The sequence below is a fragment of the Chiloscyllium plagiosum genome, unplaced genomic scaffold, assembly GCF_037043375.1.
Source record: "Chiloscyllium plagiosum isolate Xiang-an unplaced genomic scaffold, Cpla_swu_hap1 HiC_scaffold_9, whole genome shotgun sequence".
Taxonomy (NCBI): Eukaryota; Metazoa; Chordata; class Chondrichthyes; order Orectolobiformes; family Hemiscylliidae; genus Chiloscyllium; species Chiloscyllium plagiosum.
Window position 1 is genome coordinate 59697826 of NW_028270147.1, and position 144179 is coordinate 59842004.

General features: G+C 41.2%; 1 protein-coding gene across 2 annotated transcripts; it reads left to right on the forward strand.

The window, feature by feature from the left end:
* Positions 1 to 1391: 1391 nt before the first annotated feature.
* On the forward strand, positions 1392 to 120835 carry LOC122554407 (guanine nucleotide-binding protein G(I)/G(S)/G(O) subunit gamma-12). Of its 2 annotated transcripts, XM_043699383.2 has the most exons (4): positions 1392 to 1521; positions 39574 to 39639; positions 107459 to 107563; positions 115541 to 120835. In XM_043699383.2, exons 3-4 carry the CDS (start codon positions 107483 to 107485, stop codon positions 115664 to 115666), a joined length of 207 nt encoding a protein of 68 aa, XP_043555318.1. In that variant the 5' UTR covers positions 1392 to 1521; positions 39574 to 39639; positions 107459 to 107482; the 3' UTR covers positions 115667 to 120835. The 2 variants fall into 2 exon arrangements, with proteins under 2 accessions (XP_043555318.1, XP_043555321.1); XM_043699386.2 differs by lacking the exon at positions 39574 to 39639 and having other exon boundaries at positions 1410 to 1521.
* The last annotated feature ends 23344 nt before the right edge of the window (positions 120836 to 144179 follow it).

Below are 144179 nucleotides of genomic sequence, written 5' to 3' on the forward strand. Positions count from 1 at the left end.
CAAACCGGATTCATTCCACTCATTGACCAACCAGGTTGCACCTCTACCTGTTTTCACCTATCCCCACTTCACCACCCTGCCCCCACTCCGCCTTTATCTGCAGATTCCCCCTACACCTACCCCCAGTCCGGAGGAAGGGTTACACCCGAAACATTGACTTCTGTACCTCCTGATGCTGTCTGGTTTGCTGGGTTCTTCCAGTCTCTGCCTGTCTACTTTAAACGGAGTCATTTCAGTGTTTTTTATTGGCTCAGTTGTCTAGATAGCGTGGAATTCACCTATAATGGCCAGAGATCTTTCCTTTAACATTGGGAAGGGTGACAATATAAGTATAATAGTGTTCCTATTTCCAATTACTTATTCACTAATTGACATAAAGAATGTTACAGATACAGGAAATCCTAAATTAAAAACAGAAAGTGCTGTAGGTTGAGACTGCCACATATCTCTTTTTTTGATTAGATTCTGTACAGTGTGGAAACAGGCCCTTCGGCCCAACAAGTCCACACCGCCCCTCCGAAGAGAAACCAACACAAACCCATCCCCCTACCCTATATTTACCCCTGACTAATGCACACACTGTGGGCAATTTATCATGGCCAATTCACCTGACCTGCACATCTTTCTGTAATGTTCCCTTGCAAAGGAAGTCTGGAGAAAGATGAAGTTTTTTTTCGAGGTTTGTCCTGAGCAGGTCCGCGACGCAGGACTCTGCACTCTATGATCTGTTCTCTGAGAACTGAAACACTGAAACAAACATCAACTGAGCCTGGAGGACCATCAACTCGGTGAAAGATGTTCTCTGGTGTGCCCAAAGCTTTCAGGTCTTCCAGGACAAAGTTGAACCTGACCGAATGTTGCAGACTGGCCCATTCCAAAGTCAAGGACTACGTGCTGAGGAATGTGCTAAAGCTTGGGGCAGCTGCTGCCAAGGCCCACTGTCTGAGGTCTGAGTTAAAGGGTTATCAGACCCTTCTGATGACTCAAATACATGTAGATATAGTCTTGCTCAAGTAAGAAATGCCTTTGGTTTGTTCGGATAGAGTCAAACTTTAACGTTTGTTTATTTCCTTGACATACTACTGTACAGGGCCGAACTGCAATTGTGACAGTCTGTAGAACGACATTTTTGCATGAATAAAGTATATTATGAAATAAAAAAAGACAAAAAAAATCACAGGGTTTCTGAAACGTGTGACTGGAGGCAGAGATTAATACAGTATTTAAATATTCTCAGTTGCTCCAAACCCTGGGTTCCAATACTAATATTTCCTCCAGAGGGCGCAACTTGCAACAACGCTTCCTTTCTCCTGGTCGAGCGAGGGCGAGCCTGCCGGAGGACCTGTCAGCTATCCCGGCAGTCTCAGCGACCTGTTGGGAGCGAGGCTGGGAAGGAGGTGAAGGGTCAGCGGTGTCGATCAGCGGCTGGAAACGGGGTTTAAAGAAGAAAATCAAAAGTGAAGGACACGGCAGCGGACTTGAGGGTCGGAGGTAGCCGGCGGAGACGGTCACACGTTTAAGGTCGGTTTATATTATTTTCCACACCTAGAAAATAAATAATTTTGGGCGAGTTTGTAAAGACAAACAGTGGGAGTGTGTTGTAACGTTTGGAGCTGAGACGGCGCGTCTCCCCGGGAATAGCAGCTGAGGCTGCGGCTGGGGGAGGAACAGCAGCCTCAGCCTGACTGCTAACTTCGTAAATAACTCCTTCTTTTCATTTCGGTTGACTTTGCAGCTCAGTAGAACCTTTTTTGTTCTGGATTAAGTTTAATTATTGATGAGTTAACACTACGTATATTACATTAAACATTCGCAATTCCACTTTCGTGGTCTAGCTTTATTACAAAAGGTGCCAATCATATTTTTTGGGGGAAAAGAAAGGTTTTTTTTTCCACATCTAATACTTCAACATGGTGAAGTCGCAGCAGACTCCTCGGGCCGAATGGGCGACGACGGTTCGTATTTCTTCCCTCTGAATGTTGTTACTTTCCCACCCCCAACAATAAATCGCCGAAAGAAACCTCTACCTGGGACTGAAACTCACCATGTCTGGCCTGACTTTGCTACATTAGTTTTCGATTGTTCGTAATGGAACCAAATTTTGTCTATCATTTGTTCATTTTGACGTGTACAGTTTTAATTTGTGTTACATTAGGATCAAAACAACTATAAATGACAATCGAAATCTATTTGTTCTTGTGATATATTTTAAATGGATGTTCGGTTCGGAGTTAATTGTTTGTTTGATTTTACGGCATTATAGATTGTGAATTATGCTAATTCTGGACAAAGACATGCGAATTTAGTTGTAGAATCAAAATGATGCTGTTTATGTTCAGATTGATTATGGATAGGCAAAAATATTTTGATTTTATTGTAGAAATATTTGAGTATTGTCTGCTTTATTTCAATATATTGTATACATGTAGTATGTTATGCAATTAATGTTTTAACAGTCATAGCATAGTAGTGATCAACTTGTTTGTTAGACCCCAGTATGAATATTATAAGAATATTTTATAGATGTTTAAAATGATTATACTAGTTTCCTTACAAATCAAATACTAAAATATTCTTTTTCCTCACTCATTCTCTCACTTGCACATACAACAGCATTAATAATCAAAGTGCACATTATCTCAGGGTGCCATTTCTAGAGCAGTCAAACAATCATGTATACAATTTGCATTTGACCTTTGGGGTGTTACATTTTAACTTTAATTTATTTCCAAGTTTTGAAATAGCTAAAAAATTGCATAGTTTGTCAGTTCCCTCCAATGTGTTATTGATGCTAATTATTATGAAAATAGCAACAGGAATAAAAGTAATTAGTTATTTGTAAATATTTTTAATATTTAAAATTATCCTGGATGCAACGATAGTGCTTTGTGAAGATGTGGTAGTAATTATTAAAATTGAGAAGCCAGTTGCAAAATGGTATTGTAAAATGCATGACAGTTGGGTGTTGCCTCTGTGTGATGTAGCGCACACATGGCTTTGTATTTTCCTCTCCCAAACATGAGAATAGTGGAATCCCCAGAGGCAATTCTATCTTTTATCGTGCAGAGCTTCTTTATAAACTTAGTTCAGTAAACACCAGTATAAATAGTCAATGACTCTGCTTTATTTCAGTGTTTAGACTTGATGTCCTGCCACACAATTTCTTTCCTGAAAGTAATTTGAGTATCTGGTGTTTGCAAGTGTGCCCATGCTACCAAATAGTTGACTCAGTGATATAAAACAGGGCTGCAACAAATGTTTTTAGTAAGCATTGGTTTTTGCATCATAATATAACAAAAATGTACACTTCCTTCCATCAGAGGTTGTCTTGTTGATTTAGAAAATAAATTTGAAAGAACTGGGATGTTGTAAAATCATGCTCTTACAGCCACTGACTATGTTTTGTCATTTTTCAATCACCTAGTGTTCTCTGCGTGAGGGAAGGGTCTTTTCCAGATGATGCCTGCTGAGCACCTGGGATAAGAGACCTCTCAAAACATTCAGGTGTCATTCAGTTATTGACACAGACTAACCAATTATTTTTGATACACAGGCTTTAGAGAAATACTTTTAAGTCCTACCTCATCAACATTTTAACCATCTTTCTTTCATTTAGGTTTGTCTTGTCCATGCTTTTGTTACCTCGAGATTCTTGTATTTTAATGCTTTCCATCTTACCCTTCGTAAACTTGAGCGTATTAAGATCTCTGCCTTTATCATAAGTACCATAAAGTCCAGCTCATCATGTCTCAAATTTTAAAATTCTCATCCTTTTAAGTTTCTCTATAGCTATGGCCTAACCTGTCTGTCTGACCTTCTGCAATTCTCTGGGAACTGTGTTCCTCAAATTCTAGCCTCCTGTGCATCTTGATTCGCTCTTCTATCTAAAAGTACCTTATGTAGCCTTTAAATGTGTCCCAGTTCAGGAAGCGAATGTTCTGGCATGCACTTGCTCAGAAGCATGGAAAAGAAGCCTTAGAGTGGGCACATCTTTTTATTTAAATTCTCCTTGGCACTTTGACACATTTTGTCATTAATATATCTCTTGCATGCCACCAAATTTAATATGTACATCTCCCCTCACTTCAAGGTATTTTAAGTAAGGATCTTGAAAACATGTGTCAGTAAATCAGAATTCAGCATTTACCATGATTTGCTTTGCGAGGCAATTTTCTGATAGTTTATAGTTCCATATCATGGACCTATCATTTGACGGTGTGTTCTGATATGTGTCTTTGTTGAGATTGGAGGGATATTGGCAGTGTTATGCTACGAAATGCACTCTGCTATTTGAGAGGATATCATGATACTTAATATTTACAATGTAGAGGTGCCAATGTTGGACTGGGTTGGACAAGGTCAAAAATCACATGACACCAGGTTAATAATCCAACAGGTTTATTTGAAAACACAAGCTTTTGAAGCCTGAAGAAGCTGTAAGGCTCCGAAAGCTTGTGTTTTCAAATAAACCTGTTGGACTATAACTGGTGTTGTGAATTTTTTTTACCTTAATATTTACACGCAAGGGCTCAGCTCTGCGTTTTTCATTGTACTTAGTAAAAGCGAGGAGTATTGTAAATAAGGTGAGCTACTTTTCTGATTGAAGTAGTTTGAAAATGAGACTTTGTGATGAAAGATTGGAGTTCCCCCTATCCATCGTACTAAATCAAGATTGTTTTAGAGTGCTGTTTTTCCTGGAACAAAGACCTAACCAGTCTCTGTTTACCAGCAGCCCCCTCTACCTGACAGAATTTGTTCTTGCATTTCATTTGTTCTTGTTCTTACAAAAAATGGTTGGAGGCCACTGGACATTGTAAGGGCTATAGGCCCTGACAACATTGCGGCAATAGTACTGAAGATATGTGCTCCAGACCGTGCTGCTCCCCTTGCCAAGCTGTGCCATTACAACCCACATTACTGGCTTCTACCCAATGATGTGGAAAATTGCCCGAGTATGTCCTGTTTTGTTTACAGGACAAATCCAATCCAGCCAATCATTTTTCCTCACTGAAAGAAGGGGACATCGACAGTGTTATAAGTCAGCACTTCAAAGAAATGATCTGCACAGTTTGGATTCTGCTAGTGACTTCATTTCAGCTTGCGTCAGTAAGGCTTTCGACAAGGTTCCCCACGGGAGACTGGTTAGCAAGGTTAGACTTCACGGAATACAGGGAGAACTAGCCATTTGGAATCAGAACTAGCTCAAAGGTAGAAGACAGAGGATGGTGGTGGAGGGTTGTTTTTCAGACTGGAGGCCTGTGACCAGTGGAGTACCAAAAGGATCGGTGCTGGGTCCACTACTTTTCGTCACTTATATAAATGATTTGGATGTGAGCATAAGAGATAAGTTTGCAGATGACACCAAAATTGGAGGTGTAGTGGACAGCGCAGAGGGTTACCTCAGATTACAACAGGATCTTGATCAGATGGGCCAATGGGCTGAGAAGTGGCAGATGGAGTTTAATTCAAATAAATGCGAGGTGTTACATTTTGGGAAAGCAAATCTTAGCAGGACTTATACACTTAATGGTAAGGTCCTAGGGAGTGTTGCTGAACAAAGAGACCTTGGAGTGCAGGTTCATAACTCCTTGAAAGTGGAGTCGCAGGTAGATAGGATAGTGAAGAAGGCGTTTGGTATGTTTTCCTTTATTGGTCAGAGTATTGAGTACAGGAGTTGGGAGGTCATGTTGCAGCTGTACAGGACATTGGTTAGGCTACTATTGGAATATTGCGTGCAATTCTGGTCTCCTTCCTATCGGAAAGATGTTGTGAAACTTGAAAGGGTTCAGAAGAGATTTACAAGGATGTTGCCAGGGTTGGAGGATTTGAGATATAGGGAGAGGCTGAACAGCCTCGGGCTGTTTTCCCTGGAGCGTCGGAGGCTGAGGGGTGATCTTATAGATGTTTACAAAATTGAGGGGCATGGATAGGGTAAATAGGTAAAGTCTTTTCCCTGGGGTGGGGGAGTCCAGAACAAGAGGGCATAGGTTTAGGGTGAGAGGGGAAAAATATAAAAGAGACCTAAGGGGCAATGCTTTCACACATAGGGTGGTACGGGTATGGAATGAGCTGCCAGAGGAAGAGGTGGAAGCTGGTACAATTGCAATATTTCAGAGGCATTTGGATGGGTATATGAATAGGAAGGTTTGGAGGGATATGGGCCGGGTGCTGGCATGTGGGACTAGATTGGGTTGGGATATCTGGTCGGCATGGATGGGTTGGACCGAAGGGTCTGTTTCCATGCTGTACATCTCTGACTCTGTGAAGGACAGTGCAGGAAATGACATAATAGAGACATTGATACTTACATCTGATATGTTTCAGGAAGGGCTGTAGCTGCTAAGCTGAGATGGCATCACTGTGCCTCTGGATCCTAGATCACATCAGTGTTGAACTTCCCTATCACTCTACTTTTAATCATTAGTAAAGTGATGGAAGGTGCTATCAAACAGCACCTGCTTAGCAACAACCCAACCACATGCCCAGTTTGGGTCCCACAAAGACAGTTCAGTCCCTGCTCCCATTGCAGCCTTAGTTAAAATTTGACAGCCTTTGATGTTAAAGGGTGCTTTCAACAGTGTGCATCAAGGAGCCTGAAGAAGACTGGAATCAGTGGGAATCTGGGGGAAAACCCTCCACTGGTTGGAGTCATACCTGGCAAATGGGAAGGTAGTTGTGATTGATGGAAGTCAGCCACCTCGGCTTCACGACATCTCTGCAGGAGTTTCTCGGTAGTGTCCTCGGCCGAACCATCTTCAGCTGCTTCATCTGTGACCTTCACTCCTTCATCGGATCAGAAGTGGGGATGTTTGCCAGCGATTGTGATGTTTGTAACCATTTATGACTCTTCAGATTCTGAAGCTGTCTCTTTTCAAATTCAATGAGATCTGGACAACAACTCGGCTTGAGCTGACAAGTGGCAAGTAACATTCTCACCACACAACTGTCAGGCAACGACTGTCCAATGAGAGACCACCTAAACACTGCCCTTTGACATTCAATGGTATTTACCCTCATGAGACCCCCATTTTCACCATTACAATAGACAATAGGTGCAGGAGTAGGCCATTCAGCCCTTCGAGCCTGCACCGCCATTCAATATAATCATTACGATTGATTGGCCAGAACTCAACAGGACTCGTCATTTTAATACAATGGCTACAAGAGCAGGTCATCAACAGCAAGTTTCTCTCCAAGCTATTCACTGTCTTGACTTGGAAATATATTGCTGTTCCTTCATTGTATCACTTTGTTAATATCCTAGAATTCCCTCCCTAAAGGGCACTGTGGTTCTACCTGCAGCAGTTCACGAAGGCAGCTCACTACTAATGTCTTAAGAGTGATTAAGGATGGGCAATAAATACTGGGCAGCCAGTGACATCCAAGTCCCACGAGTGCATTTTTAAAAAAAAAATTAAAATAGTTCCCCTCAACCTTGCTAATTTTCTCACCATTTAATGGGATGTACAAAGCATTCTTCGTTCCAGTCCAACCCTTACCTCTCTGCTCTTTTGTTTCTGGAACATGATGACTGCATTAGTGCAGTTTTGTCATCTTGCCCCAAGATGAAAAATATTCTTCACTTTGTTTCCAGCTTCTGCCCTCCTTACCCTCAAGTGCTCATTCTGATTCCTCCCTCCTCCTCTTGACATTTCTGTCTTTGTTTTGGGGAATTGGTTGCTATTCATTTTGTACTTCCATTTTTTCTGTCTCTGTCACAGAAGCAGCACAGTGGCTATTTGGTTAGTACTGCTGTTTAACTGGGTTCGATTCCAACCTTTGGTAACTGTGAAGAATTCGTCCAGCATTTCTGAAAGCCGTTGACTGTACATTCATCCAACCTCACTTTTGCCTCTCTGCTTGAACCTTAATGGGTTCTCTCTCTCTTTGTTTCCACCCACTAACCTCCATTAAGTAGATCATCCTCTATCATTTCTACCAACTGAAGCATGCTGCTATCACCAAACACAGCTTCTGTCTTCTCCCTTTTTCAGCATTTCAAAGTGACTGTTCCCTCCACAACACCCTGGTTCATTCTTTAGTTACTCACCTTATCCCCTCCTGTTCCCACACCTTGTCATGCAAATAGAAGAGATTCAACACCTGCCCATTTACCCCTCCTTTCTCATTGTTCAAAATTCCAAACACCACTCCTAGGTGAAACAGCAATTTACTTTTCACTTAGTGTGCTGTATTTGCTCATTGTACGGAATCAAACCCAGTGAGACAGCAGTGCTAATCACTGCCGCTTTTGTGACAGAGACAGAAAAGTTGAGAACCAACCTGGATGAAGCTTTGTGGAATGTCTTCATTCTGACTTACATGTTTTACTCTTCAGCTGCCTTAAGTGTATACTACCATCTACCTCTGCAGTTTTCAGGTAACCATCATCTCCCCTTTTTTGGGCTGAGTTTTGAATAATAATCAATAATCGCTATCTCCTCTCCATATTCTCCAGTCTGTTGCAAACTTGTGAACAAGGTTCTTATCATCCATGACCTTTTTTTATTTGTGGGTGATTGTTTTGATGTTGCAAACGTAGGAGCAGGACTAGACCATTCAGCCAGCTCTGCTCTTCTAGGTCATAGCTGATTATATACGTTAATGTCATTTACCACATTATCTTCATGTTCCTTGATGTCATTATTTCAGTCTGTTGTTCTGTCATGAACATACTCCAGAACTCCGCTTCCACAGCCCTGTGAAGTAGAGATTCCATGGATTTGCTATACTTTGAGTGAGGAATTTCCTCTTCACCTTGATCCTAATGCTTCTCCCTTATTCTGAGACTCTGCCCCCTGATTGTGGATTACCAGTCAAAGCAAGCAATCTTTCTGTACTAACCTTGTCTCTGCCTTTGAGTTTGTGAGATCACCTATTGTTCTTCTAAACATGAGTATGTTATGGACTAGGCCAAACCCCTCAAAATATATTCTGAAGATAATCTAGACCCTAACTTTTCATATTTTAAAGGTAAGTGTAAAGTGCAATTCAATTGGTCAAACTAACAGATTTGAAGCAAAACACACTTTATTCATTTGTTATAGTTAAAATACAACAAAAGCAAAAAGAAATTGAAATAACTCTATTGCAAAAACTTGACAGAATAATAGGTTATTTTTCTACTAAGCAATAACTGTTCCAATATAGTAACATCACACAAATGTACCCTTGACAAAGGAAAGTTACAAAAAGTAGATTGTCTCACATGCTACTTCAGGAGCAGGAAGAGAGCCTCCAGTTTTTAGCTGTAACCAAGAGAGGAACAATAGCTTCCACATCCAGCTGCTACTAAAACTAAAAATCCTGGTTCAGTGGGAACTTGCCCCATCCATTCAGGCTGTTTCTATTGTTCCAACCTTTTTTAAAAAATGAAAAGCTAGGCCTCTCAAACTGTGTTTACTTTATGGGCTTCAGTAGACATCTCCACACCTCCTGACTTTAACCTGCTGTTTGGGAAAAAAAGGAAAAAAAACCCAGGACAAAATATTCTTCCTAAAGCCAGCTTCATCACATATGTCAATCTACTCAGAAAATCTTGCCATTCTAGAAATTAGCCTGGTGAACTTACTCTGTGGTAAGTATACCATTGGGTAAAGGAGCTAAAACTGTACATAATATTCCAGACATGGCCTTATTAAAGTTCTATGCAATTTGAAGCATGACGTCATTTGCTTCAATATTCAAAATCTCATGATAAAGGCCAATGTATGTTTTGCCTGTCTGCAATTGCTTGCTACATCTGCATGCGAACTTTCAATGACTTATTAACAATGATATTCATATATTTTTGACATGAGATTTGGAAGATTTGGTCGGACAGAGCTTAAGTGTTGTTGCAAAAAGTCATTTTGTTGAAGCTTTTCCTGATCTTCATGACAGTTTGCATGAATATCAATTTGAGAGGTGACCTTATAGAGGTTTATAGAGTCTTTTCCCTGGGGTCGGGGAATCCAGATCTAGAGGGCATAGGTTTAGAGTGAGAGGGGAAAGATATAAAAGAGACCTAAGGGGCAACTTTTCCAAGCAGAGGGTGATACGTGCATGGAATGAGCTGCCAGAGGAAGTGGTGGAGGCTGGTACAATTGCAACATGTAAGAGGCATTTGGATGGGTATATGAATAGGAATGGTTTGGTGGGATATGGGCAAGGTGCTGGCAGGTAGGACTAGATTAGGTTAGGATATCTGGTCAGCATGGATGAGTTGGACCGAAGGGTCTGTTTCCATGCTGTACATCTTTATTCCTGTTGCGTGAAAAGCAAGTGCTGATCCGTTTGTAAGTGGACTCTAATAGAAGCCTAAAGCGCTTACCTCTTAATCTGAGATATGGGGAATGTGGGGGTGAATGATGACTAGCAGTTAACAAAAATGTTTTGTTTAAGTTTTAAGCCAGGCAGATTGACTCTGACTCTGATCCAGGCTTTGGCTTGAAAATGAACCAGAAAATAGCTGTCACGTATTTTGTTGAATTGAAACAGGTGCGTTGCATATATTTTCTGTCTGCAAGGTACAAGGCCCGATATCTCCGTGTACAGCGCTTCCAATACACTTGTTAACTACTCTTTCCATCACATTGTTGATGTCAGAATAGATTGATTTGGTGACAGCTGACCAAATTGGTTTCATCCTGTTTTTTGTGGGCAATTTAACAAATTGCCAGATAGGTGCAAGTAACTGTACTGGAATAGCTTGGCTGGAAGTGTGGCTACTTCTGAAGTGCAAGTCTTTAGTACTATTACCTGAATGTTAATACTTTGCAGTATTCATTGTCTTCAGCCATTTATTGATTCCACATGGTTTTAATCACATTTACTAAAGATTAGTCTATGATGTTGGGAACTTCAGGAGGAGGCCAAGATGAACCAAACATTTGTACCCATCTCTGTGCATCAGCATTGTTTTTTGCACTGATGTTGTGGGTACATCTTATTGCTAGCAGGTGGCAATATTTGTGCTGTCCACTCCTTTTGGATGTTTAATTGCTCAGTATTTGTAAGTAGGTGTGGCAGGATTGCAGAGCATTGTGAAATCTGGTCTTTTAGCTGTAGAATTGTGCTGCAGTGAGGGCGGCTCAGTGGTTAGAACTGCTGCCACACAGTGCCAGGGACCTGGGTTCAATTCCAGCCTCTGGTGACTGTCGATGTAGACTTTATATGGTTTTTAGCCAAGTGTTCTGGTTTCCTCCCATAGTCCAAAGGTGTGCAGGTTAGGTTGACCATGCTAAAGTGTTCATGGTAGACAAGGATGTGTAGGCTAGGTGGCTTAGTTACATTAAATCTGGCGATATGGCTATCAGGTAGGAGTCTGGGTTTGGATGAGATGCTCTGAGTCTGTGCAGTCTTGATGGGCTGAATGGCCTCTTTCTGCACTAAGGATTCTATGATTAAATATGTTGCTTCCGCTGTTTGACTTGAAAGCCATCCTTTGTCGTGTTACCAGCTTGACATCTAATTTTTAGGTATGCTTGAGTGTTGTTCCTCTTTTGAATCGGCATTGGCATCCAGGCTTGATGGTAATGGTAGAGTTGGGGTTATGTTGTATCATTAGGTTACAGATTAGAATTGAACACCATTCTCCTGCTGCAGGCTAACATAACCTCATTAATGCCCAGTTTAAGTTGCTAGATCTGTTCTGAGTCTGTCCTACTTAGTGGTAGTGTCACACATCATGATGGATGCCATCCTGTATGTGAAGACAACTTCTCTGCAACAACTGTGCTGTGGTCACTTCTTTCAATATTGTCATGAACAAAGGCATCTGCAATAGGTTGATTTGGTGAGGCAAAGTCAAATAGATTTTTCCCTCTTGTTGTGTCTGTGGCAGGTGGTGAAAGAACCAATCTAGCAATTTGTCTTTTAGGATTCCACTAACTAGGTCATTGGTGTTGCTGAGCCAGTTCTGGTGATGGACATTTGAAGTTCTCCACATTCTGTCCCTTTGTCACTACCTTCCTGCTTCCTCCAATTGACGTTCAAAATGGAGAGGTATTGATTCATCAGTTGTGTGTTGGTCGGTGTTTTGTCAGCAAGAGATTTTCTTTCCTATGTTTGACCTGACACCTTGAGCTTTCATAAAGTTCAGACCTAATGTTGAGGATTTCCAGGGCAGCTCCCTACTGACAGTATACTGGTGGATCAGGGCATGCCCAGGCATGTTGAGGCTGTATCTGGGACATTGGCCCTTATACTTTCAAAGTTTCCTTTGTTCAGATTTGAGACTCCTAGTTTTGGATTAAACTGCATAGTTTTCAAATTTAGAAAAATTCCTACATAGTTTGGTTCCTCTTATCTGAGGTTCCTTTGCAAAAGTTTGATTGAGCCAATTCTTATTCCATGTCTAAAATAATCCATTCCCTAGTTGCTGCTTCAATATACTGCTCTAGAAAACAATATTGTATGCATTGCTGTTGATATGACCTCTCTTACCAACGTGTGCTTAACAATCCTGAAAACTGTTACTCAGAGTCTGGCCTATACTTTGCACCCTCTTACCCAAACGCAAACCTGACCATTAGTAGCTGTACCGTCATCTGACTAGCCCGCGAGGTTCTATAATTCTCTCCCTAAACTGCTGTCTGTCTGTACACTTTTTTTTAAACTACTCAAAACCCACCTCTTTAACCAAATTGTTTGTTATTAGACATTACTCTTTTTAGCTTTTTTTTTCATTTGTATTTCTTGTATTATGAAAGTACAGAGAAACCTCAGTAATCCAAAGGACATGAGCAGGAAGCATTTCGATCAGGTAATCGAATGCTGGATAACATAGTTTAGCCAAGCATCGGGATCTTGCTGGATAATCCGATATTCGGATAATCAAGGTTCCTCTGTATTAGGAGCAGAAGTAGAGCACTTGACACCTCAAGGCTGTTCCCCATTTAGTGTGTTCATTGCTGATCTGATTACTATATTTTGCCTAGCCCAAATAACCTTTCACCCCTTAGCTGATCAAGCATTTATATATCTCTGCATTTAACATATTCAACAGCTCCTCTTCCACTATCTTTTGATGAAGAAAGTTCCAAAGATTCATGATCTGGGAAAATAAACTCACCTTGCCTCTGTCTTAATGGGTGATCTAGCAAGACTCTGCCAACAGCCTTTGGCCTTGTATGTTTCAGTTAAGCTGCTGCTTATACTTTTAAACTCCAGCAAATACAAGCCTAACCTGTCACACCCTTCCTCCTAAGATGACCCCCTTATTTCGGATGGTAATTTAATGATCCTCCTTTGAATTGTTTCCAATATATTTGCGTTCTTTTAAATAAGGAGTTCAACAATACACTGCAGTGTTGTGTATATCTGATGCATAACCTCCCTATTTTTTGTATTTATTTGTAAATATTCTGGAACTTTTTTTCACCTGAAATATTATAGAAGTACAAGATATTGAATATCCATTGTACTATCTAGACACCTCTCTTGAAATTCACTATTGACCCTTCCTCTTGAAAATTCTCTTTTGCTTACGTCCCTTTGAATGCTAGGATACTGTGAAAACTATTGTTGTTTGAAAAATGCCATTAGATATTTTGCGCCCAGTTGGAAGACAAGTGGGACCTTGTTTGAAGACTCATAATTTGGAATTTAATGTGATGCACACTCGTATTGCATCTAAATGCCAGTCTAAATTGTGTACACAAATTCATAATACAAGTTGAACTCAGAATTCCTAGATTGTAAAGACCAGAGTATGCTACGGAAACAAACTAATGGTATTTGTTTATTCTTGGTAAAGTGTCAAATAAAATATATGGTATTCTGTGTACTTTTCCTTCTGTCTGCACTATTATATGCTGTATATTCACTTTTGCAAATGCCTGAATGTGGATTTTTTGAAGTTGCATTATATTTAATATTACTTGGAACACTTGAATATTGGAGGACCGTGGGAAATGGGTTTATTTCAAGTTTTATGGAAATATGTGGAGTTTTGATTTTTGGGCATTGAAAGCTCATTGTGGATTCTGGAGATTTCTTTCAACAAGGCTTCTTGTATAGTATATGATTGAAAACTACATGCTTTGTTGTATCCTGTTGGGGCTGTTGTTTGAACTGTGAAGAGATTGCTAAGAACAAGTTCCGCAGGTCACTCATTTCTGAAAAATCACCACCCTTGTAGAGTTCAGGGTGAGACTAATTGATTTATTTTTGAATTTTGGACACAATAGTGTGAGATAAGTAATTTGCCCACATGCTAACCTATCAGAGGGACAGACTCTAGAACATTCCATGCTCCATACACTCCTTACTTTCAGGAATAACCCATTTACCAAAGTGTTTTTGGTTTTTCAGGAAACCAATCTCTGCAGAGAAAGCATTATTTTCACGTTGCAGAATGTGTGTTTTTGGGGTAGAGTGATAAACACTGTTGCATCTCCATTAATTTAGCAAAACTGGACTTAACCAATGTGTTTATTAAGAAACTTGATTAGGTCTTGTTGTTTAAAGTCGAGTGTGGTGTTGGCAAAGCACAGCAGGTCAGGCAGCATCTGAGAAGTAGGAGAATTGCCGTTTCGGGCAATAAGCCCTTCATCAGGGTAGTAGGGTTGTTGTAATGGGTGACTTTAACTTTCCCAATATTGATTGGAACCTCCTTCGAGTAGAAGATTTGAATGGAGCTGTTTTTGTAAGGTGTGTTCAGGAGGGTTTCCTAACTCAGTACGTTGACAGGCCGACGAGGGGAGAGGCCGTTCTAGACTTGGTGCTCGGCAATGAGCCGGGGCAGGTATCAGATCTTGTGGTGGGAGAGCATTTTGGTGATAGTGACCACAACTGCCTCACATTCTACATAGCTATGGAGAAGGAGAGGATTAGGCAAAATGGGAGGATATTTAATTGGGGAAGAGGAAACTATGATGCGATTAGACATGAGTTAGGAAGCATGGATTGGGAGCAATTGTTCCATGGTAAAGGCACTATAGACATGTGGAGACTGTTTAAGGAACAGTTGTTGCAAGTGATGAATAAATATGTCCCTCTGAGACAGGCAAGATAAAGGAACCTTGGATGACGAGAGCGGTGGAGCTTCTCGTCAAAAGGAAAAAGGTAGCTTACGTAAGGTGGAGAAAGCTAGGGTCAAGCTCAGCTCTACAGGATTACAGGCAGGCAAGGAAGGAGCTTAAAAATGGTCTGAGGAGAGCCAAGAGGGGGCACGAGAAAGGCTTGGCAGAACGGATTAGGGAGAACACAAAGGCATTTTACACTTATGTGAGGAATAAGAGAATGGTCAAAGAAAGAGTAGCCCGATCAGGGATAGCATAAGGAATTTGTGTGTGGAGTCTGAGGAGGTAGGGGAAGCCCTAAATGAGTTTTTTGCTTCTGTCTTTACGAAAGAAACAAACTTTGTAGTGAATGAAACCTTTGAAGAGCAGGTGTGCATGCTGAAATGGATAGAGATAGAGGAAGCTGATGTGCTGAAAATTTTGTCAAACATTAAGATTGACAAGTCGCCAGGCCCGGACCAGATTTATCCTCGGCTGCTTTGGGAAACGAGAAATGCAATTGCTTCGCCATTTGCGAAGATCTTTGCATCCTCGCTCTCCATTGGAGTCGTACCTGAGGACTGGAGAGAGGCAAATGTAATTCCTCTCTTCAAGAAAGGAAATAGGGAAATCCCCGGCAATTACAGATCAGTAAGTCTCATGTCTGTCGTCTGCAAGGTGTTAGAAAGGATTCTGAGGGATAGGATTTATGACCATCTGGAAGAGCATGGCTTGATTAAATGCAGTCAATACGGCTTTGTGAGGGGCAGGTCATGAGTTCTTTGAGGATGTGACTAGGAAAGTTGATGAGGGTCGAGCTGTGGATGTGGTGTATATGGACTTTAGCAAGGCATTTGATAAGGTTCCCCATGGTAGGCTCATTCAGAAGGTCAGGAGGAATGGGATTCAGGGGAACATAGCTGTCTGGATACAGAATTGGCTGGCCAAGAGAAGACAGCGAGTGGTAGTAGAAGGAAAATATTCTGCCTGGAAGTCTGTGGTGAGTGGTGTTTCACAGGGCTCTGTCCTTGGGCCTCTATTGTTTGTAATTTTTATTAATGACTTGGATGAGGGGATTGAAGGATGGGTCAGCAAGTTTGCAGACGACACAAAGGTTGGAGGTGTCGTTGACAGTATAGAGGGCTGTTGTAGGCTGCAGCGGGACATTGACTGACAGGATGCAGAGATGGGCTGAGAGATGGCAGATGGAGTTCAACCTGGATAAATGCGAGGTGATGCATTTTGGAAGGTCGAATTTGAAATCTGAGGACAGGATTAAGGATAGGATTCTTGTTAGTTTGGAGGAACAGAGGGATCTTGGGGTGCAGGTACATAGATCCCTTAAAATGGCCACCCAAGTGGACAGGGTTGTTAAAAAGCACATGGTGTTTTGGCTTTCATTAACAGGGGTACTGAGTTTAAGAGTCGTGAGATCTTGTTGCAGCTCTATAAAACTTTGGTTAGACCGCACTTGGAATACTGCGTCCAGTTCTGGTCGCCCTATTATAAGAAAGATGTGGATGCTTTGGAGCGGGTTCAGAGGAGGTTTACCAGGATGCTGCCTGGACTGGAGGGCTTATTTTATAAGGAGAGGTTGACTGAGCTTGGACTTTTTTCACTGGAGAAAAGGAGGAGAAGAGGGGACCTAATTGAGGTATACCAGGTAATGAGAGGCATAGATAGAGTCGATAGCTAGAGACTATTTCCCAGGGAAGAAATGACTAACACAAGGGGTCATAGTTTTAAGCTGGTTGGAGGAAAGTATAGAGGGGATGTCAGAGGCGGGTTCTTTACACAGAGAGTTGTGAGAACATGGAATGCGTTGCCAGCAGCAGTTGTGGAGGCAGGGTCATTGGGGACATTTAAGAGACTCCTTGACATACATATGGTCACAGAAATTTGAGGGTGCATACATGAGGATCAGTGGTCGGCACAACATCGTGGGCTGAAGGGCCTGTTCTGTGCTGTACTGTTCTATGTTCCTCGGATGCTGCCTGACCTGCTGTGCTTTGCCAGCACCACATTCTCAACTCTGAGCGCCATCATCTGCAGTCCTCACGTTTTCTTGTTTAAAACCTGTTGTAGCTAAGGTATTCAATTGATCATTTTATTAACTGGGAAAATATTTCATGCTGTGACTCGGAGTGGGACTAGATGACCAGACGCTGCTCCTCCAGCATCAGTAATGTAACTAGCTGTTGGAATGGAAATGGGTTATACCATTTTCTGTGGACTGCTTTATTATATTTTATGTGAGGTCTGATTGCTCACTGGAGATTTCAATTGAGACAACTTTATAAAATAGCTTTTTCTTTTGGTGATTTCAGCACTAGGATGAATGTTAACTGATGGTGGTTGACTCTATTGGTCATGAGTTTGAATTATACCAGACATCTGTGTATTCACTTCTGTTTTCGGCACCAATGTTGTGGAATTAATAAGTGAGTTGGATTTGCAAGCAATACATACTGCTTGGAGCATCTACTGTGGAAAGCATATCTGATTAGAAGGTATATACCTTGCAGGGTTCATCGTAATTCTAGCTTGTAACTGAATAAGCGATTGCAGTTTACAGTGGTTATATAGACATTTCTGAAAGCTTATAATCCACAGAATTACTTCGGAGTACAGTGTACTTGTATTCTTACATGTGGATTTCATCTAAACTGATGGGAATAGGTAATTTCTCGGTTTTGTCTTTTATCTGTTTTTTGCTTCAAGTATTTGGATTATTTTTCTGTAATTGATTTTTCAGTTTTCCTTATTTTATTTGTTCCAAATTTCATTTCTATGCAAAAGATTGTGAATCAGTTTTATGATGAACTGATTATTTTGCTCTAGATGTTAAAACTATCTATGTGGTTGTTTCCTATGGACTGTACTTCATTTATAGATTGTGCAGTAAATGATTTGTTCTTTAGGTTGACTTGAAAACAGAAGGAATTTGGTCTATGAATGCAACGATCTTACAATATGTGCAACATACTTCCTGCTAATCCTTATTAATGTTATTGCATGCATATTTGTTAGTCAGAAATAAACTGATGTATACACTGGCATTATTGATTTATGCTGACAGTTTAGATGAAAAGTTTGGCTTCAAATGCTTTAGGTAAAAGTGGTGAAGGTGTGGTATTTTGTAAAAAGGAAATGTGTGTTAATTTGAGATTTTGGGTGTTATTTGAAACTGCACTAAATTTCGGTATGTTATTTGATTAAACAATATGGCTTTATATCTCATTCACATTGCAACATGAATGAAGTGTCCACAGTTTTGATATGCCCAGGTATCAAAACTGAGAAGTAGAAGGTTCAAAAACAGTTTTGATGGAAACAAAGTAGCATATGAAAAGATAAGGTTCACGCCAGTACTAGCCTGAATGGCTAATGAAGTGAAAACCAATGATAGTTGATACCAAATATCAAGTTCCCTGCAGGAGTTTGTGCATGTCTATGACAACAGTTCAATGGATGGGCATGGAGAGATGATATGGATTGATAATGTGTAGAACAGACATTCTGGTAGCTTATGTAAAGAATGCTAATGTGGCTGTTTCATTTGGGATATGTTCAGATTCCATATAGGACTATGGAGCGACATGTTAAAAATGTGGTCTCCCGTTTAAAACAAATTCAAATTTTATTTGAGGATTGTGAGTCAGTGGAATTCTTTACCGCAGACAGCAGTAGAGGCAGAGACAAAAATAGAAATTGCTGGAAAAGCTCAGCGGGTCTGTTAGCATCCGTGAAGAGAAATCAGAGTTAACGTTTTGGGTCGAGTGACTCTTCCTTGGAGCCCTAAAACGGTCACTCGACCTGAAACATTAGTTCTGATATTCTCTCCACAGATACTGGCAGACCTGCTGAGCTTTTCCGGCAATTTCTATTTTTGTATAGCATACACAGTTCTTTTTGGTTTTTGAGTAGTGGAGGCAGGTTCATTAAATATTTTTTTAAGACATACATAGATGCTTGATTGAATAAAGGAGTCAGAAGACATCTGTGTTAGACAGGAAAGTATACTCGAGGCCACAATCCAATCAGCCATGGTCGTCATATTTCTTGACCTGCTTCGGTTCCTTTTATTTATGTTTGTAGAATATTGTGCTTAAAACATTACATTTTTATAGTGGAGAGTTCTGGATATTGCTGCACTTTGAGCAGTTAATTAACTGTTCAATGCAGGCACAGTTGATGCATGAATTGCCAAAATGTATATGATCTAAGTATAGTGGAATCTAGACAGTTAAAGAGCATAAAGAAAAATGAACTGTTGTCACACTTTAAAAAAGGTGATATTTAGTAAGTTTGGTTCATCTACATAGTTTGGTGAATTGATCTGTCAAATTTTGACTTGGCGTGAACTTTTCCGTTAATTGAATTCTCGTGTTGCATAATTTCACATTTTGTATTACTTTGATTTAGTCAATAAAACTCCCAAGTCCATGAATTCAGAATATTACTTTAAGAACTGTTCAGCATGTAGGCCAAATGGATTAAGAAAAGCAAATGAAATATTACAGAAAATCTGTTTACTCAAAACATAAGAGAATGGGTGATTGAGCAGATTCCTGGAGTCATATTGAATGTTCCTAAATTTTTATCTTGTTCGCTGGAAGCTATGTATTCTCTCGGAGACAATACGTTCCTTTTTTGTTTGAAACAAGAAAATTGACCAATTCCTTTTTCTTTTTAATCTAGGTTATAATCTGTAAACTCATCTAGGAATCTCTTTCCAGATTTGCAGTTTTAAATCCCCCACAATGTCAAAGGACAAATTTTGGATAGGATATTGATTGATAGATTACTTACAGTATGGAAATCAGCCCTTCAGCCCAACAAGTTCACACCGACTCGCTGAAGCGCAACCCACCCAAACCCATTCCCATTCCCCTACATTTACCCCTTCATCAAACACTACGGGCAATTTAGCACGGGCAATTTAGCATGGCCAATTCACCTAACCTGCACATTTTTGGACTGTGGGAGGAAACCGGAGCACCCGGAGGAAACCCACGCAGACACAGGGAGAATGTGCAAACTCCACACAATCGCCTGAGGTGGGAATTGAACCCGGGTCTCTGGCACTGTGAGGCAGCAGTGCCACCCACTTTTCTTTTTTTTCCCCTTTCTGCATTCCTGATTTCCACCCAAAGCATATTCCTACACCCCTGTGTACAGTATTAGTACCCAAAATTATTTTGTTCTTCCACAGTTCTTTGTCTTTTAACATCAAGATAGCATTGCTGTTTGTCATTCTTCTGCCCAAGTGGAAAAAATTAACACTTCCTCATTGATTATTCCCAATCTGGTTAATCTGTTCCTTTTGAGTTCCTGTCCTTCCTGATATAACTTAAAACTAAAAGTCTTATAAACTGAATTCAATATTAAACATGAACCGTGGAACACATTTTATATTCTTTGCTTATTAATTTTGTAGGTGACAGACTTTGCAATATAGTTTTCATTTATCCAATATGGTAATATGTATTATTTACAGATATAGTCAAATTAGGTTTCCGTGCAGATCACAAGTAATTCTCATCAGTATTTACAGTGAAGAAAGACATGGAAGCTTGGGAACTTGTAAATAAATAGTGATGTCTTGAAAAGAGTCCGCATTACAAAAGAGGAGGGGGCTGAACGTCTTAACGCCTAATGGCAGATAAATCTCCAGGACTTCGGGCACCTCACCTGTGACTGATACAAATATCTCAGCAAGGAGCCCAGCAATCCGTTCCCTCGCTTCCCAAAGTTCAAGGGTACACCTGATCAGGTCCTGAGGATTTATCCACTTTTGTGTTTCAACACATCCAGTACTTTCTCCTCTGTAATATGGAGATATCACTATCTACTTCCCCACATTGTATATCTTCCATGTCCTTTTCCATAGTAAACACTGATGCAAAATACTCATTTAGTATCTCCCCCGGATATTTGGTCAGCGTGGACAAGTTGACCGAAGGGTCTGTTTCCGTGCTGTACATCTCTGATTCTATGACGTTGTGGGAACCTAGGGAAAAAATTGCGATGCCCCTAACAGAGATATTTTTATCATTTGACAGCCAAGCGTATGGGTGACTAATGTGCCATTTAAGAGAGGCTGCAAGTAAAAACTGGGGAACTACTGGTCCGTGAGCCTAACATGAGCGGTGGGTAAGTTGTTGGAGGGAATCCTGAAGGACAGGATTTACATGTATTTGGAAAGGCAAGGACTGATTGGGGATAGTCAACATGGCTTTGTGCGTGGGAAGTTATGTTTCACTTGATTAAGTTTTTTTTTGAAGAAATGATGAAGAGGATAAATGAGAGCAGAGTGGTGGACTCCAGTAAGGTATTCGACAAGGTTCCTCATGCTAGACTGGTTAACAAGGATGGACCACATGGAAAGCAGAGAACTAGCCATTTGGATACAGAACAGATTTGAAGGTAGAAGACAGAAGGTGGAGGGTTGCTTTTCAGACTGGAGGCCTGTGACCAGTGGACTGCCACAAGGATCAGTGCTGGGTCCACTACTTTTTGTCTTTTATATAAATGATTTGGATGTGAACATAGGAGTTACAGTTAGTAGGTTTTGCAGGTGACACCAAAATTGGAGGTGTAGTGGACAGCGAAGAAGGCTACCTCCAGAGTGTAAGGGAATCTTGATCAGATGGGCCGAGGAGTGACAGATGGAGCTTAATTTAGATAAATATTGAAATGCTGCATTTTGGAAAGGCAAATCAGGACAGGACTTATACATTTAAATGGTAAAGTTCAAAGTTTGTGAGAAGATTTATAGCTCGGGTGCTCGTTGCTGTGGTTCTGTTCGCCGAGCTGGAAGTTTTTGTTGCAAACGTTTCGTCCCCATCAACTCCATCAACAAACACATAGACCTGGACCCAATATACCGGCCACTACAGCGGACAGCTGAAACTGACAACCGGAAGCGGCAGGGACAGGCCACTATAAGTGCCGGAGGAAACACCACAGAAGCGCTTCACAGGAGGCTCCCAAGCACAGAGGATGTCACCTAGACAGGGGACGAAACGTTTGCAACAAAAACTTCCAGCTCGGCGAACAGAACCACAGCAAATGGTAAGGTCGTACAGAGTGTTGCTGAACAATGAGACCTTGGAATGCAGGTTCATATTTCCTTAAAAGTGGAGTCACAAGTAGATAACATAGTGAAGAAGGCATTTGGTATGCTTTCCTTTGCTGGACAGAGCATTGAGTGCAGGAGTTAGGAGGTCATGTTGTGGCTGTATAGGACATTGGTTATGGCACTTTTGGAATACTTTGGATAGGGTAAATAGACAAGATCTCTTCTCCAGGTTTTGGATAGTCCAAAACTAGAGGGCATAGATTTAAGGTCGTAAGGGAAAGATTTGAAAGGGATGTGAGGAGCAACGTTTTTTTATGCAGAGGGTTGTGCATAAGAATGAGCTGCCAAAGGAAGTAGTGGAGTCTGGTGTAATTAGAACACTTTTTTAAAGAGATCTGGGTGGGTATATGAATAGGAAGGAGTTGGAGGAATATGGGCCAGATGCTGGCAAATGGGACTAGATTAATGTAGGAAACCTGGTCAGCATGGACAAGTTGGGCTGAATGGCCTGTATCTGTGCTGTGCACTCAATTGCACCATTTGCAACATCTGATTCTATCTCCTACTTCCCTAACAATGACCGCCCTTTGTCACAGTGTTGCTTGTGATGCATTTTTATTATTAACCTATTGTGTGGGGAAAACCAGTCATTGGCTTCTGTGAGTGCAGTTGTTGAAATTGTGTGTGAATCTGAACAAACCTGGTTGCAGTTTGTTGAACTTTGGCACGTGAGGGAATGATTTGGATCTTTTTCATGCTTTCAGAATCTGTTTAATAGGGACAGAAAGGTGTAGAGACATTGCTATCTTACTAGGTGACAAGTTTGCACGTGCCCATTTCGTAACGAACCTACCTCACCTTAACATCAACCATTTTGCAGATTCTGCATGTGAACTGACTTGAGACCATTGATTCTGGCCTCCATTCATTCCTATCTTTGACAGTGACACTAAGAACATCTCCTCCAATATCTACCCTCACTTGATTACAGGCTCTCTAATAGGGATGCAGGCTGATGTAACAAAAACTTCAGTTTTTGTTACAACCTAACAGGTCTGGCAGCATCTGAAGCTTCTGAGGAAGCATTAATTCTGCTTTCTCTCCGCAGATGCTGCCAAACCTGTTGAGGTTTTCCAGCAATTACTGCTTTTGTTTCTAATTTCCACTATCTGCAGTTCTTTTGGGGTTTTTTTGTACAGGCTGATGTAGATGAGCTTGAAGTGACCATATCCTCAATTGCAGTGTTTAACTTTCACACATCAGAATCTTGCATGAGAGAAATAAAATCCTGGAAACCTGCACAATAACTTTCATTTGGTGAAGTTCTAAGGTACACTGCCCATTTAGTTCAATAGTGTATCCTATTTAAAAGCATCCTCTTCAAGAAGGCTGAAGTCTGCATCCATATCCTCATCAGCTGGCTGTTGTGAATGCCTGTTCCGTATCTTTATTGTTGTTCTGATTCATTATGATCTGTGCATTAGGTAATTTAGTTCCTTCTGTCAAATTTTAAATTGCGTAAGGAATGTTAAAGAAACTGATGCTTTGCAGGATATAAATACATGTCCTTGCATCTTTTACATTATCACTGGAATATCAAATCCACAATGCTTCACCCTAGCTTCATTAAACAAAATTTGACTCTGCCCCTGAAGATGTTCGGTCAAAGAGGGGTGTCTTGAAGGAGAACTCTTTGGCTGCTGCCTGACCTGCTGCTTTTCCAGCGCCACACTTTTTGACTTGGTCTTGAAGGAGGAAGCAAGCTAGAATGGTTGATAAATTTTAGGAGGTAGGTTCTTGCCTACCTCCTGAATTAACATGGTGCTGATTTGGATGTAGGTTTGCTCACTGAGCTGGAAGGTTCATTTTCAGATGTTTCGTCACCATACTAGATAACATTTTCAGTGAGCCTTCAGATGATACAGTGCTGATGTCATTTCCTGTTCTTTGACTTGGACCTGATTTACCACCCTGAGAAAAAGAGCAGGAGAGGATGTCACCACAGGAGAGGACATCACCAACCCAAAGAAACCCAAGCATATAAATAGAAAGCAGGAATCGTCAGTAGTCTGTCATCTGGAGGCTCACTGAAGATGTTACCTAGTATGGTGATGAAACGTCTGAAAATGAGCCTTTTAGCTCAGCAAGTAAACATATGTCCAGAACCTCAACCCGAGCTACAAATCTCCTCAAAACTCTCTCACAGTGCTGATATCTTGGATTGTGGGGCTTGAGAAAGTTAGAGGGTAAAGTTGTGAGGTGTTTTGGGACAAGAATTAGAATTTTAAAAGACATGTTGCTTTTATTTTTATTCATTCATGGGAAATGGGTTACAATGGCAAGGCTATCATTTGTGGCTTGCCCTTATTTGGCCTTGAAAAGATAATGTTGAGCCTGTTTCTTGAACCTGTACAATTCATGTATGAATATGCTAACTGACTGACAGGAACTGGGAGGTAGGGTATTTCATGCTTTTGATCCAGAGCCAATAAAGTAATGGCAATATATTTTCACATCAGGATAGTGTGTAACTTGAAGGTTTCCATGCATCTATTGTCATTATCCTCCCAAATGGTAAACATTGTGTTTGGAAGGTGCTGTTGAAGGAGCCTTGCTGAATTCTACAGCACATATTGCAGATAGTACAAGTGTAAGCCACTGGATGGTGGTGTGGGAGTAAACTTTGAAGGTGAAGCTTAGAGTGCTGATCAGGTGGGCTTGCTTTACCTTTGTCGCTATTAAGTTTCCTGAGTGTTGCTGCAACCTCAAACAAGAAAGTGGAGTGTATTCCATTGCATTCCTGACTTTTGCTTTTTAAATGGACAGACTGGGGAATTAGGAAGTTAGTACCTGCTGCAGACTTTCTAGCCACTGACCTGTTTTTTGTTGTCACAATATTCATACAGCTGGTAGAGTTGTTATTGATCATTGGAAACCTCAGCATGTTGGTGTAGATTCAACCACCTATGTTTAAATAATACTTTTTAATATAACTTCAGAAAGGCGTTCGACAAGATTCCCCATCGGAGACTGATTAGCAAGGTTAGATCTGGAAAGATGCAGAATTGGATCAAAGGTAGAAGACAGAGGATGGTGGTGGAGGGTTGTTTTTCAGACTGGAGGCCTGTGACCAGTGGAGTGCCACAAGGATCGGTGCTGGGTCCTCTACTTTTTGTCATTTGCATAAATGATTTGGATGCAAGCATAAGAGATACAGTTAGTAAGTTTGCAGATGACACCAAAATTGGATATGTAGTGGACAGTGAAGAGGGTTACCTGAGAGTACAACAGGATCTTGATCAGATGGCCAATGGGCTGAGAAGTGGCAACTGGAGTTTAATTCTGATAAATGTGAAGTGCTGCATTTTGGGAAAGCAAATCTTAGCAGGACTTATACACTTAATGGTAAGGTCCTAGGGAGTGTTGCTGAACAAAGAGACCTTGAAGTGCAGGTTCATAGCTCCTTGAAAGTGGAGTCGCAGGTGGATAGGATAGTGAAGAAGACGTTTGGTATGCTTTCCTTTATTGGTCAGAGAATTGAGTACAGGAGTTGGGAGGTCATGTTGCGGCTTGACAGGACATTGGTTAGGCTACTGTTGGAATATTGCGTGCAATCCTGGTCTCCTTCCTATCGGAAAGATGTTGTGAAACTTGAAAGGGTTCAGAAAAGATTTACAAGAATGTTGCCAGAGTTGGAGGATTTGCAATATAGGGAGAGGCTGAATAGACTGGGGCTGTTTTCCCTGGAGCGTCGGAGGCTAAGGGGTGACCTTAGAGGTTTACAAAATTGTGAGATGGAAAGTGTAAATAGGTAAAGTCTTTTCCCTGGGGTGGGGGAGTCCAGAACTAGAGGGCACAGGTTTAGGGTGAGAGGGGAAAGGTATAAAAGAGACCTAAGGGGCAACTTTTTCACACCGAGGGTGGTACGGATATGGAATGAGCTGCCAGAGGAAGTGGTGGAGGCTAGTACAATTGCAACATTTCAGAGGCATTTGGATGGATATATGAATAGGAATGGTTTGGAGGGATATGGGCCGAGTGCTGGCAGGTGGAAGTAGGTTGGGTTGGGATATCTGGTCGGCATGGACGAGTTGGACTGAAGGGTCTGTTTCCATGCTGTACATCTGACTCTAAAACAAGTTTCCAAAGCACTTCATGCGAACTTTATGAAACTTAATATAATGCCACGCCATTAAGAGATTTTGGGTCAGATAAATGAAAAGCTTGGTCAGAGATGTAATATTTTAAGGATCCTCTTTTAAGAAGGAAAATAGTAGTAGAGTTGTGCAGAAAGATGCAGAAAAAGGTTTCGAACCTGAGCAACTTCAGGGTTGGCCACTAATGATGAAGCAATTTTAAAATTCGGGATGCTTATGCGGGCAGAATTGGGGCGATGCAAACATTGTAGGATTTGGAGACTAAAATAGATGATAGAAATAGAATAGGGTTTAATGGCGTAGAGAGATGTGAATTTTAAACCAAGATTTTGCCTAGCTAGCAGCCAATGTAGATCAGTGAGTCCAGGCTGATTTATTTAATTTACATATTTTTAGATCCAGGTTAACAGATAACAATGCAAACCAGACTTCTGTACTTAACAGGAACTATTATTTATTACAGATAGTTTCTAACCACTGGTAAACAAATATGAAGTGTTAACATATAACTCTACTAGTTAAGACTTTAACTCCATTCTCAATTTCCCTGACACTCTTGTATACAGACACAAAACAAAATTATATTATAGGTGGAAAGAAAACAAACTGGGAAAGCAGTTCAATGACACCAGTCGAAAACATTCAGTGGGATTATCCTTTTGCTTGCCATGATTTGCTATTCTTCAATCCCTTCACCAGGCCTTTATCATTTCTTCCCATGAGGCACATGTGACTGGAACACTAATTGCAAAGTCTCTTAGTTTCTAGTTAAAAGTTATAACTTACAACAATTGTTGAGGGGAAATAAACTACCTTTCTTTAGTCAGTCATTCTTATTTCCCTGCAAAAAGCAAGACACCCTTTTGGTGGCCTGAAGGTTTCTGCCAGTATTACTCACACCCTCAGGCTGTTTAGCTCCCCAGGCACTAATTAGTTGCTGTCAGGTTGGCCTTTGTCATCAGCAACAAGTCACCACTCTACAAACCCTTTGGCTATTTGTTGCTGGCTACATCTCACTTTCTGTACATCTGGTATCATCCTGAACTTGAACATTGTCGCAATGTAAACACAATTTATGATGTATTTTAGTAACTTGCTTTTTAAAAATTGCAGCTATTCTTTCCACAATCCTTGACTTTAAAGCAGTCCTTTTGTTTTCTATTTCAGTCATACAGCGAGGAAACGCTCCTTTTGCTTCAACCATGTCCCCAAACTAAACTCGTCCCACTTGACTGCGCTTGATCCTTTTCCCTCCAAGCCTTTCCTATTCATGAACTTGTCCAAATGTCTTTTAAATGTTGTAACTATATCTACATCCACCTGTTCCTCTGGCAGTTCATTCCATAAACGAACCTCTGTATGTAAAATAAAAGTTGCTCGTTGTATCCTTTTTACGTCCTTGTCCTCTCACCTTTTAAAAATATGGCCCCTCTTTTTGAACTCCCCCACAGTAGGGAAAAGGCTTTTGCTATCAACCTATCTATGCACATAATTTAAGAAACCTGTACAACCTCTTACACAGACAATAAATTCAATTCAATTCTATGCTCTCGTGAAAAGATTCCTAGCCTATCCAGCCTCTCTTTATAACTCAAACCGTCCATTCCCAGCAACATTCTGGCAAATCTTTCTGAACCCTCTACAGTTTAATAATATCCTTCTTATAACTGGGCAATTAAAACTGTATTCGGTACTCCAGAAGAGGCCTCACCAACATCCTCTACTGTCACCCTACCACATAACATCCTCCGTTACTTCACCAAATAATCTTGCTATCAGATGTCAAAACTGATGTTGTCTGATGATTAAACAGCTTTTAGTACAAGCAGCAACTCTTCAGTTCGTGAGGCAACTTGTCCCCGTGGCCCAACATTTCAACTCACCCCTCCCACTCTGCCGAGGACATGGGAGGTCCTGGGCGTCCTTCACCGCCGCTCCCTCACCACCAGACGCCTGGAGGAAGAACGCCTCATCTTCCGCCTTGGAACACTTCAACCCCAGGGCATCAATGTGGACTTCAACAGTTTCCTCATTTCCCCTTCCCCCACCTCACCCTAGTTCCAAACTTGCATCTCAGCACTGTCCCCATGACTTGTCCGGACTTGTCCTACCTGCCTATCTCCTTTTCCACCTATCCACTCCACCCTCTCTTTCCTGACCTATCATCTTCATCCCCTCCCCCACTCACCTATTGTACTCTATGCTACTTTCTCCCCACCCCCACCCTCCTCTAGCTTACCTCTCCACGCTTCAGGCTTTCTGCCTTTATTCCTGATGAAGGGCTTTGGCCCGAAACGTCGATTTCGCTGCTCCTTGGATGCTGCCTGAACTGTGCTCTTCCAGCACCATTAATCCAGAACTTGTATGTATATGCAGGAGGTTCTGTATAATCAGTAGGTGGAAAGTAATATTCACATCTCTTACATTAGAAATGGCCATTCTGGCACAAAAAGACAATCTAATTGATTAACTATATCCCTTTGACTTAAGAACAATTAGGATGGGCAATAAACACTTGCCAGCCAGCAATGTCCAACTCCTAGGAGTTAAAAAGAAACGCTTACCTAGCCGTTGATGTCCACACCCCATGAATGAATTAAAAAAAAAGCCACTTATCCATGGAATCTATGTTCTGTTACAAGTAAACTGTTGGCCACCATTATATCCCACCCTCTGTCCGTAAGTTAGTTGTTATAAATATTAATTCTCTCCCTCTTCAGATTTTGTCCCTCTCTGCTCCCCCCCAAAAACCAACAAACTTGATTCTGTTCTAGTAAACTGCAATCCTCATTCAACCTCCCATTCCAAAGTCCTCAGCTAAGATGTTCCCTCCTGAATTTGTTCTGATACTTTCCCAAAGATTGCAGTCCTTCCACTCAGGTTTCTGTCCCTACTATTCTACTGAACCAGCTCTCAAAAGTCTCCTCTCTGTCACTCTCGTTTTTAAAAAAAAAAGCCCTCTAGTTTTGAACATCCCCATCCTAAAGAAAAAAAAACATTTGCTATTCCCTCTATCTCTGCCCCTCATAATTTTATAAACCTCAATAAGGTCAGCCCGCCACCTCCGACGCTCCAGTGAGAAAAGTCCCAGTCTTGTCATTTTTTTTTCCATCCTTCTGGAATTCATCCCTGTCCTTGTTTGGATATAATGGAATCTGGAGCTCATTTATCCCAGTAGAATTGAAACTGGACATGCGTAAGTACATTGTTGATTAAGTGTTGCATTGCAACTCTCTTATAGAGTGAATCATAGAATCTCTACAGTGTGGAAACAGGTCATTTGGCCCAACAAGTTGACACCGACCCTCTGAAGAGTATCCCACCCAGACCCATTCCCCTATTATTCTACATTTCCCCTGACTAATACATCTAGCCTACACATCCCTGAACACTGGACAATTTAGCATGGCTAATTCACCTAGCCTGCGCATCTTTGGACTGTGGGAGGAAACCGGAGTACCCGGAGGAAACCCACACAGACACTGGGAGAATGTGTAAACTCCACATCGCCTGAGGCTGGATTCGAACCGGGGTCCCTGGTGCTGTGAGGCAGCAGTTCTAGCCACTGAGCCACCGTGCCGCCCAGATTATAATTAACTCCCTAGATGTTTGTAGAATTGCTACAGCATAAGGCCAGACCATTCAACCCCTCTGAGGGGCATCCCATCCCTTACTCTTGTAATTCCCAGGGACCATCCACCTGGCCTACATGTTTTTGGACTGTGGCAGGAAACCCACACATGTGGGAAGAGCGTGCAAACTCCACACTGACAATCACCCAAAGCTACAATCGAATCTAAGACCCTGGCGCTGTGAGGCAGCAGTGCTAACTACTAAACCACCATTGGTGTTCTGCACCTTTCCAAAATCTGCCTCCCAATCTGCTCCTCCGCGTCTCTGTTGCTATTGGGGAGGTCTGTAAAAAAAAAAAAAAAAACTCCCAATAAAGTGACTGCTGCTTTCCTATTTCTGACTTTCACCCATACTAACTCTGTAGACAAACCCTCTGTGATGACCTCCCTTTCTGCAGCTATGATACTATTCCTGATTAGCAATGTCACTCTCCCACTTATTTTACTACTTCTGTCCCCACCCCCACCCCCACCCCCACCCCCACCCCCACCCCCACCCTGTCCCTTTTTGAAACATCTGAACACTGGAACATCCAACAACCATTTCTGTCCCGGTGATATCCAAGGCTCCTATGTCTTACAGTCAACCTACATCACTGGTGTTCGCTCACTCCCACCCTAGGAGTCTCGACACCAAGACCTCTACTGATTACCAAACCAGCTTCATGCTGAGAGACAAAAGGAATTGCAGATGCTGGAATTCAAAGATTGTTCTTCCACAGGCAGCTGGAAGAACATAGCAAGCATTCACTATTTTGCTGTTTGAGTAATTGATGATTTGTCTTAATTTAATTGGAGCTAATTTGAGTCAGTGAACACAAGTGAATTAGCACGCAGGCAATAAAGTTTTGAATGACAGTTTATTATAAGGACTTTTTTTTTCTTTTAAAAACTGGACTGCAATGAGAGAACTATTTTGTTTATATGTGGGGATTTATCGAATGGGTGCATAATTTCACAGTAAAGAATTTGATACCTATTATGAACTCTGCAAGAACCCACAGCTACAAAAGCAACGTTCAAACAATCAGCAGTCAAAACATTGTTTGCAAGTGAAGCTGATTCTCCACTAACTGAGTAGATTGGAACTGGAAACAAGCTGCAGAGGGAGGTATACAAGCACAAGTGTGTAGTTATTCTCCCTAGCAGAAGCTGCCTTTTCTGTGCAGTAAAAACTTGAGTTTCACTGAAGAAAACCAGTAACTTTTCCTGTAATGGTTGTTGTGAATTTGACTTTTCAGTTTATAAATCAGGGATATTTTTAAAGTGACTGTCATTCTACACATGTTACAAATCAGTAGAAGACTCCAGTGAAAGATAACTGAAAAGTAAGGAGCTGGCTAACTGAAGAATACCGGATTCAAGAAACAAGGATACTGAATTAACTTTTCAGTTTTTCTACCTTTTTAATAACCTATTTTCCTTTTGTGTATAGTGGTGGTTTTTAAGAGGATAAGAGCTGAGTTAGTAGTGTTATATGACAATGCGTTATACCAGTTTACCCGTAACTGTAGTCTAAGTACTTTTACTAAGTACAGAAACCTAGTCTGTGCTTCCCATCAACCTTGGTCTGAAAACCAGGTAACTTAACTACTGTGTGTTCCTTCTTTAAAAGAAAACTTTTGGTAAGGAATAGCAGGCCTCTTTATAGCACGTTACCAGAGTGAGTCATAACATTATAAAGGGTAAAACTTTATAATTACTTTGTGGGCGGCACGGTGGCACAGTGGTTAACACTGCTGCCTCACAGCGCCAGAGACCCAGGTTCAATTCTCGCATCAGGCGACTCCCTGTGTGGAGTTTGCACATTCTTCCCGTGTCTGCGTGGGTTTCCTCCGGATGCTCCGGTTTCCTCCCACAATCCAAAAATGTGCAGGTTAGATGAATTGACCATGCTAAATTGCCCGTAGTGTTAGGTGAAGGGGTAAATGTAGGGGAATGGGTCTGGTGGGTTGCGCTTCGGCGGGTCGGTGTGGACTTGTTGGGCCGAAGGGCCTGTTTCCACACTGTAAGTAATCTAATCTAAAAACATAAGGATAGGAGTTGGCCATTTGTCATATGAAAGACTGCCTAGGGTTTCATTGAAATAAAAACAAAAATTGCTGGAAAAGCTTAGTGAGGGCAGTCAGAGTTAAAGTTTCCAGTCTGGATACCCTTCCTCAGAACTGATGGTAGCCAGGAAAATTGTTTTTTATGCGGAAGATAGGGTTGGGTTGAGTTGGGGGATGGAAACGGTTAAGGAGTAAATCACATTAAACTGGTGTAACAAGTAAAGAAAGCAGTTTGCATTTGTATACCTGCTTTTGTGATCTGACTCCGCAGTATAATTTGGGGCATCTTATGGAGTACTTTTGAATTTTGGTCACTATTGTAATGCAGACAAATGTAAGAACTGATTTGTGCACTGCAAGGTCCGACAAAGATCAATGGCCACTACATTTATTTTAATGATGTTGGTTGATCTATACATATAGGCCAGGGCACCAAGAAGAAGCCCTAGGTCTGCTTTGACGAGGGTCATGGGACATTTCACACTCGAGAGATAGGTGTAGGGAAGCAATTCCAAAACTTAGAGCCAAGGTAACTGAAGGCCCAGACATTGGTGATGCAGTTAACATCAGGGACTCACTAGAGGTGAGAATTAGCAGAACGCAGTATCCAGGTGGATTATGGGTCTTGAGACTGAGGCATGAAGTAGTGAAGCCATGGAGGGATTTGAAAAGCGGGATTGCAGTTCTTAAAATAATAATGGTGCTTGATTAGGGGACATTGTAGGTCAGCGAGCATAGGATTGATACGTGGGCAAGGTAGAGGCAGCAGAGTTTTCAATAACTTAAGGTTTATGGAATGTAGCCTAGCCAGGAGGGTGTTGGAATAGTTAAATATAGAAATATGAAAGAAAAGATTGAAGGCTTCAACAACAGATGGATGAAGGCAGAAGTGAAATTGGACAAAGTTAGACATTCAGGATGGTCTAAAGTTCATCTTTGTGTCACGTGTGACCTCTAGTTAATGAACAATTTAAGCTCAGACAGTTGCTAGGAATCAAAGTTTGGAGTGGGTCAAAAACAGTGGTATCAATCTTCTCTATTTAACTGAAGAAACTCTTCATCTGATATTGAATGTTGGATAAGCAGTCTGTTAATTTAATAAGAGTGATCGAGTTGAGAGAAGTGGTAGGTTAGAATTGGATACTGTCAGTGTGTTTTTGCAAATTAGCATGCTGTCAAGAGATCATCTTGTAGATGAGAGAAAATGAGAAGGGACAGATCCTGAGGGCAGTGAGCACTAGATGTAATGGTGTGGGAGCAGAAATAGAATAGTTATCATGTTGGCATTTTCGTGAGTATGCGTAGGCTGAGACTTTCCAGAAGCTGACCAGTTACTCTTGAGTAGCAGAGATCTATTTGGAGAATGAAGTTGCAATTAAGTTGGTGACCTCAGTTTGCCACACCTGTGGATCAAGTATCTCATAAGCTTTAACCTGTATAAATGAAGCACATATTAGAATTTCACAGAGTAAGGTTGGGGGAGGTGATTGCCTAATGATCTCACTAGACTGTGAATCCAGAGACCCAGGTAGTGTTCTGACCCAGAATCAAATCCCACCGTGGCAGATGGTGGAATTTGAATTCAATGAAAAATATCTGGAATTGAATCTAATAATGACCACTGTCAATTATCAGGAACAATCCATTTGGTTCATTAATGTTCTTTGGGGAAAGCAACTGCCTACCTTATCTAGTCTGGCCCACATGTGACTCCAGACCAACAGAATATGGTTGATGCTTAACGACCCTCTGGACAATTAATGATGGTCAACCAATGCTGGTTTAGCTAGCAACGCCCTCATTCTGACTGAAGAAAAGCAACAAATATTTTGTATTACTAATTGAACTAATAAGGGAGGCTGTGCTAATCCAGATTTTCTTTTACATTCTTTCGTATGTGGACATTGCTGTTCTTTAGCCCTGTCTTCATTGCTCTTGAGAAGGTTTGGCTGAGTAGCAGTTTGAAGCAAATCAGTGACTTGGCCATTTCACAATCGGTCACATCGTTGAATTTCTGGAGTTGCATATAGACTGGGTCAGGTAAGATAGTAAGTTTCCTGTTCAAAATGACATCAGTGCAGCAGCTGGTTTTGTTCATGCCAAATGCTGCTCTGAGGTAGAGCACAGCTTGCATATGTGCAAAATCATGATATCTATCATGCAATCACCAGCAACACTTCACAATGTGGATTTGATGAACCCAATAGCTACTGCATTCACCATAACCGGCAATCAAAAATAACTTTGTTCTGAGGTCAAGTTGAGCCTCAGTCCAGATTATGTGACGATTTAGATTCTGTGGTGTAAACAGTTAAGGTTATTGCTTACTTTTAATTTCTTCGGTAAGGAACAAATGCTATTTAATACTCATTTAGAGTAGTAAAACCCCCAAGTTACAAAAATTCACTTGGGATCAGTAGATATGAATGGACCGATTGTGCTGTTGTGTGTGTTCCCAATGCAGTTATGGTACTGTGATTCATCTGCGCATGAGCAGATGTACCTGTGACATCATATCAGTTGCTATTTTCTACCCATTTAAGTCATTTTTAACTTAGAAGATTCAACTGTTTTGCACAGACATTAGGAATCTGTGATTTTCCCCTGCACAAACAGCGAAGTTTTAAACCACCTCTAATACTGAAAACATCCCAAGGCATCTCCATAGGTGTAATCAAAAATAAATGTATGTTGAGCCAAGGAAGTAGCTGTTATACATGCAAGTGAGGTTGGTTCCATCTAGCGGTGACATTGACCATAACCCCTCCTTTTACACAAGTACCAAGGTATGCAAGTTAGAATCTGCTGCTACACGTCCCAGATTTAATTTATAACTGTTCAGCCTGCTTCGCCAATGCACTATTACGCTTGTAAAAGCATCCAACCTCTAAGTTACAGACAGCTTGTGGTTTAAACAAATGTTACAGAATTTTAGTATTTGTTGGTTGGGAAGTTTACCACAGCATAACAAGTTATTTGGCAAATGTGTGAAATTGTGTCTGAAGGCCACCACCTTGAACTTGCATTGGGCAGGCATTGTTTTATATTAAATTGACAGTTAAGTGATCAGGAATACGGAGAGTTTAGTTAAATAATTAAATGAATTTAAATATGCTCACTTGCAAACAGAAGGTTGTTGTGGTTCTGTTCGCCGAGCTGGAGGTTTTTGTTGCAAACGTTTCATCCCCTGGCTAGGCGACATCATCAGTGCTTGGGAGCCTCCTGCGAAGCGCTTCTTTGATGTTTCCTCCAGTGTTTATAGTGGTCTGTCCCTGCCGCTTCCGGTTGTCAGTTTCAGCTGTCCGCTGTAGTGGTTGGTATATTGGGTCCAGGTCGGTGTGTTTGTTGATGGAGTTTGTGGATGAATGCCGTGCCTCTAGGAATTCCCTGGCTGTTCTCTGTCTGGCTTGCCCTATGATAGTAGTGTTGTCCCAGTCGAATTCATGTTGCTTGTCTGCGTGTGTGGCTACTAAGGATAGCTGGTCGTGTCGTTTCGTGGCTAGTTGATGTTCATGTGTGCGGATTGTTAGCTGTCTTCCTGTTTGTCCTATATAGTGTTTAGTGCAGTCCTTGCATGGTATTTTGTACACTACATTCGTCTTGCTCATGTTTGGTATCGGGTCCTTCGTTCTGGTGAGTTGTTGTCTGAGCGTGGCTGTTGGTTTGTGTGCCGTTATGAGTCCTAGGGGTCGCAGTAGTCTGGCTGTCAGTTTCGAGATGCTCCTGATGTATGGTAGTGTGGCTAGTCCTTTTGGTTGTGGTATGTCCTCGTTCCGTGGTCTTTCTCTTAGGCATCTGTTGATGAAGTTGCGCGGGTATCCGTTTTTGGCGAATACCTTGTATAGGTGTTCCTCTTCTTCTTTTTGCAGTTCTGGTGTACTGCAGTGTGTTGTGGCCCTTTTGAATAGTGTCCTGATGCAGCTTAGTTTGTGTGTGTTGGGGTGGTTACTTTCATAGTTTAGGACTTGGTCTGTGTGTGTGGCTTTCCTGTATACCCTTGTAATGAATTCTCCGTTCGGTGTTCTCTGTACCATCACGTCTAGGAATGGGAGTTGGCTATCCTTCTTCTCTCGTGAATTGGATTCCTGTGAGTGTGGCGTTGATGATCCGGTGTGTTTTTTCTATTTCCCTATTTCCGTGTTTTTAATGATTACGTAATGATTTTAAGTGAGGGACATGGTTTTAAGTGAGTGGGGAAAGGTCTGATAGATGGAGTACAATGTTAATAAATGTCAAGTCATTCATTTTAGTAGGAATAATAGTAAAAAAAAACCCGATTACTTGAATAGTTAAAAAACAAATTGCAGTATGCTGCTGTGCAGAGGGACCTGAGTGTTCGTGTGCATGAATCACGCAAGGTTGATCAGGTAATTAAGAAGGCAAATGGAATTTCGTCCATCATTGCTTGAGGGATTGAGTTTAAAAGCAGGGAGGTTACACTGCAGCTGTATAGGGTGCTGGTAAGGCCACACCTGGAGTATTGCATGCATTTTGGTCTCCTTACTTGAGAAAGGATGTACTTGCACCAGAGTGAGTGCAGAGGAGGTTCACTAGATTGTTTCTGGAGTTGAGGAAGTTGGCTGGTGAGGAGAGATTGAGTAGACTGCAATTATATTCATTGGAACTTAGAAGAATGATGGGGGAGTCTTGTAGAAACATACAATTATGAATGGAATAGATGCGATAGAAGTAGAGAGGATGTTTCCACTGGTGGGTGAAACTAGAATAAGAGGACATAGCCTCAAAATTAAGGGAACAGACTTAGGACTGAATTGAAGAGGAACTTCTTCACTGGGCAGGGAATTCCATAGATTTACAACCCTCTGAGTGAAGTAGTTGAAGTTTCCTCAGTAAATGCTTTCAAAGCTAATATTTTTTGAACAATAAAGGAATTAAGGGTGGCTCAGTGATTAGTACTGCTGCCTCACAGCGCAAGGGATCCAAGTTCGATTCCCACCTCTCGTGACTGTGTGTGGGGAATTTGCATGTTTCTCAGTGTTTGCAAGAGTTTCCTCTGGGTGTTCCGGTTTCCTCCCACGATCCAAAGATGTGCAGATCAGTTGAATTTGCCATGCTAAATTGTCCATGGTGTTAGGCGCATTAGTCGGGTAAATATAGGGTAGGGGAATGAGTCTGGGTGGCTTACTCTTTGGGGTTGTTGGACTGAAGGGCCTGTTTCCACACTGTAGGGAATCTAATCTCTCAGTGAGAAGGTGGGTAAGTGGAGCTGAGGCCACAAAAAGATCAGCCATGATCCTACTGAATAGCAGCTCAGTCTTGCAGGGCCAGATGGCTGACTCCTGCTCTGAGTTTTTATGTTCTGAGGCAACTGCTAAAGAAGATGCCAAGAGTCTGCAGGGGACATTGTCAAGCTAAATGAGAAGGAGGAAGAGAGGTGATCTCATTGAAATCTAGAGGATTCTTAAGGGCTTTGACAAGGCACATGCTGAGAGGACATTTCTCCTCACTGGAGAGTCTAGGACCAGAGGGCATAATCTCAGAATAAAGGGGTGCTAATTTATGACTGAGATGAGGAAGTTCTTCTGAGGGCTGAATGTCTTTGGAACTCTTTGCCACAGAAAGCTGTGGGCAGCGTTCTTGTGTATATTCAAGGCTGAGATAGATCCTTGATCAGTAGGAGAATCGAGGATTATGGGGGGAGAGTAGGAAAGTAAATGTGAGGAATGTCAGATGGATCCTCCCGAATAGTGGAGCAGGCTTGAGAGGCCAAACTACCTACTCCTGTTCCTATTTCTTGTGAATTATTATTTAAATGGAGAATGACTACAGAAGGGTGCAGCATAGACAAATTTAGCAGTCCTCAAAAAAAATTTAGCATGGAAGTTCAGGCTATAAAGGCCAAAAATCATTATCTTTATTTTCATAGGCAATGAATATTTTTTTGAAAAAGGAAATTTTGCTAAAATTTTATAAGTCACTAGCTAGACCATTAAGGGCTTTTGCCCGAAATGTAGCTTTTTTCCTGATGAAGAGCTAGACCATTGTGTATAGTTTTCATCCCATTATCTGAGGAAAGGTATACTGACTTCGTTGGTTGATGAGAAAACAGTCAGTAGGTTGATCCCAGGAATGGAGAATTTGTGTTTTTTTTTGAGGCGAGGTTGAATAGGTTGGATCTGTACTCATTTGATGTTTAGAAAAATGAGAATGAATGACTCAACATAGACCATTCATCGGGGCAAAACAGAAATTGCCAGAGAAACTTAGCATGTCTGGCAACATCTATCGGGAGAAAACCATTAATGTTTTGAGTCCAATGATTCTTGAGAGTTCTGATCTGATGAAGAGTCACCAGACTTGAAGCATTAACTCCACAATTCCACAATTCTATTCGATCTAGAGAGTTTCTACAACAATTCCTGTTTTTGTTTGATTTCTAGCATCTGTAGTTCTGTTTAATTAAAAGATTCTTAAAGCTTTTGCAAGGTTAGATATTTAGAGGTTTTCTGCCTTTGCGGGAGGGTCTAGAACTAAACGGCATAATCTCTGAGTAAGAGGTCATCCAAGTTAGGACACAAATGAGGAGGAATTTTTTTTGTGGGTGGTGAATCTCTGAAATTTTATTTCAGAGGGCTGTTGAGACTATGTAACTATCCTCTTGTGCAGACTACATTTGTATTTCCTGTGCATTTTTACCTTGTAGCTCCCAGGTCTAAGTTCCGGGCTCTGCCTCCCCATCCCAATCCCCAGCCCATTGCCTGCTGCTTTAACTGACTCCATCTTTCTCTGCACTTCTGTGGTCAACATCTCCACTGTCGAGGCATTACGTACGGCCTATCATCTACTTTGGATTGGCCACATCATCCACATGCCTGGCACAAGATGTCCAAAATCAGCTGTCTAGTTTCAAGCTTTGTTATTGTAAGTGGCCACCAGGAAGGAAGAGGTGGCACTTCAAGGACATAAATCATAGTCATACAGCATGGAAACAGACCACGTCGATCATGTTCCCAAACTAAACTAGGCCCACCTGTCTATGCTTGGCCAATATCCATTCAAACCTTTTCTATTCATGAACTTAACCAAATGTAAAAGCTTCCCTAGAAAAATGCAATATCCCCTCCAACCCATGGGAATTCCTAGTCCAAGACCACTCGAATTGGAGAAGAAACATGCATGAAGGTGTCGGTCATTTTCAGAATCTTGGACAGGCCCAAATGGAGGCCAGACAGTGGAATGAGCATGCAAGAATCTGAATGTCCCACCACACTAGCTTGCCCCAACCTGTGAAAGGTACTGTGCATCTAGTATTGAAATTCTTGGTGATCTCGGGACTCGAACCTGAAGTGGAAGCCCAAAGGATTGTGTCTGAGACAGGGAGATTAGTTTGAAAGTAGATTTGTCACAGATGCTTTAGCCTGAGGTTGTCTAATAGGTGTAATATTCTTAATATTTTCAGATCCTGTAGTATGTATTAAGCAATGAACAATGATAGATTTAACTATTAGTGCTGGATTAAATTATTTTAAATGTGTTAAGGATTTCAGTTGATAGAAGACCTTAAACTGGATTATTGAATATTTTGTGTGGTTCCTTATTCACTAAAGATGTGTTTAAGGGGACAATCTGAGCACTGTTTTTATAATCAAGGCCAGTATTAGTATTGACTATTTACAGTTATCTTTGCAATTTTCTATTTTTCAGACATCTGTGAAGCATTTAGAATAGAAAGAACTTCTTAACCAGTTTCCTTTAAGACCACTGCATTTAGTGAGTATTTTTTTTAACATATTTCTCTTTACAGACTAACTCTTTTACATGAAATTAGTTCAATGCATCTGATTTGGTTCATGATGTACCTTTTTTATCTGTTTTCTCAGGATAGCTTGTTACTTTGGAGCACGTGTGACACTTGCGTATATAGATCTTATAGCACTAATATCCGGTCCTCAACATAATTCACACTGAAGTCAGGATTGTAAGCCATAAATAAATATTTATATTTAAGATGTGGCACCATACTGAGGTGAATCTTTGTTTAGTCCATCATTTGACAGACTTCCTTTAGAAATGTTATTCTCCAAGTTTGAAAACCTAAGAGCATGTTTTGAGAATTGCACCATTTGTACAGCTGATTCCTTAAATGGATTTCCTGTATTTCCTACATGTGCAAACTATATTTCCTAACCAATATATTGCTTGATCTACATGCAAGGAAATTTGCTTTACTTGTAACGCAAGTAATATAGTTGAGGATGGAACTTAATGGAAAAGTTAGTCAACCTTCAATTTGTGTTGCCAGGCTTCTTTATGGATAAGTTGACGTTGAATTAGTGTAGGAAATGTGTTGCTGGAAAAGCGCAGCAGGTCAGGCAGCATCCAGGGAACAGGAGAATCGACGTAATTCCTTCTTCAGGAATTAGTGTATGCAATTTGGCCCTTTTTGTGATGAACTTCATTATACACTTTTTATTGTAAGTTTAAAGCCATGTATCCTGTTGATTTAATCTAAAGCAAGGGAGTTTTATAATTATAGGGTTAATGAGTGTAACTAATTCACTTTTTTAAAATTTCAAAAATGCTTGGCTGTTATCTGTCAGCCATCATCTAACTGCATTCTCCATAGCAATGTCTCTACCAATTAAAGGCCACTTGCAATCAATCAGAGCTGTTTTCACATACAATATAAAATGGTTTCCCCTTTACATTGGTATTCTTGTAAATGTTTTGAGTGTAAGACAAAATGCTTCATCAAAATGCCTTTTTCAGCAATGCAATTTTTTTTATATTGGTTTATAAACCTGAGTGAATCCTGGTTTATATATAAAGTATATTCCATACATAAAGGTTAGATATGTATTGTAACAATACATCTTAGAGGTGTATATTGCAACAATGCATCACCTGATCAAAATCAGAAAGATGTGCACCATGTTAAAACCAAACATATTTTCTGTACGTCCTTTGCCTTTGGTATAAGAGAGTGAGTAATACCTCTTGCAGGTTTGCTGAATTGTTTGGAGTGGTTTAACCTCTTTAGTCTTCACTTTCACCAAGCTCTCGCCTATGGTTCCAAGTAATTGTTCATGTGTGATAGCAGATTCAGCTGGTGAACTGCTTTGAGTGGACCAAAGCAGATATAGGTAGCAGTTAGGTCTCCTACTCTGTGACCAAGATTTGTCTGCCCTGGCATGCAAAGATTTAGGGAACAGGAGAATCGACGTTTCGGGCATAAGCCCTTCTTCAGGATGCCCGAAACGTCGATTCTCCTGTTCCCTGGATGCTGCCTGACCTGCTGCGCTTTTCCAGCAACACATTTCCAGCTCAGATCTCCAGCATCTGCAGACCTCACTTTCTCCCCATGCAAAGATTTAGTCTGGCAGACTTGTCAGATGAGACTAAACAAAGGTTAAGTGGTTCAAAGGTCTAAGGTGGTTCAGCACCATGTTGTGAAACAGAGTTCAACAAGACCCAAAAGTGCCTGGGGTATCACTTCATCTGAATTTATCTCCAGCTGGTTAGACTGCTCTTACCACTTGTCCTGGATAGATCAGAATGAGAGAGTAAGGCTGACAATGTGCAAATCTTCCCCTCTCTCATCCAATTGTTGCATAAACTTTCTACATGTTATCTACCAATTGTCATCAATCATCTTTGTCACACATCTGTGGCAAAAGGCGAACAGCAGTTGGGGCTTCATGTGAGCTGTGGCTGCAAAATTTCAGAGGCCGCCTCAGCCATAAAGTCTTTCTTCACTGGAAGAAAGCCAAAGTGGAACTTTGCTACCCCTTGACTGATTTGAAAAACCCCTTTTCAAGACCAATTTCTTTGCCTTCCAACTTTTGAGTTGGGGATTAAGGGGAAGTCTGCTTCACCTCCCTGAACAGCAGGTACAGTGGCAGAGATTCTATGAACACAGTTGTAGGTCGATCCTACAGGCAGAAGTAAAGGTGTCAGCAGTGGTCACTGACACATGAAACTAATGTATCCTTAGGGATAATGCCATAAACAGAGACCTGAGATTAAAAACTGCGCTTGGAGAGAACTGGAAAGGTGCAGTGTCCAGATCACCACCATCTACAAAGCTTTTTTTACATAAAGCAGGTCAGCTCAAGGAAATGAATACAGATTGCTCATTCTTTTGGAAGTTGCTGTGGGAAAGAAGAATGATCTGAAGCTCAAGTTTGTTTTGTTGTCATAACTTATTTCACTAGAAAGTTGGTTTGCCTTTTTAAGGTGTTAATGTTTGGCTGATGCTTAAACTCTCCCTCCGTGGTAACAGACTAGCAATTCTCATTGTGCACATTCCTATCATGACCAATCCTGATGAAATTGAGGGTAAAGTCTATGATGACCATTAATCTCTGTGCCAAAGTCAGACAAGTTTATTATTCCTTGTGTCTTGAAGGCAGGGGTTGGTGCACACACACCACTTGTGGACAGGTTAATCGGGCAAAACCAATTGACATTTTTGGCAATAATGATTGTCTTTTACTGAAGATGTATGCTGAATACATCACCAACAGTGTTTTGCTCCACTAAAACTTCAAAATGTCTTGGATACGCTCCTATACTATATGTTTAATTGACTATGTTGTCAACAATAGGTTGTGAATGTAATGAAAGTTATGAGGTGATTGCTGTTCTGCTCAGCATCTTATTTCAAAGTTAATCTGAAGATCTATGTTCTCAATGCTCCAAGAGTGTCAATGTCTGGAAGTGTCTCAATGTCTTGAAGTTCAAGACAGCAATAATGAAACAATCTTGCTTGCTGAAAGTAGAATGTCAACTATGTACACTCACCAAATGGGCACCCTGACTGGACGACCTTCAGGGATATGGTATATTTCACTACTGTAGAGGCCTTTGGCCCTATGCCTTGTAAGCATCAATGTTTAATCAAAGAAGTGAGTAAATCCATAAACTACTACAGGAAAAACATTACCATATTGAAAAGTTATCATTTTCCATTCATAATGCCTACTTAAACATCTGCTGAATGTTCCAATGAATGATGGAGAAATGCGAGACTTAGCTGTTTCAGAAAGAAGGCCAACTTTGATCATAAGCAGGCCACAGAGCTTTGAAGAGATTTTGAGGATGGTTTGAAATTTGGCCCTTTGCTATTAATGGGTCAACATTTCTCACCAAAATGGTCCAATTCTAGAAAGGTACAAACCAATAGGCTGCCAAGATTGCCACCAGTTGCTGTCATGATGATCCATTTATGCTGGTGGAAACAAATGCAACTGTTTCTGACCATTGTTCACGTGTCCTGGATGATGGAGTCTTCTGTCAGTCACTAATAATGCTAAACAACAGCTAACTAACCAGCATTAGCATATTTTTTTCTTTGCTGTGCTCTGAGATATTGGGATCACCACCATTTAAGGCATCCAAATCAGACATTACGGGACTGGAAAACTAGGTAATATGAGAGACATGCAGGCACTGACCAAGATTTCAGAGGACCAAGTTCACTGTTTCCAGTTTACCAGTATCTCTAGCTGGTGGTTCAGAAGTTCTCAAATTCATATGCTATTTTCATCCTTGCAATTAACACAAACTGAAATAATGCTCCAGCATGTTCAAGGAAAACCCCAAACTCAAGTTCAAGGTTATAACCTTCCAATGGAAGGAAGGTTGTTTATGCAGCTGAAGATGGTTGCACCCAGAACACTACCCTAAGGAAGTTTGGGACTGAGGTGATTGTACTTGTCATTAATTAATCATCTTTTATTGCTAGGTATGACTCCATCTCTCCATTTTTACTGCAGCCTTTTTATTCTGCCTCAATGTTACCTCAGCCCTGTAGTTCAGGAGAGGCCAGTTTTAGTGGCGAAAGTGGAAAGCAACTTGAGAATATAAAAGTGTGGAGAGAGACAGACTGAGGCAGTTATAGTAATGGAGTGGGGAGGAGGGTCTACAGGCTCAGGGCCCTCTGCCACTGCAGGCAGGGGATCTCATCAGTCTTTTGTGAAGCATGCAATCTTCAGTGGCAGCAGTGAGTCTTTGCAGATCTTACAGAGCCTGACTGATGTTAAGGACTCTCCATATCAGCACCCTTCCACAAGCAGGACTGTGGTCTCCTTGAGTTGCAGGGAGAGAGGAGGATGGGGTGCTGGCATATGAGGTGAAAGTGAGGGCTGCAGATGCTGGAGATTAGAGTCAAGATTAGAGTGGTGCTGAAAATGCATAGCAGGTCAGACAGTATCCGAGGGGCCGGAAAATTGACATTTTGGGCAGATTCCTGAGAAAGGCTCCTCCCCGAACCATTTTTTTTTTCCCTGCTCCTTGGATGCTCCCTGACCTGTTGTGCATTTCCAGCACCATTCTAATCTTGACTGTTGGCATGTGTTCGTCACCAATTGTGCAGTGAAGCCAGCTTTCCAATTGACTCCGTTATCCTTGTTCAACAAGAACCGTGTAGTAATTGGTGTGCATTGGCCATCTCGTGTTAAAAGAATGCACATACAGCCACTCCTCATTACCTCAAAATGTAATTTGGGTCCAGGAATATTAGGGTCTTCATAGACAATCCCAGCAACAACAGACCTAAACATCGCAGTGTCGTAGCCTGAGAACTCTAAATTTATGACTTCGACATCACTGTCCAAAATAACTCACGGCAGGCAGAAAGGTCAGCTCAACAAACAAGATTGGTCCAAAGGAAAATCAGCTGATGCACCACAGTGATTTCATTGTCAGAGCTAAGATGGACACCAACCTCTGGATGGGAGGGGTTTGAGGCATGGTGAAAGTAAACAAAAATTGATTCCTCTTTAGGAAATGTCTAGAAACTGATTTGGTCTTAATGAGAACTTTATTTCAACAGAAATATTTAGGAATAACCTTCAGCCTTTCTTGATATCACTACTTGAACTGGATGAAGAGTCTCCTCTATGCTGGGGGCTGAATTGGATCATCCACTTGGGGTTTCTGGATGAAACTGGATGTAAATATTACTATCTTCTCCTTTTTGCACTTATGTGCTTGGCTGACCCATCACTTGAGGATGGGGCTATCTGTGGAACCACTTTCTCCAGTTAGTTGTTTAATTCACCTAATGCAATTCCATTGATCTGTTGGACAGGATTAAGCGAATCCACAACTATGGAATGCCGCTTTTTATAGCTTCACCGGGCTGACACCATTTTTAGATATACCTGGTATTGCTCCTGCTATGATCTCCCGTTGTCCTCGTTGAACCAGAGTTTGTCCTGGGGTCTGTCAGGCCATGAGATTACACGTTGTGGCTGAATATAATTCTACTGCTGACAGCATTTCACAAAGGCATATTTTCAAGTAGTTTTTAGATGTGTTCAAGGTCTATCCCATACTGAACAATTGCAATGCCACACAACAAGGTGGAGCGTCCTCAATGTAGACTTTGGTAGAAGTGACTATTGCATAGTCTTATACAATGTTGTCACGGACCAATGCACTTGCTACTCGTGGATGGTTAGAATGAGGTCATGTAAGTTTTTTTTTGCCCCTCTGGTTTCCTCAACAGACCCATGATGCAGACCCATTTTAGCATCTATGTCCTTTAGGATTTGGCTAGCTAAATGAGGTTTCAAAAGAAGGTTTTCTTGCCAAGATTTGACCTGATGGAATTTCCTGGGGCATAAAGTCAATATTGAGAATCTCTAAGGCTACTCCCTCCTAACTATATACTACTGTGCCGCCACTTCTGGTGTCTCCTACTTGTGGACCATGGGTTTTGGAATGTTACCCTGTCAAGCTTGCTTCAATTAATACACTTACCATGCTGATATTAGACTTATTTGTGGAGCAGCTCTGAGTTTAGATATGGACATCCAAATGTTAGTAAGGAGGACTCAACACTGTTGTTTCCAGTGTCTAGTTCAATGCTGAATGTCCTACCCATTTATTCCTTTCCTTAAGCATAGTAGTTTTAATATAGTTGAATGGCTTACTAGACCAGTTCAGAAAGTACTTTAAAAATGCTTGTGGGTCTGGAGTCACACACCAGTCAGACCACTCATAAGAATAGCAGATAGTAGTGAACAAGATGGACTTTTTTATGACCATCAACAATGCTTGTCATTAGTTTTTAGCTTCAGAATTTTTCTGTCACAAGTAGGGCACAATGAGTAACATGGCTCAGTGGTTAGCACTGCTGCCTCACAGCACCAGGGTCCCAGGTTCGATTCCAGCCTCTGGCAGTTGTCTCTGTGAAGTTTGCGCATTCTCCCTGTGTCTGCATGGGTTTGGGCTCTTAGATACTGAGGAGCGAGGTGGTAAATAGGCAGGTGTTACATTTTTGGCAATTGCAGAAGAAGGTGCCTTGGGGTGCGTGGGGAGTTGGAGGGATGCTGATCAAAGCAAAGGAAGAGTAGACCAAGGTGTTCACTTCTGAAGGCAGACAAGGAAGGGGAGGAGACTGTGTCTGGCGGTGGCAGAAATGGAGGCTGATGTTGCTCTAGAAGTGGATACTGATGGGCTGGTAGGTAAAGCCAAGGGGAGCTATTGCAGGAGGAAAGAGAGGGGGTGAGGGCAAAAGTGCGGGACATGGGTTGGACCCGGTTGAGGGCACTGTTGACAAGTGCTAGGGAACCCTCGGTTGAGGAAGAAGGTGGAGATTTGAGGCTCCCTTGTTGAGGTTGGCCTCATTGGAACATATGAGACAGGCACTGGGCAAATGGAATGGAGTCCTTACAGGAAGCAGGGTGCAAAGATGTATAGTCCAGGTAGCTGTGGAAATAGATGGGTTTATCGTGGGTAACAGTGGCCAGTTTATCCCCAGAAATGGAACCGTAAATGTCGAGGATAGGAAGGGAGAAGTCAAAGTTCGCCCAGGTGGAAGTGAGGGAGGGGTAGAAATTGGAAGCAAAATCAATTTAACTTTTCCAATTCAAGGAGAGGGAGGGAAGCAGCACCGATGATATCATCGACATATCAGAGAAAGAGTTATGGGTGGTGGAACAAGGAATGTTCCATATATCCCACGAAGGGACAGGCATAACTGGGGCCTATGTGGGTGTTCATGGCAACCCCTTTGACTTGAAGAAAATAAGAAGAGTTAAGAGAGAAGTTAAGGATGAGGAGTAGCTCGGCCAAGCAGAGAAGGGTGAGGACAGTTAAGGCCTTTGCTCCAGGAAGAAGCAGAGAGCCCTAAGACCATCCTGGTGGAAGATAGACGTGGAACATCAGACCATTGTATCACAATAACTAACGTCATTTCATCTGGCGATTTTTACCCCCCTACTCCAAAACTGCCTCCAAGCTGTTATTCCCCCAGCCCCACACAGCTCACTACCAGCTATCCTTACCCTTAATAAATTCTCTTTTAACTACTCATTTTCTTAGAGAAGAGGCCATGGGTACTATCTCTTTCCATATTTTTAGGTGTCTAAGGCTCTCTGCATTTTGCTCTTACATTCCACCCTAAAGGAAACATATTGGCCTTGTTTTCTGCCCGCTTCTTTTTTGAACATCTTCCACTTTTCTGTATATTATTCTCTAGTAGCTATTCCCGGTTTACTTTGGCCAGATTCTGTCTTTGGGTGATTCTTTCACAACAATGTTCTATATTAAAAAAAATACCAGGAGTCACAGAAAATCCTTCACTAAATTAAACATTAATCTTGCAAATCAAAGCTGTGGGAGCCAGCAAAATGTCTTCCATGACTCCCCACAAGCTCTTTGTTCTTCAGTTTATAAAGGTGTTCCCATGCTTATTGGATAACATTGGTTATGCTAATCGTGCTGGCTTGCTTTGTCTTTCTAAACTAATCATCATCTGCCACACGGGTTCCTTACATTACACTCAACCTGTAACATTACCCCACTATCATCTTCAGCATTAGCTCATTTACCAGTGATTTAAATAGCCTATCATAATGCACTACCATTCTGTGTTACTGGAGCCCTGTAACATGAATCTGGGCATGCATTGCAACAGTAAGTTAACTACATAACTGCCAGAATAACTTCCATACTCTTCTCTCTCTTCTCCCCCCCCCCCGGCCCCCTCCCAAAATCCAAAACACCTGTTTGTAGGCCACTTTTTTCCTTTTCCATAACAAACTTAAAATGCATGGTGTTGTGGTCACTATCTCTAATATGCTCCCCCACTGCCAGCTTGAACACCAATCTAGCTTTGTTTCCCATCCCACTCTTGCAACATCCTGCAAGTTAGCACTGACCAGAAAACCGAACTGGAAGAGCCACCTAAATACTGTGGCTACAAAAGCCAGTCAGGGAATGGGGATTCTCTGGTGAGTATCTCATCACCAGTCTCACCAAAGCTCGTCCACCATCTACAGTGTAGAAGTCAGGTATGCTCTCCTCTTGACTGGATGAGTACTGTTCTAACAACAATAGAATCTTGACACCATTCAAGATTAAACGGTCCACTTGATTGGCAGCCATTAACCCTCGTAAATGATCACACCTCTATCTCTGATGCAAAATAGCAGCAGTGTGTACCACAGCAGCAGTAACTCGAGGCTCATTTGGTAGCACCTTGCAAACACCAACCTCCTCCAACTAGAAGTAGTGCAGGAATTGCGTGGGAACACCACCATTGTACGTTTGTGTCCCAGCCACCATCTTGCTTTGGAATGGTGTTGGTGTTCTTTCACTGGTGATATGCCAAAATTGTGGAACACACTTTCCTACTGTGGATGTCTCCGCACCCCAATTACAGCAGCATATCAAAAGATAGCTCAGCATCACAGTCTCAGGTGAGTATGGTTTGGCAAAGGATGCTGATCCTGGCAGGAATGCCTATATCTTATGAACAGAGAATTTTAAAATATGCAACTAATAAATGGGAATCTAGCATGTTGCACCTCAAATCCTTTTCCTTATCAATTGTGTGTTTAAAATCTTATAATATTTTCCAACTTATACTTGTCCTGAACAGTTGTTAGATGTTAAGTAATTTACCCTTACAGTTTGAAATATCGTAGTCTAAATCAAATAGGATTTTCAAGATAGTGTTTGTTCTTTTCCTTAATATGTTTTCCTAACTTGTTTTTCTACAATACAATAAAAAGTGATTACAGATTAAAATTTAAATGTTAATGGTAATAAACTCAATTAAAATATTAAACTTTATATATGAAAAGTTAAAATTATAATCTAAATATTACAAATAGTGCATGATCACAGTAGTCCAAATGTATTGCACCTCCAGGTGGTGCTATGTGCACAAAGTTCTGAAACATGGAGGGCACACAAATTAGAAGACATTTTAGAGCAAAATTCCTGGAAAAATATTTCTTCAGTAAAATGTTGAGTACCTTTCAAGAAGACTACAGTCTGCAACTCTCCTTGTTCTGTTTCTCCTTTTCTCGCAAAGAGGTAATGCAAAGCACACATAACTCAAAATATCTTCCTAACTGAGCATGGTTTTGACCCACATCAGTCATAATCGAATATTGGAGCAAGTTGAACCACTTCTGTTCCTGTTTGTCAAGCTTCATTCTCCTCCTTATAACACATTTTCAGCAATTAACTAACCAATTAAAAGACTTTGACTCCTGTTTCTCTCATTGATATCCTTCTTGCCTTGATAGTCTGCCAGCAGCATTTCCCTACTTCACTCCTCCTACTCTTATCCTTGGCAGACAAGCTCTGGCGAGATCGGTGATGAGGTACTCACCAGAGAATCCTGACTGTCCGGCTCTCGCGGTCACAGTATTTAAGTGGCTCTTCCAGTTCAGTTTTCTGGGCAGTGGTTGATAGAGTGGGCTTCAGTGATTGTTGATGGTGAATTCCAGAGATATAGTTAAATTATTGTACAGCATGGAAATGGATCCTTTGGTCCAACTCATCCATTCCGACCAGATATCCTAAATTCGTTTTGGCCCATATCCCTCTGAACTCTTCCTATTCACATAACCATGCAGATGCTTTTTAAATATTGTAATTGTACTAGTTCCTCCACTACTTCCTCTGGCAACTCATTTCTTACCACCCTCTGCATGAAACCGTTATCCACTAGATCCCTTTTAAATCTCATCTTAAACCTATGCCCTCTAGTTTTGGACTAGCCCACCCTGGGTAAAAGCTGTCTATTTACCCTGTCCATGCCCCTCATGATTTTATAAACCTCTATAAGGTCACCCCTCAGCCTTCAAATTCCAAGGAAAATAACCCCAGCCTGTTCAGCTTCTCCCTATAGCTCAAACCTTCCAACCATGGCAACATCCTTGAAAATCTTTTCTGAACTCTAGCAAGTTTCACAACATATTTTCTATAGGAGGGAGATCAGAATTGCAAACAGTGTTCCAAAAGTGTCCTGTTCAGTGAACTGCACCACTGCAACATGAGGTCCCAACTCCTATACTCAATGCAGTGATCATAAAGGCAAGAATACCAAACACGGCCTTCACTATCCTGTTGACCTAGGATTCCATTTTCAAGGAACTAAAAACCTGCACTCCAAGGGTTCTTTGTTCAATGTCAAAAGCTTGTAGCTTCAAATAAGCCTGTTGGACTATAACCCAGTGTTATGTGATTTTTGACTTAGTCCACCCAAGTCTAACACCGGCACCATCACATCTTTGTTCAGCAGCACTCTCCAGAACCTTACCACTAAGTGTTAAGTCTTACCCTCATTTACTTTTCCAAAATGCAGCACTTCACATTTATCTAAATAAACTCCACCTGCCACTCCTCAGCCCATTGGTCCATCTGATCAAGGTCCTGTTGTACTGAGGTAACCCTTACTGTCCACTACACCACCAATTTTGGTGTCATCTGCAAACTTACTAATTATACCTCCTATGTTCGCATCTAAATCATTTATATAAGATGATGAAAGCTTCCAGTCTGAAAAGCAACCCTCCACCACCACCCTCTGTCTTCTACCTTCAAGCCAATTCTATATCTAACCTTGCTAACCCAGTGGAACCTTGTGAAATGCCTTACTGAAGTCCATCTAGATAACATCCACCACTCTGCCCTCATCAATCCTCTTTGTTACTGCTTCAAAAAACTCAATCAAGTTAGTGAGACACTATTTCCCAAGCGCAAAGCATGTTTACTATCCCTAATCAGTTCTTGCCTTTCCAAGTACATGTAAATCCTGCTCCTCCTACTCCACTCTGTATGCTCCCCAACATTGAACATAGAAAATAGAACATAGAAGAATACAGCGCAGTCTAGGCCCTTTGGCCCTCGATGTTGCGCCGATCCAAGCCCACCTAACCTATACTAACCCACTATCCTGCATATACCTATCCAATGCCCGCTTAAATGCCCACAAAGAGGGAGAGTCCACCACTGCTACTGGCAGGGCATTCCATGAACTTACGACTCGCTGAGTGAAGAACCTACCCCTAACTTCAGTCCTATATCTACCCCCCCTTTAATTTAAAGCTATGCCCCCTTGTAATACCTGACTCCATACGCGGGAAAAGGTTCACACTGTCTACCCTATCTAACCCCCTAATCATCTTGTACACCTCAGTCAAGTCACCCCTAAACCTTCTTTTCTCTAATGAAAACAGCCCCAAGTGTCTCAGTCTTTCCTCATACGATCTTCCTTCCATACCAGGCAACATCCTGGTAAACCTCCTCTGCACCCGTTCCAGTGCCTCCACATCCTTCCTATAGTATGGCGACCAAAACTGCACACAATATTCCAGATGCGGCCGCACCAGAGTCTTATACAACTGCATCATGACCTCAGGACTCCGGAACTCAATTCCTCTACCAATAAAAGCCAGTACGCCATATGCCTTCCTCACCGCACTATTTACCTGGGTGGCAACTTTCAGAGATCTGTGTACATGGACACCAAGATCCCTCTGCTCATCCACACTACCAAGTATCCGACCATTAGCCCAGTACCCCATCTTTTTGTTATTCTTCCCAAAGTGAATCACCTCACACTTAGCTACATTGAATTCCATTTGCCACCTTTCTGCCCAGCTCTGCAGCTTCTCTATATCCTGCTGTAACCTGCCACATCCTTCCTCACTGTCAACAACTCCTCCGACTTTCGTATCATCCGCAAACTTGCTCACCCAACCTTCTAACCCCTCTTCCAGGTCATTTATAAAAATGACAAACAGCAATGGTCCCAAAACAGATCCTTGCGGAACACCGCTAGTGACGGCACTCCATGAAGAAACTTTGCCATCAACTACTACCCTCTGTCTTCTTCCATCCAGCCAATTCCTAATCCAAACCTCCAACTCACTCTCAATGCCATATCTCCATATTTTCTGCAGTAGCCTACCATGGGGAACCTTATCAAACGCCTTACTAAAATCCATATATACCACATCTACCGCTTTCCCCTCATCAACCTCCTTCGTCACCTTTTCAAAGAATTCAATAAGGTTTGTGAGGCACGACCTGCCCTTCACAAAACCATGCTGACTATCCTTGATCACATTATTCCTATCCAGATGTGCATAAATCCTATCCCTTACAATTCTCTCTAAGACTTTGCCCACAACAGAAGTGAGACTCACCGGCCTATAGTTACTAGGGTTATCCCTACTCCCCTTTTTGAACAAGAGAACCACATTTGCTATCCTCCAGTCTTCTGGCACTACTCCTGTAGACAAAGAGGACATAAAAATCAAGGCCAATGGCTCTGCAATCTCCTCCCTTGCTTCCCAGAGAATCCTAGGATAAATGCCATCAGGCCCAGGGGACTTATCTATTTTCACCGATTCCATTTCTTACTGTAGCCTTGGTTTAACGGTCAAAATTAACATGGGTACCAGTTCCCCACATGCAGAACTCCAGACATTGTCCTGTTGACATAAAATCACTACTGTTTCAGATGTTCAATCAATCAAACAGCACTGAAAGAGATCTGTACATTCATGTTGTACTTGGTAACCTTCAGAGTTGGCTATTTTTTAATTATTTTACATCAAATTTCCAATTTACTGTATTCCATTTTATATTTACTTTTATGTACAATTATTTTCAAGTCAAAAATGCAGCACTGTCACATTAAAAGATATGGCATTTCTAAACCCATCTTATAAAGAAAACAGTCAAATAAAATGGTTTGTTTTACAGGTGTGACACGTTCAAGAACTTGTGGTGCTAACTTGATGGGTTGTCCTGATTTTAATTTTTCTCTTAAGGAGCATTTGTTTCAAAGGCATCAGAAAAATGAACAGAAAGCATGTGATCAGTATATTATAACAAAACATAGAGGTTATCACTGAACTACAATATAATTTATCAACTGAAAGCTTTTTATATTTCTATAGTTCAAGTCTTAAATTTGAAATTTATTTGTCCCTTCGATCCTTTTGTTCGATGTTGACTCAACATTCAATTTCATGTGTTTCAATATGTGAGAGACAGAGTGCAGATTATCAAGGGCATAAGGTCATCACTCTGTTGTGGCTGTATACTATTGTGATTCCACGACTGTGCCCCATTTCACATGATGTTAAGGATTGGATTTGCATCCTGATTTAAATCCTTTATCCTTATAAGAGAACTGCATCATGAGAGTTGCAGTTCACAAAGCCATCTGAAAATTGGAATTGAGCATACTCGGATAATTGAGTAGAGACTTATTGAATAACAAGAAAACAAAAGTACAAAATAAATTTATTTTCAGTATTTCTTAATGTTATTTTCGAAATTTCAACTATTTGGAAGACCAGAGGGAAAAAAAAAATTGGGATGCAGTGTGGGGAAGAATTCAGTAACATCCTACTGCTTAGGTGCTGCAAATCCATCGTGAAATTAACCTTTTATTATTGTTACTGAAACCCCATGTCTAACCCGAATTAGACCAAAAAAAACTTGCGTCTCTTCTATTCGTCTGAGTAATTATCTGATCGATCGTCAGAACCAAGTCAGTACCATCATCCTCAGCACAGTAAAGAGTTAAATTAACAAAATCTCTTTTGAAAACTGTAGAGAAACCATGTACGGCAAGAGTTGAAAAGATGAGTTCTGTGAGTAAAGATTGGGGAAGCAGTTGGTAGGATGGGTTAGAAGGGGTTTGCAGATTGGGTAGGGGCCTACGCGCGTCTGTCTCTTTTTTGAGGTGAGTAGTGGTGGTGAATAATCGGGTTCATTTGTATAGTTACCAGGGAATTAGATTAGGCCTATCCTCTCGCATTTTGTGAATTACTATCAAGTTATTTAAGTGGACATTGAATACAGCAACTTCAGAACATGAGCACTGACCTTGATATTGATCACATTCCCTCCCACCACACACACTCTTTATTTGGGTTTTTTTCTCAGTAAAACTGAGTTTTACTCAATTTACTGTCTTATTTTCTATTGTTCATACCTACCATCAACATATATTTTACATCATAGTACCATTAGCCGCACCTTTGTCTTTTGCTCCAGGCATCCTCTCAATCTTATCCACATATTCCTCCTCCTCTTTTGTCAACAGCCTAAAAGCCATCGATTTCCTGTCCTTTTCAGTTCCAAAGAGTAATTTCAGACACTGAACTTTTAACTTTTTTTCCATCGATACTGACTGACCTGTTGTGTTTCTCCAGTATTGTTTTATTTCTGATCTTCAATATTTTCAATACTTAATTGATTAGGCATTGATATGAAGCACTTGTTGAAACTATTGTTTAAAAAAAAGTCATGCAGATTTATTTATTCGTAAATTACCTGAACCCGCATTCTTCTTTTTTTTTTAAGAATGTACAATGCTTCAGTTGAGTCCTTTTGTAATCTTTCCTTTAATTGTGCTAAAAATGCTAAGAGTTGTGATCCAGCAGTTGAGGCAAACATCATTAACTATGCATTTCCTATCATAATTGTAAAGGGAATCTGGGATGAGGTTGATTGCTTCATATTCGAGAAAGGGTGTATAGGTTTGTCGGACAGAAGAAATATTAATATCTAGTATGGCAAATGTAAATTGAAGCAGCTTGCAGCACTACTTAAAGCATATTATCATTACTCTGTCTAGTATTTAGTTAAACTGTGACCATGAATGTGCATGAACTCATTGTTTGTTCAGCTTTTCCAATTCATTTGTACATTAGTGCTTTGAGTTCAAACGTATTGTTATTGAGTCTAGATGACTTCTCAGCTGATGTGAAGTGTGGAGGGTCAGCATTTATGCACATGTTTGGGAGGTGGTGAGGAAGGTGGAGCTCTGGGGGAGAAAGGACATTGTTAGTTCAAGTTAGGTCTCTCTTTCCGTGCTGTACATCTCTGAATCTATGGTTCAAAGTGATCAGAATGTGAGAGTGGCAGAACAGTGGTGTGTGTAACTGCCAAACAGGAAAGAACAGACAGCCCCACTGGGGTGGGGAGAGAGGATATTATAACAATGTAATAAGTAAAGCTAAAAGAAAGGAAGGAATCAAGTGGATGCACAATTTGAAGGTGTTGAAACCAATATTAAGTTTAGAAGGCTGTAAAGTGCCTAGTCTGAAGGTGAGATGTTGTTCCTCCAGTTTGTGCTGTGATTCACTGGAGCATTGCAGCATGCTGAGGACAAACAAGTGGGCATGCAAGCAGGACACTGTTAAAATGACCAGCTACAGAAAGGTCGGGTTAATGCTTGTGCACAGACCGGAGGTATTTCACATAGCAGTCACCCAGTTTGCATTTAGTTTCTCCACTATAGAGTAGGCCACATTTGGTGCAGTGAATCCAATTTACAAGATTGGAGGAGGTACAGGCAAAATGCTGCTTCATCTGGAAAGACTGTTTAGGCCCTTAGATGGTGAGCAGAGAGGAGGTGAAGAAGCAGGAGTTGCACTTTCAGTCCCTAATCACTCCTTGTCTCTCTAAATGCATACAAATCTTTCTTGTCAGAATCTCTAGCAATTTACCCATCACTGTCAATAGTATAACTTATCTAACATATAATTTTAAAATGAAGAAATGAAACAGTATTACATTGTGTGAAAATGTTGTTACAACAGGGATATATTTACTTCTGTTAAAATTTTAGTGTGAGAACATTCTTCTTCTCAGCCTAAAAGTATTTTGGATGCAGCACCAATTATTTGTATTTACATTGTTGTTGATAAAATGTTTAATATAAATGTATAATTATTTCAGAATATCCCAAGACCTTTTAAAGGATCAATATTAAATGAAATTTTGCATTTAAATGCTGAATGGATTCGAGGATTTTTGATACTTTTAATTCATTCACCGGATGAAGGCATCACTAGCTAGGCCAGTATTTGTTGCCCACCCATAATTGCCCACAGAACAGTTTTCAAAGTCAACCACATTGCTGTGGGTCTGGAGTCATATGTAGGCCAGATCAGTCAAGGATGGCAGTTTTCTTTCCTAAAGAACATTCATGAACCAGATAGGTTTTTTCCAAACAATTGCCAGTGGCATCATGATCATCATTAATCTCCTAATTCCAGTTTTTTATTGAATTTAATCTCCACCATCTGCTGTGGTGGGATTCCAACCTGGGTCTCTGGATTAACATTCTGGATCAGTGGTGCTGGAAGAGCACAGCAATTCAGGCAGCATCCGAGGACAGGCAAAATCGACGTTTCGGGCAAAAGCCCTTCATCAGGAATAAAGGCAGAGAGCCTGAAGCGTGGAGAGATAAGCTAGAGGAGGATAGGGGTGGGGAGAGAGTGGCATAGAGTACAATAGGTCAGTGGGGAAGGAGATGAAGGTGATAGGTCAGGGAGGAGAGGGTGGAGTGGATAGGTGGAAAAGGAGCTGGGCAGGTCGGACAAGTCCGGACAGGTCAGGGGATAGAGTTTCCGGAGGTTAGAAGCTAGGATGAGGTGGGGGAAGGGGAAATGAGGAAAGTGTTGAAATCCACATTGGTGCCCTGGGGTTGAAGTGTTCCGAGGCGGAAGATGAGGCGTTTTTCCTCCAGGCGTCTGGTGGTGGAGGAGGCCCAGCACCTCCATATCCTCGGCAGAGTGGGAGGGGGAGTTGAAATGTTGAGCCACTGGGCGATGTGGTTGATTGGTGCGGGTGTCTCGGAGATGTTCCCTAAAGCGCTCTGCTAGGAGGCGCCCAGTCTCCCCAATGTAGAGGAGACCGCATCGGGAGCAACGGATACAATAGATGATATTGGTGGATGTGCAGGTAAAACTTTGATGGATGTGGAAAGCTCCTCTGGATTAACAGTCCAATGATAACACCGCTGTGCCATTGCTTCCCCTGATGACTAAAAGTCTTAGTTGAAAAGAGATGTTTCAAGCGTCTTAGAGGAGAAAGATATGGAGAGATTTAGGCTGTGTATTCTAGAGCTTGAAGCTAAGTAGCTGATAGTACGGCTACTAATGGTCATGTGAATAAAATTCAAACATGTCGGAGGACAGAATTAATTCAGGAACTGAGAATGTTACAGCGCAGTACAGGCTCTTAGGCCTTCGATATTGCGCTGACCTATGAAATTAATCTGATGCCCATCTAACCTACACCGTTCCATTATTGTCCATATGTATGTCCAGTGCCCATTTAAATGCTCTGCCAAGAATTTTACCATTAGCCCAGTACTCTGTGTTCCTGTTATTTATTCTGAAGTGAACTACCTCATACTTTTCTGCATTAAACTCCATTTGCCACTTCTCAGCCCAGCTCTGCATCTCATCTATGTCTCTCTGTAACCTACAACATACTTCAGCACCATCCACAACTCTGCCTACCTTAATGTCATCAGCAAATTTACTAACCTATCCTTCTATGCCCAGCTCCAGATTATTTATAAAAATGACAAACAGCAATGGCCCCAAAACAGAACCTTACTGCATACCACTGGTAACTGAGCTCCAGGATGAGCTTCCCATCAACCGCCACCCTCTGTCTTCTTTCAGCTCACCAATGTCTGATCCAGACCGCTAAATCACTTTCAATCTTGAAACTCAGTATTTTGTGCAATAAGGTAAAAACAATGACTGCAGATGCTGGAAACCAGATTCTGGATCAGTGGTGCTGGAAGAGCACAGCAATTCAGGCAGCATCCGAGGACAGGCAAAATCGACGTTTCGGGCAAAAGCCCTTCATCAGGAATAAAGGCAGAGAGCCTGAAGCGTGGAGAGATAAGCTAGAGGAGGGTGGGGGTGGGAGAGAGTGGCATAGAGTACAATAGGTCAGTGGGGAAGGAGATGAAGGTGATAGGTCAGGGAGGAGAGGGTGGAGTGGATAGGTGGAAAAGGAGCTGGGCAGGTCGGACAAGTCCGGACAGGTCAGGGGATCGAGTTTCTGGAGGTTAGAAGCTAGGATGAGGTGGGGGAAGGGGAAATGAGGAAAGTGTTGAAATCCACATTGGTGCCCTGGGGTTGAAGTGTTCCGAGGCGGAAGATGAGGCGTTCTTCCTCCAGGCGTCTGGTGGTGAGGGAGCGGCGGTGGAGGAGGCCCAGCACCTCCATATCCTCGGCAGAGTGGGAGGGGGAGTTGAAATGTTGAGCCACTGGGCGATGTGGTTGATTGGTGCGGGTGTCTCGGAGATGTTCCCTAAAGCGCTCTGCTAGGAGGCGTCCAGTCTCCCCAATGTAGAGGAGACCGCATCGGGAGCAACGGATACAATAGATGATATTAGTGGATGTGCAGGTAAAACTTTGATGGATGTGGAAAGCTCCTTTGGGGCCTTGGATGGAGGTGAGGGAGGAGGTGTGGGCGCAGGTTTTACAGTTCCTGCGGTGGCAGGGGAAAGTGCCAGGATGGGAGGGTGGGTCGTAGGGGGGCGTGGACCTGACCAGGTAGTCACGGAGGGAACGGTCTTTGCGGAAGGCGGAGAAGGGTGGGGAGGGAAATATATCCCTGGTGGTGGGGTCTGTTTGGAGGTGGCGGAAATGTCGGCGGATGATTTGGTTTATGCGAAGGTTGGTAGGGTGGAAGGTGAGCACCAGGGGCGTTCTGTCCTTGTTGCGGTTGGAGGGGTTGGGTCTGAGGGCGGAGGTGCGGGATGTGGATGAGATGCGTTGGAGGGCATCTTTAACCACATGGGAAGGGAAATTGCGGTCTCTAAAAAAGGAGGCCATCTGGTGTGTTCTATGGTGGAACCGCTCCTCCTGGGAGCAGATACGGCGGAGGCGGAGGAATTGGGAATACGGGATGGCATTTTTGCAAGAGGTAGGGTGGGAAGAGGTGTAATCCAGGTAGCTGTGGGAGTCGGTGGGTTTGTAGAAGATGTCAGTGTCAAGTCGGTCGTCACTGATGGAGATGGAGAGGTCCAGGAAGGGGAGGGAGGTGTCAGAGATGGTCCAGGTAAATTTAAGGTCAGGGTGGAATGTGTTGGTGAAGTTGATGAATTGCTCAACCTCCTCGCGGGAGCACGAGGTGGCGCCAATGCAGTCATCAATGTAGCGGAGGAAGAGGTGGGGAGTGGTGCCGGTGTAATTACGGAAGATCAACTGCTCTACGTAGCCAACAAAGAGACAGGCATAGCTGGGGCCCATACGTGTGCCCATGGCTACCCCTTTGGTCTGGAGGAAGTGGGAGGATTCAAAGGAGAAATTGTTAAGGGTGAGGACCAGTTCGGCCAAACGAATGAGAGTGTCGGTGGAGGGGTACTGTTGGGAACGTCTGGAGAGGAAAAAACGGAGGGCTTGGAGGCCCTGGTCATGGCGGATGGAGGTGTAGAGGGATTGGATATCCATGGTGAAGATGAGGTGTTGGGGGCCGGAGAAACGGAAGTCTTGGAGGAGGTGGAGGGCGTGGGTGGTGTCTCGAACGTATGTGGGGAGTTCCTGGACTAGGGGGGATAGGACAGTGTCGAGGTAGGTAGAGATGAGTTCAGTGGGGCAGGAGCATGCTGAGACAATGGGTCGGCCAGGGTGGTCAGGCTTGTGGATCTTGGGAAGGAGGTAGAACCGGGCAGTGCGGGGTTCCCGGACTATGAGGTTGGAAGCTGTGGGTGGGAGATCTCCTGAGGTGATGAGGTTCTGTATGGTCTGGGAGATGATGGTTTGGTGATGGGGGGTGGGGTCATGGTCAAGGGGGCGGTAGGAAGAGGTGTCCTCGAGTTGGCGTTTGGCTTCAGCGATGTAGAGGTCAGTGCGCCAGACTACCACTGCGCCCCCTTTGTCCGCTGGCTTGATGGTGAGGTCAGGATTGGAGCAGAGGGATTGGAGGGCTGCGCGTTGTGAGGGTGAGAGGTTGGAGTGGGGGAGGGGGGTCGACAGGTTGAGGCGGTTAATGTCCCGGCGGCAGTTGGAAATGAAGAGGTCGAGGGCAGGTAATAGGCCAGCGCGGGGTGTCCAGGTGGATGCAGTGTGTTGGAGGTGGGCGAAGGGGTCCTCAGAAGGTGGGCGGGAGTCCTGATTGTGAAAGTAAGCTCGGAGGCGGAGGCGACGGAAGAATTGTTCGATGTCACGGCGTGTATTAAATTCATTGATGCGTGGACGAACGGGGACGAAGGTGAGTCCTTTGCTGAGGACTGATCGTTCGTCCTCAGTGAGGGGGAGGTCTGGGGGGATGGTGAAAACTCGGCAGGGCTGGGAGCTGGGAGCTGGTGTGGGTGTAGAGCTGGGAGTGGGGTCGGAGCCAGTACCTGGAGTGGGTGTGATGGTGGGGGGAATGGGGGTAGAGTCATGAGCAGGGGTAGTGTTCCCCTCAGGGTTCTGGGGTGTGGGGATAGTGACAGTGGGGTCTGTGGGGGGCGTGTCAGCAGAATGCAGGTGAGTGGCGCTGGTGGGGGCGGAAGTGGTGGCAGACACGGCAGTAGGGGTGGCGGAAGTCACTGAGCGTGTGGCATCGGCGATGATGTGAGGGGCGGAAGTGGCTGTGGGAGTGGCCATGATGGGGGCAGAAGTGACATCATCAATCAGCGTGGGGGTGGTAGCTGCATCAGCCGCATGGCTAATGGCGTTTCCGAGGCCAGGGGAATCTTCTGGAATGTTCAAGGAGCGCTGGTTATGGAGCTGGGTAGATAAAAGTTTGTTGTACTTACAGTTTTTGATGTTTGAGATGGAATTGAAATACTGTTTGTTGAGAGTATGAATTCTCCTGAGGATGTAGTACAGAGTGGGTCCTTTGCAATTCTGAGAGAGTGTGGCCCTCAGCTGAGGCAGGGCAGACTGTAGAGAGGTTAGGTACCGGCGCATTGCTGCAAGCGTGGAGCGGAGGATCTTGATGGAGAACCGTTGCTGGTGTTTTTGAATCTGTAATCTGTACTGTTTGTCCTGTTCGGGTCCAACCGCAACAAGGACAGAACGCCCCTGGTGCTCACCTTCCACCCTACCAACCTTCGCATAAACCAAATCATCCGCCGACATTTCCGCCACCTCCAAACAGACCCCACCACCAGGGATATATTTCCCTCCCCACCCCTCTCCGCCTTCCGCAAAGACCGTTCCCTCCGTGACTACCTGGTCAGGTCCACGCCCCCCTACGACCCACCCTCCCATCCTGGCACTTTCCCCTGCCACCGCAGGAACTGTAAAACCTGCGCCCACACCTCCTCCCTCACCTCCATCCAAGGCCCCAAAGGAGCTTTCCACATCCATCAAAGTTTTACCTGCACATCCACTAATATCATCTATTGTATCCGTTGCTCCCGATGCGGTCTCCTCTACATTGGGGAGACTGGACGCCTCCTAGCAGAGCGCTTTAGGGAACATCTCCGAGACACCCGCACCAATCAACCACATCGCCCAGTGGCTCAACATTTCAACTCCCCCTCCCACTCTGCCGAGGATATGGAGGTGCTGGGCCTCCTCCACCGCCGCTCCCTCACCACCAGACGCCTGGAGGAAGAACGCCTCATCTTCCGCCTCGGAACACTTCAACCCCAGGGCATCAATGTGGATTTTAACAGTTTCCTCATTTCCCCTTCCCCCACCTCATCCTAGCTTCTAACCTCCAGAAACTCGATCCCCTGACCTGTCCGGACTTGTCCGACCTGCCCAGCTCCTTTTCCACCTATCCACTCCACCCTCTCCTCCCTGACCTATCACCTTCATCTCCTTCCCCACTGACCTATTGTACTCTATGCCACTCTCTCCCACCCCCACCCTCCTCTAGCTTATCTCTCCACGCTTCAGGCTCTCTGCCTTTATTCCCGATTTTGCCTGTCCTCGGATGCTGCCTGAATTGCTGTGCTCTTCCAGCACCACTGATCCATTTTGTGCAATAGCCTAACATGTGGAACCTTATCAAACACCTTACTGAAGTCCATATACATCACATCAACTGCCTTACCTTCATTCACCTGTTTTGTCATCTGCTGGAAGAACTCAATAAGGTTAGTGAAGCATGCCCTACCCTTCACAAAACTGTGTTGACTATCTCTAATCAAATTATTCCTTTCCAGATGATTATAAATTCTATCTCTTAGAACCTTTCCAATAACTTACCCACAACCGAAGTAAGGCTCACTGGCCTGTAATTATAAGGGTTATCCCAACTCCCCTCCTTTTAAACAAGGGAACAACATTCGCTGTCCTCTAGTCTTCTGGCGCTACTCCTGTTGACAATGATGACCTAAAGATTGAAGCCAAAGGCTCTGCAATCTCCTTCCTGGCTTCCCAGAGAATCCGAGGATAAATCCCATCAGCCCAGGGGTCTTATCCATTTTCAGATCTTCCAAAATTGCTAAAACCACTTCCTTGTTAACTGCAATCCCATCTAATCTAGTAGCCTGTACTTCTGTATTCTCACTAACATTGCCCTTTTCCAAAGTAAATACTGACAAAAAGTATTCATTTAAGCACTTCCCCTATGTCCTCCGATTCCACACACAACTTTCCACTACTATCTTTGGTCCTAATCTTACAATAGTCATTCATTTTATTCTGGATATACCTTCAAAGGGCTTAGGGTTTTCCTTGATCCTATCTGCCAACAACTTCTCATGTCCCTTCCTGGCTCTTCTTTGCCTTCTATAACACTGAAGCCCCCTAACTGAGCCTTCACGCCTCATTTTCACATAAGCCTTCTTCCTCTTGACAAGAGCTTCAACTTCTTTAGTGAACCATGGCACCCTCTCTCAACAACTACCTCCCTGCCTGATTGGTATATACTTATCAAGGACCCGCAGTAGCTGTTCCTTGAATAAGCTCCACATTTCAACTGTGTCCATCCCCTGCCGTTTCCTCTCCCATCCTATGCATCTTAAATCTTGCCTAATCTCATCATAATTGCCTTTCCCCCAGTTATACCTCTTTCCCTGCAGTATATACCTATTCCCTGTCTGTGGCTATTATAAACATAACTTAATGGTGGTCACTATCACCAAAGTACTCACCTACCTCCAATTCTAACACCTGGCCGGGTTCATTCAACAGTACCAAACCCAATATAGCATTACCCCTTGTCAGCCTGTCTACATACTGTGTCAGAAAGCCTCCTGCACACATTGAACAAAAACTGACCTATCTAAACTACTTGGACTATAGTATTCCCAGTCAATTTTGGGGAAGTTAAAGTCCCCCATAACAACTACCCTGTTACTTTAGCTCCTATCGAGAATCATCTTTGCTATCCTTTTCTCTATATCCCTGGGACAATTTGGAGGCAATAGAAAACTCCCAACAAGGTGACCTCTCCTTACTTGTTTCTAACCTTAGCCCAAATTGCCTCAGTGGATGAGTCCTCAAACATTATCTCAGCTGTGGTAATACTACCCTTTATTAATAATGCCACACTCCCACCTCTTTTACTGTCTTCTCTGTTCTTGCTGAAACATCTAAATCCTGGAATCTGCAACAACTATTCCGGTCCCTTTAGCCATAATCCCTGAAATGGCCACAACATTGCAATCCCAGGTACCAACCCATGCTGCAAGTTCACCCACCTTATTCTGGATGCTCCTGGCATTTGAAGTACGCACATTTCAAACCAACACCCTGATTGCCGGTGCTCTCTCGCGACCTTAAACCTATCCCTGACCTCCTGTACACTGGAACTACAATTCAAGTTCCCATTCCCTCTGCTGGATTAGGTTAAACCCCTGCCAAAGAGCATTAACAATTATTTCTCTCCCCCCAGTACCCCTCTGGTTCAGGTGAAGACCATTGTGTTTGTAGAGGTCCCACCTTCCCCAGAAAGAGCTCCAATTATCCAAGAATCCAAAACCCTCCCTCCTGCACCCCATCCCTGCAGCCACATGTTCAGCTCTGCTGTTGTCCTGTTCCTCGCGTCACTCGCACATGGCATAGGCAACAAACCAGAGGTAACAAAACTGTTTGTTCTAGCTCTAAGCATCCGCCCAAAATGGATGTATTCCACCTTAGAACTTGAATGTTATCTGAAGTCTGTCTTATAGATTACTTTTTTTTGTAATACCACCAGCCATTTTGTTTCCCCACAAACTCATGCGCATGGGTGCATACACGTATGCATGTTCACTTCTTTTTGGTAAACAAAGTCAGTGAAATCTTTGTGTTAATGTAGGTCATTGTTCACTCTGAATATAAGATAATTGACCAATTTTTCTCTTCCACAACGTTTTGCAACAGCGACTTCAATTTCTGATATTTTCATGATCTTGCATTTAGGAATCCAACCCAAATTTGTTTTGTTACGTAGCATTGCATTTATTGTGGACTCATAACTTTTTCAGCTATGAATGAAATCTTATAAATTCATGCCACATGGAATTCCCTTGCATCTATTACACTAAATGAGTAAAAGCTAGACCATTCAGGAACACAATATCCGAACAATGGTCTGTGAAAGAATTGATTTGTTTTCTAAGAAAGGATGAATTATTTTAGCAAACTAGCATGTTTAAAATAATGCTTAGTGTTATGCTTGCTGCAGAAACTTACCAGCCTCTAGGTATGATCCAAAATATGTAACCTATTTACTGCAACTCTGGCTTATGGGGTGAAACTTTAAACCCAGTACCTGTTGTTCAAAACATATGTGTCTTCTCCATTTTCCTAAGTACATGGCTTTTCAACACTCCCTCAATTAAAACAAGTTAGCAGAGACATGCAAGTCATTTGCAATCAAATTAATATCCTTATTGCACCTGTGCTACTTAAAATACAGGATTTCTAGTTTTGCTTTCACCACAGACTTTCAAAAGGATTCAACTTTTCAGTCACTGTGTAAACAGGCTTAGGAATCGAAGTATAAATCCTGGTAAGTGTTTGGCTTTGTGACTTGTTCATAATCAGCGAATATGAAAGTCTAATTGGGAATTGTTTATTTACTTCGTTGAAATTTGCATGTTATAATTTCAACGTTCATCATTGAAGAAAATTGGCTTCTCAACTACAAACCTTGATCAATGCTTAGTCCCTTTTTTAGATTTCAAGTTGCATAGTTACATCATAGCTGCTCTTTTCTCAAAGTTTGGGCAATACCTGGGTTATTAGACTAAGACAGTAGAGCAACATTGGTGAATATAGACTACTATCTTTATAGAATATATGTTGATATATTACTTTAATTCACCTGATATATTTTTAAAAGGTTTTCACTCTTTATGTTAGCACAGAATAATTTGGAATAATTTTTTTGAATAACTTTTTTGAGGGCAATTGGGGATAGGCAATAACCGCTGCCATAGCCAGCGACATATACATGAACAAAATATTAAAGTTCTCCTGTTCCACTGTCACACTTAACCTATTCCACCATTCCATCCACTCCTACCTGTGAATTACCTGTTATTCCAGAGCCTTTTCCATCAATCCCATCCCATTCTACACAGAAATAAATCTCTTCAGAGTAACTTTCCATAACGCACCTTCTGTGTTCTGTGCCAACCAATCACCAATGTCAACAATTTGATGGCAGTAACTGCATGTGTCATTGTTTCTTGGAGGACTGGAGATAATGTATTTTCAAATTCCCCAGAGGCAGCCACTAACCTATAAGAGTACAAGAAATAGGAGTAGGCCATTTGACCCCTTGTGCCTGCTTTGCCATTCAGTAAGATTATGGCTGGCCTTTTCGTGAACTCAGCTGCACTTATCTGCCCACTGTCCATAACCATGAATTTCTTTACTGTTCAAAAATCAATCTACCTTTGCCTTAAAAATATTCAACAAGGTAGTCTCAACTGCTTCACTGGGAGGGAATTCCACAGATTCATAACCCTTTGGGAGAAGAGATTTCTCCTTAATTTGGTCTTGAATCTGCTTCCCCCTTTATTTTGAGGCTAGGCCCCCTAGTTCTAGTTTCACCCACCAGTGGAAATAGCCTCTCTGCTTCTTACTTCTCAATTCCCTTCATAATTTTGTTTCTGTAAGATCCTCCCTCATTCTTGTAATGCATGTAGTTGCTGTCTACTCAATCTGTCCTCATAAGTCAACCCTCTCAATTCCGGAATTATGGCAGCGGTTATTCTGCATCCCCTCCACTGCTGGGACATCCTTTTTCCAGTGACTAGACCAAAACCGCACACAGTACTTCAGGTGTGCCTCACCAGCACCATGTACAACTGTTTTTAAACTCCATCCCTCTAGCAATGAAGGACAGTATTCCATTTGCTGCCTTAATTACCTGCAAACTAACTTTGTGATTAATGCACAAGGACACCCAGGCCCCCTACTCAGTAGCATGTTGCAATTTTTCATCATTTAAATAGTCCGTTTTGCTGTTGCACCATATTAGATTAGATTAGATTATAGTGTAGAAACAAGCCCTTCGGCCCAACAAGTCCACACCGACCCGCCGAAGCAAAACCCACCCATACCCCTACATTTACCCCTTACCTAACACTACGGGCAATTTAGTATGGCCAATTCACCTGACCCTGCACATCTTTGTGATGTGGGAGGAAACCGGAGCACCCGGAGGAAACCCACGCAGACATGGGGAGAACGTGCAAACTCCACACAGTCAGTCGCCTGAGGCGGGAATTGAACCCGGGTCTCTGGCGCTGTGAGGCAGCAGTGCTAACCACTGTGCCACCGTGCCGCCCACATATGTATCCTTTCGTGGACTACTCTAAACAGTTCTGTTAGATGAAAATTGAAAATGGTTGTAGATTTTTACTACCATTACCCTTTTCATTTTCTAACAATTATTAACATTATATAAAGTAAGTTAAACCCTCCATCCATGCATTTGTTTTCCAGTGACTTTATAGCTATCCCATAGTTCATGAATTGGTTTGAATCTTGCCCAGCTGTTAATTATTTTCCAACTTCTGATTGAGATACAATTGGTAACCATATAATATGAATAGCATAAACATATACAGCCAAAATATTCATGGCTTTTGATGAGTTATATTTTAGATGGCAAATTATTTATCAGTGAGATGCTGCACTGTTTGAATTTCATGGTCTCTTTGGAATACCTTTTTCTATTTCAAGAAGTAATATACAATAGCATGACTTTGAAAAAGAATAGAGATGTTCTTCCCATTCATTTGACTAAGTTTTATTTATAACCAGTATCATTTAAGGCAGATTATCTTTCATTATCAAGTTGCTACTTTTGACACCTCACCTTTTATAAAAACCCCTACATATTCACACTAAATACAGCTCGTACTGTAAAAGATCTGGGTAACTTTTAAATTATGCTTTTTAATTGTTATTTTCTTATTCTTTACACTAAAAGTGTTTATATTCAGACAGTTCTGCAGAGGAGATTTATTCATTATTTCAATTGGGCCATGTGGAGAATTCTGTATATTTTTAGCAATGTTGTGTTGAAATTTATCTTGGAGATTAAACTATAAAACAAGTAATTATCTTGACAACTGAAATAATAATCTCCCATGATTGATATGTATTGCCATGTAAGAGGAGACATCAGATGCTAAAAATATACTGTAATTGTGTATGATGAGATGCATAATTGCTTTTATCCCCAACACACTGTGTAGTGTTGAAGCAGGGTTGGTCCACTTGTTCGTTCTCGCTCGCGCGCTCTCTCGCTCTCTCTCTCGCGCTCTCTCGCGAGGTGTTTTATTATTGCAAGTTATTGCACAATAAATGAGGACCTTCAGTGACACTGTTTCAAATTCCTGAATTCTCTTCCTAATAGCACTGTAAATGTACCTACACCACAAGGACTTTAGGGGTTCAAGAAAGCAGCTCACCACCACCTCTCAAGAATGAGAAATTTTGACTTAACCAGCAATGCCCAATGAGCGAATTTTTAAAACTGCAGCAATATGAGGTCTGGAAGAATTTAATCCTGTTACCCAAATCTTATGGTCCTACAAGAAAAGTTGGTAAAAATATTTTTGAGACATCATACCTTTTGATACTCCTTTCGACTCCCACAGCTACCTGGACTACACCTCCTCCCATCCTGCCCCCTGTAAAAACGCCATCCCATTCTCCCAATTCCTTCGTCTCCGCCGCATCTGCTCCCAGGAGGACCAGTTCAAAATACGTACAACACAGATGGCCTCCTTCTTCAAGGACCGCAATTTCCCCCCCGACGTGGTCGACGGTGCCCTCCACCGCATCTCCTCCACTTCCCGCTCCTCCGCCCTTGAGCCCCGCCCCTCCAACCGCCACCAGGACAGAACCCCACTGGTCCTCACCTACCACCCCACCAATCTCCATGTACAGCGCATCATCCGCCGTCACTTCCGCCACCTCCAAACAGACCCCAGCATCAAGGATATATTTCCCTCCCCTCCCCTATCAGCTTTCCGTAGAGACCACTCCCTCCGCGACTCCCTTGTCAGATCCACACCCCCCACCGACCCAACCTCCACTCCCGGCACCTTCCCTTGCAACCGCAGGAGGTGCAAGACTTGCGCCCACACCTCCCCCCTCACTTCTCTCCAAGGCCCCAAAGGAAACTTCCATATCCGCCACAGATTCACCTGCACCTCCACCCACATCATCTACTGCATCCGCTGCAGCCGGTGTGGCCTCCTCTATATTGGGGAGACAGGCCGCCTACTTGCGGAGCGATTCAGAGAGCACCTCTGGGCCACCCGGACAAACCAACCCAACCACCCTGTAGCACAGCATTTCAACTCCCCCTCCCACTCCACCGAGGATATGCAGGTCATTGGACTCATCCACCGCCAAACCACAACAACGCGACGGTCGGAGGAGGAGCGTCTTATCTTCCGACTGGGAACCCTCCTACCACAGGGGATGAACTTGGACTTCACCAGTTTCTTCATCCCCCCTACCCCCACCTTGTCTCAGCCGAATCCCTCCAGCCCGGCACCGCCTTCCTGACCTGCAGTCTTCTTCTTGACCTCTCCGCCTCCATCCTACTCTGACCTATCACCCTCACCTTGACCTCTTTCCACCTATCACATTTCCAACGCCCCTCCTCCAAGTCCCTCCTCCCTACCTTTTATCTTCTCCTGCTGAACACTCTCTGCTCATTCCTGAAGAAGGGCCTGTGCCCGAAACGTCGAATCTCCTGTTCCCTGGATGCTGCCTGACCTGCTGTGCTGTTCCAGCAATAAAGTTTCAACTTTGATCTCCAGCATCTGCAGACCTCACTTTCTCCTCATGTTCAATGTAATAAATTGACATGCTGGGAGTTCACAGCTGCTGTGGCTTACCCAAATCCTCCAACATACCGGAGATGCAACTGCCCACTGTAATGGACTAGGCCAGACCACTTGAAACATTCCTAAGTAGGCAGCCCAGACCATAACTTTGCAATTTGTTTTAGTAAGTTAGCGAGGTTGACTACCAGGTTTTAAAACGGATAAAAGTTTATTCCCAAAACTACACAATGAAACACAAAGAACAGGATAAAGAACCCCTACAGAACTCAGTCTATCCAAACTAGACTTAATTATGCTTTTCTAAATATACCCATGTCCTCTGTATCTCAGTCCCAACAACAGTCCCCATAAGCTAACACCCTTAAAAAGCAGTTTAAAAAAAAACAAACAGATGCTTACAGGTTGAAATTAGAAGGGCAGAAAGAAAGAGAGCCTGTTTCCACTCAGCTTATTGTTGAACTCGCAATTAGTGCTAGACTGAACTGCTCAGCTAGAGAGTTGACCACTCTCTTTTCATTATACAGGTCACTTCTAAAACATGACAACTTTGGGCCTGAAGTCTTATCTATTTACATATAAACAAAAAGGCCTCCCAATACCCTTTAATCTCTGTACCAAACCAGTCTAATTGGAGCCCCTCTGAAAAAGAACTAAGAACACTGTATCCTTGAGAAAAGGAGCGGCTTTTAGAAAACAGGGACCAGCTTTGTGACACCACCCACACACAGTCAGCTGAATTGAGGTTTATGAAAATCAAAATCTAAAGATTTGTAAACTTCAACTTTTTAGCTGTTTAATGATGTATAGAGGTTGATTTAAACTTTGTGATAATTTGCTCGTGATACAAATCTGTATTCACCAACTTTCAGTGACATACAAGTACTGTTCTACCTGTGGGAGGTAAGGAAAAACTCCCTTCAAATTGTAGGTTTGATATTAATTATTAACTGAAGCTGCTGGCACAAAGCACTTATGTCAGCAAATGTTCAAAATGATGTCATCATCAAAACTGTTGCTTAATATTCTGTGATGCAATGCCCTTGTTCCTGATCAAGAAAGGAATGAAAAACAAATGCAGTTTATTTTGCCTGTTGTAGTATCATTGTTTTCAATAACTTTTTTTTAATAAAAATGAAATACTAAAACTCTTGGAAAGCTGTTTGCATGAACCCTCTGACTTGGCTTTGTGATAAAATAAATGATTCACTTTGAATGTGACTTCAAAAGGGCAGCTAAATTTTTTTGTTACCCTAAAATGATCCTTATTCCCCATCTTCCTTCCAGACACACATGTTCTATGCCCTGATACCCCTCCCAAAAGTATCAGTGCAAGTAGTTGACATAAACATGGACAGTTATCATCTTTGGTTAACACTGCAACAGGGCTAAACCCCCCCCCCCCTTGCCGTCCTCACCTTTGCACCAACCTCCCACTCCATCAAGGACATGCATGTCCTGGGCCTCCTCCATCGCCAAACCTTAACTACCCGATGCCTGGAGGAAGAATGCCTCATCTTCCGTCTTGGGACCTATAACTATATGGGATAAATGTGGATTTCACCAGTTCCCTCATTTTCCCTCTACTAACCTTATCCCAGTCCCAAGCTTCTAATTCAGTAGCGCCCCTCAACCGGTCTGACCTGACCATCTTCCTTCCTGCCCGACCATTTGCTCCACCTTATCACTTCCATCCGCACCTTCATCTACCTATCGCATTCCCAACTACCTTGCCCCCAGCCCCACCCTGCCTTCCATTTACCTCTCAGCCCCTCTGGCCCACAAGCCTCATTCTTGATGAAAGGCTTATACCTGAAACATCGATTCTCCTGCTCCCCGGATGCTGCCTGACCAGCACCACATTCTTGACTCTGATCTCCAACATCTGCAATCCTCACTTTCTCCCAGGACAACTAATTGTGTCTTGCTATTCAATTATTTTTCTCACACTTATCTCTAGACCACCATTCTGAATCACCATGAAAACAAGTGCTTTATGTCGGAAAGTGAGGCAAAACGTTCTGTAAAAGCCAAATCCATGCAGAAAACTTAATCAATAAAGTTTAAAAAAAACACCTTTTCCTTCAACTCAGCTCAAGATAGGTCTGTTTCAGTCGAGTTTGTAAACACTTAGACTTTCATACTGTCATCAACTAACCAGAAATGTTGGAACAACCGAAGTAACCACAAAATTTGATAGACTGAACTGTGGTGCCCATGAACTCTGAGCTATCCAGTAATACGTTTTATACATCAAACAAAAAAAAAGCACTTTACAAGTAAACACAGACAATGGAACCAATTATGTTTGATCGTTGTTTTAGGTTGGCATGGTGTTTAGAAGAATTGAAAGTTTGGTGCTGGAAAAGCACAGCAGGTCTGGCAGCATTCGAGGAGCAGGAAAATTGACGTTTTGGGCAAAAGCTCATCATCAAGAATGAGGAGAGATAAATGGATGGAGGGGTGAGGCTCGGGGGAAGGTAGCTGAGAGTACGATTAGGTGATTAGAGGTGGGGTGATGGTGATGGGTCAAGGAGAGGGTGGAGCAGATAGGTGGGAAGGAAGATTGACAGGTAGGATGGGTCATGAGGGCGGTGCTGAGTTGGAAGATTGGAACTGGGATAAGGTGGGGGGAGGGGAAATGAGGAAACTGGTGAAATCCACATTGATGCTATGGAGTTGGAGGGTCCTGAGGCAGAAGATGAGGCGTTCTTCCTCCAGGCGTCGGGTGATTAAGGAGTGGTGATGGAGGCAGTCCAGCACCTGCACGTCCTTGGTGGGATGGGAAGGGGAGTTGAAGTTTTTGGCCACGGGGCGGTTGTCCTGGGGTTGTTCTCTGAAGCATTCTGTGAGTAGGCGTCCAGTTTCCCCAACATAGAGGAAACTGCATCAGGAGCAACGTATATAGTAAATGACGTGTGCAATTGCAGGTGAAACTTTGGATGTCGAAGGCCCTTTTGGGGCCTTGGATTGAGGTGAGGGAGGAGGTGTGAGTGCAGGTTTTGCAATTCCTGCAGTGGCAGGAGAAGGTGCCGGGAGGAGGAAGGTGGGTTGTTCGGGGGAGTGGACCTGAGAAGGCAGTCACAGAGGGAGCAGTCTTTACGGAAAGCGGATGGGGTGGGTAGGAAAATATATCTCTGGTGGTGGGGTCCATTTGTAGGTGGTGGAAATGGCGGAGGTTGATGTGATGTATACGGAGGTTGGTGGGGTGGAAGGCGAGGACCAGGGGGGTTCTGTCCTTGTTGTTGGAGGGATTTGAGGGCGGAAGTGCGGGAAGTGGATGAGATAGCTAGAGGGCTTCATCAACCATGTGGGAGGGGAAATTGCTGTCTTTCAGGAAGGAGACTATCTGGCGTGTTCTGTGGTGGCACTGGACCTCTTGGGAGTACATACGGCAGAGGCAGAGGAGTTGGGAATGAGGGATAGCATTTTTACAGGAGACAACATGGAAGAAAGTGTAATCCAGGTAGCTCTGGGAATCGGTGGGTTTGTGGAAGATGTCAGTGTTGAGTCAGTTACCGTTGGAGATGGAGGTGTTCAGGAAGGGGAGTGGGGAGATGTCTGAGAAGGTCCAGGTGAACTTAAGATTTGGGTGGAATGTGTTAAAGTTGATGAACTGTTCATTCTCCTCCCGAAAGCAGTAATCAGTGTAGCGGAGGAAAAGGTGGGGAATGGTGCCAGTGTAACAACAGAAGATAGACTGTTCCACGTAGCTGACAAAAAGACAGGCATAGCTGGGGCCCATGCGCCATGCCCATGGCTACCACTTTTGTCTGGAGGAAGTGGGAGGATTCGAAGGAAAAATTGAGGGTGAGGACCAGTTTGGCCAAACGAATTAGTGTCAGTGGAAGGGTACTGGAGGGGACATTTGAGATGGTGTTTAGAAGAGTATAGACATGGTCTAGAAGAACCATTGGCTTGCTTTTGAGATGGCCTTCTGAGGGTATTAAATGGAACTGTCTGTGGTGTTACATTGTTCCATCATGACTTCTGTCCTCAGGCAAAAGAATCATAGTCAGCACAGAAATGAGTGAAACCTTGCTAACATTGGTAGCTTTAAGATTTGACCTACAGTAGCACAGAGACCTATAGCTGAACAAAAATGATGCATTTGGATCTCACCTATCTGGCTTCTTACAATGTTGTGACCTGCTGTAAGGTAAACAAGAGAAATTCTTCTACATTGTTTCTGAGATCCTTATCAAGTAGCTGCAGATAGAAATCATACTTCAGATTTTATTTGAAATTACTGGTCTAGGAACCTAAGAGAAGTGCACGTTTTTTTGAACACTAGAACAAGTCTCTTCACTCTCCATTATGGTGGTTAGGAACTTTATGATCATAAGCCATAAGTACACTGCCTGTGTCATCCAGGATCTGTATCTTGCATTTGAAAATACAGGGCTCAAATCCTGTTTGAAGCCATTTTAATAAGCAGTGAAAAGTTATAGGATCATTATGGAATAGAAAGCTGCCATTTGGCTCATCGCATTTATGCAAGCTCTCGGGAACCAAGTCCAGTCAGTTCCATTCATCCGCTGTTGATGGTAGTCCTGCAACTGTATTTCACTCAGCTGACAAGATATTATATTCTCAGTTGCATTCTGGAAAACTATGGCAAACGCCCTTAGTGAGTGATACAGGTTGGAATCAAATACTTAAACTGTACTTTCCCAAATGTGGAATGAGCGTAGGCAATAGGCATCCTAAAACCACCACCACACTACTCTTCCCCCTCCCCCAGATACCTCATTGTCAGGATTAAGCAAAGTGGGTTTCAGTTATCATATAAACAAGTCAAATTGCAGAATTACAAGTACCATATCAGAGTTTTATCCACCAGGAAAGACTGAACCAGTTGGAACTCATCTCTCCATAAAAAAGTGAAAACAGACCTGACCTTTCCGCTTACTGGATAGATCAAATCTGAGCTCCACACTCCAGATGCTTGACATCATCCAGGACAAATCAGCCTGCTGGATTTCCACATGTACAAGCATCACTAACGCTTAATAGTAGCAGTGTGCACCAGCTACAAGATTCACTGCAGAAATTCACCTTGGCTCTGAAGACAGTAAGTTCCAAACTAACAACCACTTCCACCTTAGAAGGACAAGGGCAGGAGACACACACGGACATCATAGACTAAACTCCTCTCTGAAGTACTCACAACCCTGAAAACAAAAAATGCTGTAAATCAAAACTGGTCAGGCAGCATCCATGGAGAGTGGGAGCAAGCTAACATTTAGTTTAGATGACTCTTCATCAGAGCTGCCATGAAGTGTGGAGGGTGCAGCATCACTGCAATAGTTTGGGAAGGCGGAGGGATAGGCTGGTGGAGGAGTAGTGCTGGGCCAGAAAGGATGTTGATAATGCAGGTTAAGTGACCTGAATGTGAGATGTGCTCCTACACACTCCACCCTGACTTGAAAGTATGACTCTGAAAGTACAGTGTTATTGGATCAAAACTCTGGAATTGCCTCATTAAAGAAATTGTGGTCTACCTATACCATGTGGACTACAATAGTTCAAGATGAAACTTCACCACCACCTTTCCAAGGGCAATTAGCGATGGCAACAAATGCTGACCCAGCCAATGATACCCAAATAGCATGGGTGAATTTTAAAAAATACAGATAGTCACCAGTAAATTCAATAGGAAACTCAGGAGAATTCAAACCATTTTAGTCAGAGAATAGTTGAAAAGTGGAATGCATCAACATAAGATGTAATCATGATTAATAGCAAAGAAGCATTTTAAAGGAAGCTAGATAAAATGGGAGGGGGAAGAGAAAGAAATGTTGCTGGCTTAATTGAAGAGGAGTGAAATTGGCATAAACAATGGCACACATCAGTTTGAGACTCCCCAATTTCTATGCTGTACAGGAGTGTAAATATTTTAAAATTATTATTTTGTCATCTCAACCGAGACCATTGACCTATATTAATGGTTATTCGGGAGTGGTGAGTTCTTTTAAGAGTTGTCAATCTAAGAGAAGTTGTGTTAGCTTGAGTTGAGATTGGCATGTATATTAGGAACACCCTCAAAGCTACTTGTGCAATAATGCAAATTAAAGTATTTGAATTAGCAATATGCCTTGCGCAACGCTGACATTTCTCTTTAGTTTTACATATTTATCAGTTGCATTTGCAATGGAGACCTTAAAAAGTGAATGCATAGAATTCAAGTTTTAGTTATTCTACATGAATCAGTCTTGTATTACCTTATTCATTTGTGATTATGGGCTTCCAAAAGTTACCAGTGTTCATTCATTTGTTTGAATGTATAATATTGTGCTCTCAAGTAATTCTGTCAGTATTTACATTGTGAACTTATAAATGACTTGCAAAACATAGATTTGTAAACTTTTGAGATAATGTAAGTCTTGAAGTATGACTGGGTCTGAATAGTTTCAAAAATAAACAGTGGAACAACAAAAGAAAACAATTAAAAAGGTATTAAAGTTAGCATCTAATATTAGAATGGTACAAAAAGAGAGCTAGAAATTGAATGCAAGTGGTATGTTAATTGATAAAGCTTTTCAATTTTCATTTATAAATTATAAACTATTTTAGAATATTTGCTTTCAGGGAGATACGATAACAAAACAACTCTGACCTTTGCAATAGTCTAATATTTTAATACATTATTTGCACACAATGTAAAGCTGTACCTACATTCCACTATCCCCACACCACCCTGTTATAAAACCATACATTTTCCAAGAACATTGCAAAGTAGCACACCAAACGTAAACTTAGAAAAATGCCGTAGTTCTTAAGCAGCTATAGTATCTGCCAAGTAGATTTATAATAACCCTTTAAAAATCCTGTTTTCATAAGTAACAATTCAAGTGATCTCTGTACAGGATTACCTCTTGCAACACACTATTAAGGCTAGTTCTGTTTAATGGAAATTGTTATTGGTGAGCTACAGTGAAATCATCCAGCTGTCCCACAACATATTAAATTACATAATTCTCAAACAGCTAACCTGGAAATGAAAAACACAAATAATAAAATGAGTTAAGAAGGTAAAGTAAATATCAGGACAATCATAGGGGCGAAGGTGGAGACAAATATCATTACCAAGAAAAAATGTTAATAATTTTAAAAAATATTTTAAACCTTGCAACTGTAATGGAAGCATTTAATCTAACTTCTTAATAGCAATAGAAGGACCAAAAAGGGCAGGTTCTTGCCAGGTAAATTAATTTCCATGATTACTAACTCTGGGCAGTTGTTCTCACAGTGGAGTTGTGCATGACCGACCTCAACTTGAAAACTTCAGTGCTTACACTGAATTCTGAAGTTGCAGTCAGACTCAAGCAGGGTAATGAGGGTGAATGCTGGCAGTGTTATATTGAAATCTCTGCAAGTTCCAGGTCGTCAATGCCTTAGCTAGAATGCAGCTTCTACATGTTTTGTCTCTTGTTTCATATTAAATTTCAACTTGATTAGTAAACAATAGTGCTGCATGTGCAGAACTGTCTTACAAGGGCAGGAATCAAAGACATTTCAGTCTGTAGCATATTACAATATTCATTGAAATTTGAAAGTGAATGATTTGAAAAAAATTACATCCACCAAATGGGATACAAAACGACAGATATAAAGTAAGCAAAGATTGCAATTTGAAACCAGCATACTTTATAAAACTGCTTCATGAACACATTTCTCAAAAAAGTCACCATTTTTAAAGGAAATATATCAATATTGCCTTTATATTAAAAAAAAGTTCAATTCTCAAAGAATTCGGATCATATTTGAACTGTTAAGTTTTTAAAAATATAAATCAATGTCAGTTGTGGCTTGGCTGGTAACATTCTTGCCTCACAATCTGAGCTCGTAGTTTGAGGCCATACTGCAAAATAGTGCACAAAAACTAGGCTGACACACCAGTGTAGTACACAGGGAAGGCTGCACTATCATATGTACTGTCTTTGGACATAGTGGACCTTCGTTTATTAAAGTTAGAAATCACATAATACCAGGTTATAGTCCAACCAATTTAATTGGAAGCACTAGCTTTCGGAGCACCGCTCCAAAAACTAGTGCCTCCAATGAAACCTGCTGGACTATAACCTGGTGTTGTGATTTTTAACTTTGTACACCCCAGTCCAACACCAACATCTCCAAATCATTCGTTTATCAAGTGAATGTAAATTTATTTTGGTGCTATATCGAGGAATTCCCTCTAATATCTGATCAATTTTTACCCATCAATCAACATCGCAAAAACAGATTACTCGGTCATTATCATATTGATGATTGTGGTAATCACATGGGTAAAATAAGCTCCTACAATGTTATAACTGACTACAATTCCAAAGTACTTCAATGGCTGCAAAGTGCTTTGGGACGTTCTGAAGTTATGAAAAGGTCCTTTTATAAATGTAAGTTTTTTTTTAAAAAGACAGCAAACAGCTTCAAAAGCATGATGCATCACTTTTTGAATGTCAGTATAAAGAAGATGAATAAATGTCATATTTATGGTGACCTTCTTCAGCAATTAAAGCATTTAAAGCATCCTTCAATTTAGTTATTTGGCACTGGCCAAATACAATTCTGATATCATCACTCTTACTGCTGACAGTAAATTATTTGATACAGCATCAATCCCAATATATGTGTTTCCTGAATTTTGAAACAAAACAGTAACTGGGTCCCTGAGGCTACCATGAAGGATTCTCCTTCTCAATTTCTTCCACTTGCCTAAGGCATGGTGAGCCTCAGATTAAACTATCACCAGTCATCTCACTCTAGTAAGAGTACAGGCTTGTGGTCCAGTTGCTTTACGTTGATGTTTTATTGTTCAATGCATAGCATTTCCAACTAAGCCAGTGTTTGGAACCAAACAGTCCTGATTACAATCACAGTGAAAAAGATAAAGCTGAATCTTTCTCAGCAATCTTCAGTCAGAAGTGCCAAGTTGATCATCTACCTCAGACTCTTCCAGTGGTTCCTAGCATTACATATACTAATCTTCGGCCAATTTGATTTACTCCACGTGATATCAAGGAACAGTTGGAGACATTGGATGCTGCAAGGGCTTTGAGCCCTGACAACATTCTGTCAATGGTACTGAATACTTGTGCTCTGGAACTTGCCACTTCCCTAGCCAAGCTCTTCCAGTACACAGTTACAACACTAGCATCTACCCAACAATGTGGAAACTTTCTCCAGTATGTCCTGTACATAAAAAGCAAGACACATGCAACCTTGCCAATTACTGCCAACGGTCTGTTCTCGATCATCAATCAGGTGATGGAAGCTGTCATCAATAGTGCTATCAAGCAAGACCTGCTTAGCAATAACCATCTTCAGCTACTCCATCAATGACTTTCCCTCCATCATAAAGGTCAGAACGCAGCGATGTTTGCCAAAGGTGCTGTTTAAGGTGCTAAGGACAAGCCCGTGAACTATAGACCAGTGAGCCTGATGTTGATGGAGGGCAAATTGTTGGAGAGAATCCTGAGGGACAGGATGTACATGTATTTGGAAAGGCAAGATTGATTAGGGATAGTCAACATGGCTTTGTGCGTGGGTAAATCATGTCTCACAAACTTGATTGAGTTTTTTGAAGAAGTAACAAAGAGGATTGATGAGGACAGAGCAGTAGATGTGATCTATATGGACTTCAGTAAGGCGTTTGACAAGGTGCCCCATGGGAGACTGATTAGCAAGATTAGATCTCATGGAATACAAGGAGAACTCGCCATTTGGATACAGAACTGGTTCAAAGGTGGAAGACAGATGTGGTGGTGGAGGGTTGTTTTTCAGACTGGAGGCCTGTGACCAGTGGAGTTCCACAAGAATCGGTGCTGGGTCCTCTACATTTTGTCATTTACATAAAGAATTTGGATGCGAGCATAAGAGGTACAGTTAGTAAGTTTGCAAATGACACCAAAATTGGAGGTATCGTGGACAGCGAACAGGGTTATCTCAGATTACAACAGGATCTTGATCAGATGGGCCAGTGGGCTGAGAAGTGGCAAATGGAGTTTAATTCAGATAATTGCGAGGTGCTGCATTTTGGGAAAGCAAATCTTAGCAGGACTTATACACTTATTGGTAAGGTCCTAGGGACTGTTGCTGAACAAAGAGAGCTTGGAGTGCAGGTTCATAGCTCCTTGAAAGTGGAGTCGCAGTTAGATAAGATAGTGAAGAAAGCGTTTGGTATGCTTTCCTTTATTGGTCAGAGTATTGACTACAGGAGTTGGGAGGTCATGTTGCGTCTGTACAGGATATTGGTTAGGCCACTGTTGGAATATTGCGTGCAATTCTGGTCTCCTTCCTATCGGAAAGATGTTGTGAAACCTGAAAGGGTTCAGAAGAGATTTACAAGGATGTTGCCAGGGTTGGAGGATTTGAGCTATAGGGAGAGGCTGAACAGGCTGGGGCATTTTTCCCTGGAGCGTCGGAGGCTGAGGGGTGATCTTATAGAGGTTTACAAAATTGAGGGGCATGGATAAGATAAATAGACCAAGTCTTTTCCCTGGGAGTCCAGAATTAGAGGGCATAGATTTAGGGTGAGAGGGGAAAGATATAAAAGAGACCTATGCGGCAACGTTCTCACACAAGAGGGTGGTCCGTGTATGGAATGAGCTGCCACTGGAAGTGGTGGAGGCTAGTACAACTGCAACATTTCAGAGGCATTTGGATGGGTATATGAATAGGAAGGGTTTGGAGGGATATGGGCCAGGTGCTGGCAGGTGGGACTAGGTTGGGTTGGGATATCTGGTCGGCATGGACGGGTTGGACCGAAGAGTCTGTTTCCATGCTGTACATCTCTATGACTCTATGACTGTGCACAGTATCTTATGCCACAGGTCGATATCAAGAGCATCATACTCTGTAATACATACATCTTATTCTGTTAAAGTACTGGTTTATGTCACAGAGCTGCAGGTGGTAACTGTTCTGTCAGCTTGAAGTCAAACCGTTGAATTTGTTAAATGTTGCTGTCTTTTCAGAACTACTTCAAAGCCATAGAGTCTAATTGATTAATAATTGGAGACTCCTGTAAGTCAGATTAATCGATTAATTTAGACAATTTTTGCAGACAGTGAAGAACTTCTCAGCTTTGCCACAGTTTGAAGCAACTGTTGCAAACATTACTTTTTATCACTGTACTTTATCTGTTTCTTCTACAAAAGTTTGGGTATAATTTTACGTGATGTAATTAACTTAGTATTAGTAGGTTTTGTTAAAGGTAGAAAACGTTAAGTCAGAGGATATTAGAATTTCATAGACTGTAACATTTCTTCAGTTTCATTTTTATCTCCAGTATTTTAGCAGTGTCCTTCAAATCCAATTAGATGATTTTCTGAAAACCTATCTATCCTAACCAAATTGATTATTGTTTTACTTGAATCTTTAACAGATCTCACTGAATTAAGTTTCCAAAACTTAGAATGTTTCTATTGTTTGAACATGGTTTCATTCAGCAATGATTGCTGGAATTCTAATCTATCTCGTCTGTTGGTTTCAAGAATCAATGTAGAGTTAAAACAAGTAAAATGCCTGTAACATTGTTTGGACCTTTCAATACAATTGCTAGTAACCTTTAACTGATTGCATAAGGGATTAATTGTCTCTAAGTTCTATATAGTACATCCCACTCAAATTGCTCTTGGTTTATTATTTTAAATTTTCAGATTACTGTCTATTTGTGATGAAAAAAGTAAGCCCGTAAAGATAGTTTATGTTGTCAATAAAAGAGACCATTTTAATCTTCTTATCATCATTCCCTTTACAACAGTGTGACGAGACGCAGATTCTTTAATGTTCAGCATCAAAGCAATCATCTGTAAACCTGTAGGAAGATTTGTCTGTAACAGAAATATGGCCCCTTTCTGCACTGGAGGGATTCTATGATTTTATGATTCTGATTTACTTTTTCCCCCTTTTTTTGAATTGCTCATTGTAATAAATAACGCAGGGGAAATACAAATGTCCTTTGGGAGGGGGGTCTAATGATGGTTTAGGAAAGTCAGTGGTTTCACTTACACGCCTCATGATGTATGTTAGCCTTGTCCATCATTTTGTTGATCTAAACTTCCAGCAAAGAAAAGATAACTGGTCTTAAATTCAATCCACTTCTTAAAACCAGGAAAGATTTTATAGTCTGAGAAACAGTGGAAAGAATTTCAATAACACGGAGCTTAACATGTCTTTTTGCTGAATCTTACCCTGAAAAGTTCATTATAAAACCGAAGTGGAAAACCTGCACGACTAAAACCTGCCTTCCCTGGTGCCTCTGAGTTCCCTCTCTATTTGCTTGTGTTGAGGAAGACAGAATCTGAAGGAATTTGTTTAAGATGAATGCTTACCACTGTGTGTCATGTTGTATGTATTACCTTGTAGATTTGCTGCCACTACTCTCTGACCTGGTAAGGATCTATAGGGCCTGTTTGGTAGAGGAAAAATCACTTTTTCTCTACCAAAAAGAAGAGGCTCCTTTTTTAAACAATTATTGCATTATTATAATAATAATGTACAAGTTACCATAATATAATGGAAATTGTTATGGAGACTGTGACCGAGACCCAGATGGTACCTATTACTCCTTTTGCGATTCTTAGCTGTTCCAAATTTCCCTGACTTCTTCCTAGTAGGTGATGCTTAAAACACTCTTCAGCATTAACCTTCCAGACCCTTACATCTTATACAACATCTCCCCCAGCTATTTTTCTACCATTATTAATGTAAGTTTTTGTATATAATTATATCTCTACCAAGTCACTGACTCACAAGTTCAGGCAGTCCAAAGGTCTTAACACATTCTCTTTGTACTTGGGAGATTGGTTGAAGAATGTTGACTTTGATTCGTTTCCTTACAGTATGATGTTTGTCATAGGAACAGGAGTGGATCATTCAGCCTGTTGACCTTGCCCCACCCTCCAACACGCTATCATGGTTAGTTGGATTTACTTCAGTGCCTTTTCTCCACACCATTCCAACAAACTTGTACGCCGTTGGTAATCCCGAAATCTATCACTCCTTATCTTAAGCATTTTCAAAAACTAAGCTTCAATAGCCTTCTGTGGTAGAGTTCCAAAGATCCATAATTCTCTGAGTGAAAGAAATTCTCCTCACTCTAGACCCATATTTTTAAATTGTGCCCCCTTGTTCTAGATTCCTTAATTAACAGAAGCATTGTAACTGCATCTAATTTGTCTATCCCTTTTAAGTATTTTGTAATCTTTAATAAGATTACCTCTCATTCTTCAAAACTTGCGAATATGGACCCTGTTTGCCCAACTTGGCTGTATAGGACAATTCTGCTTTCCTGGAAGCAAGTTAGGTGAGCCTTTTATTGAACTCCCTATATCTTTGCTATAATGAGACCAAACTTGCACATAGTATTGTAGGTGATGTTCAACCAAGCTCATAACATTGAGGCAATACTTCACTACTCCCATATTAGGATCCTCTTGCAATAAAGGCTAACATTCCTTAGCCTTGCAGTAACTTGCATGTTATTCTTCAGTGAAGTATTGACAAAGACACCTAAATCCATTTGTACATCTATACTTTTACAGCCTATGATCATTTAAGAAATATTCTGCACCTCTGTTTCTCCTCGCAAAGTGTATAACCTTACATTTACTCACATTAGCTCACATTCCCGAGCTGGAATTTGTATTGCAGACGTTTCGTCAACCTGTCAAGGTGACATCCTCAGTGCTTGGGAGCCTCCTGTGATGCGCTTCTGTGATGTTTCCTCCGGCATTTGTAGTGGTTTGTATCTGCCGCTTCCGGTTGTCAGTTCCAGCTGTCCGCTGCAGTGGCCGGTATATTGGGTCCAGGTCGATGTGCTTGTTGATTGAATCTGTGGATGAGTGCCATGCCTCTATTGCAACACACATTCCCAGCTCGGCAAACAGAACCACAACAACGAGCACCCGAGCTACAAATCTTCTCTCAAACTTTGAACACCTACGGGCGAGAGACGCTAAGACAAGCCAGGAAATGGGAATCCTGTGCCAACCCCCTAAGCGCCACATACGAACAACTCCGGTTCCTGCACGAATACCGAAAGAATCGAATCCTTCCACCATGTGTCAGATACAGACCACCAGTCAACAAGCCAGAGACACAGCCTTACAGAACGGATTCAGGATGATCCAGGTAATGATTACAGACGCACACAACAGACTACGCAAATACAGACAAGAAATTGCGCGCCAAAAATCGTTAATTTCAAAAACCACCAATCAGGAATGGACCCGGACCATAGAACAGGCAGTCACCATAGGACAGAACAGGACCACATACTGCAAAAATAGGCACTAAAAGAAAAAATGGGCAAACTAACACACAACAGAGAGGACTCCACAACACATACCTGGGTTAGAAACCTCTCCCACAGACAGCTCACAGACACAGAAGGAACAATACTGGCTAAGGGACTCAACTACAACCATAGGGACGCCAAGACAGCAGACTTCTTAGCAGCACTAGAATGCACACTCAGAAACAATGGACTGACAGAAGAGACATAACAAACAGTGAGACAAAGTATCGTACCCCTGATAACAAAGAAAAGACAAACACATAACCTCAACACCAAGGAGAGGGAAGCACTAAGAAATGATAAGAACATAATCATACTACCAGCAGACAAAGGCAGAATGACGGTCATCCTGGACAAAGCAGAGTACAACCAGAAAGCGCAACAACTACTTGCAGATACCAACACTTACCAAAAGAGGGAGTTTGACCCCACCCCACAGCTCACCAATAGGATAAACAACACACTGAGGAACCTACAAAAAAACGGACAGATAATCAGGTTTGACCCACAGAGAATGAAACCTGAAAGCAACAACACCCCCAGATTCTATGGTTACCTAAAGTGCACAAACCAGACATCCCACTCAGACCCATCGTATCACTACCAGGGACACCATCACACAAACTGGCTAAAGAACTACAGCAGAAACTGAAACACCTGATCAGCGGATCCAGACACTCTACACAGTCAACACAGGAATTCTTGGACATCATCAGAAATATACACATAGACAAAGAAGAAACCATGGTCTCATTCGATGTAACGGCACTGTTCACCTCTATCGACAAAACAGTAGCCAGAGAAACCATAACCAACCTGCTGGACATACAGAACAGACAACAAAGACTGCATACTCAAACTACTGGACCTGTGCCTCACAACACACTTCACATTCAACAACTAAATAATATGAACAAATCAATGGCACACTCATGGGCTCACCCATCTCTGGTCTCATAGCAGAAACTGTAATGCAAAGATTAGAACAAACAGTCTTACCGCAAGTTCAACCCAAACTCTGGGTCAGATATGTGGGTGACACCTTTGTAATCATTAAAAACACAGAAATAGAGAACACACACTGGATCATCAACGCCACACTCGCAGGAATCAGATTCGCTAGAGAGGAAGAAAAGGACAACCAACTCCCATTCCTAGACGTGATGGTACAGAGAACACCGAACGGAGAATTCACCACAAAGGTATACAGGAAAGCCACACACACAGACCAAGTCCTGAACTACGAAAGCAACCACCCCAACACACACAAAAGAAGTTGCATCAAGACACTGTTCAAAAGGGCCACAACACACTGCAGCACACCAGAATTGCAAAAAGAGGAAGAAGAACACCTCCTACAATGTATTCGCCAAAACTGATACCCCTGCAATTTCATCAACAGATGCCTAAGGGAAAGACTACGGAATGAGGACATGCCACAACCCAAAGGACTAGCCACACTACCATACATCAAGAACATTTTTGAACTGACAGCCAGACTACTGCGACCACTAGGACATATAACAGCACACAAACCACAGCCACCCTCAGACAACAACTCACCAGGACAAAGGACCCAATACCCAGCATGAGCAAAACCAATGTAGTGTACAAAATCCCATGCAAGGACTGCAAAAAACACTACATAGGACAAAACGGGAAGACAGCTAACTATCCGCATCCATGAACACCAACTAGCCACGAAATCACACGACCAGCTATCCTTAGTAGCCACACATGCAGATGACAAGCAACATGAGTTCGACTGGGACAACACTACTATTATAAGACAAGCCAAACAGAAAACAGCCAGGGAATTCCTAGAGGCATGGCACTCCTCCACAGATTCTATCAACAAGCACATCGACCTGGACCCAATATACCAGTCACTGCAGCGGACAGCTGGAACTGACAACCGGAAGCGGCAGAGACAAACCACTACAAATGCTGGAGGAAAGATCACAGAAGCGCTTCAAGCACTGAGGATGTCACCTAGACAGGGGACGAAACATCTGCAACACAACTTCCCAGCTCGGCGAACAGAACCACAACAATGAGCACCCGAGCTACAAATCTTCTCTCAAACTTTGAATTCTGTTGAGGTCCTACTTTTTAATCTCTTTCTGGACTCCCTGAAATCTAACAGCCCTGTTCCTACTTCTGTCATTGGTCCCATTGTGGAGCATAACTTCTGGCTTGTCCCCTTCTCCGAGAAGGATGGCTGCAGCCATCCTGCATGGCTACTTTCACCTTGGCGCCCATGTTTGCTGATTGTACTTTTTTTAATCTCTCTAGTAATGTTTGGATAGAATAATTTGGCAAAATCGAAATATTAAAGTTATTAATGGAATGTTTATTTGAATTAGTGATCTTTGCAGAGATTAAATAACTTTGCTCCCCCCTCCATCCTCCCTTCAGTCCAACCTGTCCACGCCGATCAGATATCCTAAATTTAATCTAGTCCCATGTGCCACCAGTTGGCCTATATCCCTGTAAACACTTTCCTATTCATGTACCCTTCATGAATCCTTTAGTGTTGTAATTATGCCAGCCTTCTCCACTTCCTTGAGCAGCTCATTCCATACACACACCACCCTGTGTATGATAAAGTAACCCCTTAGGTCTCTTTTAACTCTTAGCTCTCTCACCTTAAACCTGTGGTTTCTCGTTTTTTTCATTTGAATGTACCTAAGACAGAGAGGCTTTTTGATTAGTTATGGGATCAAGGATTACAGAGAGAACACAGAATGAGGTGGAGAAACATATCAACCATGATGGAATAGTGGAACAGACTCAGGCAGAATGACTCAATTCTTCTCCTTTTATCTTATGGTCTATGGTCATATAGCCTAATGGCAGAACAACAATCAGCTCTGACTAAAGGCTGAAACTGTTTGCAGTGCTTATGTAAGCAGTGTTTTTTATTCATGTTTTATAACACCCCAGTGAATTGTTCTTGGTAAAGTTAAAGTTAGTAAGAAGAATGCAAACAACAAAGAAGCATTCACTGAAAGTGTTTTGAAGACATTATTGTGGAAGTTACTTACATTATTGACAGATTTGATAAATGTTTTCTTGCACAGGATGGCCAGAACATCAATTTACATAGATGATCACTGAACAAATCCTGTGAATAAACTAATGTTCATAAGATATCTGAATTTAACATTGTGAGCTCGAAATATTTGCTTTGAAGTAATAAGGTGTGTTTGTGAGCTCTAGACAATGACAGTGCCTTCACATAGGCTGTGTTCATCAGCACAGAGCTCGCAGCAGCCAGTACTAAAAGACTGCTGCTTTGGGTATTTGCCAGTAGTACAACCATCTGTTTTGTTTAGAAGTAATACAGTTGAAGTCAGAGTGTTGTTTGTGGTGTCGCCCCTTTGAGAATGATGCTTGCTCATGGCAAAACCCTGTCCAGGCTGTTGCATTGCAGCTACTAAAGCGTTTTGGTTGATTAGGAAGTACTCCCACTCCAACCACCTGCCATTTGTGTATCAGCAGAATTTAGGGATTGATAATCAACCAATTAACAAACTAATAAGCAGTTGGCGACATTATTTGCACATCTGCCATGCCTATAAAGCTTCTGATCCAGAAGTAAAGTGAGGCCTCTTCTGGAGTACTGTGTCCAGTTCTGGTCTCTATTATAGGACGAAGAATATTAAATTGGAGAGTGTTGAGAAGAGATTTCCCAGGATGTTGTCAGAAATGGAGGTTTGAGATATATAGAGAGGCTGGTTAGGCTGGAACATTTTTCATTGGAGTGTAGGAGGTTGATGGGTGACCTTTTATAGAGGTTGATAAAATTATGAGGGGTATAGATAAGGTGAATGCAGATGTCTTTTCCCTTGGGTGGGGTTTTCAAGACGAGAGAGCATATTTTTAAGATGCAAGGATAAAGATTTAAAAGAAGACATGGAGACAATTTTTTTTAAACAGTGTAGTTTTCTGTGTGAAATGAGCTTCTCAAGGAAGTGGTGGATGTGGTAAGAGTTACAATGTTCAGACATTTAGTTAAGTACAATAATAAGAAATGTTTGGAAGGATATGGGCCATGTGCAGGCACGTGGGACTAGTTTAGTTTGGGGTTAAGGTCGAGATGGACTGGTTGGACCAAAGGGTCTGCTTCTGTGCCAAATGACTTTCTAACTCTGTATAAAGGATTGTGCCACCAGACTTCCATTGAAGTCAGAGTGCTGAAAGAACTTTAATGCTTCATATTTGGTTTAGTTGGCATGTGAAGTGTTTGCAGTTTCAGAGTTAGCTGTAGTTCTTCATGGTCAGCAGACAGTTAGCCAATCTTGTTGCAGGAAGGCAACTGCTGACATTTAACTACAATGCTTCAAAATCAACTGTCTTCCTTATACATAGTGATTTGTCATTGCTTTTCCCATTTGACCTACTTACCTCCTGATTGGCACTGTTTCTATTTATGCTGTTTAGTTGGCAAGTGAGGTTGCTAGGAGAGGTGGTGGAGTAGTGGTAATGTCACTGGACTGGCAGTCCCAAACACCAGGCTAATATTCTGGGGATGAGGGTTCAAATGAAATTCAAATTTAAATTCAGTGAAATTTGGAATTAAAAAGCCAGCCAGATGGTGACCACAGGGACGCTGTTGTTACTATTAAAAACTTGGTTCACTAATTTGAATAATACCTTTTAGGAAACATAATCTACCATCACTGGTCTGACCTACATGTGACTCCGGACCCAAAGCAATGTGATTGACTCTTAACTGCTCTTTGGACAATTAGGAAGAGGCAATAAACTCTAGCCTAGCCAGTGACTCCCACATCCTGCGAACAAACAAAAAAAGTATTCTCCATGCTGCAACTTCACATGGTTGGATTTACATTGCTTAGAGCCATTCTTAGAAACGATACCTGTGTCACATACCATTTCCTGAAACTTCTCGTTAAAAACTAGAACTTTGTGAAAAGTGTGCCTTAACAGAAAAAAATAGAAAAAATATTCTTATTTAACTATTCACTTCACATGGCAGACCACTTTCAGGAAATTGGTAGTAGATTAGTGCTATCAGTACATAAAGATCAAGTGCTGGAGTAGTCATTATAAACTATGCCAACAGCTTGAATTTACATGGGAAAACATCCTAAGGCACTTAACAAGAATGTTATCAAAACTTCCAGTGTAAAGTATCACTAATTACTAACTAAGTAGTAATGTAGTAATAGGTTTCTGTGAGGCATTCTGGAGTTCCTCCACCCATTCCAGATCAATTAGCAAAATATGTTTGTTTCAAAAGAAGCACCAGTGACCATTGTATGTTATTTCAAGGCGAAACATAAGTAATATTTCTTTCAATACAGTGAATACAGTGTATACTGTAAGAAGTAGAAACTTGATTCTATGTAGTATGATAAATGAAACCACTGAAATAATAATTTAGCAGCTCAAGCAAGTAGTTGCCTTTAAGTGATAATTTCAACTACTCTGTATTTTGATATGGTGTTATTAAAAATTCTTGAGTTCAATGATATCCTTGTGCAATCTGGGCATTCTCTACAGGAATTGAATTACATTGTCTTCAATCTCATAATTGTAGTGAAGCCCATTTCTGCTGCAATAGGGCTATTACTATTGTATCCCTTATGATCTTTGTCTTTGTCTTTTGGGCTTCACCACTTTAGGGAGAAGTTGAAGAAGTTGACTCCATTCTTTTGAGCCTTATTGTTTCATAGTACTAGTTGCTATGTTGACTTATTTCTCACACACAATGTTTATAGCTAAATAATTGGTCAAAGCTAGAATTTGATTTGGATGTAATTAATAAATATGAGAATTCAAAACACGTGTCTCCCCCTCAGACCTGCAGCCCAATACATTGTGAGGTAACAATAAAATGACTGGCCTGTCTAAACAGAAATATGGGCTCTGCAACTTCAGTTATGAGCGGACGTCAATGCGAGTGCTGAGCTAACTTTAGCATATCCTAATCATTAAATAAGCAATTCTTCTTCACCCTCTACCCACCCCCACCAAAACAAACATGTACTTAACATTTAACTGTTCAGAGATCCTGGTTGAATTTTAGTGACCTTGGCCTCTAAGCCCACAATTTATTGTGCCGGCATTTAACTTAGTCAACAGCATCTGATTTATGTATAGCAGCATCAAGAAATGCTAAAAGTGTGTGGTAAGTAGTTTTTAAATTCACCAATTCCAGCTTAATTTCTCAAAGTTTGAGAACTTTATTGTGGAAAGTATTTGGAGTTTTCTAAGTTTTTGTGCTGCACAGACTGAAATCATTGTACTTACTCCATATATTGTATCAAAGTAACAAATATAATTTCTAATTCTTATACTTTGTCACAGAGTCTTAGAATTTTATAGTACAGAAGGCAGCCATTCAACTCATCGTGCTGGCTCCCATAAGAGCTATCCAGCAAGTCTCATCTAACTGTTAATTTGATTAGGCATTTGGAGATAAAGGTCTTTTTCTTTTCGATGTTGTAGAGATGCAGTTATCATTGGCTAGATCAACATTTATTGCCCATTCCTAATTGTCCTGGCAAATGCAATGGTAAGCTGAACGGTTGTACTGTTTGGAGCCTAGATATGCAAACAGTACTGTCAGCAAGCAGTTCCAGGAGTTTGACTTGGGGGGAGAGAACGTTGCTGAACAAAGGTTGTGTAAGTGCATTGTTCCTTGAAAATGGAGTCACAGGTAGACTGGTTAGTGAAGAAGGTGTTTAGTATGCTTCCCTTCACTTGGCAGAGTATAGGAGTTGGGATGTAATGTTTTGGCTGTTCAGGACATTGATGAGACCACTGTTAGAATACAGTATGTTCTGATATAACATAGTCCCATACCTGTGCGATCCCACATTTTAAGAAAATCGCGTAATACGGGTACACAATCCTGAATCCGAAACTTGGGGAACTAGCTGGTTTTCAGAATTTTTCGAATTTCGGAATAAGTGACAGTTCAACGGTGAAATTTTTAAAATCTTACAGTAGACTCACTGAGTAACGGGCCCTGCAACAGAATTGAAGCTTGCTCATGTTAGGCCACACCCCCCCCCCTCCCAAAATCGCATCTGAATGACATGCATTGAGTGGGTGTGGAGTTGGGTTAACTGTTTGCATACCAACTGACCTTGTTAATGAGATAAAACTTCACAAAGCCTTCGGATTTTGGAGCTTTTTGGATTTCGGATAAAGGGTTGTCTACCTGTCGCAGCAGCATCTAAACTTAATGGGACCAGAATCGCATTATAGCCAATGCAGATAGGGAACGTTTGCATTCTGCAAATGGTTTAAATTCTTCAATCATGTTATAACTAATTTACGTTGAAGAAGTGCATGTTATAGCGGAACTGACTATACTGCATTCTGATTGCCCTTCTCTAGAAAGCATGTTGTTAAACTTGAGATAGTATAGAAAAGACTTACAAGGATGCGGCCCTGGACCGGAGGGCCACTTATAGGGAGAAACTGATCAGGCTGAGGCTTTTTACCCTGGAACATTAGAGGATGAAGGGTGATCTGATAGAAGTCTATAAAATCATGAGAGGCATGGATAGGGTGGATAGCTAAGTCTTTTTCCTAGGGTGGGGAGCCTAAAACTAAAGGGTGTAGATTTAAGTCAGAAGGGAAGAGATTTCAAAAGGATCTAAGGGCTAATTTTTTCACACAGGATGGTGCCTAAATAGAATGAGCTGCCAGAAGAAGTAGTGGATGCGGGTGCAACTACATTTTAAAAGGTGTCTGGATGGTATATGAATAGGAAGGGTTTAGAGGGTTGTGGGCCAAATGCTGGCATATGGGACTAGTCAGATTGGGAACTTTGGTCAGCATGGACGAGTTGGATCAAAGGGTCCGTTTCCATGCTACATGATCCATGACCAGTCAAGTAAAGGAGCAGCAATGTAGTTTCAAGTCAGGATGGTGTGTGGCTTGGAGGAGAACTTGAAAGTTTCTTGTTCCCGTATAACTACAGTTTTTGACCTTCCAGGTGATGCAGGCCCTGGGTTTAAAAGGTGCTGTCTAAGGTGCCTTAGTGAATCTCTGCAATGTATTATGTATCAGTTGTGAAGGGATTGCGTGTTAGAGGGAGCAGATAGGGTACCAGTCAAGTAGTTTGCTTTGTCTTGGATGTTGTTAAGTTCTTGAGTGTTGTAGGGGTTGTACTCATCAATGTAGTGCAGAGTATTTTATCACAACTTCAACTTCTGCCTTGTAGATAGTGTGTAAGTTTTGGAGAGACCACAGATCATTCTGCGATAACGTGACAGTTGTGTTCCTCTTCAACTTTGCGCTATAGAAGATCATGCTATGGAAAACCACTATAGGCAATCATGCTGTCGAAGATCGCTATTAGCAAATAGCTATACCTGCTCAGAAAGTTTGCATTATTGAAACAATGTCCACAATTTGTCAATCGCGTTAAAGCTAATTCGCACTGATGAAATGCGCTAGAATAGTCTGTACAAGTGTTATTTACCACGGAATTCCTAGCCTCCTACTTGCTGTCATAGCTACAGTATTTCATGGCTGGTTCAGGTAAGTTTTTGGTCAGTGGTAACCTTGAAGTTGTTGTTGATGTGGCATAGACTGAGATTTATATATGTTTAATGTCATTTATTGTAAGTTTTGGGTTAATAACATGTTTTTTTGTGTCTAATGTTAATTATTATTCATTTCAGTATTTTGTAAGCAATAAATATTTCAGTAGCCAAGAAGATTTTGTTTGAAAATAGGTTTATTTTTAAATTGAATGAGTTTTTCTTGGGGGTTTTAGCACTGCAAATGATCAACTAGCTCCAGTTTGGAACATCTGGCAAGGTTTACTTAAACTGGAGGGGAACGTAAGAACAGGAGTCAGCCTTAAACCTACTCAGTGAAATCATGTCTGATCTGTGGCTGAACTCCATTTACCTCTCTTTGGCCCATATCCCTTAATATCTATGCTTAACAAAAAAAACTAATTTAAAATTAACAATTGATCTAGCATCAGCTGCTGTTTGGATGGGGTTTGGGGTGGTGGTGGGCGTGCGCGAAGTCTCGTGCACTGTGTCCTGCTGCAGTCTCCTGAACGGGGAACAGACTTTTAAAACTCCGAGCCCCAGATGAAAGGCATTTAATCGGTTAACCGAATAATCGACTATCCGAACGAAATACCACCTGCCCGCCCATCTCGTTTGGATAATCAATGTTCCCCTGTGTTTAATTTCAGTTCTAGACTTTTTTCTTTGGTCCAAAATGGATAACCTCTCACTTTCTTACATTGAACTCCATCTGCCACTGTTTTGCCTATTCGTGTAGCCAATCAATACCCCGTTGTAATTTTACAGTATTTACAATTCTGCTTAACTTTGTGTCATAGCAAATTTGGGTACGTGACTTTTTGTGCCATTGTCTAAGTCTTTAATAAATAATTTGAAGAATTGAGGCCATAGCACAGATCCTTGTGGGACACTACTGGTCACATCCTATTAACTCGAGTACCTCCCAATTATTCCTACTTCTGTTGCCTAGCCACTCTACAAATTTCTCAACCATGTAAGTGCAGCAAACATTTAATTAACCAGCACCTATGGGACAAGGAATGCATCGGCTGATCAAATATTCCGTTCAAGATAATCTATGTAAAAATACACACTAAATAATAGAAATGTAATGCACATCACTGTTATACTTTATTTACAGCATAAGACACAATTTAAGTAAAACTTATTGACAGCTTTCTCACTCACATCCTCAGCTGACCACTGACTACTTGGACATCACGGAGATTGTGGTAATACAGTAAACGCCTATTGTTTAAGTTTTGTTATATAATTTTTGCCAGTTTATCCAGTGTTCCTGTTCATTAGGTGCCTGTGAAAACAAAGTTTGATCTGATTTACCTCCAATTCCCTGGGCTTCTATATTACCTAAGAGTTTGTCATGTGGAATTTTATTACATGCAGCCTGCAAGTCCAACAACCATAGACATTTCCCTGTCCACTACCTCAGCCGCTTCAAACTTCAGTGAGGTTTGTGAGACATAACCTACCTGGTTCTCCCTGATTAACTGAAAATCTTGGAGGTGTTCAGTTATCCCATCCTTAATTATAGACTGCAGCACGTTCCACACCACAGATGTTAGGCCAACTGGTTGTAATTCCCTGGCTTTGCCATTGTTAAAATTAGAATGGAGTGAGATGTGCAATTTTCCAATCCAGAGGAACAGCTCCTGTATCTAGGGAACGCTGAAAGATTATAGTCCACCCTGTGATGTAAACTGTCGGGTCATGTGAATTTGTCACTCTTGTTTGGTTCCATTTAATTTCCCCATAATTAGTACCTTTCTTAAGTTGATTTTACACAGTCCCTGTCCCGATCCACTGTTAACTTGCTCGAAGTCCTGCAAAAATTATCCTCCTCTTCTACTGTAAATACTGAGGCAAATAAATTATTCAATACCTGCCCATTCCCTACAGTAGTTAACAGTATCCCCACTTTCAATCTTTGATGAGCCAACATTGCTCATGATGACATGCTTTCCCTTAATGAAATCATAAAATTTCTTCTTATTGGTTTTGATGTCCCTTGCAAATTTTCTTTCATAATTCCTTGTAGTGGCTCTTATAATTTGGTTTGTGGTCCTTTTGCTGGTCTTTCAATCCTTCCCATTTGGCAGGATCTGCACTGCGTTTTGCAATTTTGTAAGCCCTTTTTTATAATTTTATATCCTCTTTAATTATCCGTAGCTGTTTTTTTTCCTGTGCAGTAGAGTTTTATCCTCTTGGGTATAAACTGGTTCTATTTTATGTTAAATGTTTCTTTATACATCCTCCTCCACTGTTCTTCAGTTGTTTTACCTATTAGCAGACCTTCCCAGTTTGCTGTGAACCATCTCTGTCTCATCTCATGTCAGTCACTTTACATAAATCTAAAGTTCTATGAGCTGACTTATGCTTTTTGCTTTCAAATGCTATATTGAACTCAATCACATTATGATCACTATTTGATAAATGTTTACACACAATCAGGTTACTGATTCAAAACAAAGAATAGTACAGTGCAGGAACAGGGCCTTCAGCCCTCCAAGCCTGTGCCAACACATTTTGCCCTTGCATACTAAAATTGTCTTCACTTACAGGATCCATATTCCTCTGGTCCTATCCAATTTATGTATTTGTCCAGGTGCTTCTTGAATGTTGCTATTGTGTCTGCTTGCACCACACCTCTGGCAATGTGTCCTAGGTACTCACCACTTTATGTGAAAACTTGCCTTCCACATCTGTTTTTAAACTTCCCCCATTGCACCTTGAACCTGTGTATCTTGGTAATTGATCCTTCCACCCTGGGGAGAAAGCTTTGTACTTTCTACTCTATTCATGCCATTTACAATCTTATCAACTTCTATCGGGTTGCCCCTCAACCTCCTGCGTTCCAGTGAAAACAAACCTTTCTTCAAGGCTAAGATCCCCTATACCAGGCAACTTCCTGGTAAACTTTTTCTGTATCCTCTCCAAAGCATTCACATCCTTCTGGTAGTGCGGTGACCAGAACTGTACACAATATTCCAAATGTGGACTAACTGAAGTTTTATAAAGTTGCAGCATCATTTGTCTGTCTTTATACTTAATGCCCCTTTTAATGAATGAAAGCATGCCATAAGCCTTTTGTACAACCTTATCTACCTGCACTGCCACCTTCAATGATCTTTGGACCTGCACAGCTAGATCTCTCTGCGTATCAATACTCCTGAAGGTTTGGCACTTATTCATTACGAAATCCAAAAATGCTTGTCCCCCTTGTTGCATACAGGACATATTGCTGTAAGAAACTATCCCAAGCACACTCCAGAAAATCACTACCTTTCTGCCAGGTTCTTGTCTGCCTCTCCCAATCTATGTTAAACTTAAAATCTCCAATTGATGCTACTGTACTCAGCTTTTGCTACACACTTACCCACTTTTTGCATTTATGTAATCTACTACTTCAGCGCTGTGCACAACATCTATTACAGTTTTATATCCTTTACTTTTCCTCAGTTCCACACATATATAATCTCTACTAAATGTTTTGTCCTGACTGAATCCTCCTCCACCATTGTAGTGATTTTGTTTCACCCCTTTGCCATTTTCTATATCTAACCTATGTACTTTAACCTGGTATATTTGATTACCAGTCTCAACCATCCTGCGGGCATGTCTCTGTAATGACTATTGTATCATCTCCAATTCGATTTTGTGCCTGCAGCTCATTACATTTATTCCTTCCATTCTGTACTTTTATATAATTGTAATTGTTATTTGGGTCATGTACTGTAACCTGTCCTTTAGCACTGCTTTATTTACTTATTTATTTTACTCTTATGGTTTAATCAAAATTCTCCTTGTAGTTTTGCCATTGTAGAACATAGAACATAGAACAATACAGCACAGAACAGGTCCTTCGGCCCACGATGTTGTGCCGAACATTTGTCCTAGCTTAAGCACCCATCCATGTACCTATCCAATTGCCGCTTAAAGGTCACCAAAGATTCTGACTCTACCACTCCCACAGGCAGCGCATTCCATGCCCCCACCACTCTCTGGGTAAAGAACCCACCCCTGACATCTCCCCTATACCTTCCACCCTTCACCTTAAATTTATGTCCCCTTGTAACACTCTGTTGTACCCGGGGAAAAAGTTTCTGACTGTCTACTCTATCTATTCCTCTGATCATCTTATAAACCTCTATCAAGTCACCCCTCATCCTTTGCCGTTCCAATGAGAAAAGGCCTAGCACTCTCAACCTATGCTCGTACGACCTGTTCTCCATTCCAGGCAACATCCTGGTAAATCTTCTCTGCACCCTCTCCAAAGCTTCCACATCTTTCCTAAAGTTGGAGAACTGCACACAGTACTCCAAATGTGGCCTAACCAAAGTCCTGTACAGTTGCAACATCACTTCCCGACTCTTGAATTCAATCCCTCTGCTATCTGCAGTACCCGAAGTAAGATTCCTGACTTTTTCTTTACTCTCTGTCCTGTTACTTATTTTTGAAACTATATTGACTTCCCCTAGAACCTCTCCCTCCATTTACACTCATAGCTAAGAGAAAGAGGGATTTTTTGGGGGGCTTTACTTTGAGTTTTGAGCCCTGTAAAGTACTTGGATCAAGGTACTACTGTAAACTAGTGCATGTGAAAAGAGAAAAACATACGGTGAAAATAGACTATTTTGGAGTAATGGCCAAGGGTATTGGATTTAAACCCTGAAGATGTTACTTGATACCTAGATAGATGTGTGTGTATATTTAACATAATCTGGCAAACACTCAGCATTTCCAGTCTAGGAATTAAAATCATGGTTAAATCTTTCAAGGTATTAGAGATAGTGATTCTGGTTTGGATGCTATGATTTTTGAATATTATGTATGCTGTGTTATTGGGTACTCTACCAGGAGTGTATTTTGGGTATTATACAAAAGCTGTATTTTTTTTAACTCTTCAGTTCATAAAGAAGTGTTTTCTGTATAGTGGCATTGCACTTCTACTGTTACTTAAAGTTCTTTGAATTTAAGATGTTTATTGTATCTTCATTTCTTTTGTTCAGTCAACTTATGTTATTTTGTAAAACAAAATTTGTAACATTGTGCATTTATGTCTCAGTGGGAGAACACTTTGTTAAAATCAAAGCAAAATATGATATTTCAGGCCAGGTTTCAGTCTAGCATCTGACTTCACCAGTAGTAACCGGAATATAAGTTGGATCAACAGTAGGGAATTCAGCAATTGTTTTGTCATTGAACATCAAGGGGAAATTGTTATGTTCTCTCATTGGAGATGGTAATTAACTGGCACTTCATCAGTTGAATGTTGTCCAGGTCTTGCTGCTTCAGTATCTGAAGTTGCGCATGGTGCTGAACATCTGTGAGATCCGCAAGAAATGTCCTGACTTCTGACCTTAGTGATGGAGGGAAGGTTTTTGAAACATTGAAGATACTTGGACCCAGGATATTCCTGAGGAACTTCTGATATTGTGGGGCTATGCTAAATTTTGTGTCAGCCATGCCAATCATTAAAGTGTTAGAAGTGATCACTGGTATAGTCAGAATTCTGCAATAAGTGCTGTGGAAATTCTTAATATGTAATATGATAAATGGCCTGATCCTTTTGTATGAACAACACACATTATATGCTCTGAAGAACACTGAACGGCATATTGCCAATTATTCAGATCATACATGTAAAATTTCCACAAGAATTCCTCCGCCCTACTGCCACAGCTTTGGCATTTGATCAGTGATACCAAAGAAATTTAAAGTATGTGCAAGTATTTTGTTTAAGGGGATAAAAATACACCATTCATTTAAACAAGTCAGTTCCTTATTCATGTGGTGTTGTACCACTCTTTATATTTCACTTGAGCAGTCAGTGAATTGAGGCCAGTATTATAATTTGCAGATGCAAGACTGGTTTGGCAGATGCTGCTTCAGGGAATTGAATATCACTGTGCTTTCCTAAAACGAGTCAATTTTTAAACTAGTTTTTCAAGTTGACATACACACACATTTATGACTTCAAAGTTCAAGTAGATAAATTGTTGCAATAGGCACAAGGGCGGGAGCCAGTTTTCACTGAACTTTGCTTCCAAGATGGCAGTGGCCAAGTAGGGAGTGTCTGGGCTCAGCCCACACCTCGCCCTTTCTGTCCACTTCTTTTTTGTTCCCCCTTCTTCAGATTTTAATTTAGTGTAGCTTTTTTCCTGTTTTTTTTTAAATTACCTTGTGAAGAGAGTAGTAGTAATGGCATCAAGTGTTGCAACTGCTGAGGATCCGGAATGGACAGGTTGGCATGCTGGAGTGGAGCGGGACAGCCAGCGGCTGGCAGGCTGGGGCAGTCAGGCTGGAATGGAACGGGACAGTGGGCATTGGTAAGCTTGGAGTGCAGCAGAGCAACCTGTTGAGAAAAGTCAGCAGACCCAGAATGAAGCAGAGCAGCTAGCGGGCTGGAGGCCCAAAACTAGTTGGTCAGAGGGTTGGGGCCCGTTGCAGTCAGTCTGTCACAGATAGTGGTCAGCACCTGAAATGATACATCAGGAGCATTTCAGAACTGACAGCCAGACTACTGCGACCACTAGGACTTATAACAGCACACAAACCAACAGCCACCCTCAGACAACAACTCACCAGAACGAAGGACCCGATACCCAGCATGAGTCAAACTAATGTAGTGTACAAAATCCCATGCAAGGACTGCACAAAACACTATATAGGACAAACAGGAAGACAGCTAACGATCCACATCCATGAACATCAACTAGCCACAAAACGCCACGACCAGCTATCCTCAGTAGCCACACACGCAGACGACAAGCAACATGAATTCGACTGGGACAACACTACCATTATAGGGCAAGCCAAACAAAGAACAGCCAGGGAATTCCTAGAAGCATGGCATTCATCCACAAACTCCATCAACAAACACATCGACCTGGACCCAATATACCGGCCACTACAGCGGACAGCTGAAACTGACAACCGGAAGCGGCAGGGACAGGCCACTATAAATGCTGGAGGAAACACCACAGAAGCGCTTCACAGGAGGCTCCCAAGCACTGAGGATGTCACCTAGACAGGGGACGAAACGTTTGCAACAAAAATTTCCAGCTCGGCGAACAGAACCACAACAACGAGCACCCGAGCTACAAATCTTCACCCAAACTTTTAAACTCTTTCTTTGTCCCAATGTAACTTGCCATCTTTTATGGTAACTTCCTTGCACACTCCAAAATCTACATTTTTCCCTTATATTCTCACCCACATGCTTCCTCTCTCATATTATCCATAAATATCATTTCAGTTTCAATATGTATGCTGGTAACATATGCTTTTTGATTGTTGTCCATCAAATCCTGGATGAAACTTAGTGCAGATTGTTCTCGCCAGTTCCCACCAGACGCTTATGCAATTGGCTAATGTTGAGAAAAATTCTCAGGACTCTAAATATTATTCATTTGATTTTTATTTGTTGTTCTTATGTTTGAGCTTTCAGATGCTTTCCACTATATAAATGTAAATCATTGAAGGAAAGAAAATAAGTTTCATTAATGACACTGTCTATTACCTTGGCTAATACAAGTGATTGAGGGCACAGCTTTTGTAGACAGTTTATTTCCTCCTCAATTCAAAAGTCTGTTATTTTCCTGATACCTGTCTAATAAAAATATTCTCCAAACGTGTAATCAGCTAAGATTCAATAAAATATATCTGAATTAACATATACTTTTGCTATGTGGAGCTATATGCAAAAGACAAATGTTATGTACTTTTTAGTTTCAGCTGCTCAACTTTGTGTGATACAATTGTTAATGTTAGTGCATACCCTCTTGCCCCAAGGTCACTATTATGCTCCAGTTAACAAAATACCAGGACAACTTTGTTTTATGTCTGTATAAATTACAGTCCTGTTTATATAGCTCCACATAGCAAAAGTATATGTTAATTCAGATATATTTTATTGAATCTTAGCTCCAGGGAAAAAAAGCCCGAGCTTGTTCAGCCTCTCTCTATTACTCAAACCCTGCAATCCTGGCAACATCCTGGTAAATGTTTTCTGCACCACCTTGAGTTTAACAACATCCTTCCTATACAAGTGCAACCAGAATTGTACAGAATATTCCAAAAGTGGCCACACCAATGTTCTGTACATCCCAACTCCCATACCCAATGTTATGATCTGTGAAGGCAAGCATGCTGAACACTAACTTCACCAACCTGCCTACCTGTAACTCAGCTTTCAAGGAACAATGCATCTGGACCCCTAGGCATCTTTATTCAATAGCACTCCCCTATTAATTGTAAAGGCCCTGGCCTGGTTTGCCTGAGCAAAATGCAGCACCTCACGTTTATCTAAATTAAACTCCATCTGCTGCTACTCTGTCTATTTGGCCCATCTGATCAAGGCGCTGTTATACTCTGAGATAACCTTCTTCACTGTCCACTGCATTACCTGTTTTCGTGTCATGTGCAAACTCAGCAACCATACCTCCTATATTCACATCCAAATCATTTATATAAATGATGAAAAGCAGTGGACCCATCACTGATCGTTGTGGTACACCGCTGGTCATAGGCCTCCATTCCAAAAAAAAAAGCCTCCTCCACCACTCTCATCTCCTACCTTCAAGCTAATTTTGTATCCGATTGGCTAGCTCCCCCTGGATCCCATGTGATTCAACCTTGCTAACCAGCCTGCCAGGTGAGCTTTGAGAAGATTTGTAGCTCAGGTTGAGGTTCTGGATGTAGGTTTGCTCGCTGAGCTGGAAGGTTCATTTCCAGACGTTTTGTCACCCTATTTCAAATCAGCGTCTACAGGAAAACAACACCTACAGAAGCAATCATCCCAACATCCACAAACTAAGCTGCATCAGAATATTATTTCAACAAGCCAACACACACTGCAGCACAGAGGAACCATGCAGAGCAGAGGAAATCAGCTATACGATGTATTCAAAAAGAATGGGTGCCCAATGAACACAGTCCGCCGATTTCTTAGCAACAATCCCAAACAAGCAGACACATCCAGAAACCCTAGCCACTCTCCCCTGCATCAAAGACATCTCGGAAATGACTGCCAGACTACTTGGACTCTTTGGCATCATGCTAGCCCACAAACCCACCAACACACTAATACAGGAGCTAATGAACTTGAAAGACTCTATACAGACAACAAAATACCGTGCAAGGACTGTAAGAAACACTACATTGGGCAAACAGGCAGAAAACTAGCCACCAGGGTACATGGACATCAACTAGCCACAAAATGACATGACCCTCTCTCATTAGTATCCTTACATACAGATGATGCATAACACCACTTCGACTGGGACAACACATCCATCCTAGAACAAACCAAACAGAGATACGCACGAGAATTCCTAGAAACATGGCATTCCAAGAGGAACTCTATCAACAAACACATCGAGTTAGACCCCATCTACCATCCCCTGAGAAAAAGAACAGGAAATGACATCACCAGCCCAAAGAAACCCAAACATATAAATAGAAAGCAGGAATTATCAGCAGTGCTTCGCCTGGAGGCCCACTGAAGATATTACATAGTGACAAAACATCTGAAAATGAACCTTCCAGCTCAGTGAGCAAGTCTACATCCACAGTCTGCTATGTGGAATCTTGTCAATGTTCTAGTGCATTAATCTCAAAACGATGGCATACGGGTACAGCAGTTGCGACTAATTGAATGCTATCCTTTATTGCAAGAGGAATTAGAAACATAGATAGAAGATAGGAGGAGGCCACTTGGCCCTTCAAGCCTGCTCCACCATTCATCGTGATCATGGCTGCTCGTCGTAAGTCAATAACCTAAAACTGCTTTCTCCCCATAACATTTGATCCCATTTGTCCCAAGTGCTATATCTGGCCGCCTCTTGAATACATTCAATGTTTTGGCGTCAACTACTTCATGTGATAATGAATTCCATAGGCTCACTACTCTTTGGGTGAAGAGATGTCTCCTCATCTATCTCTGGTCCACCCCGAATCCTCAGACTGTGACCCATGGTTCTGAATGCATCCACCATCAAGAATGTTTTCCCTGTATCTACTGTCTTGTCCTGTTTGAATTTTAAGTCTCTGAGACTCTTCCCCCCCCCCCCCCCCCCGCATTTGTCTGAACTCCAGTGAAAACAATCCAAAACTAGTCAATCCCTCCTCGTTAGTTAGTCCCGACGTCCCCGGAATCGGCCTGGTAAACCTTTGCTGCACTGCCTCAAGAGCATCCTTCCTCAGAAGAAACCAAACTGTACACTGTATTCTAGATGTGGCCTCACCAAGGCCCTGTATAACTGCAACAACACATCCCTGCTCCTGTACTCAAAACCTCTCTTAATGAAGGCCAACATAGCATTTGTCATCTTTACCGTGTGCTGCACCTGTATGCTTACCTTCATCGATTGGTGCATTAAGGACACTTTGGTCCTGCTGCACTCCTGTCCCCCAATTTATAGCCATTTAAGTAGGAATCTGCCACCTTGTTTTTGCTTCAACAACCTCACATTTATCCAAATTATACTGCATCTGCCACTGAGTTGCCCACTCACCCAACCTATCCAGAATCATGCTGAAGGATCTCTGCAGCCCCATCATAGTTCATACTCCCACTCAGCTTTGTATCATCTTCAAACTTTGAGATGTTGGGTTTTGTTCCCTCATCCAAATCATTAATACATATTGTCAATAACTGTAGTTCCAGCACCCATCCCAATGGCACCCCACTAGTTACTGCCTGCCAATTTGAAAAGGACCCATTAATTCTTACTCTTTTTCTTTCTTCTGTGCCAACCAGCTTTCTATCCATCTCAATACGCTTTTCCCAGTCCCATGCCCATTGAACATAACAGAAGCATAGCATCCTTACTTTTTTACAAGGCAATTGGTGAAACCACATCTCAAATCTTCGCAGTTTGTGTCCTTATGTAAGGAAAGATATAAATCTATTGGAGACAGTTCAGAGGAGGTTTACTAGATTGATACCTGGAATGAGTGTGTTACCTGATGCAGAAAAGTTGGAACAGACTAGATTTGTTTGCATTTGATTTTAGAGTAAGGGGGTGACTAGATTGAAATAAATAACATCCTGAATGGTCATGACAAGGTATATGAGAAAGAGATGTTTCTTCCTGCAGGTCAGTCCAGAATTGGACTGCGCTATTTAAAACTTGCTGATCACTCTCCTTTTCATATGGGATGAGCGGAAACTTTTCTAAAGATTATGCAACTTTGTAACTCTGTCCTTCCATCGCAATGGAAGCAGGACCTTTTAATATTTTGAAGGTGAGGATAGAGAGTTTCTTAGGCAGGGACATCAGCGGTTACCAGGGTGGATGTGAATGTGGAACTGAAAACAAGCATGATCTTGTTGATTGATGAAACAAGTTTGAGGGGTGAATGACTCAATTTCTGCCACTTATTCAAAAGTATATTGATTTTTTTTTCTCAAAGGGAACGAGGAGCAAATAATTAAATGGATCTTTGAAAAAGCTCGCAAAAATGTAATTGCTTCCTATATTATTTTTGAACGTGCAACCGTTTCGGGTATCTGCTTCACTTACCTTAGAAAAGGGCCAGATGAATGTCCCGTTGTCATGCAATTATCATGTCCTAATTATTAATGTTGCAATCAAATCCCAGCCCCTCTGACCTGCAGAGTGGAGTGCCTCTCTGTGTGCTGTGGAAGAGAGAAATATTTGTACTGCTAAAACATTAATCTTATCCACTTTGTGGTCTTGTATGAATTATGACAATTTCAAATGACCATGCAGAATATTTGCTGGGCATTGTTCATGTATCCAAAACACTTTATTCAGGCAGCCAGTGTGGAACTTCTTACAGTGTGAGCACTTGAATGCAAATTAAATTATGCAATGAAAGAATGTTCCAGTCACAGTACAGTGATGTACTCTTTGCACCACAGCTCCATCTGTGAGACTGTTTAATCTGTCAAGTGCTGCTGTCTGGAAATCTGTGGAATCAACATGTTAGAATTACAGTAAGATGGAAAACAAACCCAATCACATTTATTTTTCATATACATATTGTTTTTAAGATGCTTGGCTGGGGACCATAAATAGTATCAAAATCTATTTATTTCACAAGCACACAAGTAAATGTGAGGATGGAGAGCAGCTTCTGCTTTATGATCATCTGTTTTAAAACCTTCCTGGTATTCATTGTCTTGGTTTGCACACTAAAACTCATTATACATTATCAAAGGAGATGTCTATGCTTTGGAAGCTGACATTATTGTGATGGGGAACACTACCTCGATAAGCTTTCAAATTATTGCCTTGCTATCTTAGAGGAACAGTGAAAGAATATTGGTAAACCTTGGTAGGAAAATATCATGGGATAGATAATGCATTGGGAGAGAAACAGTTAGAAAATTGGATGCCATTTCAAAAGGATCCAGGTCAGGTTGAGATGCCTCCAAAGCTTTACTTCTGAGGAGATGTTCACAAGTCCTTCCAATTAAACAGACTGAAAATCCAAAGCACTATCAGCCAGTCGTCATTGTGGCACCAATTCCACCTGCACAGAGGTTTGTCCTAACCCCCAGATTTCTTTTTGGTATGCAGTGGGAGGAGATAGGCTATTTTGCTTCTTGAAAGCAGAATCTGATGACACTGATAGCCATCAAGCACTCGAATGCCATTTGAAAAGGTCTCTGGCCTCCACGCTTTGGTAAATATAACTGCTCAAAAAATATTTACTATCCCACCTGACAGAGTGATACATATGCCCATATTTAAAATATTGTAGCATAAACTTTTTTTTCTGCTGGAAAATCTAAGAGCTGATTGGGAGGCGGAGGGGGAAAGAAAGAACTGTTGAAAAGGCTTCTGGCAACTTCCTGCACTAAACTGTTGAGAGTTGTGCAGAGAAGCCAGTGTAAACACATTAGGGAATCTAGGCTGGGAAATGCAGATTTGAGATGAAAGTAGATTTTACTCCTCTGCTTTCTGATTAAACTGTTAGTAGTTTCACCACTAACAGTTTAATCAGAAAGCACAGAAATTACCTTCATTTTAACAGTTAAGTACAGACAAAACTTTGTTCCATGATGTGTCGTTTCAGACTGTAAAGATTATTTTACCGGAGTTGATTGCTAAAAGTTAATTTTTTTTGGTAGCTTGAAGCATTTGTCTAACGCATTAGCACCGGAGCAGTGTTTGTCTTTTTATTCTGCAACATTGAAAGGGCACTTTGTCGAAACTTTCTGCCTTGTCATGCCTCTATAAATGAGCCTGAGATCATGAGAATCAATTTGGATGTAACTTTTGAAAACATTGTGGATTCTATTTCAAGTTGAAAATCAAGAAGTACTAAGAGGAAGCACATTTTTAAAGAAGTTTTATTAAGTTTCCATACTTGTGTAGTTTGCACAATTTATTGCTTCAACGTTTGTGTGTAACATTTGGTATTGTGTTTTTTGGGGGGGGGGGGGGGAAGAAGAAGTATTTCCAGGAATATAGAAGTACAGCCAGAACATACTACAGTATAGAAACATGCCCTTCAGCCTTCCATTGCTGTGCTGGCCATGATGCCATTCTAAACTTATCCCATCTGCCTGCCCATGGTCCAAGTCCCTCAATTTTCTGCCAGTTCTTTTTTCTAAATGCCTCTTAAATTTTGCTATCACATCTGCTTCTACCACCTCCCCTGGCAGTGCATTCCAGGCATCTATCACTGAGATTAAAAAAAATTTTCTTCACACATCTCCTTTTGAACTTTCATCCTCTTGCCTTAAACCCATGTGCCCTAGTATTTGACATTTCCACCCTGGGAGAAAGACTCCTATATTTTAAACTAAACTGACATTAATTTGAGAGCTTTGATCAGAATTCTGACCCAACAAGTTAGTTTGTATGCATTACTGCTAATTTATTGCATTGTTGAAAGCGAATGCACAATGTATTGTTTTTTTAATTATAAAAATCTGTTTTGCAAATGCAAGTAAAGCACTTCTAACTTCACACCTTCGATTGCTTTTCATAAAGGTTATAGAAGGAAAATGTTCATTTGGGATATCGGCCAAGCACATGGAAAGTTGTATTCATGTACTGAGGTTGCATTGTCTATCTCTACATATGAAAACTGTCTGCTTTAGGAAAGGGTCAAGCCTATTTGCTGATGACCAATGAATGGATGGTCCCTCAGTTTTGCTCCCCTTCTGTGATCTACAATGTAGTCTTATCTAATCACTGTTTCAATTTGTCTTGTGTCTTGGCTGCGTTTTTGACAACTGTTAGTCACACTCGCTTCCGAGTCAGAAAGTTTTAATTCCAGGGATTTGAGTAGAAAAGTCCCAGCTGACACCCAGTGCATCGCTGTATCGTTGTAGGTTCTATCTAGATGAACAGTAAACTGAGGCCCTGTCTGATTTCACAGGTTCAAGAAAAAGATTTCATGCTCCTCATCAAAATACTACAGTGCGAGTTATCCTTGGTGTTAACCAATATTTATTTGTCAATGTAACGTAACCAAAAAAATTCAGCCACTGGCATTGCTGGTTGTGGGCGCACTATGTGCAAACTTGGAGCCATGTTCCTTATATTACTATTGTGACTACAGATGAAGAGCACTTGAGCAGACTACTGCTGATGTTGGATCTGAAATATAAAAAACAAAAATACTAAACAGGTTAGACAGCATCCCTGGAGAAAGAACCCAGCCTAACATTTTGGATTGGTTAAAAAATGTGCTTGCTGTTATTATGTTTTGAATCATTTTCAACAACTTGCTGAAATATAATTTTGTTGCAAGTTCGTTAACCTGAAGCATTAATTCTGCTTTCTCCACTGATTTTGTTTGACTTTTTCAATGTTTTCTGCTTTTTTGCATCAAAAATGTTTAATTGCTTTAAAGGCCTTCGGAATATCATGATGTTATCGAAGACTTTATGCAAAAGAAAACCTGTCTTTTCACTCTTTGTAATATGCCACAGATAAGAATTCACTCTTGACCTTGGTTTCTTAGAATCAATTTCATTTTTGATTTATAATTTCCCATTTCACACAAGTAGGAGAAGCCAGTGATCCTAATTCATGGCATTCAGCATTGTGTAAATAAGCAGAGGTATCAAATTATCGTTGATTACAATGATAAGCTCTTATTGGAGTAGAGCTGAAAATATTATTCTCCTTTTCCAGAAATCTGATCAGGTAACTTCATGGAAATGGAAAAACTAAAATTGAAATGGAATGAAGCAATTAGAAAGGAGTTTGTGCAAGCTAGCGGTCTGAACAGCTATTACTGTAAATGACATAGTTGGTGGATTTTGATCCTCCATATTTATTGATGTTGAAATTATTTATCTTTTGCAGAATTTGCACTTCAATATCTCTGAAAAACATCACTGGCTTCTCAGAACCAAGTTTACGTGTGTTTTACAAGCATAATACGCTATAAAATATATATTTTAAAATAAATTACAATGCTCTTTCACTGTCTTACATTATAATATGCCTCTTTTTGCTCTAGGCTTTAACTTGCAAAACATCGAAAATGGCTAGTACAAATAGCATAGCACAAGCGAAGAGGGCAGTTCGACAGCTTAAAGTAGAAGCCAGTATTGACAGGATAAAGGTAAGGAATTTGAATTCCATAATAGAATGGGGTTTTGTTTTGCTGTTACATATGAACTTAAGTGCACCTTTTCATGCTTCAAATAAGTTAACCTAATAGTACTGAAAAGTTACATTACAGCGGTAAGTCAGTAAGATGCTTGACCACAACTCGGAACCTTGTTTACATATTAACTGCAAATTTTCATATTTAAGTTTTGCTAAGTAACAAGGTTAAATTTTCATTGATTTAGTACTTTAGTTGTACTAAGCTGATAGAACCAGTGCACACAGCACAACTTTTTCAAATTCCCTTTATTTTTGCCAAGTTTTATGCTTTTTGCATCTGCAGTCCTTAAGATCTTGGCACATAACTGCAACATGGTTCCACTGCTATCCACCTCCAAGTGGCCACTCCTCTCATGTGAGATTAGAGTACATGTAATAGCAAGTTGTCTTATTCTAACTAATTTGCTCCCCATAGAACCAGTAGGCATCGAAATTAGATCCTGCACTGGACAGGACGAGCTCACTCAACATAATGTGAATCAAATCTGGTTTGTTCTAGTGTTTTATTCAGATAGTCATGCAGGAGGCATTGTTTAGTAAGTGCAATTGTTTTTTTTAGACCAGTTGCAGTTTTCGAGTGTCTATTGAAAATAGTACAAATCAGCCTGAGGTCATCACTTGAGTGGGGACATTTGTTTTACAGTGCTGTTAAAGTCGTTACTGTATCAGGGAAAGTATGCTACTGTTCTGTCGTGGCAATAATTAGCTTTCAAACTTTCAATGCACAGATTCTGAACATCGAATTTAACAAGGTTCTGGTGTTATGTTTACAAAAATTAAAATTACATGCTGGTGAGTATGATATGTGTGGCCTCATGCTTAGTTTAAGCAAGGAAATCCCAGTGTATATAATGGCCCCCTGTAAGATCATTTTATGTGAGTTCCATTGCTTTTGGGCTAGTTTCTGTATCTGCTCATTAAAACCCAGCATCACCCTGATCCATAGCCCAACCCTCTCTGTCCCCTTCTCTAATTGTATCGTCATGCTGTTCCCGCCTCAGTCGAAACAAAATACTCACAGTATTGTTTTACCTCCTTCATCTTTATTCTGGGCCCTGGAGGGAGAGAGAACGATCGCTCATGTGCACAAGGACATGAGTTCTCAGTCTTCTCTGGAACAGCAGATTCTTGATGAATTATATAGTGATTTTACAGGGAGGAGCATCCAGATAAGGCAACATACATATTAATTGGGTGACCTTTACAATCAGCGAGTGTCAATAGTAAAGATTAAGCCACCTGCTGTTACACAATGAATGTTCTTAGCCTTAACTGGCTTCACATAATGAATACTTTTCACGTTGTTAAACTGACCTTACATACTAATGCTTCCAATATTGTTAAATGGCTCTGCATAATGAATGCTTTTCCATCTTGTTAACCCATTACCCTTGCCTTCAGCACCTCATTGTTAACTGAGAATTCTTATCTGATCTGAGTCATGCTCAGCTGAAAGTCTTGTTTCACAAAACTCAAAACTTAACTCTTTCCATACCTGCTCATACCTGTACACATTCTCAGCCCCTCCTTTATTATTTCATGATAACCACCTAGATGGCACTACCAGCTTTCATAAGACTCTGACAGCCAGTATTTAAGCAAGTTATTGACTCACAGTATACAGTGATTATAACAACAAAAATTACTAGTCTGCTGCAGTAAATAGAGTTTGAAGAATCCTCCCATGTGGAAAAAAATTCGCCAGTAAAGTTCTTAAATCCACATTCCTTAGTGACCACTCCATCCCCTCCAAGTCGAGTGGAAATGAACCAGTTCTCCAAAGTCTCCTTCAGTAGAGTCCAACCTGAAAACAAAATGCACACCACTCCACGGAGAAATCTGAATTCTTGGGTAAGGGCAGTTAAATACTTAACAATGCTGACAAGACTTCTGTCCATTTAGAGATGCTTCAGATGGAGGACAACAGCACATCTGAGCATGCAGTGCAGATCTGGCTAGGTGAATGCAGCATTCTTTGCTGCTTCTGCTCATGCTCATGCTGTGCTGTTAAATGTAACAAAGCCAACTGGCTGTTTTGATATTAGCTTGATCAGTGAACCTTGCTATCCCTTAAATGATCGAAAGACAGGGTAAAGCTCATGTGGTTTTATGTCCGTAGGAAGGCCACTGACAAAAAGCATATCAACCTCCTTCACTGTTGTTAGCTTCTTCATTTTTCATGTCATGACTGGGGAGCTGAATAAATCCATTGGATCAGGTTGTGGAGGGGTGGGCTGTGGGTCCGATGATCTGCTTTACCTGCGAATGGAGAAACTCTAGAGAAGATGTTAGCTGCTGGAAGTATCTTTGCATTTCCTCTCTCATTCCTTCCTTGCCAAGGTGGTCATCAGAATGAAGACAGTCACACATTTAACTACACTAAATTGTGTCTGCCTATTTCAACATTCTCAGTCATTTCGAAGTCTGTTACCCTGTTCACTATTTATGACATTATCAAGTTTATACAATCCATAAACTTGTAAATTGTACTGCCTAAACAATTCAGTCATTTATAAACAACAAGCAATAGTCCTAAAACCCTCCTGCCTCATTCAGGTTATTCAAAACTTTTTTTCCTTTAACAAATTGAGATTTGGCTAATGTGAAAGCTGTCAGGAAAAGTATTTCAAAAGTCTGGAACAGCAAGAAAACAACAATGTTTCCTGTGCTTTAGCAATTGAAGAGGCAGTTTTGGTTCAGATTTAAATCTCAAGTATTTGTGGGAAACAAATGCTGAATATTTTAAAATATGTTCTCCAGATGAAACTTCCCAAATAAAACAGTCGGAGTTACAGTGGCAGTTTTGGTAGAGATCAACATTCTCTGGATTTGCAATATGAAGGGGGCCAATGAAGTCTCAACAATAATTGAAAGAATTTAAACTGCTCAGCCTCAAGTTCTAATATTCTCTAAAATCTTAACTAAACGTCAAACTCAAAATGCACTCTTCTTTTTGTGAAGACTCTGTATTAAAAACATACCAACAGCAAAGACATTATAGTACAACATTCTCATCTGGCTAAAGCATGACCACCGACCCAACTATTTTTTTAAAACAGGCATTGTAGAATTTCTAACAAATCAGGGGCTCAAGGCACTCAATCAATTTGTTTTAAGGTTACAAGTTTGATAATTTTAAAAGGGCATAATGTTGTACAATTTCAATATAAAAACACATTGAATTGACATCCTAATTCAAACAAGACAAAACAGTTACTGAAAAGGATTTTCTGAACCAGGATTTTAACAAACCAAAATTCTTAAAAATCAAACACAATTTACATTGAAACTTGCCTTTTTCAATCCAAGGGTTAGTACAACTTTAATTTCAGTGTTTATCTTTTTTGCATCTTCTCACTGAAATTATACTTATAACAAGAGAAAGCTCCTGCAGTGGACCACATGGCGCCGCAATGCTTCCCCCAGAACAAAGACTCTCAGAGCCTCAAATTTCAGCACTAGAGAACTTTAACCTCTTTCTCACTTTACTTCTCACGGGGGATTGAACCCCGCTTAAACATAGAGAATTCATGTCCCAGCATAGCGTGGAGGACTTGAACGTCAATCAAACCCACCCAGGGGACTGCACATACCCTATACACATTCTTAGTATAACTAACGTGAGATTTCTGTCTTAATGCTGCCAATATGATGATGTAAATATGTGAGAAAATGGGACCCACTGGTCTCAATACAATTTAGCTGAGAATTTGGGCACTGAAGAGTCTGCAGACTATTTTCCTGGTTTGCTTAACCTGAATTATGTGAATTTATTGCAAACATCATCCACAGACATGGGTCACATTCCTTATGTACATTGGTAATTGTCTCAGATTGTTTGCAGATTTGGGTCTGATTTGACTCCAAAGCTGAGCCGCTAGCTCAACATCTGTCATTTACCTGGCAAGGTGCAGCTGCAATGCTTGAGGTGCTCATCATTGTCTGGAACAAAGCAATCTGCTTAATTGGTACCTCATCCACTTACCCAGGTACTGGGCCTCCTCCATCACTGAACCCTTACCACCTCATGCCTCCTCTTCCACCTTGGAACCCTCCAACACATGGGGTCAATGTGGATTTCACCAGTTTCCTCATTTCCCCCTCCCGCACCTTCTGTCAGATCTAACTTTTTCCAACTTGGCACTGCCCTCTTGACCTGTCCTACCTGTCCATCTTCCTTCCCACCTATCAGCTCCACCTTCACCCCCACTTTCATCTACCTATCGCATTCTCAGCTATCTTAACACCCCCCCCCCCCCCAATTTATCTCTCAGCCCCCTTGGCCCACAAGCTTCATTCCTGATGAGGAGCTTATGCTCGAAATGTTGATTCTCCCACTCCTCGGATGCTGCCTGACCGACCGTGCTTTTCCAGCACAACACTCTCGACACTATCCCCAGGATGCCTAAGGATCCTTTAGCAGAACCTCCAAACCCCACAAATTGCACTACTCAAGACAAGAGCAGTGGGTGCATGGAGCACCATCATCTCTGAATTCCCCTGCAAATTTCAACTTTCAGACTTGCTCAGATGTGGCTGGTCCTTCATTGTCACCAGATTAAAACCCTGAAACGCTTGTGCATTGTGGATCACGTGCATCACGGTGATTGAAGAAAAGATTCTGCTGTTACCCCCTTGAGGCGACAAGAGAAGGTCAAAAATTGCTGCTCTTTCCCTGATCCCGTGGATTAATTATTTTGCGCAGTGAATGGATTGACCAAGCTGAGTTTTACACCACAGTGGTATTGAAATGCCAACATTTTCTTTGGTTAATGTGGGAACGATATAGATGGATGTGTAGCCTAGAGTCTGTGAGCAACAGAAAAAGCTAAGCCCAGAACAGGGGTCTAAAGAGCTAGCAAGGAACCAGCCAGATCCCACGTTCAGAAAGAAAAATCACTAAGCTTGATATTACAAGGAAATAGCTAGGAGATTGACTGACTGGTTAGTATTTCCTTGTTAATTAAACTAGGTGATTTCAATCATGGTGAATAAAACATTGATAGAAATAATAAGAATTTGAGCGCAAGCAGATTATAGAGGCATTTAATTAATAAAATTGTTTGTTTAAAATGATGTGGCAGGACACGTTGTAATTGCAGAATGTGAAAGCTCATTGACATCAATATAATCTAAAACATGTATGTCTATATAGATCAAAGAGCTAAAGATCAACGTTAATAAGCTGGAATTTGTGCTTCAGAAACTGATGTATCAGGGAGGGGACATGTTACCTGGAAACCTGGGAAGAGGACTCTCCTCTTAGCCTAAGTTTACTGATTTGATCCATGTGAATTCCCAATCTTGGATCTGCTGATGTAGCCCCTGTGTTTTTTTTGTCCAGTTAGATTTGCTGTCAGTGATACCATCCAGAATGTTCATGTTAGGGGATTCAGTCATAATTCGCTATTGAATATCCAAGGGAAGGTGGTTAAATTCTTTCTTGATAGTTATTGTCTGATCCTTGTGAGATACAAAGGTTACTTGTCACCTTATAAAAACTGAAAGAACAGTGGATGCTGGAAATCAAAAATGAAAATAGAAATTGCTGAACTCAGAATTGGGGAAGGGTCAATGAACCTGAAATGTTAACTCTGATTTACTCCACAGATGCTGCCAGACCTGTTGAGTCTTTCCAGCAATTTCTCCTTTTCTTTCTTGTCACTAATCAATCCAGTGCTCAATATTGATCAACAGTGGAGTGAGTAAGAATGGGGGTCTCAAGAGACCAGAATTAGAATAGTGCAGAAATGTTGGAGGATTGAAGGACTGGAAAATGTTAGAGAGAGTGAGGGGCCTTGATTGGAAGGAGTTGAAAATAAGGATGAGAATTTAAAAATTAATGCATTCTCTAAGTGGGAGAATATGATGGAGACAAGATGATTGAGGAAATAGCTGAACATATTAGAAGAACACTTTGTGTTGTCTTGGGGCTGAGATGAGTGGAGGAGATTTGATGGCAGTGTTCATTGTAAGATGTCTGGACAGAATAGGTAGAGGAAAAAAACTCAATTGGTGGAAGTTTCTAGAACCAAAGATCACCAATTTATGATGTTAGCTGCTCTGGGCCTGGATAGAGATTGGCAGCTCTCCATTGTTCTGCCAGCAGTGGGCGATAGCAGTACTATAGCTTCAACTGCCATCTCAGGAGAGGATGGGGGCTACTGAGCCCAGTTGGGACTTGTGCCCGGAATGGTAACTGGGGCCCCCAGCCAGCCAGGAGGGGCGGGTGGGTTCTTGGGATAATGGCAGCCAGTTCAGGTGCAGGTTTTGCAACCTGTCAAGGGATACTGACAATCTCTGGCAAGGCCAGAGGAGGCAACAGCTCCAGTGGGCAGTCAGGAGCATGGTGGGTGAGAGCCTAATGGTGCAGACCTCAGACAGCAATGCGCACAGGAACAGGCGGAGTGAAGAAGGATGAGTGTTCATACCAGTCAGGTCATGTAGTAAACAACATTTGAAATGAATCCCATGAAGCTCAGATTGTAACGTGAAGAGATTAAATTGGAATATCTCTCTGGATATTAATGTAACATTAAAGGGTAAACTACACTGAACATGCTGCAAGTGGGTGAGGATGACATTCATACAGGAATGCAGATGGCTCCCACTCCATTTAGACAGTCGTTTGCAACTACTCCCCTACTATTATCTAATTAAACTATCATTTAGCCCCTCCATTAGAAATAGTTTCATAGCTATCCACCAACCAATCAGGTTCACTTGTGTGATCATCCTCAATGCTGAAGCTTATCACACCTACATTGTCTGGGAAAGTAGCTGACCCAGAACTCATTTCGCCACCCTGAAGCTAGGACATATCGCACCTACATTGTCTTGGAGAATCAGTCAGGAAATCATCTGCATAATGATTCCCCAGGATTAGGGTATTAACATTTGCATTGTCTCAGAAGATGATCTCATCCTAACATTGTACCTGGGGTTATGGAGGGGAGAATGGCCCCCTCTGTGAGCATTACCAACTGACCTGTATAAAGGGGATGTGTTTTTTTTGTTCGGGGTCTCTCTTCTGACTTGACTTTGCACGCCTGCAAAGAGTGTCAGAGGGGTCACCTAGCTTGTACAAGCCTTAATCAACTTCAGCAAACTGTTGAAGTTTGTGTGTGCAAATTGTATTTTGTGTGTGAAACCTCAGGAAAAGATCCTGACAAGATAGATTTGGCCTCCTATAACTTATCACAATTTAAAGCAAAACAACACTAAATGTTTCGGCAATGCCGGTGTTGGACTGGGGTGTACAAAGTTAAACATCACACAACACCAGGTATTGTCTAACAGGTTTAGTTAGAAACACTAGCTTTCGGAGTGCTGCTCCTTCATCGGTGGTTGTAGAGTATAAGAAATTATAGCAAATTGTGTTTTGCAATCTTAAATTCCACAGCCACCTGATGAAGGAGCAGCCCTCCAAAAGCTAGTGCTTCCAAATAACCCAGTTGGACTATAACCTGGCGTTGTGATTTTTAACTTAGCACTAAATTAAGCACCATTAATCAAGAACTTAGTGCCTCAAAGTAGAATGCCCTTGAAATTCCAAGATTACTCAGCATCTTTAGTAAATACGTACATTTGAAGAATAAAAATAAGAATTTCAGGGAAGACATGAACATTAGCAATCTGTTACTAAAATAGTAAGCAGTCAGAGATCTGGTATTCTGACTTTTTCTTTGGCAGAATCCTGCGTTGTAACCAAGAACTTAATCCAAACTGATAACCTTCTAGATATAGGCTAACTTGCTGTGGACCTCTTACATTTTCTATGCAATAGCTGTTCTTGTTCATGTGCATTAAATGTCATTCTGAAAGATAGTTTAGTAATAATCTTGTACTGTCTGGTAACAGTTGCATCCAATATCCTTGTGAAAATCATTAAATTTAAACCAATCATCTTTTTCTTCCTCTCCTTTGGCAGGTTTCAAAGGCTTCAGCAGATCTTGTCCGCTACTGTGAGGAACATGCCAAAAGTGACCCTCTGCTCATGGGCATTCCAACTTCAGAAAATCCCTTTAAGGATAAGAAGCCTTGCATTATATTATAGTTATAGATCACCTTTGTGCTTTTGTTTTTAACAGACCAATATTAGAATAGGTGATGCGATTTTAATGCCCGCTGGTATTCACACACAACCCAAATTCATGTTTCTTCCCATATTGGGTTTTGTCATTTCTCTCTTTTTCCACCTCCTGCCCCCCCTCCCCCCACCCACCCCTCTCTTTTCTCCTCCTCTCTCACACCCTCCCACAAAAAAAATGCCATCAAATTAGATTAGAGTTGGGAACAACTTATGAATTCAGACCAAAAAGATGTTAAAAATGTTTATTTGTGCCAGAAGAAAAGTGAAGTTCGAATGTACTGAATAACACTTATATTATGCCTTTATATTTAACCATAGTTTCCTATGTTATTGCAAAAGTGTGAAATTTTTAAACTTACAAATGTATGTGTTATATATGCTAAACTTACACCATCATCCTCACTGTTAACCTTAATGCTTTTTTTTACCCCAAATGGATCAGAAATAGCTGCATTGGACTTGTTGAATCAAATGGTACAATGCAGTATACCACTGAAAGTCTTGAGTTGACCCCCAACATCATGCCTGCCTATGCTGTCATTTGTTATTTCCGCATTCACTCACCTATATCTATCAATTGAGAAAGTCCAGCAGAAAATTGATGTTTCCCCATTTATTAGGACTTTAATACTCCCTCTGCAAGCTTGAAATTACTTATGTATCCACACACTTCAATTTTGACAGTGCAACTACTGAAGCTTGGAGAGGTGGATACACAAAAATGCCTCATCAAAGTCTTGATGTCGAAGATCTGCCAAGTTTGTTAACTTTATGTCTGCAAAAATCAGACCATGGTCTCTCTACCCAATTCACACATATGAAAGAGACATCAGAGCTAGACATTTCATTACTCCTGACTCAATTATTGGGTTTATGCACCTGAATGTTGCTGAACATCCGATCACTATTGGAAATAGAAACCCTTACACCAGTTCTGACTCCCACCTCTGTACATATCTTATCTTTGCAACCTAACCAAATTAATTAGCGTCCTGCCATATTAATGATTTAAAATATATCACTTTCATTTCCTTCTGGGGATTTTATTCAAATTTATCAGCATAACCTCCATAACCAACATCTTCAAAATTTCATGGAGTGGACTTGTCCATTTCAAGCACAGTGCACACAGAACCTATGCTGTCAGTCTGTGTTTAGTGATGCAATTACAAATGCAAAACGTTTGAAGATTTCCTGTGTATGTCAATCCAAGTCAGATCTCTCTGTCATTTCTACAGATAAATAAAAGAAAAAAATGTCCTCTGATACACCACAGATGGTAAATGGCAGCACTTGATGGTGAATGTTGCTAAAGATACACTAACCAATTGGTATGCAGTTTGAGATCAATAGAAAATGTACTTTAACTGGATTAGTTTTGTGAAAAAACTTTTTGAGCCCATTGGCCCTTGATATTTCTATTTGATAAATTTGGATCTTTGTTTTCCAGTGGTTGCATCAGACTGCTGTCCATATTCATCATATCTTATATATCTAAATTTTGGAAATTCGCAGCATGATTTTAATTTCTAATATCCAAAGAATTTTGTATCTGCAGTATTAACAGTGGTATTGCCTTAGATCAACATAATAAAGATAAAATAGTTTTATAAAACTTGCCAAAATGAAAACTTCAGTTTTACTGGTTGACTGACATTGTATTGCCTGAGAACAATGTAGAGTAGCTGGAATGGTTATAACAAAATACTTTCAAGCACTCTTTTTGTTTGAATTTCAGGATCTAGTTCCTTCCATTTTGGCTATTAAATCAATTTTAAATAGCCATTCACAGACTTGTGAACTCACTTTATCCCAAGTCTGCCGTCATCTCAAAGAACAGTGGATTTTAACAGCATGTCCACCCTGGTGCCAACATTGCCCCATTGGACATGAACCCTGTGACCTACAGTATTACATAAATGAAACTACATTTTAATTTGACCATTAGAACCTATTTACATAAATAAAAAATGCCTTTTTTGTGAAACAGTAAGATATCTGTTTGATAGAATTCTTTACTAAACAGTGTTGATATAGAGCATGGTTTATTTCTGGTGATTTGCATATAATAGAGTTTATTATCATTTTTGAGGCAGAGATCTCCTTGTATTTTCTGATTTAACTATGCGAATATTAGCTTAGTTCCTCTGATATGTCATTACTAGAGTCATTGTTATTTTCAGAAAAGCATTTTCTCTATTTACCTACAGTTATGCTGTTGTCTCTGATGGTGAACTTCAGCATCTAGCAGTCTTTCATTCCAAAGTTGAATCAGCAGAGCCCTCATGAAATGCAATTGTGCAGTAAACCTAAACAAAAGCTTAGTAGCATATTGAAAATATTCATTATGTCTTCAACGTCTTCAGTCATTTCCTTGAGTCTTTAATTAGTCTGCATTGTTTAATGGTAAAGTAACTGATTTAAATTTTAATTTTACATTCAATAGAAGAGGCCAGTTAAACATTTGATGGAAAGCCTATACAAAGTATATAAATTCAGATCTTCTGTGTTTTTGTCATTCTGCCTAAGTCACCCACCAACATTTGTTGTTTTTTCTCAAATGGACCTTTGATTCATAACCAGTAAAAAGTGCCTTCCAATTATTTTTACTGTATGCGTTATTGTTTCTAGATCTGTTTTGTTAACATCATCTTTCTTTGTCCAACTTATTGAGTTTTTAAATGCTTCCTTGGATGCAAGATATTTAAATCTCCACAAAGCTACTGTGGCTTTCTCATCATAAATTTGAGAAACTTCACATCCTTTCAGGACTTTATGAAAATATTCTGTTTCCTTTCTATGTTAAAATAATAACATTAAGTTCCCTCTTTTCATTTCTATTAGGTGAATCAATGGAAATGCAGAAATGCATGCTGCTTTCATAAATCATTTTACAGCTTCATATTTCAAATTGAGAAAAATGTTTCCTTCTCTTGGGTATCTACAATAACTGATTTCTAAGTCTAGTCTCCAGTGGTTGTTCTCAAATACTGATTTACAAAGCAATTGTTTATTGCATTAGTAAATATTTCATGGGGGCTCTCCTATCCCTTTTTTGGGCTTGTTTCTTGTTTGTCAACCTTAGAAACTAAATAACTGAAATCCCCCATCATCATCATGCTGAATTGGTTGCAAAGTTGTAGGTTTCTTGATTCTTTGGAGCATAAGAAGCAATTTGATATTCATGCAAATTGCTGTTGAAGCTGGAATGTTTTCCTCATTATTTCTGACACTTTGTAACATACTATCACCATACTGTTACTCCTTTCCTAACAAGGGTGGTCTTTGCACCTCATCCCACTAACTTGCATACTTTTATCATTTCTAAGCAACATAATTTGAGAAACACAAACCCATCAGAAAATTGCAAACTCCTGTCTGAGGATCAGCTATGTCATATTTGCTTGCCACTTGAGTTAAAGATTACACCTGAAACATTAAACTTAATTGCAACTATTTTGACCTTAGAGGTTTTTATAAAAACTTTTTTTAAATGAGCCAAATTCTTTGGAAGATGCTCTCATTTATTAAGTTGAAAAGTAAAGGCTTAAAATTGCCACAAGATATTTATTATACAAGTTCACTCTTCCTCCTTTTCATTTGAATTATGCTGCAAGTCATTTTTGGATTGGAACAGTTGAATGTTGTTCTCAAGCTAGAAATTTGTAAATAAAATTACAGTTGTTATCCTTAATCATATATTTTCTCCTGATTTAGACTGTCATTCTTAATAGATAAATTGACTCTAATGATCGACAAATTGACAGACATGAATGAAGAGGGCTGGCTATCAGCTATGCTAAGAATATGGCTGGACTTCTGTTTTTATGCCTTAAACAGATACCTTATCTCATTTGTTTTAGTGGAGAGGGAAAAAGATGTTTGCTAAGTCATATTTTATATGGGTGAAAAAATGAATTTGCAGTGATAAGTCCAGCTTTAAATGTCTCACTTTGAAGGAAAAGAAATATGAAGTATTAAAAGTTTGTGTACAAACTATAACTATTGAAAGCCTCATTTATGCCCATGATGAAGAAAATCTTAATTGTCATATTAGTAATGTTGACTGTGCCATAATAGATTTAAAAGCTACTCCTTTAAGAAATTCAAAGACTTTCTTGTGGTCAAAAACCAGCAAGGAGCATTGTTAGAAAATGGACAATAAATCCTAGCTTGAATGCAATACATTACACATTTGCCCTTTAACCTCTGGGATCTAGGTTTCAATCTAGTGCAGGATGATGTGATGTGATGTCTCTGCAGGTTTAAGAATTGTAAATTTCAGTTTGATTCAAGTGGATGTGAATCTGAAGTTCAACATTGTTTCCTAACATATTCCAAGATTGAAAAGATGATTGTGGAAGTTTTAAAATTCAAACTGGCATATGTAATGGTTAAGACATATTAGGGACTATGTCTGCCATGTCCAACCTTGGACATACATTCTTGGAACACTGGTTCCAATAAATAAAATACTTTTTTTTCCCTAATAGGGATATTCCTCTTCTTGATTGCCCAAAATATTTCAAGAAGTAAAACCTGTACTCCCAATAAGTAACTCTAGAATTTGACTCTGATTATATTTATCGATGAAGACCGCTTGCTAATCAAACCTTATAGCCATGACACACCATGCTGCACAAAGATGTTTATTTTGTGCCTCAGAATATGCATACATTTCTGCTATTTCATGTTTTAGATGAAATCTCAAGATAGTAGTAAGAAAGAAAATACTTTTTTTAGGCACTAGCTCTGTATCAATATGGTATGGAGTAGGAAGCCTAAATCATTGTATATTCATTTCATCTGTCAGTGTTGTCTTTCTATTTTGGACCTATTTTCTTCCTTTGATTTAATCCTTGTGAAAAAATTAACTTCTGCTTTACACAGTTAAGTTTCTAGTTGCCTTTAGAAAAGAAAGATCAGTACTATGACTTGCAATTAATTTTTTATCAAATTACTTTCCAACACAACAAATTGTTAGACAGCAAATAATTTTGTATATTTTTGTCTTTATTTCACCAATTTCACTTTGTGAAAAAGAAAATGCTGAAATTGTTCAGTGCTGTGAATGTGTTCAGTATTGTGGATCCAGTTACTCGATGCATTTTAGTAATAAACTCATTGCATTTTATAACTTCTGTTTCGCCATTTTATTGAGCACCAATTTAAATGTTTTTTATGTTTATGGCAGTGTAAGAATGCATTAGCTAAGTGAAAATGAACCTGCCTTCCAAGCTTTCTCAGATCTTCCACTTCCTGCAGAATCCAAGAGAATGGTCTCCAGGAAGGTACACAATATCTTGATAAGCAACACCTAGTAATGGTCCCTTGAGAACTGGGTGCAGTTAACAGAATGTTGGAGTAAGTTCTGTTTTTAAGTCGAGGCAACATATAGTAGGACTGAATTTAGAGAAAACAATCAAATATTCTGGCAGCAGGTATAGAAAGAGTGAGTTCACTGAAGAGGATGGGCTGAATATAGAATCATAGAATGGTTACAATGCAGAGGAGGGCATTAAGTCCATTGTGTCTGTGGTGGTTCTCTGCAGAGGTAGTTCACTGAGTGTCTACTCTTTTCCTAACATTCTTGTGTTTTTTGCCTCTTCAGATAATAATTCAGTTATTTTTCTGAAGACCTTAAATCTACCACCACTACACTGTTGTGCAATGCTTTCAGATACTAACCAGCTGCACAAAACAAACCCTTATATTGTCATTATTTTCCTTTGCCAATCAGTGAAATCACTGTCCTCTGCTTGATCCTTCTGCCAAGTTGAACACTTTCTGTTTATCGAGGTCCTGTCATTGTTTTGAATGTCTCTACAAAATCTCCTTTTCACTTTCTGTCCTTCAGGAGAAACAGCTGAGTTCCTCCAATCTATCCATCTAACTGAAATTCCTCACCTCTGAAACCATTCTTGTGAATCATTTCTGCACCGTTTTCACAACCTTCCTACTGTGTGCTCCCTGAACCGGGAAGAATGCTCTGGGTTGAGCCCTTTCCAGTATTTGCCAAGGGTTTATCATAATTTCCATGTCCTTATAAAGTCCACAATCCCACGTAATGTTTTCTCAACCTGTTTTGCTTTCAATAATTTGTACACTTGGTAGAAAACTCTGAAATTCAGCCATTAATGTATAGTTACTCCACCAACTTAGTGAATTGAATCTGGGACTCCTTTGTTCAAATAACTAAAATGTTACCCAAATGTCTGATTTGAGATTGCTATCCAGTAAACTGCTGGTGAGATGTTTGGACTTTTTGAATTTATTGTTTTCTATTATTAATAAAATGTTGTTATTTTCTGTTTAAACCAAAAAAAAGTATGACAGTTGGATGGGTTCATAGGTCCCCATGAAACTGTACCTTGAAGTAAAATGTAGCAGCGTTAGGAGAAAATGAAATTCAATCCAGATAAGCATGAGGTGATGCACTTGGGCAGGACAACAGAACCAGGAGAAGGCAGAATGAGTGGTAGGATCATGGGAAGCACTGAGCAAGTTCCCCACTCCTTTGAGGTAATGGAACAGGTAAATAAAGTGGTTAAGGTGGTAATGGGATGCTTACCTTTATTAGCCAAGGCATAGAGTTTAAGAGCAGGGAGGATATACTGGAACTGTATAAAATGTTGGTTAGACCTCAGCAAGAATATTGTGAGAAGGTCTGGAATACAGTTTATAGGAGAGATGTGATTGCATTGGCGAAGGTGCAGAGGAGATTTGTCAGGATGTTGCCTGGACTGGAGAGTTTTTGTTATGAAGAGGGATTTGATAGACTGGGATTATTTTCCTTGGAGCAGAGGAGAAAAAGTGGAGGACATGATTGAGATATTATAAAATTATCAGGGACATAGGGTAGACATGATATGACTTTTCCTTTCAGTGGAGCGATCAGTGAACAAGGCCATAGATTTAAGGCAATGGGCAGAGGGTTTAGAAAGGGTGTGAGGAAACACTTTTCATCCAGAGGGTCTTGGGAGTCTGGAACTCACTGCCTGCAAAGGTGAATGAGGCAGAAACCCTGATGATATTTAGGAATTATTTAAATTGCACTTGCAATGTCAATCATAGAATCTATACAGTGTGGAAGCAAGCCATTCGAACCATCAAGTCCACACTGACCCTTTGAAGAGCATCCCATCCAGACTCACCCCCTACCCTATCCCTATAACCCTGCATTTACCATGGCTAATCCACCTAGCCTGCACATCCCTGGAACTATGGGAACTCCAGGACATCCCAGATGTCATCACACTCCAGCGGGCACAATTTTACCTTCCCTTTGATCGATAGTGCCCTCAACCACATCTTCTCCATTTCCTGCATCTCCACCCTCAAACTCCACCCACCCAACAAGGATAGAATCTGCCTGGTCAACACATTCCACCCCACCAATCTCCAAATCCAGCACTCTGTCACTTTCACCGCCTATAATCAGACCCCACCACCGAAAAATATATTTTCTTCCCCATCTGCAGTCCTTAGGGACTGTTGCCTCCATGACGACTTTGTTAGGTCCACACACTCCACCCCCCCCCCCACCCCCCCGCGCGCACGTGCGCGCACACACACACACACACACACACCCCTTCCCCTGCTCTCTATGTGGTCTCCTCTACATCAAAGAGACTGAGCACAAACTCTCAATGGTTCAGGGAACATCTTGTCCACGCGCACCAACTAACCCCACCTTCCTGTGCCATCCACTTCAACTCCCCTGAGGACACATCCATTCTGGGCCTTCTCCACCACCTTCATAAGGCCACCGGCAATCTGGAGGAGGCACACCTCATCTTCCGCCTTGGGAACATACAACCCCAAGGCATAAGCATTGACTTCACCAGTTCCCATATCTCCCCGCCCCACTCCATACCATTCCAGGTCAAACCCTCCGACTCAAATCCACCTTGACCTACCTGTGCATCTTCTTTTCCACCTATCCACTTCTCACTGACCTATTACCATCCCCTCCTACCTTTGCCCACCTATTGCCATCCCACCTATCTTTCCCCTAGCTCCACCCCCTGTTTATCTCCCAGCCTCCTTTCCCCTCCCCAGTCCTGAAGAAGGGTCCTGCGCAAAACATCAACTTTGTGCGAAGATTTGTAGCTCGGGTGCTCGTTGTTGTGGTTCTATTCGCCGAGCTCGGCGAACAGAACCACAACAAACATCAACTCTCATGCTCCTCAATGTTGCCTGACCTGTTGTCCTTTTTCCAGCACTCTACTTTATCAACTCTGACTCCCCAGCATCTACAGTCCTCACTTTCTCCCAATCAACCTAACCTGCACATCTTTGGACTGTGGGAGGAAACTGGAGCACCCGAAGGAAATCCATGGTAGTATGGGGACAATGTGCAAACTCCATACACAGTCATCCAAGGGTGGAATTGAAGCTATGTCTCTTGTACGATGAGGCAGCTTTGCTAACCACTGAGCCAGCATGCTGCCTGTTTGTCAAGGCATACAAGGCCATGAGTTAAATGCTGAAAAATAATATTAGAATAGATAGGTGGTTGTTTTAGAAAGGTGCAGACTCAATGGGCTGAAGGATCGTTTTTTCTATACTGTATCTCTGAAAAGGGTCAATAATATAATCTTTTGGAGCATTTTTTTTTTCATTTTACCCTTATCAGCTCAGCAATTTCATCAGGTGAAGATCTGAACATACCAAAAGTTGTCCCAGTTTTCTATCCTTGATCAGTGTGAAATGTGCAGAAGTAATGATTGTTGTAACAGTGCGTTGGCCTTACCATTTGGATAAATGATAAATAAATAATGATCGAGCATCTCTTTTCGAGGTTTGGATTTATGGCCATAGAAGCCACTTTGAGATTTCACCTAGGAGTCACCAAAATGGTTAACATGGGAGATGAGAGCACCTCTCAATTTAGAGAGAAATAAGAAAGGAACAAATTGGGAGAAAATAGGATTTTTGTTTTGAGTTGGTTCAGATTCAGTTGCTTGATCTTTTCAATCGGCAACTATGCAAATCTATCGCTGAATCTGTAATCTCATCTGTGAAACTTTGCTCACCTTTGAACTATAGTGGCATTTCAAATTTGATGTACAATAGTTTTTAATCTTTATTTGGTACAGTTTGTCTACCCTTTATAAAGGGTATGTCCATTTTTTATTCGATTAATTCCAGTAGCATTAAGAAAATTGAGGTTTCCATAACAGTTGAGAGTTTCTATTTGCCAGTTGAAGAGAAAAATCTACCTGTTGTTTTCTTCAATGTCAATAGCCCCATCCTGTATAATGTCCCACAAATTTCTATTACCACTTCCCTTCCACCACCCCACCTCACCAAGCCTCCCAAAATCCTTTCTATCAACCATTCTTTTAGTCCCCAAGTGATTGCTTCACTTTCTGCTAGATAGGTATATATTTGTGATGTAAAGCATTGGCATGTTTTCTTTATGACAAAAATGCAAATTATTCTCTGAACTGTATCGGTCTTTATGTTAATCTAGACTAATGAGCAGAGTTTTTGCAACAAGGCTTCAGATGGTATGGGCTTAATATTGTGGCAATATAGCCTGAGGGATCAATACCAAAACTTTGGTTTGGGGTTTCAATCATCCTGAGAAAAGGGGTCCCCATACCAGACTTAAATATTTCCTTTAAAGCACTTAAAAACATTTTCAGAAATTATCACTGCGTTTTTAAAAAAAAAACACTCTAAGGAGTTTACGAGGATTTTATTCAAGCATGTCAACATGTAATTTTCACTTTGTTTCGCAGCACTATTGGTACATTTTGCATAGAAAAAAATTACTTTGCTTAATTGTACATTCTTTTGTAACAGGCTTTACTTGAATAGTCCTGCAAGTAGAGCAACAAACTACTAAACAGTCATTTAAGGAACGTTGGTGTTTAAGTCCATTAGTACTAAAGCTTTGTGAATGAGCTTTGTTTTGAACCCTGTTCAAAGGTTTTCAGTCTCTAATCAGCTATCGAAATTGCCAATGTTTGATCATGTTTCAGTGCCAAGATTCCTTTAAGTTAGAGGTTTGTAATGTGAAGAATTAGTGAAATGATGTTGGATTTGCTCACTTGTTCGGTGTTTAAGTGTCTTATATAGTGCTATCATACAAGCAAGACTGCTTTAGAATTCAGCACTATTCTAGGGGTTATGTAACTGTACCAGATACTTTAGCTGATTTACACTTTTATATGGCACTGTTCTCCACTCTGCCTCCTCTCCACTTCCTCTGCCAGTCTTGCCTTGAATATCCAGGAGACAGAGTATTGATAGTATCACTGGTCCAGTAATCTAAAATCCAGGGTAATGTTCTGGGAATTTGGGTTTGAATCCCACCATAGTGGTGAAATTTTAATCTAATGAAAAAATGGAAGGAAAAAGGCTAGCCTCTGTCAAGTGTCATATAATCCCATGAGGTTCACTTAATAAGCTTTTAGGGAAGGAAATCTGTCATCCTTACTTAGTCTTGCCAACATAGTGATTCCAGACACTTTGCATCGTGGTTCAGTATTAACCACATTCTGTAATTAAGGATAAGCAATAAAAGCCAGCTATATCCTATTGTCTACTGGGCATTTACTAGGTTTGTCAGAACTGAGAACATAGAAACTTGTTTTCAACCGAACAGGAAGATTTTTATTCTAAAGTTGTGCATTCTGCAAAAGCTCAAACAAGTCTGAACAAGCCTGTGCACACTGGCTGAATGTTAACCAGTGTCATGTGACTCATCTGTTCAAGAAGCGCGGTTTGAATATAATGCTTAAAACATCCACATCACATGGAAGAATAAAATGTTGTTCCCAAACTCAGTTTGACTGCAAAACCACTTCCATCCTAATGTCTTTCCCATTCAATGAACATAGTCAATGTCCCCTTTTCCTCAAAACCAGTGATATCAGCTCACCCTCAAAAAGATTCTTTCAATTGTTGTGAGATTTAATTGTTAAAAGTCATGAGTCTAGATAGCAGATCAAAACTGCTTTATTGGCGCAATTGTTGAGAAGTAGAGGTCACAGAATTAAGGTGAATAGCAAAAAAAACTGAAGCAGTTAGGATTGCGACTGCAGTGGCTGGGAGTCTGATGAAGACTGATCTAATTGTGCTTTCCAAGGATAATTACCTGAAGAGAAATTTGCGGACCAAATGGAAGGCTCAGTGAATAGGCCTAACTGAGTTGCTCATTCGGAGAACTGGCAAGGACACAAAGGCTTTTGTACTGTAACCATTTTGTCATTCTCTACAATTCCCACCCTGTGTTCAACTTTTGTTTGCTAAGGTCCATGTTCATAATACCATTTCCCACTCCAGTGCTATTAGCTGTTGTTAACTTGGATTCAACTTCACTCGACATTTGAGTGCAAATATGTAGTCTGACACCCCAATGTTCGTGCTAATGGAGTGCTGCATTGTCGGAGATTTTGTCTTTGTCCTAGTTGGGCCTAAACGATCCCATGGCACTATGTTTGTTTGAAAAACAGCAAGAGAGTTATTCACAGTGCCCTGGCCAATATTTATCCTTCAATCAAAATTGCTAATAAAGATTATCTTGTCATTATCAAACAAGTAGTTCTCCGATAATGCTGTAGTTGTATTCCAGCAAAACCTCGCTTATAAGGAAATCACTTAATAGAAATAATGGACCTATGGGAAAAGTGGGGTTAGGGCAGACCAGCAAAAATTATCACTCATGATTGCTCAAAATTGACCCAAAAGCCTAACTGAATAATGGTTTAAATCACATTTGTTAATGAAACAAAAGTAAATTTAACACATTACATTGTCCCTGCATTAACAATATTTTCTCAGAATGTCATCATCGCCACCACTTTCAGGTGCAGTTGTGGTTGCAGAAGTGGATGGCTGTGGTTGATTGTCTTCTGTCTGTTTTTTGGGAGTTGGTTTAAAAAGGACATCCAGTTTTTGCTGCTTTACCTTTTATCTTCACTCTTGAAGAAGCTGTTCATAGGGTGTCAGATATCTTATTGAATGCAATGCTGTGTTCTGCATTGTTATCATTGTGCTCGAAGAGCTGCAACTGCATCTCAATTTCCCTCAGGATAGAAGACAAAAGAGAAGAGGAACGTGCTCATGGTGCTGCGTCCTGGACTTCGTCTTTTTAATCTCAAGCTTCCACTTTCCACTCGGCGACAAGCTGTTGTAGATCAGCTATAGAGAGGTCTTCACAGTGGGACTCGAGCAGCTCTTCAATATCCTCACTTTCCAGTTCTTCAAAGCCAGCCTGCTTTGTAATTTTATCACCAGGACGGTTTCTTACTAACATTCTTGTCACTATACCCCTCCATTTTTTTTCAAAAGAAGGAAAAATGTGGGAGTGGTGCACCTTTCATAGGAAACTGCTCAAGGTGTCTCTCTCAAAGCTGCTGTCTGTACTAGTCCTCTCTCAGAAAGCTGTTGTGGCGGCAGTTGACACCAGTGAATGCGCAGAGTAGCACGAAGACAGGTGCTGACATTGGTGCATGTGCAGAATGAAGCACCCAAAATGATCTCTGCTGGAGTCGCGCTATTGCAAACAGAGGTAAGTTTTCTTGAAATTCCCATTTCTTAATTCCTCAGCAATGTTTTCGGCAAGTCGCTCTGCTGGATCGCGAGTTCCCTGAGAGCTACCTGTACTTTGTGTGAGCTTTCAGTGTGCAAATTCCCTGCTATGTTTCTTACATTGCAACAGTGACTATATTTCAAAATTACTTCATTTGCTGTAAGGTCCTGTAAGAGGTCTTGTGATTGTGGAAAGTGGTTATATCCTTTGGAAATCTGTCCTTTTCCATAATTCAGTTTCGGTTTTCTCTTACATTATTGAAATAACTTTTATAGTTACAAACTTCGACATATGGTGTGCTTTTGCCCCTGCTCAAACTATCCATATTATCCAACAAGATTGATTATGACATCGCCTTCCAAAGTTCTTTCTAACTATAGTAATGCTTTTATGCTGTAGTGGTCCTAACTTCCTAGACCACCTTGTTCCAGGAAGCAGACTGAAGGAATTGCTCATTGGAGACAAAGAATGCCTACTTCAACCTTGGTCTATGAGGAATTCAAACAATAAGATTGAAGCTGTAAAATGAGAGCCATATGTGTTGATGCTGTTCCTTTAACAAGGTTACATTGTCCTTGTTTTTTTTCTCAGAGGGGTTGTAAATGCAGACACTGTTGGAGGTCTGGTTTTTATGGGTTTTAGGGCAAATTTGATTATAACTAGCAGATACTGTCTCAGGCAAAAGGCTTTCAAGCTTAAAAATACACTTGTACAATGAGAGCCAAATGGCCAATTTGCCCCAATCAGCCTATCTCTGGTTTGGTTTAGTTTGGATTATAGCAGTCTGGCTGTTCAGAGCAAGCAGTCAGTCAGTTTTGAGGCTGCTGGTCAAAGGAACAGCCACATGGAAGAAGATCTTCCATGCTGTATCTCTCTGACATCTCTCTACTGTAAGACCCTGTTTGATTTTACCTTTTTGTGCCAAGGGATGTTTTATGGGGATTGTTGCAAGTAGTTGGAATAGTATCATTAAGTTGGGAACATCTGTTTTTGGAAAGGTTATATTATTCTATATTCTGTTCTCTTGTTTGTGTTTCATTAGGTAATCTTGTAAATAAATTCTGTTTCATTTAAAGCTTAGTGGTTGGGCCAACTGCATCACTCCTCAAATATCCACTCACACCAGCTTAAAACAACTAGAAAAGTTAGGGTCTGAGCTACTTGAAGTATTTTGAGGGGGTCTGGCCTGGTCCATAACAGATTTGGTGCTCTTTGTGGGATTTGTTGTATAGTTTTGATATGGGATTAGGATTGCTAGACTTGAAGGCAACGAGTGGTAGGTGTTAGTGTCTTTTGTTCTAGGTGTTGAATTTGGTTGGTTTAAACAGTGCATGGGATAGCAATAGCTCTTTCAGTCACCGAGTTTCCTGGGGATGGAAGAAGTTACTTTGGGGGTTTTGCAAAAGGTGGTTAAAACCAAGCTGCTGGAATTAGCAGATAATCTGGAGTTGGAGCTGCCTTCTTCTGGGAGGCAAAGAGAGATAATTACAGCAATAGCTCAGTATATAAATTCACTGGAAAAGCCAAGAGAAGCTTTGGAGATGGCTAAAATTTAACTAAACATGAAGCATCTTGAGTCAGAGGCACAAGATGAAGAAAAGGCAACAGAAATGAAACTCTTTGAATTATGATTAAAAACAGAGGAAAGAGGGAGAGAGGGGAAAGGAAGAAAGAGAGGGAGTTTGAATTTCAGAAATTGGCACTTACAGGAAGTCTGCTTAAAAGGATGGAGATGAAGGCTCTAGGTAAGCTCACTGTGGAAGATGGTGTGGGTGAGTAAACTCATGGTAGCCATAGGCCTGGTGAGGATCTGTTTAAATATATTCACACACTGCCTAAATTTGATGAGAAGGATGTAGAAGCCTTTTCATCTCATTTGAAAAGGTGGCTAAACAAACGCAGTGACCAGTGACCATGTGGGTTTTGTTGATCCAAACAAAACTTGTAGGTAGGGCTAGTGAAGTAATTGCACCATTATCAGAGGAAGTATCTGGGGCATATGAGAAAGTGAAGAAAGCCATCTTAAGTGCATATGAACTTGTGCTAGAAGCCAACAGACATATTTCAGGAATCGAAGGAGGGACCTTGGTCAAACCTGCATTGAGCTGAAAGGATCAAACAAAGTAATTTTGATAGGTGGATAAAGGCATTAAAAATACAGCAAACCTATGATGCTCTGAGAGAGACAATTATTTTGGAGTTCAAAGTTAAAAATCACACAACACCAGGTTATAGTCCAACAGGTTTATTTGGAACCACTAGTTTCGGAGCTCCTTCATCAGCTCTAGCTGCTCCTTCATCAGGTGATTGTGGAGACTAAGTGTAAGTGTACAAAATCCCCTGCAAGGACTGCACAAAACACTATATAGAACAAACAGGAAGACAGCTAACGATCCGCATCCATGAACACCAACTAGCCACGAAACGACACGAACAGCTATCCTTAGTAGCCACACACGCAGAACACAAACAACATGAATTCGACTGGGACAACACTACTATTATAGGACAAGCCAAACCGAGAACAGCCAGGGAATTCTAGAGGCGTGGCACTCATCCACCGATTCAATCAATAAGCACATCAAGCTGGACCCAATATACCGACCACTGCAACGGACAGTTGGAACTGACAACTGGAAGCGGCAGATACAAACCACTACAAATGCCGGAGGAAAGATCACAGGAGGCTCCCAAGCACTGAGGATGTCCCCTAGACAGGGGACGAAACGTCTGCAACACAAATTCCCAGCTTGGCGAACAGAACCACAACATTGAGGGCTTATAGTCAAGACTATCCAGGTGATTGGGATAAGGGAATTCTGTTTGTACGTTTTGTGATCAGGGATGCACGAATCTACCAAATTCAGTCCATTTGAATTAGTTTTTGGGCATGAAGTTCAAGGAACGCTAAAATTGATCAAAAAGAAATTGGTAAGTCAGAATTCAGAGACCACATATTTGGACTTTGTCAAATTTTAAGGAACGATTAAGTAGAGCGGGAGGAATTGGCTAGACGCCGTTTAACAGTATCACCAGCATACAATGAAACAGCAGACAAGAAATTAAAAACTTGCAATTTTGCTATCTGCAATAAGATATAAGTTTGACTTCCAGTGATAGAAGAACCCCTAAAAGCTAAGTTTAGTGGACCTTATCAAGTTGAAAGGAACTTGAATAAGATGAACTACTTGATAAGGACTCCAGACAGAAAGAAATTGTGTCGTGTGAATATGCTCAGAGGTATTTTGACAGGGAGGGAAAACAAGAGGAGAATGTGTTATTGATCACAACACGGAGTGAAGAACTAAGTTCAGTGGATTCTGAATTGGACATTCCTCAACTTAAATTGGTCAATGAGGAGGTTGTCAAAAATTAGGGTAAATTATTGAGTTACCTTTCAGAGGAAAATTGAAATGACCTGAAAGAGTTATTACTAATTTGGGGAGATATGTGGAAATAAGCTGGGATGTACTAATGTAATTGTGGTTGATGTAGATAAGAGATGCTGTTCCGATTAAGCAACATAGGCATAACCGTCTAAAGTTGGCATGTTCTAAGACATAATCAAAGTGACTTAGAGACTGGAGTTCACCAATAGTAACGGTGCCAAAACCAGATGATAACTACCGATTATGTGTGGACTATTGCAAAGTCAATGTGGTTACAAAGACTGATGCATATCCAATTCCATGTGTTGAAAAGGTGGGACACGCAACTCATATTTCGAAGTTGGACTTGCTCACAGGATACTGGCAGGTGCCTTTGCCCAAAAGAGTGATGACAATTTTAGGCTTTCATATTGCCAAATGGACAGTATAGTTTGAAGTCATGCAATTTGGTTTGAAAAATGCGCTAGCCATGTTTCGGAGACTAACCATTAGGATAATTTCCAGATTACCCAATTGTGTAGTTTATATTGATCACCTGATGATTTTTAGTCACACGTGAAAGGAGCATTTGCAACATTTATCAACTTCAGGAGGCAGGCTTGGTGATAAACCTGACTAAAAGTGAATTTGCCAAAGCCCAGATCAGTTGCTTGGGCCGTGTTATTGGGCATGGACAAATGACCCCTCGGAATGCAAAAGCAAAGGTAATTGGGGAGTTTCCCATACCATCGACAAAAAGAGCAGTACTACGGTTCCTGGGATTGAGTGGATTTTATTGAAAATGCATAACAAATTTTAGCAGTGTGGCTGCTCCACTCACTGAATTGCTAAAGAATGGCAAGAAGTTTCAGTGGACAGTAGACTGTCAGAAGGCATTTGACACGCTGTAAGCTGTGTTAACCACTGCCCCCAGTATTAGCAACACCTAATTATGCAAATCCATTCGAGGTGACTATCAATACGGGTGTCGGTGCTGTGCTCTTACAAGAAGATGATAAGAAGATAGAAAGGCCTATCAAGTATTTCTCCAGGAAATTGAACATTCATCAGAAATGTTCGACACTTGAGAAGAAGACATCATAGACATTTCAATGTTTGTTACCAGTAATGTATATGAGACAATCATATGCACTGATTGAAGTTTGTAAACAAATTTAAGGACAAAAATTCCAGGCTGTTTTGATGGAGTTTGTTGTTACAGCCATTCAAGTTGAACATTGTGCGTGTGGCAGGACGAGAAAATGTGATTGCTGGCGTATTGTTGAGACTTGAATGAGAAACTGAGGCATTTGGTGGCTGAAATGAAACACAATGAAACTGAATGTGTTGTGCATGTTTGCCTGATTATTATAAATATAACGTATATAGGTGTTGTAGTGTACAAACAATTTAGGATTAAGGGGTTTTAAAATGAAGCCATCTTTGCATATTTGTGGTTCTTTTTTTTTAAGAGGGGAGGTGTGATGATACCACTCCTTTAACAAGGTTATATTGTCCTTGGTTTTTTTATTCAGAGGGGATGTAAATGCAGAGACTCTGAAAGGTCTAGTTTTTAAGAGTTTTAGGACCAAATTGATCATGGCTAACAGATACTGCCTTGGGAAAAAGGCTTTCAAGTTTTAAAAAACACTTGTACAATGAAAGGGAAGTGGCCAGTTCTCCCAGCTCCGCTTTTCTCTGGTTTGGGTTGGGTTTTAGCAGTCTGGCTGTTCAGAACAAGCAGTCAGTCAGTTTGGCGCTGCTGGTCAAAAGAACAGCTACATGGAATAAGGTGTTCCATGCTGAATCTCTGACATCTCTCTACTGTAAGACCCTGTGTTTGATTTTTGTGGCAAGTAGTTGGAACAGCATCATTAAATTGGGATACTGTTTTGGGTTTTCAGATTACATTATTCTATATTCTGTTGTCTTTTGTTTCATTCGGTAATCTTGCAAATAAATTCCGTTTTGGTTAAAGCTAAGTGGTTGGGCCAACTGCATTACTCCTGAAGTACCCTGCTTCGAACAACTAGAAAAGGTAGGATCCGGGCTACTTCCTTGAAATCTATTGAGAGGATCTGGCCATAACACTTATCACATCATGCATGTCTTCTAGCAAGCCATTTGAATGTTGAAGATATGCATCAAGTGCCTAAATGGCACTGAAGGTGCACCTCTGGGGTTTCCGTAATAAGTGTGTCACATTCTGCACAGCATCAGCAGCAGAGATGAATCCAGAGGAAGTAAGAAAAAGCATTTCATTAATCATTTATGCAGGAGAATTTAGAGACTGAGATGGATGAAGTTGGAGCTAAAACTGTTGCCAGCATTTACCTTCTACATGGAATTGAGTGAAAAGCCAAGTGGAAACCTAACTAACTGATCAAGCTGGCTTGAAGATCGAAGGCAGAGGGTGGTAGTGGAGGGTTGCTTTACAGACTGGAGACCTGTGACCAGTGGTGTGCCACAAGAATCAGTGCTGGGTCCACTGCTCTTCATCATTTATATAAATGATTTGAATGTGAGCATTGGAGGTATAGTTAGTAAGTTTGCAGCTGACGCCAAGATTGGAGGTGTAGTGAACAGTGAAGAAAGTTATCTAAGAGTACAACAGGATCTTGATCAAATGGGCCAATGGGCTGAGGATTGGCAGATGGAGTTTAATTTAGATAAGTGTAAGGTGCTGCATTTTTGGAAACACAAATTAGAGCAGGACTTTATACACTTAATGGTAAGGTCCTGGGGAGTGTTGCTGAATAAAGAGACCTTGGACTGCAGGTTCATAGTTCCTTGAAAGTCGAGTTGCAGGTAGATAGGATAGTGAAAGCGGCGTATGGCATGCTTTCCTTTATTGGACAGTGCATTCATTATAGAAGTTGGGAGGTCATGTTGCAGCTGTACAGGACATTGGTTCAGCCACTTTTGGAATATTGTGTGCAATTCTGGTCGCCCTCCTATTGGAAGGATGTTGTGAGACTTGAAAGGGTTCAAAAAAGATTTACAAGGATATTTCCAGGGTTGGAGGATTTGAGCTGCAGGGAGAGGCTGAATAGGCTGGGGCTGTTTTCCCTGGAGCGTCGGAGGCTGAGGGGGTGACCTTATAGATGTTTATAAAATAATGAGGGGCATGGATAGAGTAAATAGACAAAGTCTTTTCCCTGGTTTGGGGGAGTCCAGAACTAGAGGGCAGAGGTTTAAGGTGAGAGGGGAAAAATTTAAAAGGGACCGAAGGAGCAACTTTTTCACGCAGAGGGTGGTGCGTGTCTAGAATGAAGTGCCAAAGGAAGTGGTGCAGGCTGGTACAATTACAACATTCAAAAGGCATCCTGATGGGTGTATGAATAAGAAGTGTTTAGAGGGATATGGGCGAAGTGCTGGCAAATGAGACTGGATTAAATTCGGATATCTGGTCAATGTGGCTGAGTTGGACCGAAGGGTCTGTTTCCATGCTGTACATCGCTATGATCTTGTTTGCCAATGCACAGAAAGCTGTGTGATGGTATAACGAATTATGTCCTCTAAGGAAATGTGGTCATGGATGAGCTGTGGCCCTTGATTTATGTATGAAGGCTCGGCAAGACAAATGAAAAGAACAAAGAAGAACAAAGAAAATTTACAACCCAGGAACAGGCCCTTCGTCCCTCCAAGCCTGAGCCGATCCAAATCCACTGTCTAAACCTATCACCCAATTCCTAAGCATCTGTATCCCTCTGCTCCCCAACTACTCATGCATCTGTCCAGACGCCCGCCTCTACTCCCTCTGCTGGCAACACATTCCAGGCACCTACCCCGCTCTGTGTAAAGTACTTGCTGTGTATATCCCCCTTAAACTTTTCATCTCTCACCTTGAACGTGTGACCTCTCATATTTAAATGCCTCACCCTGAGGAAAAAGCTTATCTCTATCTACCCTGTCTATAGTCTTCATGATTTTTAGACCTCAATCAGGTGCCCCCCACCCCACCCACCCACCCAAAAAGTATGATTTAATCATGGTAGTTTCTCATCGTTCATTCCTTGCAGTGAAGTCGGAACTTGTTTGTCTCAGATATTGTAATTCTCTTCACCAGTAAACTAGAATTCCTGCTCTGCATCTGTAGGCTGAACAATTTGCGGCAGACCATCTGCTCCCTCACATTTTGTCCTCTCTTACAAGTGGCTAAACACAGACCTGAGGGTGAGTTAGGGGTGAATTGAAATATTCAGCTGGTAAATACAGAGCATTGGGTGATCATCAACAATGGATAGATAAATGTATAAATGATTAAATGTATGGAAAGTGAAGATTAGATTAGATTAGATTAGATTAGAGTGTGGAAACAGGCACTTCAGCCCAACAAGTCCACACCGACCCGCCGAAGCGCAACCCACCCATACCCCTACATTTACCCTTTACCTAACACTATGGGCAATTTAGCATGGCCAATTCATCTGACCTGCACATCTTTGGATTGTGGGAGGAAACCGGAGCACCCGGACGAAACCCACGCAGACACTGGGAGAATGTGCAAACTCCACACAGTCAGTCGCCTGAGGCGGGAATTGAACCCGGGTCTCTGGCGCTGTGAGGCAGCAGCGCTAGCCACCGTGCCGCCCACGGTGAAGTTTCGTGATTAATAGGATTAACGTGAAGATTGCTTAGTAAACAATAGAAAAGTAGGGCTTAAACCCATACAATTTAGTTGAACCATTAGATATACTCCCTGTGTTGTGACCTCGTTAAGCCTTTAAGCCACTCCTTATAATATTGCATTGATCTGGATAAAACATTTCAGCTGACCACTGCCTGAGCTAGTTCTAACCAAAAGAACCTTGACAGAGCCACCAGTTTCTTCCTCTTATTACTGGCAAAGATGATCTTCAATAGGAGTGAGTGTGACAGTGTAGTTGTTATGGGGGCTTCAACTTTCCAAATATTGACTGGGAATACTATAGTTCAAGTACTTTAGATGGGTCAGTTTTTGTCCAATGTGTGCAGAAGGATTTCTTGACACAGTATGTAGACAGGCAACAAGGGGGCTAGGGCACATTAGATTTAGTACTGGGTAATGAACCCAACCAGGTGTTAGATTTGGAGGTAGGTGAGCACTTTGGTGATAGTGACTACAATTCAATTCTGTTTAGTTTAGTGATGGAAAGGATAAGTGTATACATATGGCAGGTCAAGAGTTATAGTTGGGGGAAAGGCAAATACGATATGAGACAAGATTTAGGATGTATAGGCTGGGGAAGGAAACTGCAGGGGATGAACGCAACTGAAATGTGGAACTTATTCAAGGACCAGCTACTGTGATTCCTTGATGAGTATTACTGGTCAAGTAGGAAGGAATTATCGAGTGCGGGAACCGTGGTTTACTAAGGTGGTTGAATCTCTTTTCAAGAGGAAGAAAAAGGGTAATGTTAGGATGAGATATGATGGCTCAGTTAGAGCACTTGAGAGTTACAGGTTAGCCAGGAAAGACCTAAAGAGAGAACTAAGAGAAGCCAGGAGGGGACATGAGAAGTCACTGGTGGATAGGATCAAGGAAAACCCTTAGGCTTTCTGTAGCTATATCAGGAATAAAAGAATGACGAGGAGTAAGATTAGAACCAATTAAGCATAGTAGTGGGAAGTTGTGCGTGGAGTCAGAGGAGATGGGGAACTGCTAAATGAATACTTTTCGTCAGTATTCGCACTAGAAAAAGACAATGGTCGAGGCGAATACTGAGATACAGGCTACTAGGCTAGGTGGGATTGAGGTGCATAATGAGAAGGTGTTAGCAATTCTGGGAAGTGTAAAAATAGATAAGTTCCCCTGGGCCGAATGGGATTTATCCTAGGATTCTCTGGGAAGCCAGGGAGGGGTTTGCTGAGCCTTTGGCTTTGGTGTTTATGTCGTCATTTTCTACAGGAATAATAGCAGAAGACTGGAGGAAAGCAAATGTTTCCTTGTTCAAGAAGGGGAGTAGAAATAACCCTGCAAATTACTTCGGTTGTGGGTAAAGTGTTGGAAAGGGTTAAGAAATAGGATTTATAATCATCTAGAAAGGAATACGTTGGTTACAGATAATCAACACGGTTTTGTGAAGGGTAAGCCTCACAAACCTTATTGAGGTCTTTGAGAAGGTGACCAAACAGGTGGATGAGGGTCAAGCAGTAAGAAGTGGTGTATATAGATTTCAGTATGGCATTTGATAAGGTTCCCCACGGTAGGCTATTGTACAAAATATGGAGGCATGGGATTGAGGGTGATTTAGCAGTTTGGATCAAAAATTGGCTAGCTGAAAGAAGACAGGGTGGTGGTTGATGGGAAATATTCACCCTGGAGTTCAGTTACTAGTGGGGTAATGTAAGGATCTGTCTTGGGTCCACTGTTGTTTGTCATTTTTATAAATGACCTGAATGAGGGCATAGAAGGGTGGGTTAGTAAATTTGCGGATGACGCTAAGGTCAGTAAAGTTGTGGATAGTGACAAAGGATGTTGTAGGTTACAGAGAGACATAGATAAGCTGCACAGCTAGGCTGAGATGTGGCAAATGGAGTTCAATACAGAAAAGTGTGAGGTGATTCACTTTGGAAGGGGTAACAGGAATGCAGAATACTGGGCAAATAATAAGATTCTTGGTAGTGATGAACAGAGAGATCTCTGTATCCAAGTACATAGATCCTTGAAAGTTGCCACCCAAGTTGAGAGGGTTGTTAAGTAGGCATACTGCGTGTTCACTTTTATTGGTAGAGCGATTGATTTTCAGAACAATGAGATCATGCTGCAGCTGTACAAAACTCTGGTGCGGCCACATTTGGAATATGGCGTACAGTTCTGGTCACCACATCATAGGAAGGATATGGAAACTTTGGAAAGGGTTCAGAGGAGAGTTAGTCAGATATTGCCTCGTATGGAGGGAAGGTCTTCTGAGGAAAGGCTGAGGGACTTGAGGCTGTTTTCGTTGGAGAAAAGAATGTTGAGAGGCGACTTAATTAAGACATACAAGATAATCAGAGAGTTAGATAGGTTGGACAATGAGAGCCTTTTTCCTTGGATGGTGATGGCTAGCACAAGGGACATAGCTTTATATTGATGGGTTAGAGATATAGGTCAGATGTCAGAGGTAGTCTCTTTACTCAGTAGTATGGATATGGAATGCTCTGCCTACACGGTAGTAAACTCACCAACTTTAAGGGCATTTAAATGGTCATTGGATAGGCATATGGATGAGAATGGGATAGTGTAAGTTAGATGGCCTTCAGGTTGGTACCACAGTTCGGTGCAACATGAGGGCCGAAGGGGCTGTCCTGCACTGTAATGTTCTATGGTCAAAGTCTTTTTCCTTCTCTTGTCTGCATCCTGAAGTAATCACAGCAAGGCAACACTTAATCTATTTGCTGCTTTTATTCTGTCTCATAGCAACTGAACATCTCTTGTTTCTATTTGTAGATTGTTCCTTTTAATAGAACTGAGATCGCCTCATTTGGACATATATCATGCCTACTATTCTACATGAAGATGTGATCTCTGAAAATCAACATTAATAGTGAAAATTTAATTGAAGTCACAGATTCTAACCCTCTCAGTTGATCTCCAGGTTGCCTCCATTCTGATACCCCCCCCCCCCCCCCAATAAACCCCTGGCTTACATGCCATCCATTAAATGACTGTCAGGACCTAGTTCTTTCAGCTTACAAAAGACTGGCTACTTGCACAAATCTAGCCCGTTTCTTAAGATGAGGATCTTAAATTTTGAAAATGAATTTTCCCATCCCAATTTCACACTAAGGGACTTCTGAATTCTAGACTCCTTGTTCTCCATAATCCAAATCATACAGTATGATCTGAAGTAAGCACCTCAAGAAGATCAAAATAGTTAATTATTTTGGATTGCACATGTCTGTCTTGAATCAGAGGGTGTGTAACCTACAATGCTTATAATTTGGCTCAAATCCTTAATTAAAGCTTTCTAAATGGGCACTGATGGTGCATTTACTCAATGTGATTGAAATATCACATCACTTCTATATATAGATTGTAACTTTGCTTACAATTGTTCCTAATTATGTTTTGCAACCACACCCAAGCATTCAATACTGAAACTTCTTGGAAAAACAGGTTAAAGCCTGCAGTTCAAACTGTCTTATGGGAAGCATATTCCTGTCCCAGTGAAAATAAGTACAGAGTACCTAACATTTTACCTGACTTCATTAATCTAAATAATGAGAAAAATAAAGATTTGTTCACATTGTTAAAGGGGAAGTTTTCAAAACGATAAATTGTTCTAAAATTGCATAAATTGTTTTTTGACTGATGAAATTTGCAAATTAGGCCTCACTGTTTAAAAATTAGTGACACTGATGGGGAATATATAGAGTCGTTCATCTGATGTCTCTCTGTAACAATGATGGAAAACTTGAGGAAATTTGGATGAAATAGATCAAACTTCTTTCCAGGGTTTCCACAGTGTTTCCTAGACAGCACTATCCAAATCCATAACCAATTCCAACTAGAAGGACAAGAGCAGGAGATACATTGGAATGCCACCATCTACAAGTTTCCCTCCAAGCCGCTCACCATCCTGCCTTGGAAAGCTATCACTTTTCCTTCAGTGCCACTGTGTCAAAACTCTGGAATTCCCTAATGGCATTTTGGGTCGACTTACAGCACATGGATTGCAGCGGTTCAAGAAGACAGCTTGCCACTACCTTCTCAAGGTCAGTTAGAGGTGGGCAATGAATGCTGGCCCAGCTAGTGACACTTATGTCCCATAAGTGAATAAGAAAAATTAGAGAACAACAACAGACATTTAAAGGATATTTCAGATAAAGTGTGTTCCTACTATAAAGAGAAATTCCAAGAGGAAAATCCACCATCTATGGTCAAGTAAAGAAGTTAAGGACAGCTACAAACCAAAACAACAAGGTTGTTATCGACCAAGGTTCCCCATGGGAGACTGATTAGCAAGGTTAGATTTCATGGAATACAGGGAGAACTAGCCATTTGGATACAGAACTGACTCAAAGGTAGAAGACCGAGGGTGTTGGTGGAGGGTTGTTTTTCAGACTGGAGGCCTGTGACCAGTGGAGTGCCACAAGGATCGGTGCTGGGTCCTCTACTTTTTGTCATTTACATAAATGATTTGGATGCGAGCATAAGAGGTACAGTTAGTAAGTTTGCAAATGACACCAAAATTGGAGGTGTAGTGGACAGCGAAAAGGGTTACCTCAGATTACAATAGGATCTTGACCAGATGACACCAAAATTGGAGGTGTAGTGGACAGCGAAGAGGGTTACCTCAGATTACAACAGGATCTTGACTAGGTGACACCAAAATTGGAGGTGTAGTGGACAGCGAAGAGGGTTACCTCAGATTACAACAGGATCTGGACCAGATGGGCCAATGGGCTGAGAAGTGGCAGATGGAGTTTAATTCAGATAAATGCGAGGTGCTGCATTTTGGGAAAGCAAATCTTAGCAGGACTTATACACTTAATGGTAAGGTCCTAGGGAGTGTTGCTGAACAAAGACACCTTGGAGTACAGGTTCATAGCTCCTTGAAAGTGGAGTCGCAGGTAGATAGGATAGTGAAGAAGGCGTTTGGTATGCTTTCCTTTATTGGTCAGAGTATTGAGTACAGGAGTTGGGAGGTCATGTTGCAGCTGTACAGGACATTGGTTAGGCCACTGTTGGAATATTGCATGCAATTCTGGTCTCCTTCCTATCGGAAAGATGTTGTGAAACTTGAAAGGGTTGAGAAAAGATTTACAAGGATGTTGCCAGGGTTGGAGGATCTGAGCTACAGGGAGAGGCTGAACAGGCTGGGGCATTTTTCCCTGGAGCGTCAGAGGCTGAGGGGTGACCTTATAGAGGTTTACAAAATTGAGCAGCATGGATAGGATAAATAGACAAAGTCTTTTCCCTGTGGTCGGGGAGTCCAGAACTAGAGGGCATAGGTTTAGGGTGAGAGGGGAAAAATATAAAAGAGACCTAAGGGGCAACCTTTTCACGCAGAGGGTGGTACGTGTATGGAATGAGCTGCCAGAGGATGTGGTGGAGGCTGGTACAACTGCAACATTTAAGAGGCATTTGGATGGGTATATGAATAGGAAGGGTTTGGAGGGATATGGGCCAGGCGCTGGCAGGTGGGGCTAGATTGAGTTGGGATATCTGGTTGGCATGGACGGGTTGGACCAAAGGGTCTATTTCCATGCTGTACATCTCTATGACTCTATGACTGTAAAAGAAAAAACATATCATTACTGAAAAGGTGTGTAGCAGGTCAGATGACTAGTTAGAATACAAAGAATGGCAGAGAATGACTAAAGGTTAATCCACATTAATGAATTAAGACCTGGAGAGGAAACTCACTAGAAAAATTAAAACAGCAAGAATTTCTATACGTAGAGAAAGGAAAAGAAGTTTCGTTTTCTAGAGGGTGAGAATGGAGAGTTAATAGTGCATCATAAAGAAATGACCTGTGTAATGAATAAATATTTAATTCTATCTTCACTATAGAGGATGCAAAAAAAATCCAAGAAATCACTCAACCAGGTGGTTAAAGGAAGAGAGAAACCTGATGAAATTATAATCACTTGGGAAATGAATAAACTGATGGAGCTGCAAGTTCATAAGTGTGATGGTCTTCATCCTCTGATCTTAAAAGATGTGGCTAATGAGGTAGTAGATGTGTTCATGTTAATTTTCCAAAATGTATTAGATTCTGGAAATGTTCCATCAGGCTGGAAAGTAGCAAATGTAACTCTAATCAAGAAGGGGGACAGAAAACTAGAAACTATAGACCAGTTATCTTGATGTCTATCATGGGAAATGTTATGATTGATCATTAAGGAGGTTATAACTGGGCACATGGAAAACTCAAGGTTATCAGGAAGAGTCAGCATGGATTTGAAAAAAGGAAGTTGTGTTTAACCAATTTATTGGAATTATTATTTCTCAAAGGAGTAATAATTCCAATAATGTGTGTTGTGAACGAAGAGGAGCACATTGATTTGCTGTACTTGGATTTTAAGAAGTCGTTTTGACAAGGTGCCATATAAAAGGTTATTGTGTAAAGTATATGTTTGCAGTACTGGGGGGAATAGGCTGGCATGGATAGAAGACTGGCTGGCAGAAAATAGAGTATCACATAAATGAGTATTTTTCAGATTGGTGGGATGTGGTGAGTGACGTCTGTGGTGGGCACCCAACATTTTACAATTTATATCAATGGCTTAGGTGACAGCAAAAGTATGGAGCGTTAAGGCTATAGGTCACAAAGATAAGTAGGAAAGTATGTTGTGAATATGGCATAATAAATATGCAGACCAATATAAATAGGTTGAGCGAGTGGACAAAAATCTGGCAGATGATGTTTAATGTGGGAAAACGTAAAGTTGTACACCTTGGCAGGTAGAATAAAAAGGCAGGCTATTATTTAAATGGTGAAGATCTGCAGAATTCCAAAATGCAGAGGGATCTAGGTACTCTAGTGCACAAGACACCAGAAGCCAGTACGCAGGTCCAGTACATGATTAAGAAAGTTAATGGAATGCTATCCTTTTGTTATTAGAGGAACCAAACATAAAAGTAAAGAACTTTCTCCTTTAGTTGTACAGGGTGTGACTTACATTCTGTATATTGTGTATAGTTTGGTCGTCATATTTAAAGAAGAATGTAAATATGTTGGAGGTGATTCAGGAAAGGTTTATTAGGTTTGAATGAATTCCTGAAATGAGCAGCCTTTTCTAATGAAGAAAGATTGAACAGGCTGGTGGGTCTTCAGTAGAGTTTGAAAGAGAGAAAACTGTTTGATTAAAGTTTACAAGATCCTGAACATTCTTGATAAAGTGGACATGAATGGAATGTTTTTCTTTTGAGAGTTGTGCACCTTTGGAACCCTGTGTCAGAAGGCTGTGGAGGCAGAGTCATTGAATATTTTAAAGTGGTAGTAGATAGAATCTCGTTAGGCAAGAGAATGAAAGGTTGGTGGCAATGGTTAGTTTAGATTAGCTTCCCTACAGTGTGGAAACAGGCCCTTCGGCCCAACAGTTCTACACAGACCCTCCGAAGAGCAACCCACCCCCTCTTACTAATGCATCTAACACTATGGGTAATTTAGCATGGCCAATTCGCCTGACTGCACTGTGGAAGGAAACCGGAGCACCCATAGGAAACCCCGTCAGACACAGGGAAAATGTGCAAACTCCACACAGACAGTCTGCCCAAGGCTGGAATTGAACCTGGGACCCTGGTGCTATGAGGCAGTAGTGCTAACCACTGAGCCACCGTGTTAGGAACATGAAATTCAAGACACAAACAGATCAGCCATGATCTTTTTGAATGGTGGAGTAAGCTTGAGAAGATAAATGGCCGACTTCAATCCTAATTCATATGTTCACCTGTACAGTCGTGCTGAATGTTTGGGAACCACCCTCTCTCCTTTTCAGTTGGGAAAGCTCTGCCCACTGTAGATTGACCAGGTGATTGCAAGTGAGGAATTGATGCTGCAATATTTTAACCACAATGGATTCTGCAAAATTCCCACAAGTGTTACTTAGGTAATTAATTTGAGTTAATAACATTATTAAAATAATG

Excerpts from the sequence above, each read along its gene's own strand:
- LOC122554407 (XM_043699383.2), top strand. The coding sequence starts at position 107,483 with ATGGCTAGTACAAATAGCATAGCACAAGCGAAGAGGGCAGTTCGACAG. Across the intron at positions 107,564-115,540 it reads CCAGTATTGACAGGATAAAG|GTTTCAAAGGCTTCAGCAGA; the intron begins GTAAGGAATTTG and ends CTCCTTTGGCAG.